The sequence below is a fragment of the Strongylocentrotus purpuratus genome, unplaced genomic scaffold (assembly GCF_000002235.5).
Source record: "Strongylocentrotus purpuratus isolate Spur 01 unplaced genomic scaffold, Spur_5.0 spur5_scaffold_12, whole genome shotgun sequence".
Lineage (NCBI taxonomy): Eukaryota > Metazoa > Echinodermata > Echinoidea > Camarodonta > Strongylocentrotidae > Strongylocentrotus > Strongylocentrotus purpuratus.
The window spans coordinates 24,764,247-24,886,493 of NW_022145597.1; the positions used below are offsets into that span (position 1 = coordinate 24,764,247).

The 122,247-nt window shown below is 36.8% G+C and overlaps 4 protein-coding genes across 10 annotated transcripts; 1 reads left to right on the forward strand and 3 right to left on the reverse strand.

Moving 5' to 3' along the window:
- Positions 1 to 3,300: 3,300 nt before the first annotated feature.
- LOC100891504 (octopamine receptor beta-2R-like) lies at positions 3,301 to 4,997 on the reverse strand. The gene has a single exon (XM_011682781.2). The coding sequence runs from the start codon at positions 4,871 to 4,873 to the stop codon at positions 3,806 to 3,808; it is 1,068 nt and encodes a 355-aa protein (XP_011681083.1). The 5' UTR covers positions 4,874 to 4,997; the 3' UTR covers positions 3,301 to 3,805.
- Positions 4,998 to 14,762: 9,765 nt separating this feature from the next.
- LOC579844 (allatostatin-A receptor-like) lies at positions 14,763 to 15,848 on the reverse strand. Its single transcript, XM_779938.2, has one exon. The coding sequence runs from the start codon at positions 15,846 to 15,848 to the stop codon at positions 14,763 to 14,765; it is 1,086 nt and encodes a 361-aa protein (XP_785031.2).
- A 17,155-nt stretch (positions 15,849 to 33,003) lies between these two features.
- LOC575134 (leucine-rich repeat and calponin homology domain-containing protein 1) lies at positions 33,004 to 83,044 on the reverse strand. 5 transcript variants are annotated; one of them, XM_030982210.1, is made up of 18 exons: positions 82,841 to 83,044; positions 74,808 to 74,952; positions 67,704 to 67,830; positions 67,268 to 67,373; positions 64,428 to 64,564; positions 63,555 to 63,679; positions 60,475 to 60,657; positions 51,085 to 51,184; positions 49,572 to 49,805; positions 45,634 to 45,917; positions 44,197 to 44,268; positions 42,423 to 42,500; positions 40,711 to 40,891; positions 39,633 to 39,747; positions 39,012 to 39,127; positions 36,407 to 36,544; positions 35,736 to 35,813; positions 33,004 to 33,443 (listed from the first exon to the last, which is right to left on the reverse strand). In XM_030982210.1, exons 1-18 carry the CDS (start codon positions 83,001 to 83,003, stop codon positions 33,327 to 33,329), a joined length of 2,499 nt encoding a protein of 832 aa, XP_030838070.1. In that variant the 5' UTR covers positions 83,004 to 83,044; the 3' UTR covers positions 33,004 to 33,326. The 5 variants fall into 5 exon arrangements, with proteins under 5 accessions (XP_030838070.1, XP_030838068.1, XP_030838071.1 ...); XM_030982208.1 differs by having other exon boundaries at positions 44,197 to 44,271; XM_030982211.1 differs by having other exon boundaries at positions 44,197 to 44,271; positions 49,584 to 49,805; positions 82,841 to 83,043.
- Positions 83,045 to 86,149: 3,105 nt separating this feature from the next.
- Positions 86,150 to 116,533, forward strand: LOC100889698 (metabotropic glutamate receptor 3). 3 transcript variants are annotated; one of them, XM_030982214.1, is made up of 18 exons: positions 86,151 to 86,894; positions 87,925 to 88,048; positions 88,768 to 89,096; positions 89,792 to 89,988; positions 94,253 to 94,515; positions 96,068 to 96,222; positions 96,797 to 96,989; positions 97,589 to 97,920; positions 98,492 to 98,617; positions 99,787 to 99,946; positions 100,406 to 100,615; positions 106,110 to 106,243; positions 107,762 to 107,797; positions 109,816 to 110,075; positions 111,072 to 111,219; positions 112,035 to 112,073; positions 115,387 to 115,493; positions 116,122 to 116,533. In XM_030982214.1, the coding sequence occupies exons 1-18, from the start codon at positions 86,274 to 86,276 to the stop codon at positions 116,270 to 116,272; spliced, it is 3,585 nt and encodes a 1,194-aa protein (XP_030838074.1). In that variant the 5' UTR covers positions 86,151 to 86,273; the 3' UTR covers positions 116,273 to 116,533. The 3 variants fall into 3 exon arrangements, with proteins under 3 accessions (XP_030838076.1, XP_030838074.1, XP_030838075.1); XM_030982216.1 differs by lacking the exon at positions 112,035 to 112,073 and having other exon boundaries at positions 86,150 to 86,894; XM_030982215.1 differs by lacking the exon at positions 107,762 to 107,797.
- Positions 116,534 to 122,247: the final 5,714 nt, after the last annotated feature.

Genomic DNA, 122,247 nt, shown 5'->3' on the forward strand with positions numbered 1-122,247 from the left:
TTTTCCCTGCAATATTTTAGATTTTCATTATTTAAAAAGGGAAGATTTTAAATAGAGGGTTTATCGGCTAACTATTGATTTGTTGAAGAGCTGTAATGATCTCGATTGAAGTGGCCGAAATGTCAGTCTGATCAGGAAATTAATTTGTCTCTCATATCAAAGTGAATTCACCAAATAGGACTTATAGGATTAAAGTGTAATTACGATATTTTAGATTTAAAATCAATGAATAACATTAAATTTCTCACAAATACACACACACACACGCCGCACACTCACAACCACACACACACACACACACACACATACAAACAAATTTCCCACGCACATCCCCCCACACACATAGTTTTTAAATATATTTTTGTTGTATAATATTGTTTTATTCCTCCAAATGTAATACAAACAAGAACAACATACAATTGAATAAAATAAATAAACGTTTTCAATATTAATTGCTTAAAAACAAACTTAATAAAACAAAAACTCATTTGCAGTATATATATAACTGAACAACAAAGTAAACTTAAAGTACATAAACATAATGAATAAGTCAATTGAACATGTTATTCACCCTAATGAAGAAAGAAAACTTTAACAAATCTGGTGGTTATTTTACTGGTACAAGGAACAAAGTCCTGCTCCTCCCTGCCCACCCCCTCACACACAAAAACACACCCACATACACACACACAGAGACACACACTCAGTGGATGTCTGCTAACATTATCAACACAAGAAATATAGTAAATAAGTTAACCCGGCTGCAAAATAGAGTTACACTTTAACAAGCTCTCGGTGAAGAGGAAAACAAATCTTAATTAACACTACGCTGCTCCCACTTTAGAAAATGTAATCCCAGCTTTTCCCATTCTAATGGCTATTCCTTTTCCTCATCCCTATAATTCAAAATGATTTCCTCATTTTTTTCTAAAATTGGTTATTGCCCCCCCCCCCACCGATTTTGACATAAATATAACATACCTCACCATGAAAATTATAGTATCAAAGACTTTTATTTTATATGAACTACCTGCCCACCCAACAAATATATCTCGCCATTCTAAATCTTTAATTTCATCTAAATCAACAAGTTGTACTGTACTAAAACCTGCCATATCCTTTTAACGCTCCCACAAGATTAAAAGCAAATTGTTTATATTACCTGTTTACAAAATGAACATAAATTATCACCAACAAAAGCAAATATATGAAGATGCTCATTATCATTATGTCTCCATGCAATAATCTAAATTGAAAATTCTCGTTGTTTTCTAACGAGTATAGTTATTCTTGGTCTAATAAATATCTCATTTAATTCATTTTTATATAAAATCATAATCATTTTGCACCTCCCGTTCCTGCAAAATCATACGTTTGCTGTAGTACTTTTATTAAATAATCATAAATTGTTCTTGAATCCACATACAAAAACTGTATATTTTTTAACCACACTCAACACACTCATGCCCACACACAAACATACAAATACACGCCACATTCATGCCCACACTCCTACACAAGGGATATTCTTCTTATTTCTTTTATCATTTAACATTATTATTATTATGAACAAATTTAGCTTTCAGGATCAAAATGACTTATTGTAAATCCTGTTACGTCTATAAACCAACGGCGCACTTCGTAGCTCCCTTAATCTCGATAAAATTTGATAGGTTCCTATAGCTGCTCAGCCTAAAAAAAAAAGGCAAGAGGATTGGTCCAATATCACTACAATAATTAACTCCTTATATTCCACACAAATACCATCCCTTTGTCGAATGCACTGTATGTATGACTTCATTAGGATTATTAACTGTTTGCTGTTCAAGATTAAGCTTTAAACGTTTTTAACTCTTTAATGTTATGAGGGTTCTCATAGTCACTCTCCTTGTACGTCTCTAAAATCTCATACTATACTACTCCGTTTTTCGCCTCCTATAATATCTTTTAAATTCAGACGTACTATATTGTGTTACTCAGTACGGGAGCCTATTCACATACCAACCATTTCCTTTTTATTTAGGCTCCCTACATTTTAATTGTTCTACCTTGCCCGTTATATCTACATATTTCGAAATTTTGTACTTATTTTCCGTACATTATATTTGATTTGAAATCTTTAAATTTTTTATTTCTTCTTGTGTGATATCAACTCTTATAATAATATACACCTGTATAAAGAATTAAAAAAAGAATATTAACTGTTTTTCTCTGTAAAATGTGGAATAAATAAAACTTCAAACTTCAAATAAACTTCATAGGGCTGATCAAGACCAGAGATGGGTAATTTCTCAAAGTCATTGTATTGCACAAAGCTATCCTTCACCCAATTGGAGCCAAGTGTCTTGTGTAAAATTGGAAGTGTAGTACACGTACGAGCGACCGCGCAGAGATGCGAAGAAAACAACAACAAATTGAATATTTATGTCCATTTTAACTCTTTTCATGCTATTTTAATACATTTATAGATTAGGAACTTTCTTTCCATTTAAACAAGTGATAGTAAAAAATGATTACTCCTAAAAAATATTCTGTAAATGGGTTCTCCTCAAGATAGTGTTTTGTCGGCACTCCTTTTCATATTTTATACAATGATTGTAAATCAGCAAATGATGATGTTACTGTCTTAAAATATGCAGACGACACAGTATTGATTGGTTTAATAAACCGAGGAAAAGAGAATTATCGAAATGAGTTGACACATTTTTCAACATGCTGTACTGATAACTTTCTATAGTTGATTGCCCCCAAGACGAATTTTTGTAAAAGGCAAGGGCATCTTTAATTGAATCAATGCAGATGAATGGTGAAGATATTGACTTAGTGGGAAAATATACCTAATCAATACATAATCACTATTATCAATAATTGTTAGTTTGTTATCACTGAAATGTATCCACATTTCATGATATATTATATATATCCTATTTCTTTACTTAGTAAACCACGACTGCATCTTTATTTTACATGTGTGTAAAACAAAAATCCGTGTTGAAAGTACATTGGACTAATAAATACATTGAATTTAGCTCAGTTGAATTTCACGAGTGCGAAAATAGAAACAGTTCAATACAAATGTACATAATTATGTAAAGGATGATCAATATTACAAAACCAAAAAGAGCTCTATATACAGACATACTGAAGCTTCGTGATTCATTTTTCGTTCTCATCTTCTCAATAATGATAATGATAACAATAATAATGATAATAATAATAATTATAATAATAATAATAAATATTAATAATAATAAAAAATTATAATAATAATGTTATTAATATAGATTAAACAAATTATTACCATAATGAAAGTAATCATTTAAGTGAAATCTTATATAGCGCTCATGTCTATCACGGTTTCATTCCTGGCGCTCCGCTATAATTATCCCGGCTTTAACCACGTGCAAGGTAACACATTTGACAGATATGGTAAAAACACCTGACAAATTTACCTCCGAAATTTTCAGCTCTGATAATTTTAGCTCTGATATTTTCACATCTGGTCTTTTCACCTCTGATATTTTTGTATCTGACATTTTTGCCTCTTACATTTTTACGTCTGACAGTTTTACCTCTGGCATTTTTACCTCTGACATTTTGTACACCGAACTGCTTTAAAACGGCTGCCATTACAGCGCTCAAGCATCTTAATTAATTTATTCCAGTTACTCATTTCCTTCATCTCGACGGATTGTAATAATGGAAGATTAATGTCTTGCCAAAGGACAGTACCTTCATGTTCACTGTTCGGACACTTGTCCACTGGACCTCAACACCTCTACAAGTCAAACTGTCTTCCTCTCCTCTATTCCTGTAAGTGTAGACATCTAAGCACAACATTTCTAAGTCCTTTCTTAAATGCCTTATACCTGAATGCATATACGATTGGGTTTATGCAAATGTTCAGTGTAGCCAGGACTGTTGTAATGATATGCCCCGTACTGCCTATGTAGTTTGGGAGAACTCCAAAATTGAAGGCCAAAAAGATAAACTGGTTCGGTGTCCAGCAAACCAGGTAAGTCATGTAGATTATGAAAAGCGTTATGGTGATGTTGCGTCGTCGAACATTTCTGCAGGCCTGCGTCGTGGAATTCACTGCTGCTTGACCACTTCCAGAGCCGTTCGTTGATACATTTGCGGTCGATGTTGCTTCGGACACAGTGGGCACGTTGGACGGTTGTATCCTGTTCGCTGCGGTTGAAGAGTTGGTGTCCTGCATCGCCTCGGTGGAGATGCGGTTAAGAGAGTACAACCGTGCGGCAATGCGGAAGAAAGAAAACCCCATGATGACAACCGGGATGAAATATTCCCAAATAAACAACGCAACACCGACCGCCGGCCCTCTGTCGATGATGACGCAACGTCCATCGCGGTAGTCGAACTGCGTACTGGCTAAAACAATCTGTAACGTTGGTGCAGTCAACCACGCAGTTATCGCGAGCACGTACATTGTTTTGCGTTTGACGCGCGTCACATAGAGCATTGGGTGTACAACCGCGACGTAACGCTCAACCGATATGATAGTCAGGTTGAAAGACGACGTCGCAAAGCCACTGAAGATGAGAATCCGTGAATCCAGAAGACGACAGTAGAGTTGAGAGCCGAGATATCCGAGATTTGGTGGTAGAGAAAACCAGTGCAATTGGATGACGACCAATATTAAAGCAAGAGATGTGAGGATGTCGGCAAAGCACTGGTTTACGATTAACCAGTTCGTGTGATTCTTACGAGATTGGCGTCGTAAAACAGCAAAGCAAATAGAGTTCCCTACCAGTCCCATGATGCCGAATATAATTTGAAATGATGTCGCTACCATGAGCCCTACAGACGCCCCTGACGGTTCCGAATCGTTTACCTCAGATGAATTCGCCATAATTTTTCACGATATAGAACCTACTACGCTTACACTCTCCTTAAATGTGCATTTTTGTTTAACAAAAACTGATCATTTTGTTGTCACCTACGGCCAAAACGGGCACAGTGAGACTTAGCAAACATCAATGAAATACAAATCACAGGGACGCGAGACAACAACAAATATTGATCCGTTCATAAGCTTGAATAATTGCGATATGTGAGAAACCTGAAATTCGATGAGATAGCACACACAAACTTCTCGTTCTCACCTTCCGCTCTCTCTCTCTCCCATTTTGTCCCTTCCTACCTCCCAGCTAAATCACCTGATGACGTGAGCATAGTTATTGTCCAATCATTGTTAAGTATTGCTTCCCTTTTCCCCCCGAAGCCTTCGGCATTGTTACTGGAACGTCGATGACTAAATCCTGTTTGTTCGAGCATAATAAGTTTGGGAAACTGTTTTGCATTTATCGCATCAAGTTGTCTCATCTAAGAGTGATGGTCATTTTCCATTTCCTTCAAATATTCAATTCAATTATCACAGTTTGAAATCAAACTACCTCATTTTTGCCATTTAATTATTTTCCAACTATTACAATCAGTATCACCATTATTTTCATCATCGTCATCTTTGTCATTGTGTTTGTTGTTATCATCGTCACTAAAATCACTGTTAGTATCCTTTTCCTAATCATCATCAACGTTATCATTATTTGTCATCATCATAATCATCGTATAAGACGTATACTATAACATTTTCCGAGTACGGTATTTCAAGAACCGTAGGGGGCTGCCCCCCCCCCCCCCCCACACACACACACACACCTCCCCCTGCCGCTCGCACATAAACGAATCTCTAAACACTTTGGCTATTTCCATCAAAATCACAGTGGATTAAACATGGGGAAGATAACGTAGTCCTATATTATATTTATCATATTATAATATCTATCTCTACCATGATATATATTTGCGATGATATTATCTTATGTAAAATTGTTTGTACAAATTGAGAACAGCAAAATTCCTTTGGTCAATAAAAAAGAAATTGAAATGAAATTGAAACTATCTTGCTAATAATCAAAAAGCCGACAATCTGACCTTGACAAAAAATTACATCTGTCACTGTCCTATATTTTGCCCCAGAAATCTACGAGAAAATGATTGGCACTACATTCTGGTTATCATAAATTAATGATAAATCTATCAGCGTCCGTGTTATGTTGTGGGGGGGGGGGTCGACTGGAAATTTCAAGATGGGAGAAATGAGAAATACACCGAGTATAATTATGATGTGGGAGTGGTCTTATCATCTGATTTCCACGTTGCCTTTCCTGCCTCCCCCCCAGTGGCGGATCCAGGGGGGGGGGGCCCGGGGGGCCCGGGCCCCCCCCCCCCTTGAGAAAAAAATCATGTAAAATCACGTGATTTTTACCTTTTTGGGGGTTGGGCCCCCCCCCCTGGCGCTCAAGGGGGGGGGGGGTGCAAATTGAAATTTTTTTGAGGATCAAAAAAAAAAAAATGTGCTCACTACCCCTCCCCCCCCCCCCCCCCCCCCCCCCACTTAGCGAATTTTTGGCCGGCGCGTTTTTCAAATTTTCGGGAGCAAAAAAAAAAAAAAAAATTGCTCTGTACCCCCCCCCCCCCCCCCCCCCCCCCCCCCCCACTGAGCGACTTTTCGGCCGGCGCGATTTTCAAATTTTCCGGAGCAAAAAAAAAAAGAAGTTGGGCCCCCTCCCCTAAGAAATCCTGGATCCGCGCCTGCTCCCCCCTCCCGTCTTTCTCTCTCTCCCTCCCTCTCTCTCTCTCTCTCTCTTTCCTCTCTGTCTCTCCTCTCTCTCTCTCTATCTTTCTCTTCCTCTCTTTCTCTCTTCTTCTCTTTCTCTCTCTCTCTCTCTCTCTCCTATCTCTCCTCTCTGTCTCTCCTCGCTGTCTATCTTTCTCTCTCCATCTCTCTCTCTTTCTCTCTCTCTCTCTTCTTCTTCTTCTCTCTCTCTCTCTCTCTCTCTATCTCTCTCTTTCTCCTTCATTCTGGCAATCGATGAGGAAGGGGGTGCAAAATTCTGGTAAATGGTTCCTCAGTTGCTCCAAAACCACTGGTAGCTACGCCATTGCTAACGGCAATCTTAATAACTACACACGGAACAGCGGCCAGTGCAGTAATCATGAAACATACTTTTCATCAGGTTGTTTGCTTGTTAGTGTGGTTTTATTTTCCACTCGTTACTTCTTGAATCAGGATTTTTGATTTGTCACATATTTTTTTTTTTTTTGTCTTTCTCTAAACTATTCATGGATATTTGGTCGCGTAATACTCTATCATCAATTTCTGTAAATGATTTCATGTATTCACAATACCGCTGTTTACAAATGGGCTTATTAAGGCAAAAATGAGATCCCACTCGATTGCTTTCTTTTCCTTATATAAAATGCATACACGGGAAGACAGGCGAAATCTTGATTTTTTGATCTAATTTAAATCAAATGAAAATAAAATCAAAGTACATTATGAGTGTATTTCATTTAAAAACAGAAGTCAATCCAAACCAAACTAACCCAAAATTCGAATCAGTTTTACAGGGAAGAGAGACCCGACGGCTACAGTAATCAGGCGCGGATCCAGGATTTCTTAGGGGGGGGGGCCAAATTTGAAATTTTGCGAGCCAAATATTGGTACGTAAATGGTGACCAACAGTGACGTAATGCGGGGGGGGGTTAGTGCAGGGAGGGGCGAGTTTCCCCCTCCCTCCTCCGCGAAACGCGGAAGCTTTGACGCTTCATTAAATTATTACAGAAAGAAGACGATTCGTTGTACCGTTCTCGAAAAAAATTCTCGTCTGAATTAAGTTTTTCACCTCCCGCGTGAAAATTTCACGATTTATGTAACTATTAGAGAAAGAAGACGGTTCGTTGTAGACTTTTCGACTCTTAATCCTCGTCTGAATTCAGGTTCCCCCCCCCCCCTCCGCGCGAAGCGCGGAAGCTTTTAAGTTCTTTCAATCATTAGAGAAAGAAGACAATTTGTTGTACCGTTTTCGAAAATAATCCTCGTCTGAATTTAGATTTTCCCCATCCCGCGCGAAGCGCGGAAGCTTTTACGTTTCATTAAATCATTCGAGAAACAAGACGATTCGTTGTACAGTTCTCGACTCTTAATCCTTGTCTAAATTCATCCCCCCCTCCCCCTCCTGCGCGAAGCGCGAAAGCTTTGACGTTTCATTAAAATATTAAAGAAAGAAGACGATTCGTTGTACCGTTCTCGACTCTTAATCCTCGTCTGAATTCAGGTCCTCTCCCCCTCTCGCGGAAGCTTTTAATTTTTATTAAATCATGAGAGAAAGAAGACGATTCGTTGTACCGTTCTCGAAAATAATCCACGTCGGAAATTAGTTCCCCCTCTATCCCGCGCGTAGCGCGGAAGCTTTTATGTTTCATTAAATCATTAAAAATTCGTATTATAGTTCTCGCCTCTGAATCCTCTTTTGAATTCAGGTTCCCCCTCCCGCGCGCAAAGCGCGGAAGCTTTGACGTTTCATAAAATTAAGAGAGAAAGAAGACGATTTGCTGTACCGTTCTTGATTCTGAATTTCAAAGATATCCTTTGTCTGCTCCTTTTTCATCCTACGCCCCCCCCCCCCCTGGCTACGTGCCTGCGGTCCGATAAACACATTTTGATACCTTGTCCGACCCCGCAAGCTCAGGGGTTTAAGGCAATAACTTACGGTCAGGTAAGCATTCAGGGGCCCGCCTTAGGGCCCCTAGTGGGGTCGAGACGGCGGAGCCGGCCCCGGAAGCTCAGGGGTTTTAGGCGTTTAACTAAGGTCCGATGAGCATTTTTTTTTGTATACCTCTGAATCCTCGTTTGAATTCAGGTTCCCCTCCCGCGCGCAAAGCGCGGAAGCTTTGACGTTTCATAAGATTAAAAGAGAAAGAAGACGATTTGCTGTACCGTTCTTGATTCTGAATTTCAAAGATATCTTTTGTCTGCTCCTTTTTCTTCCTACGCCTCCCCCCCCCCCCTGGCTACGTGCCTGCGGTCCGATAAACACATTTTGATACCTTGTCCGACCCCGCAAGCTCAGGGGTTTAAGGCAATAACTTACGGTCAGATAAGCATTCAGGGGCGGCCTTAGGGCCCCTGGTGGGGTCGAGACGGCGGAGCCGGCCCCGGAAGCTCAGGGGTTTTAGGCGTTTAACTAAGGTCCGATGAGCATTTTTTTTTTGTATACCTTATTATTTTGTGACACTGGCAGGACACTATTGGCGTGGGGTACAGGGGGGCAGAGCCCCCAAAATCAGGGGTTTTAGGCATTAAAGTACCGTCAGATGAGCATCTATGGGCCCCCGTAGGGCCCTATAGGTGGAGTCCATGGGGGCAGAGCCCCCGGAAGCTTAGGGGTTTTAGGCTTTTAATCCAGTTCAGATGAGCATATTTTGATGCCTCATTATTTTTTAACACGGGCAGTTAACTATTCTCTCTTTCTTGCTCTCATTCTATTTTATACTTTTTCAAAAAAAAGTGTGGGGGGGGGGGGGGGGGGGAGCTCGAGGCTCCCGATCCCTGCCGTACCTCGGGCCCTGACATGTAGGAATCTCAAGAATCATATTTCTTGCCTGGCTGTAAATTTAGGAATTTGTCATTTTCCAACAAACACATACAAACGTATAATTTACTAAAAAGTGAGGAAAAATCTCGGAAATTCAGTAATTTCAGCATTATTTGTAATCCACCGTTGTGGAATTAGAAATAAACCACGTTTGAATTTGATTTCCCCCAAGCCCCCCCCCCCATCCGTACGCCAGTATCTCCTCTTTTCCTTTTTTCTTTCCCTTTCCTTCCTTCTCTCTTATTTTTTTGATTGGGGGGGGGGGGGGGCGGGGGTCAACAGCCTGGGAGGCAAGGCTCTTTCGGCCCCCCCGATCTCCTTCTTTAACCTTTTCTTTTTTCTTCCTCTTTTTTCTTTCCCTTTCTCTCCTCTTTCCCTTTCCCTTCTTTTCCTTTCTTTCTCTTTTTTTTTTTTTTTTTTTTTTTTTTTTTTGCGGGGGGGGGGCCAAGGCCCGCTCGGCCCCCCCCCTGGATCCGCGCCTGACAGTAATTCAGTTCGCTTTTCCTTCCCAGGCCTAGTGATGTCAAATGCTTGATAACAAATAATGCATGACTAGGGTGGCGCATGCTATCTTCCTATTATCGGAAATGATTCCAGAAGCGGGGTTCACATTATAAAACGCGTGGGCATGGGCATTTTTACATCATATTATGCACGATAATCACACCGAATATATCTTCTGCAACGAACATTTTTTCTATTCTTTAATTTGCAGGAATTGCAGGGTATTCGAATTTTCACATTAAACTGTTTCTTTTTGCACTTTTATCAGTATCACATCTTTCTGTGAGTATTCTATATCGGCTACAACAAAATCGCACACACTTCCGAAAAATAAATAAGGTAATTTCAAAAGCGGTGTCCATGCGCAAACATTGGAAGGGCGCATTTCTATGGGATGTACATTATGGCAGCACTTTTCAACCCCTTTTTAAGTCACGGCACCCTTTTAAAACGTTTGCCGTCACACCAACCTTAAATTCATCACAATAGATTCATTTTGAAACTCTACGGCACTCGTCAATTGCAATATACAAACATACGGGCACATCTGTTTCTAAAGTTATCAAGCAAGCGGAGCAAGCAAGCAAAAACATTATTTTTGATTTAGTAAAAGTGTTTTTTCTTCTTAGATAATATACAATATAAAATTGTAAAATTAATCATACATTTCTGCCGAATACATGAAAACAAAATTCATATATTCGGTCACCTCGACACATGAACGTGAGAATATTAGGGCATCTCGTTGCCCGGAATTCTTTGTTTCTAAATGCTGCGAGCGAGTGAAGCGAACGAGTGTAATGTAATTTAGATATAAAATGATATTATAAGGGTACTTGATTCCCAAATATGACTGGTTGCTTATTAACAAGCATTTATGCTTTCGTAGCAGTCAGGTAAAATAACGACCACTACCATATTTGGGCATCTCGCTGTCAAATGGAAAATTTCAGCACTTCATTGCCCCGATATAAAGGTATCCAAGCCCTTCGGTGCCTGTTACTATCGAGCAAGGAAAAATACAAAACTTTCTATCTGTTACCTGTTTTTTCTTCATGAAAATACACGTACATGCGGTTTCTTTTATTTTCATGTAATTAATTTAATTCAAACTAATTTTGTAATATATATAATAGATGTCTCTCGCGGCACACCTAGAGATGCTTTGCGTCATCACGCCTGAAACTACGTTGCAATAGGGTGATTAAATTCTTACGGAAGTGCTTGATATCGTATATTCTGTATAATTGATATATTTTATGTAAATGTGTATCAATCCGACAACCTTGAATCGTTTCCTACGTGCGGTAAGAGGAAAATTGGGAGAGGAAAAAGTAAGCGAGAGGGAAAGAAAGGAGACAGAGGGAAAAGAGAGAGAAAGAAAAAAAAAGAGAGAAGAGACAGAGAGTGGTAAAATGGGAGAGACTGAGAAAGAGGGAGTAGAGATCATACGATAGAAACCTCTGGGTAAAAGAAGTGAGGAGAGAGAGAGAGAGAGAGAGAGGGAGAGAGTGTGGGGGGGGGGGGGTTCATACGCTAAGTACGACCAGCTCTCAAACATGTCAAGCAAAACGCACCTTAAGTAAACTCCAAGAAAGATATCGCTTTCAAATACATTTTGATAACGATCAGCCTAACAATATTAAAGAACAACACCAACGAAGAACATTTTGACGTTTGTCTTTTCTAAAAACATCGGTAAGATATAGTTGTGACAGATATAAATGTGTGCTCTATATTATGATCTCGATTTTTCATAATTTTATACAGTATTGACAATGTCTAAACTAATCTCTATACTTGATAATAGTCAACCCTCATTATTTTGCCGTTCAAATAGTATATTCTGCTTTCACTGTACGATCAATAATTTACGTGCTCGGTGTTCGAAGTCCGAGCAAATTTATGCGCTGATAAAAGTCAACCCCTGGAAATTAAAGAATATACATTTCACATAGTATTTTATTGTAACATCCAAAGGCGTAATAATCATGTTCTCGATGTTTTGTAACTTCCCACGTAGTAGGCAAATCTTTAATTTCCGCAGTAGGATAATATCTGCAGCTCGGGAGACAGGTAGAATTATATTTGAAATTGCGATTTGAGACTGTGAGGATCATATTTCTCCCTAGCGACATGAAATTCGTTCGATATATGAAATAATGATAATATATTAAGACTGATATCTGTGGCACAAATTACATTTAGATTGTATGTGTTGCCTGACAAATTTTTACAGAGAGGTAAACACGGGAAATTAAGTTTGCATGTGTTAAATAAAAAACATTTCTGATATTTGCTTTTCTTTCCCTCGTATTCTAACGAGATAATTACGCGATAAGTATTTGTGACGCATGGCGTCTTTAATGACTGTTAGCAGGCAAGGAGTTTGGATTGATGGGAGGGGGGGGGGGGGGTGGTGGTCACGTATATACAAATAGATAGTGACTGCTGTGAATAATTAAGCAGGGAACTGCAATGCTCTCATGATATATATAAATATTATATAGAGAGAGAAAGAGACAGAGAGAGACAGAGAAAGACAGAGAGAGACAGAGAGAGACAGAGAGAGACAGTGAGAGACAGAGAGAGACAGAGAGATAGAAGGAGAGAGAGAGAGAGAGAGAGACAGAGACAGAGACACAGAGACAGAGAGATACACAGAGACAGAGACATAGAGAGGGAGAGAGAAAGAGAGAGGGGGAGATGAGAGGAAGAAAACAAGGGGCAGATCAGGAATGTTTAAAGGAGGGTGGGGGCACAATACGAAAAGTTACACAATTGACTTAGGCACGTTTGTAGCGTATTTGTGGTGTGCATATTGGGGGTATCAATAAAGGGGGCACGGGCGTCTGTGCCATTCGCCCTCACAACTACGCCATTGGCTCAACCATCCGCCCTCAAAACTCCGCCACTGGCTCAACTTATCAAAAGGAGAACATTCATCAGTAGGATCAGATAAACTATTTTCCCTTGTGTAAAAGCAAAGTAAACTGACGTTAAACGGAATGGCATACTTTGTGATTTTCGTGATTTTTGTGGTTTTGATTTTCAAGAGTAAATTTATCGGTTGAAAAGTGCGGTTATTATCTGTTTCTCACTTGCAATGTTCATTTGAAAGTTTGATTCGCAGATGCATGATAAATAACATAAAAAGGTTAATCATTGTTTATGAAAAGTCTCCATAATCAAACCAATAAAACTCCTCATACATATATCCAAACAGAATCGATTCGCAATCCATACGTCTTCTGCATGTTCACGAAAAAATGCTACTTGACATAATTATGCTTCGAATTGGTAGAAGGTTCAAAACATGTTTTATGCCTATTTGCGTTACATTACTTCTGTATCTAGGCTTCGAACAGTGAAATATTGGCTGAAACGTCTAAGGATCTAGTTCAATTCCAATAATATTTTTAAGTGACGAACTTATAAATCGTTCAGGGGGGACAGCCGTTTGAACTTTTATTTGCATGAACTCATAAATAAGGCTCTCTTTCATAAAACCTGATATCAAATACAAGTTACAATAATTGCTATAAGCTACTGTAATCGTTGCAATTGGTTGGCTGTGAGCTAATTTGTCATGGAAATGTGACACTTGATATTGGCAAAAGGTTTTATAAAACAAGATCTGATAGCTACTTTTTCACTTCACTTATGCATGGATGACAAATGCGGTTCTGAATTGTGAATGTAATAAATTCCAACCGGATTTTTTTATGACATTGTACATGAAAACAATTCTTCTGTCGCTTGGTTTCAGCTGCAGCTATTGAGAAATTTAAACATTCTTTCAAATGCAATAAAAATGCGTCAAATGTCTCATAAAAAGTTGATAACAACCTTTCTTTTCACTTACCATGGCTGCCGGTGCGTACTGTTCTTCTTGTTGTTTAACATAATTTGTTAAGTTTTGCCTCAATGTCATATTTTGCAAATTACGAGTATATTGACAAATAAAGGCCCTATTAGAAATACTCTAAGGATAGTTACAACTTTCGAATATCCTTAAAGTTTGTGTTATTTTATCATCAACTTCATTCAGGGGTGCAATATTTAATGATATGATGCGTTTTTGTAAGGCTTTTGCATCCTTAAAAGTGGATGACCGAAAATTTATCTCCCACCCTGTTTAGTTAAAACATATTGAGGATGCAAAAGGAACATCATGTCCTGAAAGGATCATTATTTCAGCCATACAAATGCTGATACCGGGATATTTTTGTTGTTCAAGATCACATTTGGTTGGTTTTCAGTTTGAACCGATTTACAAGTATTCGTAAAAGCTTTTGCACTTTGACAGGAGACAGTCATGATCTGACACATTTCATTCAGTCTAGTCTATGAATAATTATATAACTATACGACGAAAAATCTTTCCTAAGAACATCATGCTATAAAATAATAATGGACATTATCATCTATTTGGGCAAATACTTATTGTACACACTTACACAAATTAATAATATTGCAGAAAAAGCAATACGTATATGAACTAATTCAAGTTATATGACACACTCATCCCCACTATTTAAGAAATACATTAAAATTATGTGCATCCCCAGTCGAGAGTTTGAAGCAAGCAACTATGACGCATACGCTACTCTTGGTTTTGACGGCTGGTTGGTTAAGTTAACGTAAAGTTCTATGATGAGCAATGCAGAAATATTTCCTCTTTTTCTCTAATTTTGGAAATACCTTAGCATCATATGAATGCATCATTCAAGCCGATTTCCCATAGAACCTCATTGGACGGATTTCGTCACAAACATCACAACTTTCATTTGATTAGTCATGAACGAGAGCAAGTAAATTCGTTGAGTATCTGACGAAATTCTTTCCTGAAGGGGCTGTACCGGAAGGCATAAATGATCGGTTCGCACAGATGTTAAAGGAGGCTAAGATGGTGGTCATTGCATGCCACTTACTTCCGAAATAATCAGAAATCCCACCCAAGTTGAAGACGAGGAAAGCGACCTGATTAGGAGTCCAGCAAACCATGTATGTAAGGTAGACGATGAAGAGGGTAATCGTCGTCTTATGACGACGAATATTGACTGGGGCTTGGGGCAACGGTGGCAGTTCCTTCAAGTTCAAGTCTTCAGGCGATGTACTAGCATTGCATTCAGGTATTTTCTTTCCAACGGAGAGGGCGCCACCCTGGACAGCATTGACCCTAACGCTGGGACCATCGTGTGCCCAGACGGCAGAGATGCGCCCGAGACTATGAAGCTTCAGAGCTATCTTCACGTAGGCATATGTCATGACGGAAACTGGAAGTAAAAACTCCCAAACGAAGACCCCTATCCCGAAACCTGGTCTCTGTCCAACGTATACACAGTGTCCACCATGGTACTTGTATAAGGCTGAAGCGAGAACGACCTGCATAAGAGGTGCAGTAAACCAAGCGAAAACTGTCAGTAGAAACGTAGAATGGCGTTTAAAGGACGCTAAATAAACGATAGGGTGAATTACTGCCAGGTATCTTTCAAAAGATATCAATGTCAGGTTAAAGGTTGAGATGGCAAATCCGGTGAAGACTACAACCTGCGAGTACCAGAGGCGACAGAGCAACTCGCACTTGAGCGGTGACATTAAGGAGAACGATGTCGTTCGAAACCACGTCTGGTCAACGGTAGCGACGACGAGGAGGACGGACGTTACGAGGTCAGCGACACACTGGTTGATGATCAACCAGTTGGTGTGGTCCTTCCTCGATCTCCTCCCCAAGACGACCAAGCAAATAAGGTTCCCTACAAACCCCAGGCATCCACTGATTATTTGGAACCATGCTGTTACCATGTTCTCTACGTCAGCATCACTCGACGTGATATTGCTAACACCGTAACTTTTGGTGGCATTTCCCTCCTCCATGATGTTCACACATCGAATGAAGTCCAATATCAAAATCGGATTATGATCGCAATATTCAGCCTCCAAAAATATCCAAAGAAAGCTTGTGTAAATATCAAATGTATCAAGTTTCCTGGTCACCTGTCACTTTATTAACATGCAGCGTTTGTTCTCCTCGGTTCTTTGTTTGTTATGAGGTTTGGTGTCGTCCTTGCAGTTAACAGTGCATTAAAGTGTCCAAATCTGCTCCATTGAAGATTTAGTTTGCCTTAGCTAGTAACATTGAAAGAGCTTTGTATTTTTTAGGGGAAAACAACTTGCGATCTACGGTAGATTTCAAATAGATAAATGTGACTGTTTGAACAAGCCTTCGGCGAACATCATGTATATTTTCCCTTCTCTGCTTTGTTCTGCTAGGTATGAGAAGTGTCTTTGTTTAATCAATCGTAAAACAAAAAAGCAAATAGGAAAATTCAAATTTCTCATACTAACATCACCATGATCAAGAGTTTATGTTTGGTTGGCACTGGGTGTTGATAAGCTGAAGGAATTGTGATCAACAACCCTCATAATAACATTTTAGTCTGGTCTAACAAACTTTGTTGTTCCGGAACACAACACACAGCTTAGCTTTTGTCCATCTTAGTGTTCGATTTTTGAGAGCCTCTTGTTTTCTGTTCCCTGGAACTCACTTTTTATTTCATCTAGGGCCTGATGAAGAGGACAGCAACAGATAGGCGATTGTGTTTTTACCATTGAATACACTGAATAATATACCACGAATAGTTTTGTTCATCGTATGGAAAGTCTCTTATCGTGAGGTTTGGATACGACTTGCGATGAAACAATGTCTATCAAGCACGATGGCCTTTCTTAGCATATGATACAACGTATATGTTTTTTTTTCTTTAAGTATCAGCTTATGAAAAGCGGTTTACATAAGGTTCATTTTGAAGGCATTTACAACTGCAATTCTGAACAAGTCAATTTAGGACTTCGACAGCTTTGTAGACTGTAGAGGCTTAGTCTGATTTTCCACATCTGTTCTAGTTATCGCGATGATGACTGTTGACACCCAGTCAGAAAATGGATATCATACTCATTATTATTTTAATGAATGCTAATGAGAGCAGGTACAATGTAGTGGTATTAATATACAGCTCGGACCCCGATGCAAGCTCATTAGGAAATCTCTGACGAACCGCAAGCTTGTTTTTGGTGATTCCTTTGGCGTTCAAGAAGCAGCACATAATTATGGGCTTGATTACCCTTGTCAAGTCCGTATTTTCCGTTATGATTTCTTTCCAAATTAATCTTCATTATCGTAAAGAACAGGCTTCATCGTTAGTATGGTGACGAGATGCACATCTTTCGTCTGATGGTGCTCAATATGTGAAAACAAGTTCTTGATAGACGCACGAATTGCAATAGCGTGATGCCCAGGTCACACCAACTAGACCGACGCCAGACCAACAAGACATCGAACACATCTCATATTACCCCGAAACGGCCGAGGATCGGTCGGTTTAGAGTCTATGTAGAGGCAGATTGGCGGTATGACCGAGGTGGTGCATTTACTCCGTCTTTTTCAATGTTTACCTTCGCCGTTAATGTGTGAACGTACGTGATCATTACAGTCAAATCACTCTCTGGTTTATACAAAGATGGTTAAACATTATGGAATAAAATGAAGTATCAGGCTTGATTGACATCAGATAAATGTTTGCATGTAGTTGTCAACGCTTTTTATTCAACCATCCAACATATCAAATTGAAGTCGATTATTTGTTTGGCTTTTAAGAGTTTTTTAGGTCTCAGATGGAGTGTTACAAGTAGGTGTGCATAACAAACATGAGCGCTGTACAATAATTGTAATGTATCATTGTTCTTCCCATCTATATGCCATATCACTCCTTCTCTCCTCCCCTCCCACTCCCCCTTCCTCTTCCTCATCCCCTCCCTTCCGCCACTGTCGAACTTTCTTGTCCTATCCTCTTTTCTTATATTCTTCTCGATCCTTTGCACATTATCACTCTGATGAATTCATTTTAACAGAATATCTGGCAATGAAGGTGTCAAGACAGACTGAGTAGTTTGCACTCTTGACTGAAAACACGAAGGTTCTTACTTCGGAATTTATGTATTGATTTCTATCATTGTCTACCTCTTGAGACTTGATGAAGTCCATGCTCTATTGTTTCTATGGATAGAATAGTTTCTTAATTAGTGGTATATATTTCAACATGCACAGATAGATTACATATTATGTGTGCGTAGATACATATATATATATATATATAGTGATGTGCGGTGTGTGTGTGTGTGTGTGTGTGTGTGTGTGTGTCTTTAAAAAGATGAAGAAAATCATTTTGAATTATAGGGTGAGGAAAAGGAAATAGCCATTCAAATGGGTGGGAGCAGTTTAATTTTTATTAAGATTTGTTTTCCTCTCCACCATGAGCTTGTTAAGGTGTGATTTGGATAGTTCTTGAGTTGAGAATGTTAGCAGACATCCACTGAGTGAGTAGTGTGTGGGTGTGTTTGTGTGAGGGGGTGGGCAGGGAGATGCAGGACTTTGTTCTTTCTACCAATAAAATAACCTGCAGATTTGTTCAAGTTTTTTTGTTTAATAGAGTGAATAACATTATGTTTATGTACTTAAAGTTCACTTTGTTGCTACGTTATACTGCAATTGAGTTTTTGTTTAATTATGTTATGTATAAGCAATTAATATTGAAAACATTTGTTTATTTTATTCGATCGTACGTTGTTCTTGTTTGTATTATATCTGGAGGAATAAAACAAATTGCTATGAAAAAAATATATATGGAAAAGTGTTAGAGGAAGAGTGCGTAAAGGTATATGTGTGGACAGGTATGTGAATTTTTGTGTGTGGGTTTGAGAAAGTATGTGCGTGTGCGCGTGTGTGGTGTGTGGGAAATTTGCCGATAATCTACGTCAAACCTCCTAAGATTGAGAAATCTACGTCAAACCTCTTAAGATTGACAAAATCTATTTTGATAATCGTGACATTACAATAGCTGACTGACGCGTGTAACAGACAATCATTGACAAAGATATTGATTTTTTTTTTAAAGAGAGAAAAGGAGAGACCGAAGGAGAAGATTATACGATGAAGATGAAGAAAAGGCCATAGGATGAAGCTTGGGAAAAGGAAATGAGAAAGGGAAAGGTAGTTGTAAATAAAACAGTTAGAATACAAATCCTTGAGAGTTTCAAATTACTATTACAGGTTTTAATTTATTTTCGCGAGATAGTAATGTCAAAATATTAAATATATATTAACATAAAAAGAAGAATGGGCATAGGCCTACGTAAGAATTGATGATAAATACGAGCGATTACGAATTATAAACATCATCGTATTTTAAAAGGATCTAGGAGGTAAAACTTTATTCTAAAACGTATAACACTTACCATACATATCAGTATCTAATACGATATCAATCTCATTTGTCAGTTCTATCAAAATGTTATTTTTAAAGCTTTTCCGTTAAACTGATCAATCAATTATCAAATACACGATAGTCATTTCAAATGTTGTATGTGTTTTTTTATACAACTTAGGCTTCCATACGCGAACGGCATCGAAGATAGTACAAAGGGAATGAGCTAGATATGACTCCATCTCTTAAAACTCCTTGGTAGGAAGCAATTCCTTGAATGCTTGAGCACCTTTTCATGGTAGCTCGGTTAAAGCCGGGGTAATAATATGATTGCAGGGCCCTCAGGGAGAACAGTATGAATACTGATGAGGCTACCCTGGGTAACAAGATATATTAGTATTATTATTATTATATCTAAATCGCCGGTGAGATCAAAAGGGAATCAAGAGAATTCAAAGTTTGCGCTTAGACCGGAACGTATGAGAATGAATGCAAGTTGAAATTGTTAATGTTTACGCGAGAAGCCTATTCGATATAATGTCCTATTTCCCGGCGTAAATTATCCAAACAAGGGATCTATAATTCCTTTTCTATAGCCTTTCAGGGGCGATATCGTTGCATGAAATGCAAGGCGCAATGTACAGATTTGCAGTTTCATTCTGCACTTTGCATTGCACTGGAGTTGTGAATTTTGAACATAAGCAGCTTTTATGCAGTGTTCTCTTCAATTTTTCTTCGATAGTGTGGCGCAGAATCAACGAACTCTCTGGGGGAATTGAGCAAGGTAAAAAGAGAATTAAAGAGAAGGTTGAGTTCTGGGAAGAGGTGAAAAATAATTTGTGAGCGTTATCATTGTTATTATTCAAGGGTGGAAGAACATCAGATTAAACATGTTCCCTGAAAAGCATGGCTGTTCAAATGCCTTTATATTCTAAATATGACATAAAACATCGTAAAAATCGGGGGGGGGGGGGAGGTTTTTTTCGCCATGTGCTCGTGTAGTCCCATATACATCATTCTGTGTACAGTGCTTGTAACTTTGCCAGGATTTGGCCAAATTTCTTATCATTTTGATGATTTCAGAACCTTGCAATACACACGAATACTTATATACTACTGATGATCAACCTTTTCTGATAGATTTCACATCGTTTCTTTCACAATACAATCACATGACCAGAACTCAACTTTATCTTTAAAGCTAAGACTTTTTTCAAATTCTTAACTTTCCCAAATGCCAACTTTACACTGTAATTTATTGGGGCGCAATGAGTATAAAAGCCACGCGAATATTATGTTCTAACCATTAAAGATGCTACTAATAAGCCATGATTAATTTAATAACGTCGCGTGAAATTACGAGATCCGGAAGCAATACCTGCGATGTAGCAAAGCGATTTGTTTTCTCAAAAGTTCTTAAACTCTCAAAATTTTATTTGGAATACAATTAACCAGGGTCATGACTTTTCTTTCCCCCCCCCCCTTTCTCCTTTTTCCTTTTGCGGCGTCCCCCCCCCCCCCCCTCCCCAGTCTACTTAGCACTTTAATGGACGCATGATCCCAACATCTACATATTGTTTAAAATGAAGGGCTGTAACGTCGTGCGTTTTCAGATAATCCCGCCCGAAATGATGGAGGTGCTTCATGAATAACTTTTGCTTCCAAGTGTGAAAAGAAAACTTCCACCTACATGACTGTAGCCGGCATGTACCATAAAATGCAGTGTTAAGTTGTGCATAGGTGAATGATTGCATAATTTATTTTTGTATGAGCACATGTTTTTCTCGGTATAATTACAATTTGGCAGTAGCACCGTTCTTTTCTTACAAAGATCTCCGAACCGGCTCAGTTTCATGTGTCCTTCTTCACTAGAATTGTTAAAATCATATCATTTTTTTTAAAGATAATACACACTTGTGACCCTTCTGAAAGCTTGGACACACCGCCATACATAAAGTTCGCGTTATTTTTCTATCAAATAAATATATGGATACAATTATATGTTAATTTCCTAGTTACCCATTTAAAACATGGCGTCTTTGCTGAATCTGCATTTGCACCACTCCCAGCCCAACCATCTACCTCCTCGCCTTCGGCTACACAAACATATAACAGACAAGGAACATCAGACAAATTTAATTTCTTTTACATAATGTTTATTATTTGATGTTAAGGCCAGTGCAACATATTAAAAACATCATCCCAGTTACAATGTAGGATTATATACTTCAAAACGGAAATAAAATTTCAGACACAAAATCTTGTCATGGGTTACAAGTGAGGACGTTCGGCTGATGATGTGGGATAACGATGTCCCTTCTTTGGGGGAAGGGGTTTGTTAGTGGAAGGGAGTGTAAGAGAGGGGTGTAAGGGAAGGGCGTGTAAAGGAAAGGGTGTAAAGGGAAGGGGTGTAAAAGGAAGGGGTGTATTGGGAAAGGGGTTTATGGCGAAGGGTTGGGGATTCCGATCTTGGATAGAAGTAAGGCTGTGAGCATGACAAGGTTTAGGGAAGTTCAAAACAAGGAATGGGAGGGGGTCGTTGCGAGTCAAATGTATTAAAGCAAGCAAAGGCTAAGGGGAGGCACATGGGTACAGGTACAATGGTACATGAATGAGAAGCATAGCTGCATCACGAAAGTAAATTCCCTTAAGAAATACAGGACTATGCTGATAATCTAATTTTCTTTGCATCACGCCACGACGCTTGGATCCACTCAATAAATATTTCATGAAAATGTTGCATGATTTCACTCTTGCTGATACATGTATGAAAATCTGTACGCTTTCAAGTCACATGGATAAAGATGACTGTATGTTTCCTTTATGTAACATAGATGGAGAGACGGAGAAATATAATGTTCTACGTCATGTAGGGTAGATACAATTTTTAACTGAAGACTGAAATGTTTCATGACGCCGTCTTGTCTTGCTGGTTCATGTAGCATCATTAAAGCGCGGTCGTAAAGAGTTTAAATGAAAAAATCCGCCTAAAGAAATTGCAAAAGCCTTATGTACTACCTTCTGAAAGGGATGTTGATTTCTAAAGGTGATGCAATGTGATTGCAAAATAATCCTGTATTAGGCTTCCTGAAAGATGTTGTAAATTACTATACTGCAAAATCCCGTCTAGTGCCATCTCAGTAATGCTTTCATGTTAAACATCCATTCTCTAATCCCCTCTTTCCCTCCATTTTATGTGATCATTCATGGCAGGTTGCACAAGTAACTGTTGTGCAGTTGTTTTTTTCCTAAAGGCGGGCTTACATCATACCTTACAAATCATCTGTTTTGAGCCAGAAAGACATTAACTTGTTTATTCCAAGACAGAGTAAAGGCCTTTCTGGCCCTAAACAGACAAAACATGTACAATTATGCGAGAAAGCATAGCCACAATAAAATCTTGAAGTCCCTCATCCTCACAGCAACACTTCGATCATTGAATTGTGTTTAGATTACTACAACTACGCCTGTGCAATGGCAAAGTGGTTTAATGGACTCCTTCGCGATACATTAGCGATACGAAATATCCATCCACAAATTATGAAAGGAAATGGAAAATAAAGTTAACCAATCAAACAATTCTGGGCAAAATATTGTAATATCATTCCAAAAAATAATGTGAAAAAAATATGGTTAGTATGAAATTTTCTTTTTTCAATATGCAGTATCCAATAGCAATTGCAGTGTAAGACAGGGGAAAATTTGTCTTCCAAAATACTCAACAATCATTTTTGTCTTTTCCTGTAGAGTTTCCAATATCCTTCTTTTCTATTTCTGCATTTTTGAACCAATCAAATTCACCACTCAAAATATTCATAGTACCTTTACAGTTTCTAACAGTAATGGCCATGGTAGAATACTCATTCAAAACATTTCTTTTACATGTTCAAGACAAAATTTGCATGTATAATGTAGAGAGAGTGTTTCTAGACCATTTAGGTAGCAAATGTGTAAGAAACACTCAATAGAATTAAATTTGGCCTTATATTGAAATATTTAACTTAGTTTGCCACATAAGGTACATACATAATGGCAAGGGACAGGTCCTAAGGGAGTAGAGAAGGTGCACACAATGTGAGCTTCCCCATACTCAAGGAGTTAACATAATCTTACGTACAGCACATCAAGTAATGAAATGCATGATACACAAATTGTTTATTATTCATCATTCATTGAAAATCCAATTTCTTAGAGTGTGTCTGTAGATAGGATACAAATGGAAGAATTACATAATATAGTCACTTGTAAAATAAATTAAATGGAATCAATCAAATAAAAGATCAACTTAAATACAACATGATTAAATTCTTAACAAGCACCTCCAGGCGTACTACCATACAAAATACTTTATACATAGATATTTACACGTCATGCAAAAGTGGCATATATTTATAGATAATCTAAAGGATTCGTCTATGTTACATAATTACATTACATGTACACACAAATAGTATATCATATTCAATCTTATACACAGCTACGAGCTCGGTGCTTTGATAATTTACGACAATTCTCAAATATATCTATGTATTATTCACAAAGAAAAACAACAATGTCATTAAATATCTGTCACTATATAGGCATATTCTATAACTTCAGAATCACAGGCAGGTTTCAGGATCAATTGCCTGCTGAGAGTCAGAAAGGCGGTAACTGATTTCTGTATCACTACAGTCATATTCCTTTAACTCCGAACCACAATAGGCAAGCTATATGATAAAATGTCTCCAGAGAGCTGAAAGGGCGTTATATTATCGCTGTATCACTACAGTCGTATTCTATTAACTCGGAACCACAATAGGCAAGCTATATGATAAAATGTCTCCAGAGAGCTGAAAGGGCGTTATATTATTGCTGTATCACTACAGTCATATTCCATTAACTCAGAACCACAATAGGCAAAATATGATAAAATGTCTCCAGAGAGCTGAAAGGGCGTTATATTATCGCTGTATCACTACAGTCATATTCCATTAACTCAGAGTCACAGGCAGGTTATAGCGTACATTAGGAGCCAAAAGGGCGCTAACATACATCTTTTAACAGAGTTACCACCCTCTTGCTCCAACCAGACAATATGCTAGAGTGTTAGTTGAGAGACAGGAAGATATTAACTCATATTATACAGAATTAACTATTTCCTCACACTCAACAGACAAAAGATGCTGCTAGTAAAGCCTCGGTCACAAATGCCATTACGAACTGCTATGCACGCTGTACGAACGATTTTCAGTCCACGGAAAAACAGGGAGATTCGTACAAACACATCGTTCTTCGTACGAACCTTTGTGACCATAGCTTTAGTCGCAATTTCTAAAAGGACAGCGCTATTTTCTTTGTTAAGTATGCCATAATGTTCATCCTCGACTTCGGCTTTTTCAATGGCATTAACCCTATTTAGCCCGGGCTATTTTGAAACTGCATAGCCCAGGGGGGGGCTTCTCAGGCCCCCCCCTGTGATCTCGGCCGTGAAACGCCCGATCGCCGCGAAAATTTGCATACATGTCAAGTGAAGTGTATAGAATACTATGGTAATTTCAATTTTTTTGAAAAATTCACTCATTTGCATATTTATGGTAATTTATGCAAATAAGGTCATTAAATTCACATTTTTGCCCATAAATCAGACATTATTCATATTTAAGCATTCTTTCTCACTACATATATTTGTTAGACCATTTGGAATAATAATACAACACAAAAATTTGAAAAACCAGGGTTATTCCTTATGTTATCTATTGTTTTGATAATTTCTTATGTATTTCCTTGTTTTTTTAACTTATGTATTTTATTGTTTTTGTTGTTTTATTTCATTTCCAACTATAATTCAACTATTTTGACCCCAAAATAAACACCTAAAATCTAAACAAGACCAAATAACCAATGTTTTACCTCTTTATTTGAAAAATGAGATTTCCATATGTTTTGTACACAAATCACAAAAATGAGCGATTTTCGGGTTGACATGCGAAGACAAAAGGACACGTGACTTTGTAATGGTAGGTCCGATTTTCGAAAAATTTCTTTCAAAAGTTGCGCAAGACTCGAAAGAAAAAAGTCACAAAATTTCAGTGCAAGATTTTCTTGCGTTAAAAAATTATCGCGAAAAATGTCGAGGGGGGGCTTCTCAAGCCCCCCCCCGGGCTAAATAGGGTTAAGAGATAAAGCCAAGATGATGAGCCTTCTTGGCATTTGTATGGCAATGCTTTTCTCTTAATAAATTCCCAAAGGGCAGGCAACTGCATTAACTAGCGAGACCAGTTTCTATTTTTTCAGCTGGGTGCAATGAGAGTCTTCCATTTGGAAAAAAAATGCATGAATAGAGAGGTTGGAAAACATGTATTGTCAGTTGGAAGCAGGAAGGGAGCAACTTGTATCATTTTACATCAAGTTTATCGACCTTCTGGCTGTGAAAGAATGATATACATTGTGTATTGAAAATGCAGAGGATGAGGTTTTCCTTTCATGAGGGGTTTACAATACCGTATTTATAACTTTTATCAAAGCAATTTAGATTTTTTTTGTTACATATCCATTTAAAGAGACATAAAACCTGAAATCTCGCACACCATTTCTTAAATCGATGAAATGCTGGCTGCGTTCTAAGTATATTACTATAGAATACAGAGGTAAAGAAAACTGAACACAATATATAGACCAACATAGCCACCTTGATCAATAATTCTACGATCTCATTTTAGAGTCTCAAGGTTTTCTAAAATCATAGAAGATGGAGAGATCTTTAATATCAAAAGAGAATAAAAGAATAACACCCTACAAAAATATGAAAATTGAAATAGTCTACAGAATACTACATGTACACATGTAGTTTCATGTAACTCCAGATTAGACTCCAGATTCAACTCCAGATTAGACCCATGAAAAAACATGCTACACTAAAATGTAATCAAATCCCTTACACTGAAATATTTCCTCCATACATATCCTTTCAATAGTGGAGGTCGACATATCATTTCAAAGTGGCAAGATCTTATAGAAATGAGGTATGGAAAAGAGATCACAGATATAGATGTGAGCAATACTGGTCTTCACGTAATAAATTTGCATTGAAAAGTTACGGAGCTATCATTTTCACACATGTCGTTCTCTGTGAATATGTTTTCAGTTGTATCTATGATGCTGAAAGATGATATACCATGTAAACCCAGTGATGCAAATTTTAATTTAATATATATTATCTGTTTTGCTTTTTTATTTAATAGTGGTTGTTGTTTGTGTTGTGGAAATTAAGACATTTTCAAACAATTTTCAAGCCAAAAGAGTACATGTTGATGCACTAACTACAATATGTTTTACTTTTGGAGGGAAAAATGATGGATAAGAAACACACATACTGGTACACTACATGTAATCAGAAAAATTGGCTGCATTGATTTTGCTTGCAGTACAGGAGAAATCAAATTTCTAATTAATTTCCCCACTGCGCATCAATAAGCTAGATTACCTTTGTTTAGTGACAAAAGACTCAACGTCACGGAAAGGTCGCTGCCAAATACGCACAATGGGGCAAATTGAATGAACTTAGGTTCTATAAAAGGCTAATTCCCTTGACGATTTTCCTTGTTAACCTCTTGTTTTCTTCGCTTGAAACGATTCTGGGAAGGCTGCTTGGAATGTAAGATGAATGTACGTTTCAAATCAATTTCATTTTCTGTCATTCCGAAATGCTTATTGATTCTATACATATAATCTACCAAGGGTGTTTGTGCTAGTTCCTCTTATAATATACAAGCTTAAAAAGGGCAATGAAACACCAGGAATTGACATGTGTGCCACAGGTAGATGTGATACCTATTGCATGAGAGCACTTTATAAATGAACATATTATTATATCATATACAGGGGCGTACACAGGGGGGGGGGGGTTGAGGGGTTAAACCCCCCCTTTGGTAATTTTTTGTGTGTAAACCCCCCCTCCCCCCCTTTTCGAATTTTTTTTTTAAATGTTTTTTTTATTAAAAAAAAAAAAAAAAAAAAAAAAAAAAAAAAAATATTCCCATGGTTGACCTAAAAAGCTGACCTTACCACCCCCCCCCCCCCAACGGAGCACAATTTTTCAAATTTCAAGACCAAAAAAAAAAAAAAAATGTGTCCTCTTCCCCCCCCCCCCCCCCCCCCCCCCCCCCCCCCCCCCCGCTTTTTCAGCGGCTGACTGAGTCGTTGTGAAATTTTCGGCCCGATTTATAAATGTTGAAACCCCCCCCTTGAAAAAATCCTGCGTACGCGCCTGATCATATTATTATTATTGTTATTATTACAGACTTGAGTATTGTTTGGAGCTAACATATGTAGAGTGTCTGTAAAAGTTTACAAATTCTAGATTAAGTTGAACATTTCCTTTTTTGACAAAATTACAAAATCTTTTTGTGAAACGTTATTTCCATATGCAACCACTGTCTTATGGAATAACTTGCCGGAATAAAAATATTTAAAAAATACAAAAATTCCAGGAGTAATTTGAAAACAAACCTATTTAAAACTTTGTAAGATCTCACAATTATGAATCCAGCGCACCATTTCAACTCCTTCTGTATTCTTTTATGTAAAGCACATAGAGACATGGAATTATGTCTATGTTTTATGCATTATAAAATCAGTGTTTAGTTAATTTTATCATTATCGGATATGAGGATGAAAAAAAACCTGAAACAGCTGCATTTTCAAGAAATAGAATTTGAGTGTTTAATTTCACATGTCCAACCGTCACTCTAATATGAATTTTTCGTACGGTACATTAAACCTCAAACACTTGCTCTTTTAATAAAAATAAAAAAATTCTTAGTGTTCGTATTTACAGATCTCTGTGTATTTGTCACCCCAGTAGGAATTTTCAAACGGGAGAACAGTACATTAAAAGGGGAAATTAGGAATGTTCTACCAGACAGGCTACCTTGAACTTTTTAATTGTCATGTGGCTTTCAACTTTCAAGGCTAAGAGAAGAAAATGTTATTATTAATGGTAAAGAAAAAGACAATCCAAGTGTGAGCTTGATCGAAGACATGGTATGTTAACAGTATGTAAACATAAATTTTCAAAATGCTTTAAGGCAACATCATGTAATGGGTACATGTAGCATAATGACCAGAAGAAGAAAAAAAAGGGTAAAATATTTCTCTCAACAGCAATACTCAGATGAAAAGGAGAAAGGGGAAAGGAGTCGTAAATCAATAAGGAAATTCTATGTGTACATGTAGAAGTATGACGTTTTACTACGACTGCCTGTAAATTGTTACAGAGAAGCAGATATTGAACAAATCATTTCAAAATTATAGATACCGGTAATGAATAACGATAAAGCAATAATCAATTTCCAATTTTGATCGGGGAAATGGAGAAAATTAGGAAATATTTATAAAGCATGTAACAGTGATTAGTAAGGGCACTCACTTTTCAAACTGTTTTTTCCTTGTGCATAATATAATAGCAAAACAAAGAGAAACATTTAAATAAGATGTGATATATGATTTATATAAGACGTGTTTAAAGAGACGGTTGAGTTCTGGGGAGAGGTGAAAAATAATTTGTGAGTGTTATCATTGTTAATATGCAAGTGTGGAAGAACATCAAAGAAATGCTCCCTGAAAAGCATGGCTCTTCAAATGCCTTCATATTCTATATATGACAACAGCTTAAAAATGAGGCCCAATTTTTATGCCACATGTTTGTGTAGTCCCATGTACATCTTTCTGTGTACGGTGCTTGTTACTTTACGAAAACTGGGCCAAATTTCTTATCATTTTGATGACTCCAGAACACACCAATACTTATTATGCTACATGATCAACTTTTTCAGATTGATTCTACACCGTTTCTCTCACAAAGCAATCACATGACCAGAACTCAACTTTATCTTTAAAGAAGGGGCACAAAAGAGTTAGAATTTACTATTCTAAGCACGTTTATCAATTGGTCCAATGACGGAAATGTGCTAGTCTCAACTGCAACCAAACACAAAAGCAGCATAATTTATCTCATATTGGATTATAACATAGCATAACAAGCATTTCAAAAATGGACATAGACTGCATACAGCACATCTAATTTTTATATTAAAGGGCAGGATCTACTCGACTCAAGGGCCAATATTCAATTAAAAAAGATACTTGTGTACAGCTAGAAAGTATAGAGATCTGCGTAAAAGGGAATTACCTGCCATTCTCTGAGTTTAATTGCCACTCATGGAACCCCCTTACATTGATTGCAAAACATGTTTTAGTGATGTGTAAACTTTAAAGATGATGCTTCAGCTTTTGTTCAAAATCGGGTTTAAGAAAGGAAATTAGTAGGGAGTTTCCCGGCAAAATTGTTATCATCATGTAGTAGTCAAAACATATTCTTTCACATGATTGGTAATAAGAGCTTCCATTTCAATTTTTTGAAATTGGGGCGTTTCCAATACTGGTCTTTACCTTTAACAAAGAAAATTGGTTTGAGGTTCAAGATTTCCTTTGTTAAACATGATCTTAGGTACAGGGCTGGAATGAACTGAAATAGCAGAATATGGATAATGGTGTAGTATTTGACACTGATATCATCTATTACACCTAAGTACTGGTACACCGGTGTTAATGATTAGGTAATCACATGGAATTTGTATTGTATTATACAAGTATATATCAGGGTTTGGTGTCTGGTGTAAAAAATTATCTTTTCACTAAATCTAATGCATTTGCCATTCATCGATTCTTAACACTAACACCAAACACCTAATGAATGTATTCCCAAGAGTAGCGATATTTTATAAGGTGCTTACAAGTACCTTCTACACAATTTATTCAAACATCACTAGAAAGGCACTCCATGTGGAGTTATTGCTATCATCTTTACAAGGTACATGTTCATGAAGTCTATCTTTCTTAGCATGGTTCTATCTTGGAGCAATACACATGTACACAATCATAAGTATGAGAGTTCATGATTATGTAGAGAAGATATGCAAAGATACCCATCTCAATATGGCAAAGGTAACACATTTTGATGGCTCTCATAAAGATATGATCTGGATAATTCACAATGTTCCATAAGTTTCTATTATTCAATCAACATCGAAGAACAAAGAAAGCACTATTAATTGGCCTTAGATCGTGAGGCAAGATATAGTTTTATGGTATAGTATAGAGTATGTAAAACTTGTTACATCATTGTTACATCATACATGTCCCAACTGAGAATGAAGACTGAAACCACTTCTAGTTTAACTCCTTCAAATACAGTGTATTATGTTGCTTGTACAGATCACCTAGTTTAAGGACTACCAGTCTACATGTATACAATGTATGTTTGAAGTGGGTTATATTGTAATGTTGCATTAGACTCTGAGAGCTGCAAAACAAATGAAAGAAATCTTGTACATGTAAGTAAATTCTTACATGTACTTGCTTTCAAACTGTAATAATTCACAAGTTTCACTGCAAAGAAGAGCTCATTACACCAAAATCTCATGCTCAGACCTTGTTAAGATTTGGTCAAAGGATGATAAACAGCTGCAATAGTAATACTAACCCTGTAATTTAAGACTACAAGAATAACTGCATGGACATGGACTTGAAATCATGACATATTAATCAATTTTACATGCAATTAATTTGTCAATTTCAGTTTGACTATCACAAATGTTCTACACTTTTTTTTGTAGTAAATTGTAATTGGATTTGCAAATACCGGCAACTTATTGAGAGGACTGCAATTCAAGTTGACAAAATCGTTAAGTACCGGGTACATAAACATGAAATGATGACATTCTAATCAATTCACCTTGTACATGTGATTACGGTAATTGGTCATTTTTACTTTAATGGTCACAAATGATCTACAAACTGAGGCAGATAAGCTCATGAAGTGGATATTTTAATTTGCGGTGTGCCTACACAAAGGTCACTGCATACCGGTAATAACAAGATCTCATATGTGATTAATTGGTCATTATCAGTCTGATGGTCACTTAAAATCTCGAAATTCAGACTGAAGAGCTTGTTGGGTAAAAAATTCTTATCATATAGAGGCCTTGGTAATAATAAAAGGGTTTGTGTACATCTTTGACTCAGTTTTCTCCCCCTTCTTCTCTTTCTTTAAAGACAGAGCAGAGATTTGAACTTTGAGTCTAAAGATGCTTTTACAGCAATTGTTAACTTTGTTTATAAAGCATTGTGGGTGCACGAGAGAAAATGCAACACATTGAGTTCTTTTTTTAACACACACTGCACAAATCTCCAAACCAAACTTCATCAAAAGTCAAATTGTTCACACTTTATTTACCCATAAATCAGACAGGAGTCGGACATCAGAGATTGGTTGGAAGGTATTCTTAAAAATTAAAAAATATTACAAGAAGCATAACCCAAGTCAATTGCATTTCTCTTATGACTGACTATGACAGTTCAATCTTTTCTTACCATTATCAGGTACATACAACAAGGAGCCAGAAGGGCCTTGACTTTATATTAATCCACTGAATACTGAATACTATCATACCCATAGGCTTAATACAGGGATCATCAGGTTCCAGGAGGCAACAGGTTAAAGGAGTTAACACCCCTCTGGCTTCAAATGGACAATGTATTGAAATGCACTATGTTGTTCAATAGTGAAACAGGATTTTGGCTAGAATTTTCTTCTGAGCACTATCTGAAAAGTGGGTGGCCCTAAACTACATGTATGGTAAAGCAGGTGGAAAGTTTGGGGGTCTCGGACACTTGCGAAGCAAAGGCAGGAGATTAAAATGATCATGAAAAATATAAGAGTGGGAGACATATTGAGTTCTAAGCCGATAAAAGCATGTTCGACCTTGTAAATGTGCATTTAAGTATTTCTAAAGGTTAGTGTTATAAGCTGATAATTTCATAAATACCCCCTTAGGAGAGGATTTATCTTTGACATTTCTTTTCATTAGGTCTCCTTGTTACAATGAGTTATATATGTAGATGGCTGTTACATGCTGGCGAGAACAATGGAGTATCAAGTACTAATTTCTCATGAGATTTCCTGCAGAATCTTGCAAACATCTTTGAAGAGTGTCTCGCAGGAATAGCAACAGATTAAATTTCAGACGGCACACTCATTCACAAAGACTGCTGATAAAGAGTCTGCCAATGTAGTTTCTGCATAGTGGGTGTGGTAGTCAGGTAGTAGTAGTTGTTCATGTAAAGGGTAGTATATTCTCGTTCGATTCTCTGCACACTTCCCTAGCCAGCCCTTAAGGAATGGCACGGAATCTCCGTTTGGAACAGCCCACAGATTCAAATACCTTGGATTGCCAATGGAGAGTTTGCCGATATATTCTGCCTTGTAGAAGTACAGTGTAGTAGTAATATAGGATTGTTCATTTTTTGCTTGATTCCTGCCCACATAGATGGCAACAAAGAGTTCTACAGCTCCTTTGACTTCAAAACAGCCCACTGTTTCAATAGACTGGACAGCCGATTAAGACTTTGCTAATATATAATGCCTAGGAATTGTAGTAGAAGTAGTTATGTAGGAGTATACACCGATTCGGTTTGGGGGTTTTATGTACCTGCCCGCCGGTGGCGGCGCTATAACTGGGGGGCTTCTCCGATCCAGCTGACAGTACAGAGAGCTCGAGAGCGGTTACTAGCTAGCGGAGCAGCGACCCTGGCCGGCCTGGGCGAGGTTCGGTATAGGTATAGCATACCCGTTGCAATGTAAGCTAGCTAGCTGCAGTCAGACGCCCCCCAGTTATGGCGTCACCTTATGAGGGCGCACTTCCACCAGAAGTCGCCCGAATCGGTGTATAGGACACCGGTACTCTATTCTTGCTCAATCCCCTGCACACATACATGTAATTTCATCGTATCTCGCGTCTTCCAAACAGCTCACTGCTTCAATGGCCTGAACTGCCAATATATTCTACCTAGAGGTTGAAGTAGAAGAACATTGTCAGCGTAGCATTGGTAGTAGTTGCCGAAGCGACATGAGCGTCATAGCGTGACAGTTATGAGCGCTATAGAAAAACTCAATATTTTTAGTAGATACACGTGGGATAGTTAATTCTTGCTGGATCCCTGCAGAAATGGTTCGCAATCGCAAGAAAAAGTTCATCAATGTCTTTGACTTTCAGACGGCCCATTGCTTGGTCTGGACAGTCGTTTGCGATAGAAGCGTTCTCACCGTCGTAGCCACTTTGGGTAGACCCTTGCCCTCTAGTATATCGGCCGGTGAACATAGTTTCTCCTAATGGGAACAAACAGAATAGAGAATACAGAGATGAGGTTTTGACGTCCGTAACAAAATAAGGAGTCATCAACATTGGTATGTCTGTTGAGAGCCAGAAGGGTGTTGATTATGTGTTACATGACAGGAGTTAACACCCTTCTATCTCTGAGTAGATGATATGACAAGTAAAATGACCCAAATTTTCATAACAGGTTGTGAGATGGACTATGTATAATTTCATCCTTCCTCAAACAGAGAAACTAAGTCAAATATTTACAGTAATATACATGAACCAGTGAATACATATACGTAGTTGTTATTGCATTCAACAATGATCCTTCAATATGGGTACTTGTGCATGAAGATCCCATTTTCATTTTCCCATTAAACGTTTGATTAACCATTCTACCAGTAACGGCAGTACTCCATGGCATGTTTATGTTAAAAAAACTGATTAAAGTCCAAACATAAGCATGAGTCTTTTCAGTTCGAAAACTGGTCAAGTTCATGAAGGAGTCCAGATTCAAGTTCCATCTATTAGAGCACCAGAGCCTGATCAGTTAAAGACAAATAGGCCAAGGTTTTAAAAGATCTTTTTTATGAATCAGGCCTAGTCCAACATCCTAATTCAATCAAATTAAATATGAGATGATGGGCCACTAGGGTACTCATATCAGGTACATGTATTGTATTTGTTTCAAATTGGCTGTTTTAGACAACCTGCTCAATTTATTTTTCCTTTGATGGACAAGTCTTTAAGATACCACATATCATGCACGTATGCAAAGGAATAGGGGAGAGCAGGATACATGCAATGTGCAGACAATGCGGCATAATGCGAGGCAAGGATCAAGAACAGTTGAAAGGGGCATGCAGGATGGCAAACTCCACTGACTTCACCAATGTCATCTGTTTCAATTGCGCCTGATATTTGTGCGTACATCTTGTAAACGAAAAAGAATCTTGAGTATACAAGTAGCTATTATACAAAGAATCATTAGACACATTTAAATCGACTTGTATCCCAGGCACAATGTCAGACCCTTTCCCAAACTGACAGTTAATTTGGTCTCAGCCATTTAGGGTTATTTAGTTTTGTTCGGTCTATTATACATGTATTGCTGGTTTAGAGTCGACCTCGTCAATGTAAGTAAGGGGGTACGGATAGTGTCCTAAATAAAGTGTAGTAGCTAGACCAGAAGCAACGTTCCACCCTAACTTCATGGAAGGGGGTCCAGATTGAACTGTTTACAGTCTGTATGCATGAGCCCTACGTAAACACAAAATAATTTTGGGGTCCGACTAATGCCAAGTCCTGTCTGTAGATACCGTACATTCTCACACTTAAATCTATTAGCTTGAAAACATACAAGTATACATGTACACCAACAATCAATTCATTCTGTTAATAGGGTTAGACTGCAAAGCTAAGGAGGGGGTCAAAGCAAATGTTAGGAGGGGGTAGAATATAGAATACGATTAGAAAGAGTAAAAGCACAGACTATGGGGGAGGAAAAAGTAATATTGGCATCATGGGGTTCTTTGAAATGGGGGGGGGGAAGTGAAATATTACCATGTATTTACTAGGATGAGGGTGGGGAGAGTGGGCTGGTTTGGATAGTGTAACCGTTTGGCAAACAATAATACAAATATTGGGTGTTCAGGGTAATACTTTCAGATCAAAATCAGTAACCTATTCCACTGTACATCAAGTGGGGAATAATGTCCAAAATGTAGTGCTATTATTATTAACCAAAACTAACTAAAAATCAGTCTTGTCCTTTAATCAATACTTGTAGATCTTCTACGATCATAAAATTCTACCAATGTACACTTGCTGTGCCTTGTTTCTTCAGTACAAGTACATGTTGCTTACTACAACAAGCATTTATGCTTTCTTAGGAGTTAGGTAAAATAACCACCACTACTACTACTACTACTACATGTACATGTATTGGGTTGGTCGGCTCATATTGTACATGTTAAAATGGACAGATTATTCTGAAGATACTACTTTGCAATTGATATGGCAAATATTCCTGTCTTTAATACCAGATGCTGTAGGAAAATCCAATGTCTCGTTCATTTTGCTTCTTACATACTGGTGATACTTTTGTTGGAATCTGTTAGAATTTAGTTTTGTTACTGGAACACGAGACTGCATCACATATAGAAACGTTGTGAATTAATTAACAAATAGAAAAGATACAGTAGATATATATCACAGAGCAATAGTGCAAAACTCATAGTATACATAGAAACATAGAAACATAGAGAAATAGTATAAAGATGGATAAACGGTATACTTACGGCTTGCACACCCGCGGCTGTACACACTTTTAGGAAGTTATCAACATTTCTTCTACACTTGGCTTGGGTTAACTTAGGCTGTGAATGCAAAAAGAACAGAGAACATAGCAAAATCAGATCAGGACTAGAATTATTCATGTCATGATGTGTAAACCTAATGGCCCGAATTCACAAAGGAGGTTTAAATTTAACCAATGGTTTAAATCCTCATTTACATAACCCATGGTTTAATATTGGACCTCTGACTGTGTCACGCTTATTTTGCGCTAATTTTAGACAATGGGTTATGTAAATGAAGATTTCAACCATGGGTTAAATCTAAACCTCCTTTGTGAATTTGGAACAATGAGTGTACTCTTTACATGTACCTGTACCTTAAAGGAACATTTGAATCTGAGTTCAAATGTTTCATATAATACTTCCAACAACAAACAAAACTTTTTTGTTTTTCAAGCAAAAGATCATCAGAAAGTATTTTTGGAACGGAAGTTACTTCTTGTGATTTTCTACTTGTGTAATGTATGTCGCAGAATTAGATCTGTATCAAATCTATCCTATGGTATCATACTCATAGAAGACTGTCGGTAACTCGAATTGTAGCCTTTGCCAAATCAATTTGTCTGTATTGAGCAAGGACGATAAAATCTTGAATCTTGAATCTTGAATCTTACCACTGCAGTGGAAGGAACGTGGATGCTTGATATGACGTGAGATTTAATGTTATTAGCTAGATGACATAATACCACCCCGTCCATCAGCGCTTCTGCTAGATCCTCTGGTAAGGACACTTTCAATCGCGATTCAATGCACTGAAAAACAAGAAAAGAAAAAACAAGAATGGATTAATAGATTAAATATGTAAGCCATTCATTTGTTGTTGTTGTTGTTGTTGGGTTTATTGGTGCCATCCATTGGCTTGGTGTGAGAGGGCGTCTTGCTCTCACATCTTCTGCTCTACGTTTCTGTGATTCCGATACTTGCCCAGTGTGTGAGATAAAGACTTACATGTACCTTGATCTTTGTTATTGGCGTAGTACAAGGTTATGGAAGATTAATCTCTGTGCTCGTTCCTCATTATTGTCAGTTATTTAATATTAGAACTGGTTGGAAGCAATGTTTTAGTTTGTATTCATGTTTTGTACCTCACATTTTGTACTGATTGTTAAAGTAGAACCAATTTTGTTTCACAATTATCATGATTCATGAATGCTGGAAAGAAAATGCAACAATAACAAAAAAAACAAAGTTTACTCTAGCACGAACATTTAACAAACAGACAGGATTGATTCATCTCATTTAAACACACCATGCAAACTAATCTAAAAGAATTCATGAAGTATTCAAACTACATGTATATTTTTGAAAATAAATGTAATGCTTCATGTGAGAAATATCTACAGGTGCCCTTTTTTTACTATAAAGGTTTATGCACATGAACATTTATAACTGTATCCTAATGGAACATTTTAAAATAAGTCAGCTTTGTATATGATGAACTTAAAACAAAAGAAGCTTTGGACATAATCCAATCCAATCCAAAAGATATTTGATATAGCGCTTTTTCCTTGCAGTTACAAAGCGCTGCACACATGCTCCACAATGTTTGGGCCACTTAAAAACAAAAGTTAGACACATGTACATGTACGTACATGTACATGTACATATAAATATACAGTTTGTCTTCATGTGGCAATGGATGAAAAGTCTACACACTTGCCTACAAGTTTTCTGCCTACCTTTATCAATACAAACAACGCCCTCACAGAGTGATTCATTTCAATTAAGACATTCATCAACACACCATGCAAACAAACAAGAGCAACAAATCAATAACCTAAAACATTGCCAGACCAAGAGGGCATTACTCATAGCCTTTTGTTTAATGACAAATGACAAAAATCAGTGACAAATCAGCTGATAACCAATCTGAAGCAAGGATTTCACTAGCTTATAACAAAAACTGTAATTTGTCACTGATGACAAGTTTTGTGAAACACCCACCAGATGATGTGTACACTACAGGGTATATTTCATACAACAGTGATGATAATCATTATCCTATGATAAATCATTCTCATCATCAATTTCACAGGTCTTGAGTTAACTTCCAAATCAACATGTTCTGTAGATAATTAACTCGCTATTCAATAGAAAATGCCAATGACTGTACATTAGAAAATGCTAATGACCGGTTTTGTTCTAGAAAAAAGGGAATACCTGGTCAAGTGTCTGCTCTAAGCGCATCAGTTGACTGGGACTATGATGTACATATACATCATCATTTTATTTTTAAAAATCATTAGAAGCTGGGGCAGGACTACCATTGATAAACCTTGAAATGTATCAATTTCCAACAACCAAAACTCAACAAAAATAGCGCAAATAAAAACAAGCAGCAAAAAATGATGACCCCTGATGAAAAAAAGGCATGCACACAGCTAAAGAAGGCAAGTCAAAGTGATCTAATACATCACATCAGACTAATGGCAGACTGGTACCACTTCTCACTCACCTTCTGCATATCCACCACACTATTGTAATCACTGATAGTGTGTATGGAATTCATCCAAGGCTGTGCACACTAGAATGGTGCAGTGAGAAATAAAGACTGGTCATTGCTTTGGACTGGTGTAAAAACCTACATGTCTACTCGGACACCGACAGACTAACAATGCCCATCACACCAGATAGACTGACACCAGAGCGCCCAAACAATTACATTTGATGCTTAGAAAACATCAATATTTTATCGGTTTGGAGTCAGTTTGCTGGAGAAACTGGGGTATAATGCCCTAATCCAGTCAGATCATTAATCCTGTAAATGTAGTACATGTACCTAAACCAGAAACTAAGTAACAAGAACTATCAACAGATTTCATGGCGTACAATAATCTGGGTAATTGCTTGATCAAATTTGTATTATGGAATACTTCCTCTCTTTTTACCAGTAGGAGAATATTAAATAGGTGAAGACAAAATCAACTTCCATTAGAAATGCCATTCAAAATAGTCGTAATTTTTTTCTTCGCAAAAAGGCAACGTACGGGCTATTTCCCTGTTGGATCACCTATACAACAGTGTGCACTGAAAAGTCTTAATGAGCTTGCAGTCATATTTTAAAAAAACTGATTTTTAGCTTAACAGTATGAAAGTGCATAATTTGAACGGTTTGGAAGGTATTGGAAGCCTGAAGTAATGTACATTCAAAATAAAAAGTAGTCATGAAATTGAATAAACTATCTTCGCAAAAGTTCATAGCATACTGCAGCAACTTACCTTTCTTAGTTGTTCAATTCTTTCTAGCTCTTCTGCCCATTTTGTTTTTTCTCTCTTTGCAGTAAAGTTTGCTTGAAGACCGTCTCCCGTTGGTTTGCCACCTCCTATATTGAATGCTAAGAAAAAGAAAGGAGGGAAGAGAGGGAGAGAGAGAGAGAAAGAAACAACTTTAAACTTTTTTTTTAATCAGACCAAAAGGTAATGGGGAAAATGGTTATGAAGATGGCTCAAAACTTGTTCAATACCACTCCCCTTGTTCACCATAATATATATTTATTATCATTATCAACATCATCATCATTATCACCTTTGTCGTCGCCGTCATCATATGAAATATGGAATTAACTCACAGCTACAACATGTTAAAATCAAGAAAATGCAAGTGAGTATGAAAGACGATGTCTGAGAGACAGGTAGAAAATTAAACAAAACAAAAAGAAAAGAATGATGTATTTTTATAAATGTAATGCTTCCTGTGAGAAATTTCAATTATTTAAACATATTTGTGGCTTACACCCAGTAAATAAGATCAATTTTATTTACTGGGTGTAAGCCACAAATATGTTTAAAAGAATGATGTAGTTTTGCGATATATATTCTAGGAAAGGAAATAGAGATTACCTGATCTAGGTTTGATATTAGAGAAGGCTGAACTGCTGTTTGGTGAGGGTGAGTTTCTGGAATTGTTTGCTGCCTCCGTCTCTCTCCTGCTCCCTGGGGGTGGCGATGCTCTCGTCTGATGATTGCAAAGAAAACACAGGTCAAAGGTTAAAGGTGACCAATCACATACAAACAAAATTATTGAAAGTTAAACCTGGTGAGTGTTTCATAAAGACTAAAATCAACTTTAATTTGGACTTAACTGTGGCAGGTCATTCATGCCACCGTTTGCTCTAACCATTATGATCTTTAGATAATATTTTTTCCTTCAGTAAAGAATTATCAAAAAATGTAAATTCTGTAGATTTGTGACCATGAATTGTACGTCCTTCAGAGACCAATGCCAGTAAATGGTGAAAGCAAACAGTGGCATGAACGGCCTGCCATACTTAAGTCGAACTTAAAGTCGATCTTAGTCTTAGTGAAACACCCCCTGTTCTAAGAAAATCTACTAATCCATGGTGGGAGTCAAGCTCTTTATTCTGTTTAAATTAAAGCAAATTTAATAATATTAGAGTCGATTTTCTTTTTTAGATACAGTACCTACATGTAGCATCAAATACAATAGTCATGACCCCAAAATGGATGCAGTATGTGCACATTTACCTTTGCTCTTTCCCATCATGCATCTAGAATATTCAGCAGGGTTCTAAATCAAAAGTTATTGAGCCAAACCACAAAATGAGGAATGATTGTCCCTGTAGAGGTGTTGTGGTCGAGTGGATATGTCACCGGACTGAGGATCACAAGGTTCGCGGTTCAAGTCCTGCCGCAGCACTAATGTCCTTTGGCAAGACATTAATCTACATGTGCCACACTCAACCCAGGTGAGGTAAATGGGTACCTGGCAGGAATAAATTCCTTGAAATGCTAGAGCGACGTAATGGCAGCCATGCTAAAGCCGGGGTTATAATTTCCAAAGCTCTTTGGAAGCGCATAGAGACGTTACAATGTGATATGCGCTTTACAAGAATCGAATAATATCATTATTAAAAGGGTTGAAAGCCAAACTGTTTTATATATCTGTCCTGCAACTTACCTTGTAATAATTGAGTACTGCGTCCCTCTGGGCCTGTTTGGTCCTGGTCTTCTCTTCTATCTCCGTCCTTCGTGTGACCTGAGCCTTGTGCCTCTCTGGGGATACTTGGTTGGTTAAACTAGCATCTGAGTCGGACGCTCCTCGTCTCACTCTTCCATTGGCCACAGAATGGTTGACATTGCTGGAGGAAAAGATGAGGGAATTGTTTATATATTTGGGGTCGATACACATTCAGAAGGGGATTTACAGTATTCTCTTCCATACACGTCTATCTTAAGCACAAATGTACATTTACTTTTTTTGAAAAAGGTACAGCTGTTCTCTCAATTTACTGAGCTTCGAGTCAACAAATCTTAGCGTTGAAGATCAAACAAATAAAAAAAAAAACACTGAGAACTTAATAAGCAACATCTAGAGATTTATTTCTCAAAATATGATTTGGAGATCATTATGACAAACTGGTTCTACATGTACATAAACTTTGCCATTCATGTATTAGTTTGTATTTCTTCCATGCCCCTCCATGCCCCCAAGAGGGAGCTGTTCAAAAAATAAAATTCACTGTCAATATCATTGTCATTATAATGTTGATATTGTCACTATGGATAAAAAACATAGAAATACCACGATATCCCAAAGAGTCATGAGAACTGTGTAGACAAATACATAATGCTTTCAATTTACCCAGTAAGAACTTATTACCGTTATACCACTGAATGTGCAATCAAGCCTCTGAAACCGAAACCAGTGGTAAACATGCCTTTAATAAAAATTGCATAAAAACCACACACACTGAATACATGCAGTGAAAATATCATGTCATGAAAACTTGCAAAGAAATTAACTACAAATTCATTTTCTCTTTTCACTGGGCATAAATACATGTCTTGAGGTCAAGAGAATATTACCCTTGACTTCATATTGTAACAGAATTGATAAGTTTAAAGTTTAGACTATTTTACTGGTGACAAGACAATTGCTCTGGCGACATACGTGCTTGGGGTTTTCTTTCACCAGACACATGTACAGTGTACATAGAAACAGTGAACTACTGAATTATTAACACCCACTGAACATTTTATGTTTTTGTGTTTTTCATAACTCAAGGACAAAAGGTGGACTGGTTGAATTACATGTAGGACCTTATAAAATACTTTTAGATGTAAGCTTTAATATGTTTAATACATTATCAAGAAAATTAAATTGGGACCAAACATTTTTTCACAGACTTAAACAAATTACAAAACTTTGTAAGTATGAATAATTCAGATGTTAACTGTACATAGATTAAGTTTGGGGACAGAGATAAGGTAAACAGAGCTACATCAAGGGTTGAAGTTCAGCACCCTTTTTCATCAAACTTGTTACCTATAACGAATGCTAAGATCCTATGACATATTTGCTCTCAGCCAATCAAATGCAAATACTTCAATAGCTTATAACAATTCTTGTAACTTTCTATTGATAACAAGTTTCATAAAACAGGGCCCTGGGGGGTATTTCACAAAACTTGTCATCAGTGACAAATGACAGTTTTTGTTATAAGCTACTGAAATCCTTGCTGCTGATTGGTTATCAGCAGACTTGTCACTGATTTTTGTCATTTGTCATTGAAAAAAGGTTTTGTGAAACAGGGCCCTGAACTTGTTTACTGTGGTAGAATGAGCACGGAGCACTTGTCACCAGAGCATATATCGTAGAACCCATGTTACCTATATCTATCTCCCGTTGACGCCCGTTTACTCTCGTCAGTACCTCCGACTGTAGCTCTTCTTGGTGCTTTCTTATCACTGTAAAGTAGTAGAGTCCATTATAACATTAGAGTAGCAAAAAATGAGAATCAGAGGTTTACCGCACCAATACAAGGATTGAATATTTGTTAATTACATCATAGTATTAATTAATTATGTATTTATCACAGTGACTGAACTGGGTTAGAATTTTTAATAAAATGGTGAAACTTACAATCGTAGAGTATGTGAAATTGTGCAAAATTTAAGCAATGTTCTGAAATGAAGCTTGCTAGTGTGCTACTCAAGCCGCTAGCCATGTAGGTATACATGTACATGTAGCCTCAGTACATGAATGTTTGATTTGTGAAATTAAGTAATGAAAAAAAAGTAATGAACTGCAATATTTTACATGGAAAACAAATCCAGCTATCTACACCGGATTTCGAATCTGTTAACTTCATCATTCATGATAGAGCAGACACATCATTTGAACTACACATTAAATTGTATTTAAACACTACGTTTTCAAGTACACGAGTATCTATGTTTACAATGTATTCATACAGCAGCATCAAACTGTAGAAGCTGCGAAGATCAGCAATTTAAAAAAAAATGCATTTATTGGTTGTCAACCACTATCCCACCCACAATAGTGCTCAGATTTATCGCAATATTGTGGTCCGTGGAAAATACATACAATACCAAAATAAAATTGTAGTCATAGGATTGATCTACTATAAAATAGGGCTTTTTATTTACTTCAAATGCACAACAATCTGTGTCACTAAGCTGTATCATTTACCTCAGTCATCCTTTTGACGTATTTTTTTGCATCTGTTGTAGTGTTACAAAAGCTGAAATGCAACATAAAGCTCTTTTAGTTATTTTTTCTCCTTCATATTGCATTGAACCAAGCTTTTTTTTGGTCTAGCTTCGGCTTGGCTTGCCTTGCTTTGTTTTGTCTTGCCTTTTTTTTCCAGTTTGGTTGAATATTTAACAGGTTTTTGAATAGGTCCGTTAACTTCTGAAGTGAAAGTGCAAAGAAAAAAAGGATAAAAGTTACCTCACCATCTTGCTCTTGGATGATGAAAGAAAGCAGTACAACACATACTCCAGGACAATTGCCCCAGTCAATATCATACGATGTACGCTAACTGAATTCTTAACTTTAATCCTAACCAACACTATACATACATACACCTACAGCTGTGTTTATCTAAATCTAAATCTGACCCTTATTCTATTAAACTACATGTAAAACACTGGTCCTACCCCTAACCCTTTATCTTACCTTTAACCCAATTCTAACCCCTACTCTATTCCTAAGTACCCCTATATCTAGCTTAGAACCCAAACTGCAACCCTAACCCAGTACCTTAAACCTAATTGCAATCCTAAACCCAGCCTTAACCCTGACCCTAATCTAAAAGTCAATTAGAACCCTACAAATAATCCTAACCCAGTAACTTGAACCCAACTGCCACCCTAACCTAAAACCAAATAGCAAATCTAGCTCTAACCCTTTACCTAACCTAACAACCAATCGCAAACGAAGTTAACCCTAACCCTGAACCCAATTTAAAACCCAATTGCAGCACTATAAACCTAACCCTGGCCCTAAACTAAAACCCAATAGCGACCCTAAATCTAACTCCATTTCTTTGACAATGCAATTGTGTCCGCGGAGCATGTGTTGGACTACTGAAGGGAACCTGCAAACCTGTACATTCAGGTAGATGTACAGAGTACTTACACGTAGAGGGATCGCGGCCTTCCAATACTGTGTGACGCCGACGTTGACGATGAGATTGTTCTCCTACTAGTGCTGCTGATGATGATGATGGAATTGATGAGGTTACCATAGAAACCCAGCATATAAAGCAGCAGAGAAGCCATGCAAGAAAAATCATAGAAATGCAGCAAAATGCAAGCATGTTCCAACAGAAAATGATCGAGAAATTAAAGATCTCGAAAAGTGGATTAATACCAAAAAAACTAATCAAGCATTTAAATGGCTTGTCATTTTTGCTTGGTGAATGAAACTCATTGAATGTGTGAAAACAAGCACCAATTAAAGAAGTAAACTAAATGAGCTACTTAATGTAGTTATTAAGAGTTAATGATATCTATATTTACTATATCTTTGCACTATGTATATTTACACGTATACGCAATACATGTGTGGAAACTTCCCTTCATTGTTTTATTCACACTGTTTATAACTGCCTTACTACAATAAAAAACGTAAATTAATTTGCAATATCAAAAAGCATTGCAGAGACTGTGTACCTGTAAAAGCAAACATGTAAGTAAATTTCCTTTGTTTTAAAACATTGTTTGGCAGCGTGTTTCTACAAGTTCATCTTTAAGACACCAATAGTATACACAGAGGGCAAGAGATCGGCTTTGATAAAGAGAGGAAAACATTTTGTTTTCTTCAACAATTCAATTTTTTTTTTCAAGAATGAAGATCTGGAGTCTCTGCAATTAAAGTGTCAACATACAAATTCCCTGCGATCTAGATTTATATGTAATTGCCCACTGTCCATTTTGGTTTCCTTGCAAGTTAAGAAATACCTCAAGAGAACAACAAAAAATCTTCACCAGAGATCAGAAAGGAAAGGATTTTTTATTTTATAGGATTAAGTGAGCTGCAAGGAAATTGACTTTTCTTTAGTTATCTACTTTCATTTTTTTTCTTTTTCCCCCCTCCAATTACTGGGCAAAATATCCTGTCAACACAAGAACATTTTCTAGCCATTTCCTCTGATTTCACATTGCCATACTTAGGAATTCAACTCAATTAATACAAGGCCTAAACTGGCTATTCAAGTTTTGAATTGCTGTTTATGTCCTGCTATTTTAATTGGCTGTCAACTTTGATCTGCTACTTTGAAAGCAGGAGCAAATTTTCAGTGCAATTTTTTTTTCTGCGTGTCAATGCTGATATAGAAGAAAAACATATTGTACTTTCATTTTCAACTTTTACTAGAACCCTCCTGTCTACTACGACTGCCTGCACCCCTAACTAACCAATGGAAGAGCCCAAATCAATTCCTCAAAATGCACAAGTTCCCCTAAACTCATACCTCAACTTAAAAACTGAATCAAGCCTAAAACAAGATGCATGCATGTTAGTAAAGATTCCTAGAGTCCCTTCAAGCAAAGTACAGTGTACATGCAAACCTACCTGTTTCCGTTAGTGGTAGCTGCCGATGACCCATTGGCTAGTTTGCTGGCACTTAGTCTTCTTTCCTCATTCCCGACGATGACCCCTGGCTTTTGTAACCTACTTTCACTGCTTAGTCTTCTCACACCAGCCGTTTCTTGAGAGTTCACAGAAAGTCTATCATTGTTAACATGTGTTTGTTCTCCATTCTTCTTCCTTTGCTCTTCCTCCACTTCTGCCCTTAGTCGTTGTTCTCGCGCTACTCTCTTCTTCTCCTCGTACAAAGCCTTCTGTCTTTCCAGCTCCTAATCAGATACAAATTAGGGATAAAAAGCACCAAGAAAATGAGAAAAAAGGGAAAAAAGAAAGAAATGTTAGATGGGATTACATATTGATGACATTAATGGTAGTTTTGTAGCAAATTAATAAATACATAGTGCAATACTACATCAAATAATAGCAATAATGATATTAACCATGTATGGGATAATGTGGCTATGATTAAATTAATCAAGAGCCAGTATCACAAGCCTCCAGTAAGGGCCAGTAACACTGTGGCCACAGATATAACTAAATACAGTACTACTCAATATACTAATATATCAATAAATACATTAATATATAAATAAATCAGTAAAAAGAAAAAGAAAAATACAAGTGAATAAACCACAAAGGTGGTTCTTGTTCTTCTAATTTTCTGTTAATGTAGGAGCAACAGAAATGTTGTGAATTAAAATCATAGTAGCATATAGTAGCTGTAGCAGTAAATGTGAATTTACAATGCCTTTTAACAATATACTGCAATTTACATTGTACAATGTAAGACGGCACCTTATTTCACGTTACAGGTTATAATTTCATTTTTTTGTGAGAGTAGCCTGCTGCAAAAATAAGCATCTGCAACAACTTGCAGTGTCATGTGCAAATGTAAGTGGTTTTACAGTACTTAGTATACTTTAAGATTCATCTAGTTTCCTCTTGCGGTGTATTTTCTATCTCAGCTTTTACGCTGTAGCAAGACTTTTTGGTTATCACTTACAATGTATTTCATAATTTTGTCATGTAATCCTTCCTTCAATTAAGCAGTGCTCACCAAAAGATTACTTCAAGTAAACTGTCAGGCAATTCAAAAGTGCATCAATTAGGGCATTATCTTTCCAATGCAAATCGTTTAGAGTATGTTAGCATAATAGCATTCATGCACTTAGAAAGCTTTTTAGCTAAAAAGTATTTTTTTTAAAGAGCAGTAAATCAGGTCATCATCACTTCAATAACTTAAAAGAATGAGAAATGTATCATGAGAGATAAACATAAACCATCTTGATTGGCATGCGTATCCAGACAGAAGAAAATAAAAATCAGGTTGAATGGTGAAAATGTTATCTCGGCATATCCTGAAGAAATAAAATTTGGATGAGAATTCCCAATGCAAAAAGTGTAGGTTGAAATGAATATGCTTCAACCAGCAGTTTTACCGAATTTTGGGGGATCCAGTGTTGAATGACAATATTTCTTGAATAATTGTTGTCATGTGATAGAAACATAAAACCCAAACTGAACACTCAAAAAAGAAGATAAGGAAAACCCATTGAATATTAAAGCCAAGAAGCACGGCAATGCCAACAAGGAAAAATTAAAAAAATCTTCAAAATGTCACTACGTATTATTTAAATAATCTTTATCTTTCTATCTTTCTGAAAGTGACAGGAGTTAAAAGTTTTTTTCAATGAAAAGTTCCATAAAAGTTTTCTTGTGAGTCAAGAAAATTTAACCGGTGCTGAGCTTAAATGTACACATGTATGTGTGGTAGTAGAAGTGTAATACCAATTCATAAATAAACAAGTTTGTGAGCTGCTTCTATGCAAATCAAGATTATTTGAACTTAATATTTTAAAATTCACTGAGACCAAATACAGAAAATGCTTTGATCATCTATAGCATACATGTACACCAGTTGTTAATGACTTGTACATTTGTAATCAATGAAATTTATCTTAAGGTAGATTTATTTTTTTCAAAGGAGAAATTAATTTATTTAAATATACATGTACATGTAAGAGCACCCCATCCATTTGGGAGCTTCATTTTAAGTCAAACTTAAAGATGAGGGCTTTTTCTTTAATTACATATCGGAACAGAAATAGCTAAATAAATCAAAAAGATAAAATAATAGGCATTCAAAATAGTGCATAATAGATATTCCATTCAATAATATATGTCATGTTATTTAGTCCATAGCATCATTAAAATATGTATGCCATAGTTCTGGTTAGTTGTCAGAGTGTAACTGATAGTTTGATAACACAAGGCACATTCTCAGAACAACCATACCTTAAAACAGTTTGGATTTTGAAACTCGTAGAAAATAAGTTCATCATCCTAAAAACAATGATACATGTAGATATGCTTTTCTTTAAGTCTGTGAGAGTATTCCATACACATTAATTTCTAATCCGAGAGCAATTGTCACCAGAGCAAAAGTACTGTATGTCTGACCATACAGTGTCAGAGTGACAAATGCCCTGGGCCCCATTTCACAGATCTTGTCATCAGTGACAAATGACAGTTTTTGTAATAAGCTAGTGAAGTCCTTGCTTCTGATTGGTTATCAGCAGATCTTGCTTTTGATTGGTTATCAGCAGATTTAGCACTGATTTTTGTCATTTGTCATTGAAAAAAAGGCTTTGTGAAACGGGTCCCTGGTATGAAAAATTAGCACTGCAACTTGAAAGACTACGTGTAGATCATAGAAGAACTGCACCAGGACAGGACAAAAATGTGGTCTTAGAGAGAAAATGGTTAAAGAACTTGATCTTAAGCCCTTTATTTCACTTCTATCCTTCAGGTGGTAAGGCACATGTTGATATCTACACTGTAGGGCTTAGTTTGCAGACATTTTTAGGGGGCAATGATTGCATTTTTTTTATATTAGCCAATGTAGGATTAGGATTTTAAAAATTTCATGGATTATTGTGATGGATATTAGTATGGAAGGAGTGTGTTCTAGGCCCTCAAGGATATGGTCGACAATTTTGCCAGGGATACCAGTTGGTTTCAGCTAATGAGCCATAAAAGAGACTTAGTCAAGTTGGAGCCTTAAATCAGGCTCTGGCCCAAAACTGGCATCCATTTTTTAGCTGAGATTGACAGTTTCTCCTCACATCCAAATAGAAAATATGATTCAGACCTAACCATAATTTTGGTTTAATGTTGGTTTTATAAAGAAGAAACATTAAACCTCTCAACCTCCATGCTGCAAGGGGCATACTTGGAGAGACTGAGCATAATGGCTGGAATTGGAGAAGGCACTTTATCTTAAAACCATGGTTTAAATCTCCATAAGCTTAGCAACTGTATTTATTCATGTCCAATAAATGGGCAGTGGGGACAAACCCAACCTTATATTATCAACAGTAGCAATTTTAACTATCGTTTAGATCATGATTTAAATTCAGATCTTCCTCATGAATTTCAGCCAATATAATCTCTTTAAACAGCATAGATCTGAACCCCGTATTTCTAAGAGTTGATATCAATCGCAACTAATTTGTGATTGATATCAATCACAACTTGTTTGCGATTGATATCAATCGCAACTACTGTACATGTATGTACATATTAAGAGATAGGAGACTGCAAACTTGTGATTGATTGGAGGACTTGCGATTAATTTGGTTCATTCGCAACTCTTTGTAAGACGGGGCCCTGGTTAATGTTTTCAATGCCGCTGCTATGGAAAAATGTATGAATTTGAACAGTGAATCAAAATCAACAACAAAAAAAAACCTGCCACACAAGCTGCTCAGGTGGTAGGAAAAAAAGTCATGATGCTGGTTGGGAGTGAGAGCTTTGATTTTAGCTTTGTCCACGTCAGCAGCTTTGCCACTCAGCCTACGAGCTTGGTTTTGATCGGCAATCCATGCAGATTTGAGATAGAAAACTGGTTCACCGATACATACATAATCAGTCACCTTCGTAAATGGGTCCAGCTCGGCCGACGTCGGAGTCTGGACGGGGCTCTGCGTAGGCGTCACTCCATCGTCGTCATCCTCGCCGGCATCGATGTAGTCGATGTGGTTGTCGTTCGGTCTGAAGGTCCGTGAAGGCTCCGGGATGAATTTCTGTTGCCTCTTTTCTTTCTGTTGGGAAGCCCTCTCTGCCAGGTACTTTGCTTCTTCATCTTCATTGCTTGGCTGGAAAAAAGAGGAAAAATAGAAACGGTACATGAACAGTTAACAATTAAATTATTCATACCCTTATCAAGTTTTGTAATTTTGTAAGTACCTGTATGTGAAAAATTGATTTTTTTTTTTTTTTTTTTTTTTTTTTAAAATATATTTTCCCCTTCCATTGATTTGTCCCAATTTATCTAAAAGTATTCAACAAAGCCCTTATTGAACCACTCCAACTTTCATTCTCCAGTTACAAAAAACACAACAATTTTTTAAAATTTTAAGTGGTATGAATTATCGAATTGTTAAGTGCATACCTGCCAACATTTGAAAACAAGAATTAGGAATTTCTAGCACGGTATGCCTTCGAAAATAAGAAATCTGTACCCTTAACAGGCGTTCGCACATGCAGCGGCAGTGTAACTGGCAATACAGGGTTTCTGTACAAAAAAGCGAGTACAAATTTGCTGATCGATCATGCAGTCATTCAAGGCACGCAATACGTGAACTATGAAATCGCGGCACATGATAAAACAATCTTCATTTGGCTTAAGCAATAAGAATAAAAAATAAAAAATAAATAAATACAAAATTGAAAATTTCGAAAAATCTGAATATTCTGAATTGTTAGGTCTTTGAAATCCTAAAAATCAGAATATTACGGATTATTTGGAAGGGTTGGCAGGTTTGTAAGTATCTCTCTAACCAAACATTATTTTAAGCCACTCGCTTCACACATGGACACCCGATTCCCAACCATTCAACTGAATCCACATAAAACTTCCTATCTTGGATGCGATGCACCCTCTTTAGCTTGTGCAGGTAAGTAGGACAGACTGCAATATTAATATTTTTTCTCATTTTTATTAATTGGACATCTCTACATGATTACATCCATGAAAAACCTTAATGATCCAGGTTCTGAATTTTCATGATTTATACAGGTGTAAGTTTGAAATTTGGGGAATTGCAAGCTCACCTGTTGGAGGACGAGAAAAAAATTAAACCATGATTGTAATAAAATCAGACCAGTACCGTATTTGGATTGTATACGTGTACCATTTGAAGCCAATTTGGCCTTTAATCAGACTAGAGGATTACTAAGCACTAAATTTTGATTATTAGTATTCATCTAACTACTTCAGGAAATTACATTTTTCTTTTCAATTTTCATATGTAATGTCATTGTGATTTCTTTCAAAATCAGATTGCTGTCACATACAGAGTATGGTAAGCTTTATAAGGACATGCATGATTAATTCCTCCTCTAAATACAACCTTTTTTCCTTTCTTTTTTTACCTCTGACGAAGACCACCTTTTATCTCCTTCCAAGTATCCAGAGTCGGCCATTTTGAGTTGACTCATCTTATGATTGAAGAGTGAGATCTCATCTTGCATACTGCAAAGAAAAACAAACAAATAATAAAAGGAAAAATTAAAACATCAAGTTCATCTGATTTATGTTATCAAGATTTAAACTGTTTAAATTATTGTTTGACTGACAAGAGAGATTAAAACACACATGTTCATTGAGTACTGAATTTTCTTATTCCCACAGATTTAAAATTCAGAGACTATATGGTTCCCTTTGTTAAAGCTACTTTTCTATTTCATCTCTTTCACTTCAACTTCATGATATAGTATCTTTCTCAAGTTGGAGTAGAAACCCTTTTTAAATGCAAACTTACTCATCTACATTATATGAATGAATAACTTATAGCTCTACATTGTAAATTAGAGCTGATTCACATTTGACATGATGTACCAAGGCGGCTTACCTAATGACATATATGCAAAATATGCATCATTTTACTGTTTCTTATAATACAAAGATAGCGAGAAGGTTAAAGGTAAAGACCAGTTATGGTCATGCGATTGCATTGTGAAAGAAACGTTGTGGAATCGATCAGAAAAGGTTGATCATCTAGCATCTAGCATCTGCAAGGTTCTGGAATTATCAAAATGATAAGAAATTTGGCCCATTCTTCGTAAAGTTACAAGCACTATCACAGAAAGATGTATATGGGACTACCCTATATCTCTCACAGACCATGAGAGAAACAAATTTACCAAATATATGAATTAGTAGGCGGTTTCCCGGCAAATTTTTTATCATCATGTATTAGTCAAAACATATTCTTTCACATGATTGGTAATGAGAGCTTCCATTTCATTTTTTGAAATTGGGGCGTTTCCAATACTGGTCTTTACCTTTAAGGACCTTCTGTGCATGCAGCTACTTTTTGTTTACATACCTACTTGCCATTAATTTACACATAAAAACCCTGTTGCAGTTTGCTGCAGTTTGCTGCATTAAGTACAGTTTGAACAAGTCATAAGTGAAAATAAATAACACCTGTATAATCTGTATTCTTACAATACATCTTCCACACAAATTAACATTTTAATTGATATAGATCATTCACATTATAAGGGAATAATAATAAAATCATTCAATCAAATTTTGTATAATTGAAGCATACATACAAATTGTGTATAAATGAAGAAAAAAAATGAGAATATAAAGTGTTAGGAAATAGAGTATATCAAAACAAAATCAAAATCAAAATCATAAGGATTATAAAGGCAAATAATCAGTTAATATATTAATTGTTGATAAATACACTCATGAACACATTCATTATTAAGCAAAACTTCCATGTAGCTACTGTAAATTGTTCAATGCTGTTCTCATTTACATGTATGTACATTGTATTTGAGCACTTTACACTGATGGATATTTTATAAGTACCGTTTTTGTCCGAGCATGCTGAGTGCTAAACTGCTAATGAAGTCAACCACTAGGCTATAAGGCTACACATGTACAGGATTGTACATGTAATGACTATACTAAACTCTTCCCAAAAATGTTGCCATTCAGGTTTTCAGTGTTGATATCTCTTCTGTTACTATAGTATCATATTTGATGTTGGTATCATTGAAAAGCCTGTTTATCGCCTTTAACAATGATGATCAATCGTTAATGATTACTAGGTAATTATGGACTGTGCTGTATATCTGAATAGGGGGCCAAGTCAAAAGTGAATGCATCGTTATTCCTTCAAAACACAATCCACCCTAAAAATTAAAAAATCACTATTAATAATATAAATATTTATATTAATTTTTAAAAAAAATGCATTTTTAAACATTTTACTTTTGACTTGGCCTCATATTCAGGTCTACTGCACAGTCCATGATTACAAATCATTACAAATGGGGCATCATTGTAAAGGGGAATAAAGAGGCTTTTCAATGATACCAACATCAGGTATGATAATATACTTAACAAGAGAGATATCAACACTAAAACTTTTTTTTAGGGGTTTAGTAAACTGTTTGGCACACCTTGTCAATATGGAGTTTGACAATGAAAGTAGATCAGTTTAATGTGTCTCTACTCTATAATCTATTTTACATGGTTATGCTACTAAATGTATGCAGGCACACACCTGGGAAAGGAAACGCACTCATAACTAAAGACAAAGTGGTCATAACAAGACATATGGGTGCAGTGAAACTTAAGGGCGTATCCAGGATTCTGTAAAGGGGGAGGGGCACACTTTTGAATTTCTTTACAGTCAAAATGAATAATAAATAAAAAAATAAAAAAAAGGATGATTCTATTTGTGAGGTGATAATTTACTCAAATAATCTCTTAAATACAGAAAACAACATACCCCCCCCCCCTAAATAAAAAAAAATGTATTAAGTTCTACTGCACATGACTACTTGTAGGTCTACATTTTGAAGCAGGGTACATGAACAAATAAGAAGCATGTTTTTTCATTGGTTTAATGTACATATGTTGCAACATTGGGTTGAACAAATTTTAAGGGGAAAAAAAGTAGGGGCTGAATTATGTCTTTGATAGTTTAGGTACATGTATGCCACAATAATGGGTTTTAAAATGGGGCACACATAGAAAATTAGGGGGCATTTCGTCCTCATGTACATGTATATACTGTACGGCCAACTGTATGCCCAATTGGGTTCCAAAGGGGTTGGAACATAGACCAGCTGTGTCCCCCCCCCCCCCCCCCCCCCAGCCACACACCCATCTACCACTGGTGAAACCTTATCTAGAAGGTTCAGGCTGAATTCACTTTGACCTTTGCAACCCAGCATGTGACTGAATTAATTGTGTTCATGACTCTGTTTATACAGCGTTTATAAATCTGACTGGATCGGGTTACATTTTAATCATATTTTGTTCTCATACAGTGTGAACTCTCTTTAATATTTTGCATATATTTATGGCAGATAACAAATTTCTTCTTCTGCGTCTTCTTCTTCTTCTCCTCTTCCTTCTACTTCTTCTTCTCCTTATCCTTGTGTTTCTTCCTCTTCTTCACCTACTATCAGAAGTTCTGAGTCCCTCCCTTTTTTAAGTACCGGTAGTATTCCCTAATTGTTCTCCTCCTCATTCTCCTTAATGTTCTTAATAGTAATAAAAATGTAAATACCAAGTGTACCCTACATAATAAAGTAATACAGAAATGTCACCCCACGACATCTTTAATGAATAAATACATGTAGTTCTGCAATACCTTTTTGCCTTCATCGCTCCATAGACATGTTAATAAACACTAGGGATTCAAATGTCAAGTCTTAAAAATAGTGCAAGTGTAGCGTGCTACAATCAATCTTATATTTGTGCAAGTGTAGTGCGCTACAATCTGTCTTATTTGTGCAAGTGTATTGTGCAACATTCTTTCATTACTGTTCGGCTCTTACTATGCTAAGGGTCTGCTTGGTTCAACAAAAAAAAGTGGTAGCTTTTCAAATATTGTACTCATAAAACCCTTTCTTATTATCACTATATACACATTACCGGTATACAAAATGTATAGAAAATTTATTACCTTTTCTAATACCACATATTGTCAGGTGCCTGCAAGAATGCTGTTACTGCCATTAACAAGGTATAGCTCTTACAGCTTTCTTGCAGACACCCCACAATACATAAATATCAAATATCATGTATAAAAATCATTGGAACATATAAATGAAATTCTTTTTCGTCCCTTATATTTCTGTTTCTCATTTGTTTACCATTGTTTCCGAAACTCAGGAAAGATCCTGTACAAAATTTTAAATTTTCTTGAAAAATGTCTACAGAGACATAACAATTCTGGGATGTTTAGAACACTTGATCCATGCTCTTAAAAGTGATATACATTGACCTCAATACTATTGAAAATTCCTAGTCTCCTGGTCATATACAGTTAAAAACTAAATTATTCATACCCTTACCAAGTTTTGTGATTTTTGAAGTATGTGAAAATTGATTTGTCTTGATTTATGTTTCTTGATAATGTGACATATTAAAGCTTACATCTCATAATATTCAGCAAAGGTTCTAATTCAACCAATCCATCTTTCATTCTTGAGTTATGAAAAACACAAAAACCATGAAATTTTCAAGGGGTATGAATAATTCAGTTGTTAATAGTTGATTCAGAGCCAGAAGTGATCTAATGTGTTAAAGAACCTGAATTGATGCCATTTTGACTCTCAATATTTAAGTAGTATATGACACTGGCACAGCAAAAGTTACAACACAATTTGTTCATGCTTTTCATAATGTTCATTAAAACAACAATTTTATATCCTATTCCTTCTCAAAATAATAAGTTTTTTATCAATTATTTTGGCAAGGACATTAATTCTGCAAATAAATTACATCATGCAGCAATTAAACAGGTGTACTTGCATAAGGAAAATGTGTCAGCAACTTTGGTCGATTGATAAACAATCTAAATTGCTTAAACAAAATTGGCAAGCAGTGAGGAAAAAACAAATTCGGGCCAACTCTGCTTTTTTATCTTGACTACAGTATAATTTATGGAACAACTCATTCAGAGCAATCAGAACGGTGCTCAACATATACATCACAGAGATGCCAATTTGCATTGGTAAGTTACAATTACTCTAAATAAATAAATACCCATAACTATCTCCTTCATTGAATATTTCTCAAATTTTCACTGATTTGCTTATCTTAATTTATGAATTTGTTTAAGCCTCATTGATGGCAAAGTAGACTAGCTTTCCCTTTAAGAGCATCTAGGCAGTATCACACTTAAATGTTCTAGCAGACACTAGGCTTTCGAACTTGAGGTATTTACATCAAGTTCGGCAGGAGGCAAACCAATTCCAATCTAATTTGAATTCTGTCAAATTACGCAGTCCTAATAGATTTTACAAATATAGCCCTCAAAGGCCCGTAGTCTTCTTGCTCAGACCAAGTTTTTTGTTTGACCACGGGACATCATATATGTAAACATGTACATGTATATTCGGATTATTAGAATATACATGTACTTTCAATCAGAAAAAATGGTAAATGTCAGAAATCATCCATATGTTACAGATACATGTACTTCAGAGTCCTTATTTTCGATACAATAATAATAATAATGGCGGGTTCTTGTATAGCGCTCATGTGACTTAACACTCCTGGCACTCCCGATCATTACCCTGGGTTGAGTGTGGCAAATGTAGATTAATGTCTTGCCAAAGGACATTAGTGCCGCAGCGGGACTCGAGCCGCGGATCTTGTAATCGACAGTCCGGTGACATATCCACTCGACCACGACACCTCTACTCAGAGATTAAAATGCTGCCAAAACAAAAATCAGCATACCTGATATCTTTATTCAGCAGTTACATGAATGTATACTCTATGCCTATTTGTATACATATTTGACTAATGAAAAGTTTTGAATATCAGTGCAAACCCATGTCACACAAGCACCCCTTACAAAACTTTTAAATAATAATCTTTTTCAAAAGAATACCTTTTTCTTATTTTTCTGAAAGAAACAATCGAACCTCCACCATGCTAAATGTACATTATGTACCACAGACTTATGTTTGCATAAAGGTCAGAGCATGTACCAGCTTAAATTGGCAACCATACAAAAATATATTTGTGCATCGCCTTGGAAAGATAACTAATGTTCGGCAGCATCTGCGAGGATATGTAATAGTGTTATATTTATGTAATGATGTTGAAGGCCTGAACACTAAGACTTTAATCTAATTGATTGCATTACAAGCTGTGTACAGTGTAGAAACCAGGCAGAGTGAATGAGAGAGATGTCTGGGACAGAGATAGGTAGAGAGCAATCCAGTGACATAGAAAGAGATGGACCATATAAGATACAGACAGCAAAGAAACATTAAAAGATAATAGAGATGCAAAAAGAGACATTAAAAGACAGAAGAAGACATAGAGACAATAGGAGAGAAGGACTGAGGTGAAGAGACTTAATGTCACACATGCAGACAAGAAGTAGTCTGTGTCAGAGCTAGAGCCAGCCCAGACAGATGAACATACAAAGAGATGAGGGAAATAGGGAGGAAGAGAGAGAGGGGGATCAGAGAGAAAGAGAGAGAGAGAGAGAGAGAGAGGGGGGGGGAGAGGGGGAGAGAAGGGGGGGGCGTTACAGTGAATAATAGACAAGGAGAAAGAAAGTTAGACAAAAAAGTTGTGAAATATGAAGTGATAAATGTAGAAAATGGGAAAGAGACAAAATAAATTAAGAGACATGAGAGAAAGAGAGAGAGAGAGAGGGGGGGGGGCACAGAAATAAAGGAAAGAGCAACAAAATATTACAGAGAGAGCTGGAAAAAGAAAGACATAGGAAAAGAACGAATGAGACAAAAAATACACATGTACGCAGAGGGAAAGAGACAAAACATAAATACAAAGTAGGAGAGACAGCGATGGAGACAAACAAACAGAAAGAGAAAGAGAAAATGAGACAGGAAAGAAGAGACACAAATTCTAGGCCAGATGGATATGACACGCTTCCATTGCTCTGATCCGCTGTGTCACGATACATTACCTTTTCAATCTAGCTAGCACCATTCGATCCAAGTTCTATCTCAATATCATAGTACACATACCCCCAGCATATTTCAAACTAGACTGTACAAGTATGCAAGGTATTCCATGTGGCAGAAATCAAGCATACATGTAGCTAGAATTCTTTGTGAATACCTTTATAGGTGATTAAAGGTAGCACTTAATTCTTGTTTGTTTGTTGTTCTTGCTGTTGTTATTTTTTTAGGGGTCTATTTTCATACTGTTGTTTGTTTATGACATCAATAAAAATAACTTTGACACATATGACAATTTGGGAATTTCAACAATTCAACATCACCTGTTAAATGCCTTTCCATAATACATATAAACCCAAATGTACTTGTATTTCAGATACACTAAAAACTAAATGATTATGAACAATGTAGTACAAATTTGTCTTAAAACATCTAATGATATCATTATTACATGTAGTCCATAAATTTCACAATATGTTATTTATGAAAATCTAACTAAGATTGATAGGCACTTAACTTGCTTGCCAACTATTCCTAATCATGTTGACAATCAATCAATAAAAACCACAATATCACCAAAATGTAATTTGTGGTAAATTGGCATTCCAAAATGTAACCATGATTACTGTCTATGGGTAACACGATTATATTACATGAAATGACTCCATGCTGAATAATAAAACAAAGGTCTACTTGTAAATGTATACTATGTATAGTGGTATACAGAAGAATGTACAGGGAGGGGCGGGGCAATATTGGGGAGGGGGGAGGGGCACAAGTACAGATGTATCAATACATGTGTATCTCTGACAAGCAAATAACTTTCTTCTTTTTTTTTTGTACAAGGTTTCATTTTTTCAAATAAACTTTCCACTATTCAAAAATTATGTTATTTCATTCTTTTCTTCTTTCTGTTTGTTTTAATTTAGGGGGGAGTGGGCGTGTTTGCCCAATAATAGGGGGAGGGGGCAACTGACCCCTGGACACTCCTAAAATTCTGCACCTGTGTACATGACCTACTCTCAATAATAGGTTCCTGAATGTGATGATTTAGTCGGTACTAGGGATGAAAGGAGGAAGTATTTGTTTTAATGTAAGCCTAACAAAACATAATCATTTACACTAAAAAAGCAAATAATGCATTATCATACAACTTCACCCTCACTTTTATACACACTTACAGTACATGTTCATACAGTGTAAACATGTACTTGAACAAGTATGAAACTGTAAATACTGTGACACACAGTATTTAAAAGATATTCATTTTTGTATACAGAATAATAATAGTAGTCATAATTATAATCATGATAATAATTATGATAATGATAATAATAACATAAACAATAATGCTTATAAAGGCAAATATAGGATCAGAGAAAAAAATAAAACTCTCTCTCTCTCCATTATAATATCTGCCATACATGTAGTCATGTACTATATTATGAATACATTAATCAATTCTTATTCAATTTTATATCGATTCCAATTTTACCTCCATGCAAATATAGCCCATCAAGCAAAATAAAACATTAACATTTATAAATCAAATTAAACATATATTGTGGGGAATAAAAAATGTGCACAAGGGTTAAAAAACTGATTTAAAATTTAGAAGGTTAAATAATTTAGCGGCATTCTCAATCCCCAAAACAAACAACTTAGTCATATTGTTTATCAATACAGTTTGCCTAGAGATACAATCCTTAATCAGGATCATCAAGGAATTATTATGAAGAGAAGTTTTGATGATATTCCCAAAGTGTAAAATATCCTGGGTACTTTCAATTTTAAGAACATTCTTATTAGAACATTAAAACTATCAAAAGAAAATTTGCAAATTAAATGTCTGACCCCCAGACAGCATTGAAGCCTTACTGCGACTCAAAATCTTATAATATTAAAAAAAGAGGACAATTTTGGGGGTGGCTACATGTAGGCTTTCATGAATGTTTACATAACGGGTGAGGAAGCAGCTTTAAACTGTTACGAAATATATCATCTGTTGACAGCCTAGAGCCAGAAAGGCATTAACTCTGTATTACATGTAAATGATGCAAGTTAACACCTTCTGGCTCTAAAGCAATGACATACAGTACAGACACACAGCACACACACGCACACATTACATTACAATCACTTTTCATGTCATGCCTGTAATACAGAGATACCAGTATAAATGTGTATGTACATTTACATTGTATAAGATGGATGGTGGCATGTTACCATGGTGACAACAGTGATGTAGTCCAAACAGGTCTCAAAGAGGTATAGAGATTTCGCAATGAAACAGATTTGAGGTCTTGGTCTCAAACTTAAAAACTGGGATAAAATTTATATCCCCAAGGACCAAAAATAGTCCTTGATGTTCTAAAATTTGGTACCGTAGTTAAACCATGCTCCTCAAAGTCCAACTTTTAATGGCGTTCTCTACTAATTGAGTTAAACAATGGACCTACTTACTGGATCTACATGTAAGTCCTGGTTAAAAAAGGAAAAATTTAGACCTTTGTCTAACTACCTTTGTTACACTCGTTTATAGACCGATGGTGAACAAAGCATCAAGTTTAAATCTTAGTTGAAGGATATGGCCCCTAGAGAGTTGGGTCTCGGAGCACATGTTTGGACTACATCACTGTGAACCTTGGATGCTAATTTTTTAGCTTCCATCTGATCCTATGGGAATGAATAACAAGCGTGCATGAAACGGAATGAAAACGTGCAAACTCAAAGCTAAAACTGAATGCAAAACAAAGGAAATTAACTGCAAAGTGACTATTCAGCTAATGACTACGGCGTGGTAAAGAAAAAAAAAGGAAGCAAGAAGTGTTTTTATACCTAAGATCAATCCCGGTGAAAACTGGCTCGGAGGAAAGAGGAGCAAGATCGGAAGTAGAGAAGGAGAAAGCGGAGGAGGTGGAGAAGGAGGGCGTGGTGGGGGAGGTATCGGGGGAGGGTTTGGAAGGGGGGAGTTCTTGGAGGGAGAGAGTGGAGGTGTTTTTGGCTGAGAACCAGCGGTATCTGATAGGGGGAAAGCAGATAGAAGGAGCAAAGACAAAGTTGGGTTAAAATATCTTTTCAAATACAAAAGTGGCATCGCTTGCATTGTACCTGATAGGACAAGGCTGGTATAGAAAGGAATTTGTGCTGGAAGTATACATGTAAATATCATCTGCTGAGGACTAAATGTAGGACATTAACTCATATTATATTTTTTGTTTAAATAATAGTACTAAAGTTTTTAAAAAACATACATATATGTATGTACAACCCGGGGCCAGGGCATCATTTCATGAAACCATCATGAGTACAGGTTCACGGACATCCCATTGATACATGTGTAAAATTCTATGCACGCATTTCAATGTGTTGTCGCTAAACTTGTACTTCTCACGGTTTCGTGAAACGCAGCCCTGGGCATCTAAAGAGTTGATAGAGAAATTGATATCATGAGTGGCAGTTGCCTTAGGTCCTGAAGCAACAAAAATGCTTCAAAATTGACACAATCATTAACAGTCCAAAACTATGTAAGTTCATGTAAAGATGTCTAATTAGACTCAACCAAACTTGTTGCAAGTATAACCATTTTTGGCAAGATATTATATTACTCATGTTAAGCTTTGTAAAATTTTCCTTGTTTTGCCTCAAAAATACAAAAATAAAAAATGACATGATGCAATTCTCTCTCACATTAGAGCATGGCAATTAATGTTCCATATCCCTTATGACACAGCTTCCCCTTGGATAAATGTAAAGGGATATTCAAAATTACTCATTGCCACAATTAACTAATATCCAAGGGTAGCGGACGACATTAACATTATATTTCCTGATCGATTAAATGAGTTAACATCCTTCAAGTCCACAGCAGATGATACGATGCATATGGCACAAATCACAATAGTAGGTATACACAGGTACACTCTCTATCCCGTGCGAACATTTCTAAAACAAGACAAAATATGTGTACTGGTACCCAAGGAGTGTAATAACGTGTACTACTGCTAGAGCAAGTAACATCAAGTAAACAAAAAGATTGCTCCGTTGTTTCCCATGTCACATTGAAACAGGAAGACTGACTGACATGATAACACGTAGCTTACTGTAGATGTCTTACAAGTTACTGTACAATGCTTGTAACAGACAAGTATTACATTACATTAACATAACTGGGTGGATGTGAAAACAAAATGATTCATTTTAGTTTTCCAAACTGCAATTCTGAAACAAGCAAAGAAAATCAGGCCTCAGCTCTACTGCAAATAATGAGCTTTAGCTTAATAGGGATCATGAAGAGGAAATACATTTATTCAGTAAATTAAGTAAAACTTGAAATCAAATAATTCTAATATCAATTTCAATGTTAATTTTCTTGATATTACAAGGCCTTTGGCAAAGTAATAATGAACATTATGATAAATGTACATTATATCTTTCATTTATTTGTTTTTGTTAGCTGGAAATTTATCAAATTTTTTGATAAAACACTGCAAAGGAAATTTCACTTCAAGAAAATACAAGTAATTAACGGAGCATGATCAACATACAAAGTACAGGGTCGGCTAAACTGGACAATGATGCTTTGCAAGTTGACACATTTTCAGGGTTGGCTTATAATGACTCAGCACATGATTTTTTTAATGATGTTAAATATTTTGCTGGTGAATTTTACAAACATCGTTAACATTTATTGCAAATATGAGCATATCGGAGCAACACCAATTATGATACACATAACTTTGATGAACTTGAATTACATTTCTCAATGACCAATGATAAAATGGCTGTTTACACTCCTTTTTTGGAGGGGGGGGGGGGGTCCTGAAGGGTGATGACTTGCTCCTAGAGAAGAACTATTAAAACACAAAATTCAATGCACTTCAGAACGATAAATGACATGAAATCCAATCGGTTGGCTCTCACTCATTCCAAAATTTACACAAAAAGTAAAATTCTTATGTATGCAGGACAGCCATTTTGGTGTTTGATCACTTGTAACCTTCTTGGAGTACTCTTCAGAAATCTTTTGTTATAACATTTCCGAAAAAGTCCACTATCACACTTCACTTAAATTTGATTTTTTTTACTACATTAATTGAAATTCAAAGCTTTGAGTATTTGTTTACACGCATAACGATTAACAAAGGAAACAATTTCTTGCAAGGCCTTTCTTACCAAAAACATGGAAGTTCAATGGCATTTCTACCTCAATTTTTTGGTGAAAAGGTATATTTATCTTGATTGATTTATAATAAACAAGAACAAAAATATGACTGCATTGGATGTCACATACTATTTTTTTGCCAATTTGGAAAGAAAAGAAGGCAATCGATCCGCTTTTCCTTCCTTTTTACGGCCGAGGAATACACGGCTTGGATAACGCTTCACCTTTCTCCCTTAAGCTGTTCAACGACTAATCTTTCTTTTCACCAATTAATTTGAAGAATGGGTAGGATTATCTTACACAGAATGGGATAGACATGGATGAAAGCATAGAGTATTTGCTTGGAAGAAAAAGCTTCACAACTCTCCATTTGTCTGATAATTCTCATTCCTATTGTTAGAGAGGGACATGTGCATATGTACACATTTACATGTACATAACGTATATGGTACACTAGGGTCCTGTTTTATAATGAGTTGCGCTCGATCCAGATTTATTGAGTACCAAAGTGCTAACGTGATATTCGCTCGTCGTCCAGGTTACTGGCTCTAAACAAAAGAGCCTGCTCATGAGGTTCATAGTGAACGTTCTGGTTTTACAGCAGATGATATTTCACAAGATGAACAATCATGAAAACTTCTAAAAAAAAACTCAAAGCCCTCTGCTGCACGGATGCATCCACACTTCCATAGAACATTTTCTGAAAGAGGTTTAAATGCAAATTCTAATGACTGAGATTGATTGTATAACATACTTGGTGTTGTATGGATGCCTTGTTGAGTTCCAATCACTCTGCTCGATCATGCCTCTCCTCTTGTCCGCTCTGGTAGCCTCTGTGGCAAGGTATTTGAATATGTGTACTCTCCCTCTGGTACAGACCTGGGTGGGGGTGTTTCACAAAACTTGTCATCAGTGGCATGTGACAGTTTTTGTTATAGGCTACTGAAATCCTTGCTTCTGATTGGTTATCAGCAGATTTGTCATTGATTTTAGTCATTTGTCATTGAAAAAGGGCTTTGTGAAACAGGTCCCTGAGCATCGATGGTAAGATAGAAACATCTCAGAGCAGGTCCAAGATATTTTTGTATTCACGTCTGATAACAGTCATACATGTATTTAAAGCCCCACTGCATTACTTATAGCTACTTGCGCCCTCTATATAGCAAACAATGCATAAACGGTGACCATTGGTCTCCCATGATCCCCTTTTTCATATGTTAATTGAGAGCTGAGTTGATGAGATAACCACCTGTCAGTGACCTTGCAGGGAGGTCTATTCTCTCCTGACCAAACTAGTGCAGTGGGGCTTTAAAACTAATATTTTGAACATAATATTGTGGTATGGAACCTGTGACTACCAGAAAATTTGGGAGAGGGAAGGGGGAGCAATAGGTCCCCTCTGATGCTCTAGATACCATGACAACTTGTCCTGGAGGATTTAAGAGTGGATTGTAGTCCACTTTATTGGTGTCTCCCTCCACCGCAGCCATTGGGCACTACTAAAACATTTGAAACCAACCTCAGCTCAAGGATTGGTGGGCAGATTATGGTCCACTTCAGATGTGCCCCCCCCCCTCCCTAAGAAAAAAGAAAAGCCAATGGGTCTACTAAAGCCCTTGATACCAACCTGAGCTGGAGGGTTTGTGAGAGGATTGTGGTCCACTACGAAGGTATCTAGCGTGTGCATGGTCCGGTAGCAAGGTGGAATCAGCTGGATCTTGTTGCATGAGATATCAAGCTTCACTAGTTTTAACTTGCTGATTTCTGTAGTGTGGGGAGAAGAGAGAAAAGTGAATTTATAACAATTTTCACTTTAATTACTTGAACATGTATGTCAAGATTAAATTGATTATTAATAGAGAATAAAATATGCTGAGAGTAAGAAAGGCCTAACTCTGTGCTGAAGGATGTGACTTTTAAAAACCTGCTCGACTCTCAGCAGATATATACTTTCTCTCTTTCTCCCCCTCCCCTTCTCTCTCTCCCTCTCTCTCTCTCTCTCTTCCTCTCCCCTCCTCTCCTCTCCTCTCCTCTCCTCTCCTCTCCTCTCCTCTCCCCTCCCCTCCCCTCCTCTCCTCTCCCCATCTTCTCTTCCCCTCCCCTCCCCTCCGCTCTCTCCATCCCTCCCTAGCTAGCACACCTTCAAGGACTACTATACACTTTAAAGCTACATGTACATGATGTACAAGGTATCAAACCCACAATGTGCAGCATTCTAGTGGCCTCAGCAGCCAGAAAAGGACTCCCTCTTGTCCCATTTCGTCATCTAAACACTGAAGACCCTGAAGACCCTGAAGACCCTGTCCACATTAGCCCAAATTTTCAAAATACAGTAGGCAACTATTTTTTACCCAGGGGAAACTAGCTTTATTATAATCGAAACTATAACATGTATGTCAAGCTCCATTGTAATTCAGTTAAGATGCAAAGAGCGCGCTATTTTCACCTCGCACTTATGTTTAGGATAATAGCTCAAGCTATAAATAAACATGACTTGTTAGCAAAAATAGCCCATTATTTGGCCAACCGCGGGAATATATTGCCAGTGAAAACACACTCAGACAAGGATATAGGCTCTGAAACTTGAGATAATTGCTCAAGCTCAAAGAGAGTGCTTGACTTGGCCCACTGAAGATGGAGAACCTTAACCTAACGACACAAAAAGGAAGCGTGTATCAAAATCAACACGCATTTCAATAAGATGTCTATAAACTTCTATTTGTTTGTATAAACCTACATGCACCACTGTCACTGTACATGTACTTAAATACGTTAAATACATTTAAACGTTTAGTACAAGATTGTTGACATCACATTGAAATGTGCGTATTAGATTAAAATGCATTTCATTTGGGTGTCCACGAACTTGTGCTTATCATGGTTTTTCATGAAAACAGTAGGACTGTCTTCATCAGCTCGAGTTAGCCGAATAAGCCGCTATTTTAACTATCCCGACCACAACTTAGCCAGTTAATTTGCATCGTCATCAGCCTGCAGTTGCTAGCAGGTTAATATCCTGAGTCTGGAAATAGCGGGTTAATTGGCAAACTTAGGCTAATGAAAACAGGTCTTATGTTCTGGAGCTTCTTCAGACTAATAGAAACACACCCTTAGAGACAGATAACCCTCAGTGACTGATGACCTTACGCGACATACTCGCCCCCTGGGGTCAAATCTAGGCCCTCTACCTCCCTTTCAACGACTCCCTCATGTTCGTTGAGGGGAAAACAAATTGGGTTAAGAACTTAAGAAAACTCAGAGCATTGGAATGCCATTGCCAAGTACGTCATTGAGAAAACTACTTGTTTATACATGTACCATACCAGCTACAGCACAAACTAACAATAACACTTTATCCTTGGCATTTGAGGCTACATGTTTTGGTCATGTGATATTAGCTAAACTTGTCATAATGCTATTTCACATGAAAAACTTTATGTACATGTACATGTAAGCTCAGAATATACAAAATGTTTCGTATCATTTTTTTTGTTTGGTTTGACTGTTTTTTTGTTTGTATTTTGTTTGTTTAAGTCAATCATCATAATCCAATTAAAAACAAAACAAAAATTAATGTTGCCATAACTGTGATAGCTTTTAAATTGTTTGAATACATTTGACTGAGCATGTCACTGAAGTTGCAAAATTAAATCATCAACGTCTAGTATTGCAGAAGGGAATAACAAAAATTAAAGGAAATAACAAAAATTAAAGGTGATTGCAATATTCTATCTAAAAAATCTAAAAAATAATAATAATGTACCGGTATATAAAAGTAAAACTGCATACCACGGTACATGTAAATAATCATCGATGGTAGAAAAGAAAATTCACAGTAATCCGACTGAAAGTTACAAGATACAGAATACTTGGTAAAACATAAATGTGAATTCTGGTCATGCAATCGCACTGTGAAGAAAATGGTGTGGAAGCATTTTAGGGGGGAAAAGGATAATCATGTAGCACATGTATGCATATTAGTGTATACTGTGAGGTTTTGGTCTTGTTAAAAGTCACATGGACTGTACACAGAAATGCGCATGTGGCACTACACAAACATGTGGCTTTAAAGTGTGGGTCCACAACCTTTAGCTACCAATCGTCCGATTTTGAACAAGCTAACTACCGTAAGCAATATGTACACACATCATATAAAGCCACCTGGCACAATAATACTTGAACATACATGTGCAGGTGCACTGTATGATTAATTCTTAACTCATTGCTTCATGATGATTCAATCTCAAATCATTGTCTTTACAGCCCCATTCACACAAATGCAGTAAACCGTTTTGTTGTTGTTAATGCAGTACCAAAATCAAATCAAACATGAGCCTATGCATAGTTACTGAGCCCTGCGTTATGAGATATAGAAATATGAAGTGTTTTACATTTACGTCAACATTATAAAAATGTAGCGGTTTACCGGGTCTTGTCTGAAAGGGGTAGAATCGTTGATATACTAACCATCTGGTAATGTGACAAGGTGATTTCTTCTGATGTTTAACTCTTTGAGTCCTGACATCTCCCCGATCTCATTCGGTAAGTTGTCCAATTCATTGCAGGAAGCATCCTACAAAAAAAAATTGGGACAGTTGTTAAGACATTCTTTAGATTCAGGGGGTACAGTACACACTGAATCTAGATGCAAGCCATCAAGGAAATAAACAACCTCAGATATAAATAACAGACAGTAAGTATAAGTGAGCATGTAACAAATAACACTATGTTCTATTTAAGTCCTATTGTATTCTATTTAAGTTCTATTGTATTCTATTTAAGTTCTATTGTATGTTGATTTCAATCTGTAAGAACGTCAACGAACAATGAATTTAAACTATGTGATTGGCAAGCATAATCAAAGAACTGTTTTCTGCAACAACAACAAACGAAATATACTCACCAGAAGCATTAATGTTCGTAACTTGCCAATTTCTGGAGGTAACGAGACTAATTTGTTGTTGCTTAGTATTAGGACTTCAAGGAACAGATCACATATTTGCATAGGTAAGACACTGAGCTGGTTTCGACTGTCAAAAGAGAAGCAGGAAAATAAGAATGTTAATAAGATATTATCCAAATTTTATCAATGCAAAGCATAAAATTCATATAACGAAGTCAATCAATTATATATCAAATTAATGATTTTTTACAGTAAATTAATAAACCTGGGCAAAATAATGACACAGGAACTGATAACATGAATATGTACAAAAAAAAAGTGTATGTTTCGGAAGTGTACAAGCGCAACTCTCTTTTCTTTTTCTCTCTTTGTCTGTGTCTTTTCCTCTTTAGCGCTACACGTACATGTACAAAATATCAGTATTCGCCCACCCAAATTCGATAGGGAGGTTTCGGTTCAAAATATGGTAAGTTCAACCCCTATTCCATGGATTAAAATACACACAAATGTGTCTTACATGTATATTGCCTGTTCATTGCTCTCAGCCCTTTTTTCCCTTCTGTCTCTCACATACTTTCTCACAATCTCTTTACAAATGTCCATATGTACATGTATGTACATGTATGCCTCTGTGTTTCAGTCTCTCTCCCTCCTTCCCTCCCTCCCTCTCTCTCCCCTTCATCCCTTCTTGGCACCCCTGCATGCGAGGGGGAGGTCACCATGCATCAGCCTCCGTTTAGTACATTTGATCCGTCAGACTTCCTTCCTCTGACTTGCTGTCTAATCGCTCCGATCATGATAATCCCATTCCAATGCCAGAGCGGGTGATCCGCATCCTATCCCTTCCAAGTCCCCCTCATTCAAACTTACCCTCATTCACACTAGAAAAATTAATTGTATAAATATATGAAAAATATATCTAGCTATACAATTGTAGATACGATATAAATTGAAGTTACATACATTTATTTCTACTGTAGTTGGAACGTCTTAGATAATAAAACAATGTACATGAAAATCAAAAAGGATGTTTCATTTACTTTACAAATGAAAACTACATGTAGATGTAAGTTATCTTCTTATTTTAATTTGATTGTCGTTTAGTAAGAAAATGGGCAAATCACTTGCGCATTTCTTTATACAATGTTTCTTTCTTTTCTATTTATATGACAATTTTTCACAAGTTTATGCCTCTTTCACTATACAATGATTCCTCATACATGTACTACATGTATCTGAAACCAGAAGGACATTAAGGTTGTGTTCAAGTAAATCTGCATTAAAGGTAAAGACCAGTTTTGGAAACGCCCCAATTTCAAAAAATGAAATGGAAGCTCTTAGTACTAATCATGTGAAAGAATATGTTTTGACTAATACATGATGATAAAAAAATTTGCCGGGAAACCGCCTACTAATTCATATATTTGGTAAATTTGTTTCTCTCATGGTCTGTGAGAGATATAGGGTAGTCCCATATACATCTTTCTGTGTATAGTGCTTGTAACTTTACGAAGAATGGGCCAAATTTCTTATCATTTTGATGATTCCAGAACCTTGCAGATGCTAGATGCTAGATGATCAACCTTTTCTGATCGATTCCACAACGTTTCTTTCACAATGCAATCGCATGACCATAACTGTTCTTTACCTTTAAAGTTGACGCCCTTCTCGCTCCAAACATACAATACCACATTTCGCCTTGTGTGAACTGGGTGTACAGGTAACATCCCTGTACATGTATCTGACATCACGCCCTCTGTGATTAACTTGTACTTTCATGAATTGATCCTCTCGGTATTGGGGTCGCATGTTACGGGGGTAGAATGCAATATATCCACAGGAAAAGCAAGGGCTATGAACCCATAATCTTTCCCCTACCCACTTAATCTTTCTCTCTGTTGGTCGCTCCCCTGCATATAACATGGGAGGCCTAAACATACCGGTACATTAAATGCACTCCATAATGTACTCTGTACAAGTGCAAAGTGTAGGCCTTTACATTTCACTCTTAAATTTAAAGCAAGGCTGTGTAAATGTGTATGCACCCTCTCCCTTGCAGATAACCCCCTCCCTAAAAAAATGTTAATAAAAAAAAAAATGAGGAAGGATGATGATGATGATGTTTTTGTTGTTTAAGTTCAATCTCTTGATATTTCATTTGATTTTCATTAATCTAATCAGAATACATTTTTATTTGATTATATCTTTATTTTTTAAGGAAGGGGGAGGGCACATGCACATGTAAATAAAGTGTACTATTTATTGAAACAAGATGGCATTGTGTCCTATTTCAGTACAACACTTGAGGCACTAGCGTAAAGGCCTTGATTATTAATTTACGCACATAATGTATCTGTACCATGTCTTTAATGTATATACATGTATACAGTACAGCTCATGGCCTACATGATTAATTCCCTGTTTAAATGTTATCATACGGTTGTTCAGGAAATTAAAAAAACAAAATGAAGTAAGCCAGCCAGCCAGCAAGCTTATAAATAGGAGCCAATGCTGTCATATCCAATGAGCCATTTATTTAGGCAGCATTTAATTAGAAGGGGCCAAGACTAGGTGGATATATATCCAGAGTGCAGCAACTTGTATATTGGAAGTACAGTATATTCCAGCCGAGAAATTTAATTAATACATGGCATGCATCATCGTATCACGGTAGTGTTCACATGCAGTATACATGTAGTAGATTGGTCTAGACTTGTTTAATTGTATACTACTGTATATGTACAATCAACAACTAAATTATTCATAACCTTACCAAGTTTTGTCATTTGCTTAAGTACATTGTACATGTACAGGGGTATGTGAAAAATTGATTTGTTGTGATTTATTTTCTTGAAAGCTACGTGTAGTGTAACATATAGCATTCAGCACAGGCCCTAATTCAATTGATCCACCTTTCATTCTTGAGTTTTGAAAAACACGACAACCATTCAATTTACAAGGGGTCTGAATAATTCAGTTGTAAAGCACTGTATAAAGCCTGAATGTACCTGTACACGACAAGTGTAAAAACTAGGAGCAAAAGATAATCTACCGGTACTGTTAATGTTATCCAGGCTAGTACAGTATGTGAAAGCACTATTAAAACTAAACTATTTTTGGCATTGCATGTGATAAATCAAGTAACATTTGAATAATGTACATGTACATGCTGCAATTTCCATAGACATTTTACAGACTATAAGGGGTACAGTATATCCTCACAAGAAATGTGTGAGAGGATGAGGAATGGATCACTTCTTGAGAGGTAGAGAGAGGCCTAGTGTTAAAGGGATAGTTGAGTTCTGTTGCAGAGGGCACTACAAAAAATAGTGTCAAATATGAAAGAACATACATGTACAATTTAAATGACAAAATCATCTGTGTTTGATCAAAATCAGTTCAGAGACGGATGAAATATCCATAAATATAACGATTTCTAATATTTGTGTACCACCACAAATATTTGATAATGTGAAAAAGCTGTTGAAAAAAGAAAATAGCTCCTTTTACGTTGTATTTCAGCTAATTAATGTCGATGTTGGTTTTTTTGTTGGCTTTTTTGTTGGCTTTTTCGTGTTCGTTATATTAAGCCTAACCAGCCGGCCAATGTTTTGTTATTATTAATTAATTAATTAATTAATTAACGGTCACCATATTTTTTTGAAAGTGGAGTTGAATTGGTATGATCGTATTGGCTAATTTTCACACATTTGGGGGTCTAAAATTACCTTCATACCTGTAGCAATTTTAGGTTCTAAAAGGGCACTAGAAATGTCATACATGTAGATGATAAGAGCAATAAACCATGCACTTTGAAGGCATTTGCGGTCTGAAAACAGAACTCAACTATCCCTTTAAACATGAAGTTTGACAGTAAAAGAAGACCTACATTTCTACATGTATGTTTGCAACTTTGCATAAATTCTTGTTCTGATCGTGGTACCAAATGCAAATGTGGTATGGAAAGAGTACAAGTAGACTCCTTTGCCCGAGGGCCAAGCGTCTGTCTGATAGCCCCTGTTAATAAGGAATGCAATCTAATTTAGGGACGGCTTATTGGGTAAACATCCAATTAACTTGCAGGTATATGTTCTCTCTACCAAGTGGCAAGGTGAAGTTGCGTTTCCATTGGCTTCAATATAAGAAGAGTTGTGGTATTATCGCCATCCATCATCATGTACCACTATTGTCAATATAATTATAATTTTTTAATTATAATTAGTGATTACTATTATTTTTATTTAAATTATTAATATCATTATCATTATCAGCCATCATTATTTATCACTTTTGTCAATAAAATTCTAATCATTTTTTATTATAATTAGTGATTATTATTATCATTATTATTTATTATCATTATCATTATCATCATCATCATCATCATCATCATCATCATCATTATCATCATCATCATCATCATCATCATCATCATCATCATCATCATCATCATCATCAGTATCATTATTATTATCATACAGTGTAATTATTATTATTATTATTATTATGATCATCATTATCAGTATCATATCATATCACCATCATCATCATCATCATTATTCATCAACATTACTGTTATCATTATTATCATCAACAACCTGTATATTTTAAATACTTGTACATAGTACGTGTACACCTGTATCACCATCAGCTACGGGTGCTAGTTGACCCTATATGTATGAATTATGGAGTATTTGATCTACTTGACCTGCATTTCGGGCTCCACGTACAGTACATGTACTATACACATATTTAATTCTATTGACAAAATTGCCTAGAACCCCCTGGATTGTGAGGACACAGCTTGACAAAAAATCCATGCTGATGAGGTAAAGGTCAAAGCCTGTACTTTCCAAAGCTAACAAGTACAGTTTTACCTGAAAAAGGTATAAACACAAATGCATAACAAAGATTATTTATCCCCAGGGCCCAGGTCTGTTGGCACCTGTACCTGTAAGTACACCTCTGATAGATCATAAAGATGCGTAACTTTTTTTTAGCAAACTCATTTTTGTTTCACTTTTAAATCAATAAAATATCCTCTGTTGTGGATTGCCTGCTTGTGTGAATGTAAACAACCTTTGGAATAACCGGCCAACTCTTTGCAGAAACTGACCTTTATAATATGAAACATAAGTAAACCAATCTACTGTACCATATACAAGTAGGCCTACCAGGTACATGAACAGGATGGACAGGATGTTCCTGTATAAACTTAAGTTTCTGATTGCCGGATGTCCATCATATAATATAACTATTTTTTAATGAGTAAAATTATGTGAAAAAACAGAGCTAAATCATCCTAAAAATCTAATGAACCCTTCGTGGACTGGTACACTAGTTTTGTTTTGAAAGGAAAGAATAAAACACTGTACTCTTTCCCAGAAAAAAACATGTATAAATCATTTTTCTTCTTTCTCAATATCAATTGTATGCTTTTTGTTTGTTTAGTTCTTGTTGGTAGGTATTTCTTACATGCACATGTACAGATTGTGGTAGATCACATAAAAGGACATTAAATATGAAACTCTAGTCGTGAAATAATGAGTGAACAATGAACACCTTTATGGCCTTCAACAGAAGTTGTTGGCTTTGATCATGTGTCCACGTCCAAAGTCATGGTACTCATGCAATCACATGCAATTCTAAATATGGCAACTGGACATGCCGCAGATAACTGTTTGGTTTTCCTTTCCTGCAAAACATGTTTTCAGAGTCTGGTGGAATAATTCCCGGGAGCTTGAAAACGAGACATGCGAGAAGGAAACCAAGTTCAGTGTTGGATCAGACACCAGGGGGAAATGACGTCTCTTTTAGTAAGTACAGCGGGGTCCATTCACATGAGGAAAATAAATGTATGACATTCTAATGGATATATGTCACCGGACTGTGAATCACATGGTTCGCTGTTCGAGTCCCACCGCAACTCTAATGCCCTTGGCAAGACATTAATCTACATTTGCCACTCTCCACCCAGGTGTTAAATAGGTACCCGGTAGAAAGTGAGCAATGTTGTCGGATTGGCATGTGTGCGCTTGTAAAATGTCGCCTGGCTGGAATATTCCCCAGGGAGTGGAGAGTGTGCACTCGCATGTGCGGATTAGTAATTGGATCCAATGACTGGGGTAAATAACTATTAAAATGTAAAATGCTTAGAAACCTAGTATTAAGCGCCATTATTATCATTATTTGAATTAATATAATATTTTAAGTTCTGTGTTGGAGTAGAGGCTAAGACCCCGTTCTCACTCACTTCGTTGGAGCGCTCTGGAGCTCTTAGGCGAGTGAGAACGCTCAAAGTGGTCCAGGAAGCGGACTTCTGGACCGCTCCAGAAGTCCACCTTTCGAGGTGGTCTTGAGGAGTGGGTCTTATTAAGAGCGCTCCAGAGCGCTCTAACGTGCAATGTGAATGGAAAGCGTACTTTGAGCGGAAGTGACGTTCCCCGCGATGAGCGATCGGGCAGGCACTACACATACATGTATATACATGTATACGGGACGCGTCGCGAACGGGACATCAGGTGACATAGGGTTTGGATTCCGCGCGCGAAAAAATTGACCCGCCTACCTGAGCTGCCATAGCAACAACACCACTTTGACTCGTGGAGCGGTTTGAGCCATAAAAACTGCTCGGAGTGTGAACGCTCGCAAACCGTTCCTCAAGACCCGTTCCTCTGGAGCGGTCTGGAGCGGTCTGGAGCGGTCTGGAGCGGTCTAACTAAGACCACTTTCAAAGTGAGTGAGAACGGGGTCTAAGACACAGGAGGTCTCTTTACACATGTACATGTACATGTATGTGTAGTACAGTGGGTCATTCACACAAAGAAAATAAAAAGAGATTCCAATTGAGATTCAAAGTACACTTACAGTCAAACCTGTCATTGAGAAAATGGCCATTGTAGACAAGGAAGATTTTCCACACAGGACCTATAAGGGGGTGTTTAAGCGCTCTTTTCAAGCGTACTGTACCATGCCAGAGGTACAGCATCTAAACGCTCTTTAAGCAAATAATCAATACCATCAAAAACTTAATACAGTATCAGGGCACCTGTCTGGTCTTTCCTTTTAAAATGCAAACTAAAGACCATGAACCGTTTCACTCACCTTAAATTGAGATATGATAAAGACATGAGATTGACGATTTCTTCAGGTACCACTCTGATGACATTGTTATAACACGTTATTCTTTGTAATGCTGTATAAGAACATAGCTCACAGGGCAGCTCACTCAGTTTGTTTTTCGACAGATCTGAAACGAGATGAGGGAAAAATACAGATTTTATTGTAAACATTCATTTTCTCTCACAAGATTTCCCATACAATATCCTCAGGATAAATTGTGGAAAGAAATTGAGGCATGGTGTACCGGTATGTGTAAAATATCTTCCAATTTAGGATTCAAAAATAATTAAGAACAGGTACATGTAGTAATAGATTTAAAAAATACTCAGTATTTAGCAATGAAATACAGGTGTACATGTACATGTACATGTACAATGTATACTACACGTTAGAAAACTCTATTTTGGCATATATTTGTTTTGGATGTAATTGGGGGAAAACTGGAGAGTTGCCTGACATTACAATTACGATTTCACACATTTGTTTTTCATTTACCATCAACAATTTGCCAATTTTAATATAACTTAATCAAAAATAAATCATAAGTAGATATCTTTTTTAATAGTTTTATCCCGTTTCAGTTATTTAGTTTGACCATTCATCCAATCTGTTTTTCTAAATTTTCAAATATCCCTACAAGTACAGTACTTGCGATTATTAATGTTGGTCTTTCCCTCAGAGGATTTGTACATGTATGCTACAACTTCATTGCTGTAGGGATAATCTACATCATCAGCACATACAAAATACTTAATATCATGTATAAACATTGACATAGAGAATTTATAGATCTACATTTTGTAACTAAGCATATTTCTGACCTTACTACATATAAATGTATGTGCAGGGATGTGAAGTTCACCTTCTTTTTTTTGTGGTTTAAATTTTATCTGACAGGAAATCCTGTTTTTCTTCCTCTTAACTCCATCAAGCCACAAGACGAGGCAAATAAATTATAGTGATTTCACCTCAACCAGGATATACAACTACATGTAGGACCTGTTTCACAAAGCCTTTTTTCAATGACAAATGACAAAAATCAGTGACAAATCTGCTGATAACCAATCAGAAGCAAGGATTTCACTAGCTTATAACAAAAAACTGTCATTTTTTTACTGGTGGCAAGTTTTGTGAAATGGGGCCCTGATGTACGAATTGTACTCGTTATATAAATTATACATTAATACTGTACATGTATAGTGTATTGTATGTACATGTACAGTAAATACACATTTACATCAATTTGTGGAGGCACAAACGTACATGTACTTCATCATCATCATCATCATCATCATAAATAATATAATAATATTTAGCTTTTATATACACATGTAGCGCTTAATACAAATGTCTCTAAGCACTTTACAAATATACATGTATTTCCAATTTACTATTTAAGTCAGTGACAATTAGGGACAATGGTGGCAAGAAAAATCTGAACTGTCATCAAATGTAAATACCGGCAAATCCAGGCATTGCTAATTTGGTGTACATGTACATAACGATAAAAAAACTGCCCATGACAGCAGGTGGCAAGGCATGGCCCAGTGGATATCCATTGTCAGATAAGTGAAGAAAGATATTTGATATGTTAAAGCTGTGTAATGTTCACTGCATTTATGTTATCAAACGTTCTTTTTCACTGGTGTGTGAATCATTTGTAAAATTTATCAACGTACCTTGAAGTGACTAATAAAAATAAAAAAGAACATTTCCATACAAAAAACTTTTTAAGATCTGTTTGAACTTGCATATTTCTGGGTAAAATGATTGAAAATGTATTTTTACAATAAACACTGTACATGTACATGTACATTGTACAGGGTTAGCTTCTCACAAAATATTTTGCTGTGTTCTTTTGCACCTATATGGACAGTACAGGTACATGTACATTGTACTTCGGTAAAACTATAATTTCTGTGCATAAATTTTCTTCCTAATGTAGGCATACTGTACATGCACTGTACATGTATGTGTACATGTGTACACTTTAAATGTATCATACTGTACATGAACCTTGTCACTTTTCACTGCTGTTTTTGTGCTGTCAAGTGAAATAAAAAATGAATGATTGAATGAATAATGCTCAATAGAGCAAAGACTGTCTGGGCAGCATACCAGACAGACCGAGAAGGGGAGAGAGAGAGAGAGAAAGAGAGAGAGAAAGAGAGAGAGAGAGAAATATACTGTACACTATACAATACATGGTGTATACTGTAATCTGTATCGTATCTTGTCACTTTTCACTGTTGTTTTTATGCTCTCACGTGAAAATAAAAAATGAATGAATAATGCTCAGTAGAGCAGACTGTTTGGGCAGCATAGTGGCATACATGTACATGTACCAGACACAGAGAGAGAGAGAGAGAGAGAGAGAGAGAAAGAGAGAGAGGGGAGAGAGAGGGGGTAGAGGGGGGAGAGGGGGGAGAGGGGGGGGGGCGAAGAGGAGACAAACAGATGGACAAATATAGAAAAGAAAAGAGGGGTACAGACAGAGGAACAGGGGAACAGAGGAACAGGGAGGGCATCTCTTCCACATTATCTCAATGAGTCATGGTGACTGAAATACACATACTGTACATGTACATGTATGTAGATGTAATCCCAGCCTACATCTAGACCAAATCCTATTATCGCATCATCATGAGCAAACAATGACGAGCGAACAACTTTGTACAGTGTAAATTGATAAAGAGGGCTGCCAAAACTGACAAATGTCAACCACAAAACTTGGTATAACCATATAATGAACATGAATGAAAAGTTTCCGGCATATCTTAAAGGGATCGTTTAACAATGTTAAATTTGAGATACACGGCCCTACATGTTATGTGTCTGTGATATGGAGTAATATTGAAGCCCTAAAAAAATCACACTTAAGAAGTGCCTCAAAAAAGTAAAAAGCTTTGAGTGACCGGTTTTACCATACTCGTTTCCCCCAATAGACTGTAGTGTTATGAAAACCGTTTGCCACACGGTTTTCAAAATTTGTAATTCCAATCATAAATATCTTGATAATCAGACAGACGATCACCTTGTAGAAGTCATGGAGTTCCTGACTGACGTAAAGGTTCATAATTATCATTGAAGCATGAGCTTAATCCAGTATTTTGATTCAGAATCTGAGAATCTAATGTACAGAAAATTCCCTGATTTCTCTCCGATTTTTTTCACTGATACAGTTTCAAGGTTGCAGACTCATTAGAGCGGGCATTTCAAACACTAAAAAGCTGATACAATGCATACAGTGTACAGTTGATAGGCCATGCGGACAAAATGTTTAATTTATAAAAAGACCGACTAATGTACAATGTTCTTTCATTTGGGGCTCTTCTTTTATTTGGGGCACTTTTTTCTCTCAAATTCTTTAACTTTTCCCTGACTGGAAAACAAAAATGGGAACCCTTTTCCAGGTTTTCCCTGGTTTCCAGGATGCCTGCTTGGAACCCTGAGAATGAATATTCATGAGCACATGCAAGGAAACATACCAGAAAGAGTTTATTGGTCTATTCAATTTTATTGGTAATATAACTTTTCCAGATTTTTTTACAGTGTACTTTATCCGTATAATTATAACATTCAGCTCATTGTTGCACAACATGTTGTCTAATAAACAATTTTTTTAATTTGAATTGAATTAGATTGAGACAAAGATTTGGTTAAAGAGAGAAAGAGAGAGAAAGAGAGAGGTAGATGTAGAGAGGGATAGACAGAGAGAGAGACAGACAGTGAGACAGAGAGAGAGAGAGCAGGGGAAGAGAGAGAGCAGGGGCACAGACAGAGGAACAGGGAGGGCATCATCTCTTCCACGTCTTCAATGAGTCATGGCGACTGAAATAGATGAAATCCCAGCTCAGACCCAACAACACATCACATCATCGCATCATGAGAAAAAAAAAACCCTCTCTCTCTCTCACACTCTCACCATGCTCTCATCCACCCTATCCTCTCCTCTCCTGGGCCCCATTGTAGACTAGACAAGCACTCTAAAATATGACTGTCTGACCAGTACAATGTCATGTTCAGTGATAGGCATAATTTACGCGCACATGTCTTTCAATTTCCTAATGAGGACTGATGAGTTACCCATTTTGTGATGAAACTCTACATGGAGGCCTAGACTGAAGTGTACAATATATGTACATTGAAGTGTACATGTACCTGTACAGTGTACAAGTAAAGCCTTGAAGGCCTCTAAAATATGATCTACAGTACAGTCTACTTGTACATGTAGTACAGTGTACATGTTGATGTGAATTGACTGGTACAATGTGATGATCAGCGATAGGCATAATTTTCACACACATGTCTTTCAAATTTTCTAAAGAACACTGACGAGCTTCCCATTTTGTGATGAAACTCTCCATGTTGACCTACATTGAATGAACACATATCTTCAGGAAACCTTGTAGGCCATCTACTGTACATCGACAAGGTTCTGTACAAGGATCGAGAACCGTGCAGTTTCAATTGTTTGAGGTTGTTATAACATGAGTCTAAAGTTTAACCACTGTTAAAAACAATGAGTATTTTTAATCATTTCTTGAAAAGACTGACAAACAGCTGTACATGTTACAGGCACATTTCGGTAACAAACTTCAAAAGCACAGTTTTGTTTGACAAATGAAAATGAGTCAAACTTCTGTAACTCACAGAATAAGTTATGTTTGAAACTTTGCCAATTGCAGCATTTTTCCCCCACGGCTTTGACCTCCATCATGTGCAGATAACACTGTAAATCAAAGTTTATCAAACAAATCTTTAGAAACTTACCAACTGTAAATGTATGATTAATGACCTCAAAGTACATGAACATACATACAAAGAGATTGGTATGGCTACTGAACAGGAAAATACAGTACATGTACATAAGGCCATGTAAAAAATTATACATGCTTAGCGTCCCCGCCCGCTTCCTTTTTAGGGGCCGCCTCCTTTTTTAAATTTTTTTATTCAATTATATTTTTAAAGAAAAAATCATGAAAAACACTGATAAAATGGATCTATTTCTGATTTTTTTTTTTTAATGACGGCGGCCATCTTGAAAAATAACCCGACTGTCAGGGAAAATGTACCGAGCGGCCATTTTAGGCGGCCATTTTGAAAGAAGAAAAAAATGGCGTCCTTCCTATTTTTCAAAAAGGCAAGTCGCTAAACATGTTTGTTTTTTAATTTGGCCTAATATTGTCAGTTTTTGTCACATATTGAATTAAGGCTGTAGTACATGTACATGAGGTCTATCCATACTTATAATAACATGTACGTGTACATGTGTAAGTATGTAGCATCTTTCAACATGATATCATGCACCCTTCAACTAAATATAACCTTGTACCTTCCTTCAGTCTATTTCTAAGCCTTTCCTTTTAAACCATAACATGCTTGCCAGAAGCAGAACCCGAGGAGGGAGAGTGCACATGGGGAGGGAGAGGGGGAGGAAGGAAGGAAGGTGGAGTTTCCGATTGGGGCTGCCATTTCGAGCAGCTCACTTCCTCCCCTGTTGAGGTGGATTAATAACCCTTGCAGTTGCACAGGATGATGCAGGCAGAAACGACCGTGCTCGGTGCAAATTAAAATCTACCCCCATATCACGCCATGTGCACATTCATTCCATGATGACTTTGCATGCATGTCCATGTACATGTACAATGTAAATGTAAGCTCAAATACATGTTTTGTCTGTGATGGCAAAGAAATATTATTCCGTTCAAAGGAGCTTTTTGGATCATATAAAAGTGAGATATGAAAAAAGAGTATTATAAATTTTAAATATAAAATACCAGAATTTTCTTTTAAAGCTTCCGAGTGCTACAGTAAATCACTCAATAATCCTGTACATGTACATAATGTTATATTGTGATAGTGATTTTCACATCACACCAAATATAATTTGACAGGATTTCGATTATGAGAGTTGTTTTTTTTTCCCTCTCTCTCTCTCTCTTTCTCTCTCAAAATACACTTCGGAATGAATTGTACATATTACATTATTAGTTCTTAAGGAAATAAACATGACAATGCATCAAAGACCAGTTTTATTGTTATTATTATTATTATTAACATTATTATTAATATTATCAACTTTATTATCATCATCATCATCCCTCATCATCATCTTAATCATCATTAGTATTATTATCAATACCATTAAAGGTAAAGACCAGTATTGGAAACGCCCCAATTTCAAAAAATGAAATGGAAGCTCTTATCACCAATCATGTGAAAGAATATGTTTTGAATAATACATGATGATAAAAATGTTGACGGGAAACCGCCTACTAATTGATATATTTGGTAAATTAGTGTATCTCTCGCCTGTTGAGAGATACAAATGCACGTGTCGCGCACGTGTGTGTAGTCCCATATACAGTGTACATCTTTCTGTGAACAGTGATTCTAACTTTATGAAGTCTTGGCCAAATTTCTTATCATTTTGATGATTCCAGAACCTTGCAGTACATCTACATGTATGCTAGATGATCAACCTTTTCTGATCGATTTCACAATGTTTCTTTCACAATGCAATCGCATGACCATAACTGGTCTTTAGCTTTTAATGCTATTATCTTTGTCATTATTATTATCGTCATCATCATCACCATCATCATCATCAATTCATCATCATCAACCAATCATCATCATCATCATAATCAATCATCATCATCATTAGTATTATTTTGATTATTATCATTAATGTTATTGTTATCAAATTTGTCATTATTATCATCATACAATTACACGCCCTGTATCATCATCAACAACATTTCTATTATTATTAATCATTATTATTGGCAGAGGACGACGGTGTGGTTCTTACGTTTCCTACATGTACATGTACTGTATATACATGTATTTGGAATGTACCTTACATTGCAAAGGTGAAAATATTCTGTCTCTTAAAATTAAACTCATTGTTTGTATAATCTCTTTCATATCTCACTATAAAGTTATGAATTCTGTAATGTAATAAACACAGATACATGTAGTTACAAAAATTGAAAATCTTGTACCAGTTAGTAGAATTTGTATTTTTTCATTTCATCAGTATTTATAGTCACTTTATATCATTTTTGTCACTCTTTTTTATTTCTCAGATTTTTCAACCAAGTGTACACTGTACATGTAATTTGTGTTCAGTTCTCCAGTCTGGACATGAAAAAAGACATTTGAATATTTAGATTTCAGGTCTGCATTACATGTGTTGGAGGTTTCCCGTCAAAATTGTTATCGTCATGTAATATTCAAAACATATTCTTTCACATGATTGGTAATAAGAGCTTCCATTTCATTTTTTGAAATTGGGGCGTTTCCAAGACTGGTCTTTACCTTTAACTTTTTCTGGCCACAATCAGGCATCTGTTACGCGTTTAGTTTAAAACACGGTTGCGTCCTTTCTCACTTTTGTAGAATCACTGAAAAACGGCGATCATGATCGCCGATCAAAAACTCACAAAACGATGCGTTTACAATTTGTAAACGCGTTTAAATGGGGTCAACGCACTGACCTCTAGTGGGTCTACGTATGGACCATGGTCTACATAGCATGCGCATTTCAAGGTTGCGAATCCAGCTGCAAGGCCAATTAAGGCCACCCAGGGAGAATTGCCTGGAGGAGCCAGAGAAGTGAGCATAAACAGTACACCATGGAACTGCGATTACGATGAGCGTTTACGATAAGCGTTACAAATCGCTCATTCTGCCTTCAAAATTTAAGCTTAAAAGCACCCTATGCTTTGCTGGAGTGAGGTTTGCCTACTAATTTATCAAAGCTTTGTGAAATCAACGGCAGCTTTACATAGATTTAGTCAAAAAGATCTACAGATCTAGGCCTACATAAAAACAAAAGTGATGTCTTGATTAAGTGCCCGGACGACCGAACTCACAACCCATGCACTATGCACCAGCATGCAGCATCGGGCACTCAACGGCCAAGTTGTACCGTAGACACAGACAGACCCCAACAACACTGCACAGCTCAGTACACTTTACGAAATGATAATCGCTCGACAACTTACCGATCTCTACAGTGTCAAACAAATCGAATTTTTCTGCACTTTTAGGATAGTCCCTTAAATTCCTTCCGCCCAGGTTCAGTTTTCCCGATTTTTGAGCATCTTCAAGCACCTTTTCTAAAGACCTTAATTGAGTGCCTCCACTATGCGAGATGGTCACCGCCATTTTTCCATCAAACTATATCATACATATATCCCGGAAGTTATTGCATCCACAGTACACACATATACATATGAGTTGTACATGTACTGCATTTAGTTGTTTTGAGAAACCGTTCGCCTTTATAGAAAAGGTCGCACGCCATCTACGACAATAAACCATACATTTCGTAGGGAAATAATCTTGGATAGAAAGTAAAGAAGTATCCAACTACCGGGACGCGATCCGCGTCATATATAAAGAAGGTCTGTCTGTCGCTGAGCGAAAACTCGCGAAATTATTAAATAGAGTAAACGTTTGGACTGAGAGCAGGCGCGGATCCTAGGGCCTTGCCCCCCCCCCACCGGCAGCAAAAAAAAAAACAAGAGAGAGAAAAGAGAGGAGGAAAAGAAGGAAAAGGAAAAGAGAAGAGAAAGGGAAAGAAGAAAAGGAAGAAGAAAAGAAAAAGGGGGAGATGGGAGGGCGAAAAAGCCTTCATCCAAAGCTGTTGCCCCCCTCCCCCAAAGCAAAAACAAAGGAGAAAAGGAAGGAAAGGCAAAAAAAAAAAAAAAGAGGGATAAAGGGAATGGAAATTTAAAAAAAAGGAAGAAGAAAAGTAAAGAAGGGGGATATCAGTTGCGATTTTCCCGCCAACAAGTTGTGGATCGGGGGGCCAAAAGACCCCCCCCCCCCCCGTCAAAAAAGGGAGGAGGGCGAGAAAGGGAGAGAGGAGAGAAAGGCAACACAAAGGAGGAAGAAGAAAGGAAAAGGGTGAACAGAAGGGTAGATCAACTTATGATTAATCCCGCCAAAAACGTGTAGATCGGGGGCCGAAAGAACCCTCAACAAAAAAGAGAGAGACGGAAGGAAAGGGAAAAGGAAAGAGGAGAGAAAGAGGAAGAACATAAAGAGGAAGAAGAATGGAAAAAAAGGGGGATATCAGTTGCGATTTTCCCGCCGACATGTGGGGGAGCAAAAAATGCCATTGCCCCATCTCCCCCCCCCCCAGCAAAAAGAGAGAGAGAGAGAGAGAGAGAGAGAGAGAGAGAGAGAGAGAGGGAGAGAAAAGGAAGGGAATGTAAATGAAAATAGCATGAAAACTCACTATTATAATTCAGTAATATCAGTAAATGAAAGAAAGTTTTGACGGGCCATCTTGACAACATCGGATTACAAAAATAATAACAACAGTTATGTATCCCGAAATAAGCATATTTTGTAAAGTCACTAAAGGTAATACAAATTTTTGGTATTGGGTCATGCATTTGGTTCAAATGATCATATTGGAAGCATATGCGATCCTACAATATTCAGTGATCGTTTTCGTGGTTGAAATCTAGTCTAAAGTTTTGACAATAAACTCTTTTTGTTTTATAGCTCCCTCTCAACGTCAAAATATTAATTAAGCTATAAAACAATGTTTCTTGAATAAAATCGACCGATTAGCTATTCCCGTTTGGAAATTATATACCAGACCTACATATTCTGATATTTTCATGGTCGCAGCTATCATTGTACGCAGTGGCGGATCCAGGGGGCCCGCCCCCCCCCCCCCTGAGAAAAAAAAATCATGTAAAAACACGTGATTTTTTACCTTTTTTGGGGGTGCAAATTTTAAAATTTTCGAGGAGCAAAAAAAATTAAATAGTCCGCATTACCCCCCCCCCCCCCCCCACCGAGCGACTTTTCGACCGGCGCGATTTTCAAATTTTCGGGAGCAAAAAAAAAAGAAGAAAGTTGGGCCCCCTCCCCTGGCCGCGCCTGATTGTACGGCCGTAGGCGCTATTTTAAATTTATCCAAATTTCACCGGTAAATTTTTATATTCAATTTTTCTCAAAAGCAGAAGTTTTTAGGGGCTAAATTTTCTAGTTCTTATAATACATCCACAGGGGCATCCAAAATAAATCAAAATTGTAAAGAATCACTATCCACCCAATCTTCAAAATTTCCAAAAACTTTGTATTACCTTTAACATCAGAAAATGTTAACTACTAGAAGCAAACCACTTGATAGCAGTGAGGCAAATTGGTCTGGTGGATAAAACTGATCGCTTCAGAGTGCAAAAACTCGGTTCGAGTCCCAGCTATGCCATTTTTACCCATGATATATTTTTTCTTTTTTTCCCCTTCAGCCTATGATATAGACTTGTCCATTTCTTTTTTTAGGGGATATCCCCCCAACTTCTCAACAAAGGAGAACATAGATATGATACTCTATCTTTAACAAGCGACTCTCTGAATTAGTAAGTCTTTTGCTACATCTACAACAATAAGCTAGCCGTCAGCTAGCTGCGCCATTATCGTCGGCTAGCTGCGCCACTATCGTCATAATTTTAGCCACAAGGCCATGTCCCATTTAAAAACTACATTTAAGAGTCCCTTATTGCCAGGTTTTAAAAGTAGTTTACATTTTCAAATTTACAATCCTTGTATTTTCCATTTTTGAAGTGACACTACATCCCCAGTATATTCTTTTTCCTGTAGAGATACTGAAGGTGCTTGTGCTCCCAGACAAGGAGAAAGAGCCTCTTCATTACCTTTTGGAGCAATACATCAAAATAATACGGTCATTGTTGCAATGTCAGGAATGCTATTTTGACTATAGCTCTTGTGTAATCCTTGTAATAACACAAATATTCGCTCGATGAAGGGAGGTTCGGGATTTTTTTCCATTCATTAATTGAAGCCATGTCAGAAAGAGCTGAGTAGCTTGTAACGTAACTATTTAAATTAAGACAAATCCGTGTATGTGAAGGGGGTATATAAAGATTTCATGCGTCTTGATAACTTTAAAAGCAATTCTGTTAAAACATAATCGTCCTCCCTATATATATATAGCTTCCCCTCAACCCTCACCCGCGGCCTCCCCCTCCCCTTCCACTCTAAGCTTCCCCTCCCCACCTAACGAAATCGTCGTTTTTTCTTCATAGGATATAATCTAATTTACATTAAACCTCAAAACAAACACACATTTAAACGGGGATGTATAGGAATATAACTGAACGAAAGTGGCGTCGCAATTAGTACGCCTATATATACACAATGATACACTGCATGTACACCACGGCACCACGGCTCCACCACTTCCACCAATACCAAAGCTTTACAAAAATAATGTGTACGCCACGGCGCCACTGTTCGTACACACAGTTATGTACCCTTGGCCATGCACGCGCGGTATACACGATCGTATACAAAATCGTTGTTTACCCTATTCCTCTGCATAACTCTATCCGTGACAAGAATAACTATTTGTTATGTGATCTCGTTTGACTTTAGACCATTACAGTCTTCAGGATGGATACCAAGCTGTTCCTGGTCATTTCTATTACATTCTGTATCACTTTCAAAGACTGTCATGCTATAAAATTGGGATCGTTTTCAGCCGAAAGCCTCTCGGCTCTCAGAGGGGATGAGGGGTCATTTCCGCAGCCATACTTCCCCGTGTCCGGAGCGGGAGCCAACGGCCAACCCGTGGCTACGCACGGCTCAAGCTCCATGTACAACGGCGCACTGGAAGAATATCAATCTCTATTTCAAACATCGCCCTTCATCCCTCATTTTGCGGGGACAGAACCTCTATTTCGTTTCTCTTCTCAAAATGGCCGTTCTGTGCCTCGCAGCCGACGCACAGCTGGTAGTACTGGCAATGAAGAGGACACGTCCGCTAGCTCTCTCCCAGAATCTGCCAAGGTTTTTGCCCAACAAGATGGTGATTTTGTTGTGGGTGGGACTTTTGCTGTGAACCTCCCAGACGGAGATATTCTTTGTGGCAGGCTTTTGGAGCCAGCGGGATTGTGGGTGGAATCCATGATTTACGCGGTAGATGTGATTAATAACAGAACTGACATTCTACCCAACCATAAACTCGGTTTTGATATCAGGAATGATTGCTCTAATCAAAATAGAGCTTTGACGGTAAATACATGTATGACATATTATACAAATAATGAATGGTTATAATTTCAATAGCGCAAATATTTTCATGAGTTGAAAGATTAACATTCTATTCAACGAGGCGTCAGCCGAGTTGAATAGAATTAATGTTAATCTTTCAACGAATGGAAATATTCGCATTATTAAACGAATGAAAACATTCATTATTTGTTTTATACAACATCAAAGAAGATCTAATAGAATGTTAATCAACAAATTATGCTTTACTCCTGATATTAAAGACGAATTAAAGTTGGAGTCAAGCCTTCTCGTTTACATTCAGATTGCCTTTGCGTCAGATACACGCAGGGATACGCGCACAGCAGAGAGGTACGCAGTCTGCATATAACCAAAAATGCACACCCGTGCAATATAACATCTATTGAATATCATGTGACCAACAATCCTCCAATCAAATGACAAGGATCCACGTAGGTGTTGTATTAAAAACAATAATACATGTAGGACTAGGTAAAATAGTGTCAAAGTCAAAGTGGGAGAATTAGCTGCTGGAAAAGATTTATAGACTGTTTTGAAAAAACTTAAAGATAATTGGGTTTAGAGTTAAAGATAATAGGGTTTAGAGTTAGAGAGTATTAAAAGGGAAAAATGGCCTTTTATTCAATGTATTTGATTGTTGTTCATGAACATTACATATCAAAAACTCTGGAGAAAAATGCCCAAATGATGCAATTTTTAAAATGCCCTTAATCATGTATGCATAGTTGAACTTCAATTGATGTAGATTTGATATGGTCCTTCTTGTTAATTGCATCATTTCCGTTTTCTTAGTAACAAAAGATTAAACAAGTATAGAATGAAGATAAGATTTTGAGTTTGTTCTTAAATCTTAATTAGCTGGAGCCTCTGATTAGTCTTTACAGGTGTAGAAGAAAAATATCTTTCAATATATATTTGAAAGTTTTAAAGTTTGAATGCCAATTTCAGATAACAATTGATGTTTTCAGTGCACCAGTAATGTGGAATCGTTCTTATTTTACTTTTTTTTCAGGAAGCATTAAACTTTGTGGAGAACTCCCAGCCAAGCAACCAATGTCCTTTATCAGAGAGTCAAACCATTGGGGTGGTAGGGACTGGATCAAGTTCTACATCTATTGCTCTGGCCACACTCTTAGGTAGGTCATGACTAGGTTGTTGTTTTGTTTTATATCTTTCTCAAAAGGTATATGCCTGCGTTTCTGGGACTCAAAAGCATGGGTCAGCATGGGGAATTTGACACTTTTCAGCTATTCATCTGATAACCTAGTGTAGTCTTCACTTTTACAACAGACAGACCCAACGTACATGTATGCATGTCAACCAAATTAATAAGAACCACCCAGTAAGGAAAAGTAATCATCATATTAAAATGCTGCATCTAAATGACTGGCATCGTTTTAATCTCTCAAACCAAGGTCCAGGTGGGACATGAGCTTTAGTGCATGCAAGAATTTTTCACATATTACTGTACCCCCGGTAAATGGTAATTCCACAAAGTAAAGTATTTATGTGAACTATGACACGATGTACATACATGTATGAAAACTGCCAAGAGTATGTCTTTGAATGAGTAATTCATTAAGTCCGGAAAAGAGAGGGTATACAGTGTACATGCTGTACATGTATGCAGGGCCATGTATAATTTCATTTCATTTCATTTATTGGTTCAACCATTTTTTTAAAACAACATTCAGAAATACAAACAATGTTCGAAAGACATATACAAAAAATGTTGGACATTCAAAGTAAAAATGGTTAGGGAACCCGAGAGAAGCTTAAGCTTTTATTAAAAAAGTGGGGTTCCCTGTACAATAAACAAGTGAAATAATGACTTTCATGTATCTTATTTTTGAAGGTCTGTTCAGTATCCCTCAAGTGAGTTACTCCGCTACCAGTCAACTCCTGAGCGACAAGCAGCTCTACCCGTACTTCCTCCGTACCGTGCCCTCGGACGAGAATCAAGCTCGTGTCATGGCTGACCTGGCGGACATCATGAACTGGAACTACGTGGCTATCCTCTACTCGGCAAACAGCTACGGTGGGCCAGGACGCAAGGCACTCTATGATAACCTGAAGGCTAAGAATGCTTGTATTGCACTGGAATACTCACTTGGTAGTGAGAGTGCTGCCGCGGTTCCTGTTAAGGATATAGTAGCGAATCTGAAAGCAGATCCTAAAATACAGGTAAAAATTGCTTTCATCCTCTTAAATACACTAACCAAATTCATAACTTTAGCCTTTGACCACAACATATACCCAAATCGAACATCAATCCTAATAACAAAAGAAAAGTGTAAATCCAGATTGCATCCCAAAACCTTATTTTAACTCTTTGTTGAAATATAGCCTTAAAGCAATTGTTCCCATAGCATATCATTTCTTTGGAGCCAGAGGGCCTTAGCTCTGTGTTAAAGTATACACCCTTCGTTGGAGCACCCTCTACATATGCAAGCAACAATGAGCAAAAGTCACCAATAATGTCCACAATATTCCATTCCAAACTTCAATCCTGGACCTAATATTATACAATGTACCTAACCTCACCCTTTAACCTAAATCCAACATAAAAATAAATTGCAGTCTTCTCCACAATTCTTTATCTTTGATGGAGTAAAGCTCAGAACAATTGCATTATATCTGGACCATCTGTCAAAGCACCCCTGGGACCCGTTCTACAAAGCCTTTTTTCAATGACAAATGACAAAAATCAGTGACAAATCTGTTGATAACCAATCAGAAGCAAAGATTTCAGTAGCTATAACAAAAACTGTCATTTGTCACTGATGACAAGTTTTGAGAAACACCCCCCAGGTATTACAGCAAGATAGGATACCGTCACCAATAATGATCTGAATTTGACCTTCTCTTCAATCATGCAGGTAATCTTCACATTTGCTGGAAAGACGCACATCACTTCCGTCTTACAGGAAGCCAAAGAACAAGGTCTCACAGGACGGACATGGATCGCCAGTGACTCCTGGGGGGACTCTCTGACTGTGGTCAATGACTATCTGGACATTGTCTCAGGAATGGTTGGGATTGTACCGAAGGCAAGGATCGATCCTGGTCTTAAAAGGTGGGATTTCAGTGTATCAGTATTTCAGTATATCTCCAGTATGGATTGAAATGTACAGTTCATAATTTTGTAGATTTTAAAGCGTATCTGCCATAGTTTACAGGAGGGATTAGACTGCCCTGCAAGGTCACTGGACAGGTGGTTATCTCATCAACTCAGCTCTCAGTTAACATAAGAAAAAGAGGATCATGGGGGACCAATGGTCACCGATTAGGCATGGTTTGTTATATAGAGGGTGCAAGTAGCTACAAGTAGTGTAGTGGGCCTTTAAACTGCATATTCATAACTTTGTAGATTTTACACTTTATGATCATAACTTTTTAGCTTTTACAGTGTATGTTCTACATTTATGTGAGAATCAAAGTCCTACAAACATGTACAGGAAGGCTCTCTGCAGATTGTTGTCTATGACTATGCAGACATTGTTCAAGGATGGTCTGGATCGTGAACAAGGCAGTTATCGGTCCTTGAGAGTGTTTCACAAAGATTAGTACTGGCCACTGGTTGCTCTCACCATTCCTGGCATTGGTCTTTCAAGGGACGTACAAATCGTGGTCTCCAATCCATATTTTTTTCTTCAACAATGAAATTTGTAGATTTGTGATGTCCCTTGAGAGACCAATGGCGAGACCAACCAGTGGCATGAATGGCCTGCCGTAGTGCAAGTCCAACTGAAGTCGATCTTAATCTTTGTGAAACGCCCCCCCCCCCCCCCTGGTGTCGAGGGACAATTTGGTAAACCTGTTGGGCTCATCAGTGGAGAAAAGCTCATTTTATAACCTTGAAGATTGCATGTACATTTATGTTCTGTGTGGGTCTCAAATCCCAAGGGAGATTCTAGTTTTTTGTCGCTTTTGTCTCAGGGATAGGTAGTTAGAATTGTTCCCAAAGGAATCAATGACAAGGATTAATCCTTGTCTGAAAATATTGGATTGATAATGCTTCAGTATCTTTAATGCAGAAATAGGAATTTCTTAACTTTTGTAGATTATCTTATTTGAGGATCAAGTGTGATAAAGTACTTGATGACCAGGGTCATAAATTGCGTAAGTTTGTTACATAGTCTGGTAAAATTAAATGTTTTTTGTTTTGCCATCCTGTTTTAGTGCTTTCCTTAAGACTTATGTTTTTTTATAAATTTATTGCAATTGTAGAAAAAAACTGCAGCATGCTTACACATGAGATAAAGACTTATTTGTCAGAATGATAAATAGTGACTTACTTTGAGTTCTAATCTACAGTAGCCTTTGATGAGTGCATTTGGTGTGTGAACATGAACAGTCAATCAGTTTTGTAGAAATTTTTATCTGTATGCTCAGAGATAATTCCTTCCACGTGTATGTTCAACTGATTATCATCATGAGCTGAGTAAATGTACATGTACTTGAATTGTCAATGAAGTGAAATTCTGGCAATATACATGTACATCAATATATTTATTCAAATCAGGAATTTGGTATTATTTGTTGCTCCTGTTTAAAGGTCAACATTTTCAAGTCTTAAATGTTATTGTTCGCTCTGCCCCTACCTGGATATCTCTACAACATGCTCTGGTGACAGTTGCTCCACGTTCAGTTTCTGTATTAAACAAATCCCCAACTGCAGTACTGGAGCTACAACGTAACATAACCCTAGCAGTCACTAATCTAAAACCCAGGGCAAGTGTTGGATCACACCCTGATTGAATCAAATTCAATTGAATCAAATTATTCCTGCAGCTTTTTTTTTCAAATTATAATTGATTATAATAACTGTCTTTTAAAGAAGGACAATTTTGGAGCAATTTAGACAAAATCTGCTAGTGCTTTTATTACAGCTACATGCATTTAAGCAAAACCAGGGGTTAACTGGCTCCCCCCCCCCCCTCCTCACTCTCTGGCTATGCCACAATATTGCATTTTCTCTCTTTTTAAAATATAAATCTTATCTTTCCAACAGTGTTCTATATTGACAAAATATATTTATTTTGTTGTTGGATGTACTTTCAAAATGTTTGTACAATTTCTTACATGTTTTTCCCACTAACTGCTGAATTAATTATTCATTTGACAATTTTTGAAAGAACAAGAGAATCTATCTACAGCTGTATATGCACATCACTATGGAATGAGGAAAATTTAATACTAATGGGAAGAGCAAGGTCCATTGTCCCGAGCATGTGCAGGATTTGGACTGTGTAAAGAAACAAATTGGATTAGCAATGCAGTGTGCAATTTAATTAGAGAGCGTTTACATGGTAGGCTATATGATAAGGAAGTACATGTTCACTGCATTGTACTGTACATGTACCTTTAGAGTGAATAACACTAGATATCATGAGAGGAATAGGGCTTTAATTTTTTTATTTAAGTATCTCTCTTTAATTCCAATGATGAATTAAATGAATTACCTGTAAATGATATGAACATGTACTGTACGTGTAGTGTACAGTGATGATTTAATTATTTTTTATTTCACTTAGCTGCAATTGCTGAATTCTGGTCTTCAATCTTATGTCTGCCACAGTGGATGAAACCTCAGATTTACCTTTAAGCAGATAATAAATGATAGTGGGTTCTTGTATAGCCCTCATACTATGTGCATGTACATGTATAATACTGCACCTTGCTGAAGTTGCTGTATCATGATGTGTTTATAGACTGTAAATGTAATCTTTATCTATATTTACTTGTAAAAGCAATATGACATGATGACCGACACATTATTTTATGTACACTGTACATACACCCTGTGACACTACACGTGACATGTGTACAAAAACATCATAAATGTACATGCATTACATACATACATGTAAGCAACGGATATTACACATGCACATATAGTATACAGGTGTGTATACATACATGTATGGGCTTTGCAGACTTTAAATATATGCTTTATTGTATTCCACATACTAAGAATCTTGCTCTACGATTGGTGAAAAGTAAATCACGTGATGAAAGATAGTTCGCCCATTATTGATGGAAGAAGCAACAAGTTCGTTACACTGTGTAGATAGTACTACTATCTACACAGTGCAACGCACTTTCACTAAAGAAAGAGGTACTCTCTACACAGGGCAACGCACTTTCACTGAAGGTTATCCAAAAGCGCACTAAAACAGGCGTAATTACATGTAAGCGTGCATTACCATTGAGCGCAATTAAAGAAAACACATGCGCGCACCGTACCCTCAAGGGGTTGGGTTAAACTTAAACTTTTTTTCTGTGAATTTGGGCCTGTAAATGCATACACATCCTTTTCTTTTTGTAGTTAAATCGTTTAAGATGTGGAATATAAAGCAAATAATCACCTTTTGGTTTCAGGCGATGGCAAACTATCACTTCCTCGTCGATCAGAATGTATACGCTGTCTTTCCTCAGCTTCGCTTCGGAAAGATACATGTAGCTACATCCAGATCGCCTCGGAAGTGATAGTTTGTCCCATCACCTTCACCAACGGTAGTTATTTGCTTAATATAAAACAATCAATGAAAGATTTTATGTTGCTGGAATTGACAGTTTTGATACTGAACATTCAAAATGTCAAATGTCAAAAATCACAATTATTACCAATGAAATACATACAATTTATGTATCTTCTGTTATTGAAACTGATTGATAGGGTGTGTAAGTTTGTTTGGTTTGTGCTACCAGTCTTTAAGATGAAATGGGTTCATATCCCACCGCTGCCACCAATCTAAGGGAAGCAGAACTAATCCACACAAGGGATGTAACATTAATCAGACCGAGCCATCTTTATATGAATACATAATAATAATGATGATAATAAAAAATAATAATAATAATAATAATAATAATAATAATAATAATAATAATAATAATAATAATAATAATAATAATAATAATAATAGTAAATACTTATAAAGCGTACTTATCCAATAACTTACTCAAGGCGCAATACAAAACAAAATACACAAAATACGCAATTTCTCTCCAGAATTTAAACAACTTAATATCATTAGTAACTCTGATGAAATAAAACCATTTAACATTTTTCTGAATGTTTCGAATGGCACTTGGCAGCTGTTCCAGAGGACTGGTGCAACACTGTAGGTGACTGCCTGGCCAATGTAAGGGAAAGGTAGCATGACAAATATAAACAGTGCCAGTGAAACATGGAGTATACAGTGAACATAAATTTACATCATACATGAGCTTTCTGTGCATGTACATACACTGTACCTGTATGCCCTTTTTTGAAGAGAAAACTATTCATGATAATTTGACTAACCAGTATAATTTATTACAATATCCTACAGGTACATAGCATCTCTGGACCCCTTCACGAATAGCCGCAACCCATGGTACCAGCTCACCCTCGGATCACGTTTTGGTTGTACCTTTGATGTCCCAAAGGATGACACACAGGAGGACACAAAGAATGACACACCCTTTTGCCATGGCAACGAGACCTTTGCATCGATGCTGGAGTCTCGTGGTGAAGGGGGCTGGACCTCTTTCATCATTGATGCGGTCCATTCTCTAGCCTTTAGCTTGCATGATATGCTATATGAGTGCAAAGGTAAATGTTCTCTACATTTTCCTTATCTATTCTAATGCCAAAAGAAAAACATATCGTCTATTGAAAGTCCAAAAGGTCAGTTAACTCTGTCATGATACACCAACTGCATGACTTACTCCCATGGCTCTGAGGCGATGATATTCGTGAAAGGGTTTAAAACTGCGCACCTGTGTCTTTTTAGATCAGGGGATTTCAACCACTATTTATTAATCCGAGTCTAACTTGAAATCTTAATGATTAACTTAACCCTTACTCTGCCACTATCAAAATTTTGCACAGACTATTTGCACAAATTGTAGAGAAGGGTTATTCTTTGCGATGTGTCCTGTACAACATTTGTATTTTACCCATATATTTCATCCAAAAATTAAATTTTTTCCTGTTCCAACCATTAATTACTGAAAAGTGATTAAAGAAAGAATCATGAATACACAAAGATTCTCAAGTGTTTGAGTGAGGTGATGAAGTGATGAATACAAGTTGTATGTACATGTACATGTAGTATGGGTCACATGTCATAGAATTGCCCAGAGGAGGGTTTTACTGAGCATACAAAAAGTTGCATTGTGATAGTATCTTAATCATTATCCTAATATCCTTAGAATATCGCCATCCAGGATAACTGTTATGGAGACAATTACTCCCTGAGTGACATCATCACCCAGGCAACCACGTACAGTACATGTGTCAAGCATAAATTCTACCACTTGTATATTAACTCCCTAGTATACTTTATAAAATTCTGCACAGTGATATGGACAATGACTCCCTATAGGAAGTTTCTCAAGCAGAAATCTTTCTCGCTGGGTCATTACTACCTGTAAAGATACTTACAAACTAAGGATTGTATTCATTTACTATATGAATATTAAGTAAACCCGTAGCTGAGTATATTGTAGGTGGTCATTGCTACCTGGGATTCTGGACAAGTTTCTGTTCAAGTATTTGGCTAAATATATTGGGTCTTTTTCATGGGATAATATACAAAAATATGATCAAATTTATTTATATATCTTAAAGTCTCTGTGGTTTATACAGATACATTTGTTATGACAATCTTTGCCAAAAAGGCAAATTCTGACAGTCAAAAGAAAAAAGAGAAAGAAAAATGCAGCTAAATTAAACTTTCCACTACACATTTGGAGAAGGTAAATGTATCTAAACCATGTACATGAATTTGCTTCTAGAATGCAATGGATGACATGTGTATGTTCAAGTCCCGCCGCGGGTCTAATGTCTTTTGGCAAGACATTGATCTGTATTTGCCACTCTCCACCCAGGTGTTGAAATGGGTGCCGGTAGGATGTGAATGTTAATGTGGTAAGATGAGCAAGTGTGCGCTTGTAAAAATGATGCCTGGCTGGAATGCTCCTCAGCGAGTGGAGAATGTGCATACACTGTGTGCGGGTAAGCCTGAATCCGATGACCAGGGTAATAATATATATCTGTAAAGTGCTTTGAGAGGGCCTGTGGTCCTGAAATCGCTATAAAAGAATGAACTATTATTATGATTATTATTATTTGTACATATAATTTGCCCTACTTTCTACAGGATCATCATGCCCTGGTGCCAATGCCAGCGTACTGAACACGGAAGACTACTTTCAGTACGTCAAGAACGTTACCTTCCCTGGTCTAACAAACCCAGCATTCAGGTTCGATGAGAATGGAGATCCACTGGCCCAGTATTACGTCAATAACCTTCAGGTAACAAGAAATTTAGCCATCCTAGGAATTTATGTGATTTTGTTTGACAGATGGACATACAAGACAACAATAGTTCATGATATTTAAATAATAAGCTAGATTTAATGTAAGTCATTAACTGGTCATTTTCCCAGTATCAGAGCATTGTGCATTTACAATGTATATAAGGACGTATGTAGCCTAAAGATCTTAAAATGTCAAACATGTCATGTGACATTGGTTAATTTATCCTTCTGCATTCAGGGTCAGTCAGATCAACTAGATGTATTAAAGTTAATCTCATGATTTAATGAAACTGTCTGAAGCATGTTCATTGTATGGTGTCTTCAAAGATACTACAGTGTACCTACATTTGACTTACACACAATTATAGGATTAATGATGGACATTTTAAAGGTCATCCAAATCACCTTTTTTACATCGTATACTTTTTGAACAGAATATAGAGGAATTATCTTTCATGAAAATAAACATTTACTGTGTGGTTAGGTATCAAACATGAGATTTTCTTGAAAAAAAATGTCAAGGCTTTCGTAACTAATGCTGTAATGTCATTGTGTCTCTTAAATGCCAGGTATCTGATGGGGTCTATGACTTCATGGAAGTCGGGAGCTGGGACCCTCTGCAGAAGTTCACGTGGAGTGATGACATCGTCTGGTCAAGTGAGGGGGTCAGTCCCGTTTCTCGTTGCTCAGCAGACTGTCCCTCAGGGTCTTATATTGTCAGGGAGTCCATTAATTGCTGTTGGGACTGTGTCAGATGTGAAGGTGAATTGTAGTCCCATTTGCTTGTTTCTGTGTCTTGTTAGTTTGATATCTTATCATTAGTTGGTACTGTATAGCCAAGAAGATTGATAATAATAATATACTGTACTTATGTAGTGCATATCACCATATGAGAGGGTTTAATGGCACTTTTTCTTCTAGTAATATATTGTGATTTAATTAATTTGGGGATATTAATATCTTTTGCTTCCCTTTAAATCTCTATTTTGCTGTGGTACTTTTTATTTGTTGTGCCTCTAAATAATCAATTTCATTAGAAGTAGTATAGGCAGTAGCATGAGTAGTAGCAGTAGTAGAAGTCATTGATGTCAAACATGTTCTCCTGCAATTGATAAGATTTACAATTGTTTAGTTTTGACAAGTATAGTTTCTACTTGCACCCTGTGTATATACATGTATGCACAAGGATCCTGGCCAGCAGGCTCACACTGGCTCCTCACATGCAGGCACACACAGTGCACAATCTTCAAGGCCTTGAAGTAGAACTTTCCTTTGAAGAAGAAGAAGAAGAAGAAGAAGAAGAAGAAGATCATGTACAGGTATATGATAATAATAATATGATTTATTTTCTTCCTCTTCAGCGGGCAGCATTAGCACTGCAGTGAACTCTGAATCCTGTCGCCGCTGCGCCAACGGAGAACGCACCGATGCCGACCAGACCTCGTGCATTGTGAAACCCATCCAGTACCTGCAGTGGACCGATCCATTCAGTATTGCCATAAGCATCTGTGCCGTACTGGGCTTCGTGGCTGTTGTCATCTGCTTTGGTACGTACGTCCGGTATCGCCACACGCCTACCATCAAAGCTACGAGTACAGAGCTGAGTTACATTCTGCTGACGGCGATCACGACCACTCTTGTCTGTATCTTCCTCTATCTCTCCAAGCCAACCGATCTCATGTGCAACCTACAGGTATTGCATTGGTTTCCATTTTTCTCCCCTTCCCTCTTCTGTATATCTCTCCCCCTCCCTCTCTCTCTTTCACACACTCCCTATCTCCCTAGCTATCTGTCCAAATATCCCAGCTTACAGATTTTTTTTATGTTTAAATTGGGACCAGGCACTCCAAACTCTCCCCCCTCCCCCCCCCCCCCCCTCCAAAAAAAATAAAAAATTACATGGTATGAATTCCGGATAAAGCATTTGGTCAGCATGGTTATATTTTAGTTTTAGCATTTCTTCAAAGACTACCGGTATATGTTTTTGTTTTTGTTTCTTCAAAATTTTAAAGCATCAAACACTTTACAAGTGGTATTTTTGCCAGTGTCTTGTAGACCCTTGTTTGTCTGATCTAGAGTTCGTTATGGTGCTTATGACACTGGCTAATTGCTACATTTTACTTAGAGTAAACTGTTGCATGGATGAAATAGATGCTTAAAAATTTAGTTTGTCAATAAAGTATTGTAAGAATAAACATCCATAACAATTTGAATACTGTTATGTACATGAATCTATTATATTGTTATGATCTCTATACTTGTAGATCAGTCTTCTTGGCTGTAGCTTTGCTCTCTATGTTGCAACCCTCCTGACAAAGACCAATCGGATCTCAAGAATCTTCAACCGCAAGCTCTCGCAAGGGAGACCATCAATGTTCCTCAACATCAAGGTACAGTATAGAGTAGCATACCTGCCAACCACCCCGATTTAGGCGGAGTTCTTCCGCATTTTTCATACCAACTCCGAATTCCGAGTGCATGCCTCAAAACTCCGATTTTTTTAATTTTTTTTTTTTTAGAGTGTAATGCACTTGGAGAGTATATAACTATTATGTTTGTATTTTGAAATGTATGTATAAGACTAAAGCATAACACAGCACTGATAACCAGATCACGCCGACATCCGCGCTCGCGCTCATAGAAGATATACACAGCGACATGGAAAAAAAAAAAAGACCCTAAAGTCCTGTGTACCCCCCCCCCCCCCCCCAATCTACGGGCTACTACCCCAATCCTTCGGTGGTTCGCGACCTCGTAGTCCGTCCAGAAAAATTTACTCCTAATTTCTCTTGTCTCAGGTTGGCAGGTATGGAGTAGACCCGTTGGTTCCGTAAACAGGCCTATGAGACAATTTAATGGGGGCTGCAAGGAATGTCAAGTAAAAAGCAAGAAATCAAGACCAGGGACCTGTTGCACAAAACTTACAATTGATGGTAACTTTGCCATCAATGGTAACTACAGTTGTACCATGGAAACCTTGATTTTGATTGGCTGTTGAGCCCCGTTACTATGGTAGTTGCCATTGATGGCAAAGTTACCATCAATGGTAAGTTTTATGCAACGGGCCCAGCTGTTCCATTTCCTTTTTCATGCCATACATGGATATCTTTAATACATACATCACCCACGATGTGTTCCAAGTTTACTACCAATGTAAATGATTATATACACCACAGATATTTCGATGGAGTTTTAATCCCCTCGTATATACACCACAGATATTTCGATGGAGTTTTAATCCCCTCGTGTCAACTTGCACAGTGCCTGTAGGTCAGAGTGCTTCACATAAAGTACCCACTTTGAATACCTCTTTTTCTGTAACATTTTGTTCTTTTGGACTGGACACTCTTCTTTTTTCAATGGGTTAGGAACATCCGATTGTGATAAGTTACATATCATTTTAAAGTTTAGAATCCTCTTGTTTAGAATAATAACTAAATAATGAGTGGTTTTGGGGTGTTTTTACTCAAATGCAATGTCCACATGTACAGTGTATCTTTTGAATATATTTTCTTGGAGAACCATGCAGTATCTGTACTTTCTCTTGACTCTCATGCAGTACCAAGTAATATTTGTGATGGTGATCGTCCTGGTCCAAGCCTGTCTTCAAGTCCTCTTGAGTCAGATTTTCCCTCCTGAAGCCGTCTATGACTACTCCCCTCCCGAGGTGACCGATCTGGTCTGCAGGAACAACATTCTCAGCTCCATCCTTGCATTCAGTAAGTCCTCTCCTAGGAGATTTGAACAGATTCCATAATATAGCTATTTGGAGCAAGATATCTGCCATTTTGGTTAAAGGGATTGCGTAACTTTTTCTCAGATTCTAAAACTAAATCCTGGATGTAGCTCATGGTCCAATGATAGTTATAAACCTTTAATTCAGTATGGTTGCCCATGACTTTTACAAGCCTGTCTTGTCTGATTATCAAGATATTTATGATTGGAAATCAAAATTTAAAAATTCGTTTTCCTAACAGTTTTTATAACACTTCAGTATATTGGAGAAAATTAGTATGGTAAAACCGGTCAGTCAAAGGTTTTTCTTTTTTGAGGCACTTCACAATTATTTTAAAGCTCAATTTTTTTTAAGGGTTTCAAAATTGCACTTTATCACAGACACTGATAACATTGTTAAAAGATGCCTTTTACCAATATTTGTGTATTTCTTTCTCTTTCAGTCTACAACCTCCTCCTAGCCCTGCTGTGTAGTTTCCAGGCATTCCGCATCCGCAAGCTACCCGGCCAGTTTAACGACTCTCGCGGGATCTGTTTCTCCATGCTCACCTTCTGTCTCTTGGCGTTCATCTTCATTGCTACAACGTTTGCCACCACCGGGAAAATGAAAGCCATGATTAGCGCCCTCTCTTGCCTGGCTTGTGCATTCTCAGGTATCGTCTGTAGTTACGCTTGTATCATGATGCTTGTGAAAAAAAAGGATGAGGTTTTATTTTTGTGTTTGATGGCAAGAAAGAGATTGCTCAGGGTTTAAATTTATTTAGTTTTAGCCACCAGTCATTAACTCTTATCCTGCCATAACGAATACAGCCCAGTGCCACAGGGCTTATCCCGATTGTGCCAAGTCACAAATCCCCACTGTGCCAAGTTTATTTTGAGATAATCTGACAATCTGATGGTGCGATCAATAGCGCATGCGAAGCACTCAGCACAGTACAATGAGCATGAACAATAACTGCTATTACGAATGCGAGCATGCATGCATAAAGGAGCTAAGCTGTGGCTCGCTCGCGTGAATTAGGCAGCCTATCGATAGCGCGTGCATGCGGCCTTATGGCAGGATATGAATTAAGATGAAATGGGTTCCTATCCCACTGCTGCCACCGATCTAAGGGAAACAGAACTAACTAAGTTAATATAGTGCATTATGTGTGATAAACTCCATATGCTTTACAACATTACTATTAATACTTCTCGTCACTAAATAGTAGTCCACAAACCTAAATACTTCAAAATCACATTACAAAGAAATAACCCATTCTATTCGAAAAATAGACTTTCTATTTTAGTCTAAAAAAATTGACTGATTTTCATTAAAATGGGTGCTTAAAATTTTGATTTTTGTACTCCAATTGTTTCAATTTTCAAAACTATATTTAAAAAAGTAATCACAAAGTGCGGCAGCTTTATTGTATTGCCCAAGTTATTGAAATGCAAGCTCGGCTTCTGCCGAACCTGCTAGAGCACGCTGCCAAGGTTTGGCTTTTGCCGAACCTGCCAGAGCACGCTGCCAAGGTTCGGCTTCTGCCGAACCTGCCAGAGTAGGCCGTCAAAATGTGGCTTCAGCCGAACCTGCCAGAGCACGTTGCCAAGGTTTGGCTTCTGCCGAACCTGCCAGAGTAGGCCGTCAAAGTTCGGCTTCTGCCGAACCTGCTAGAGCATGCTGCCAAGGTTCGGCTTTTGCCGAACCTGCCAGAGCAGGCCGTCAAAGTTCGGCTTTTGCCGAACCTGCTAGAGCATGCCGCCAAAGTTCGGCTTCTGCCGAACCTGCCAGAGCACACTGCCAAGGTTCGGCTTTTGGCGAACCTGCCAGAGCAGGCCGTCAAAGTTCGGCTTTTGCCAAACCTGCTAGAGCACGCTGCCAAGGTTTGGCTTCTGCCGAACCTGCCAAAGTAGGCCGTCAAAGTTCGGCTTCTGCCGAATCTGCTAGAGCATGCTGCCAAGGCTCGGCTTCTGCCGAACCTGCCAGAGCAGGCCGTCAAAGTTCGGCTTTAGCCGAACCTGCCAGAGCAGGCCGTTAAAGTTCGGCTTCTGCCGAACCTGCCAGAGCACGCTGCCAAGGTTCGGCTTCTGCCGAACCTGCCAGAGTAGGCCGTCAAAATGTGGCTTCAGCCGAACCTGCCAGAGCACGCTGCCAAGGTTTGGCTTCTGCCGAACCTGCCAAAGTAGGCCGTCAAAGTTCGGTTTCTGCCGAATCTGCTAGAGCATGCTGCCAAGGTTTGGCTTCTGCCGAACCTGCTAGAGCCTGCTGCCAAGGTTCGGCTTTTGCCGAATCTGCCAGAGCAGGCCGTCAAAGTTTGGCTTCTGCTGAACCTGCTAGAGCATGCTGCCAATTAAGCTTTAAACATTCAAAGGACTCAAGGATTGAAATTGAAAAAGGACCAAAAGTGTGTCAAGTTGAATTCTACACATTCCTGCATGGGCATTCATAGAGCATCATTCTTCAGAGGAAGAGAGCTGCCTTAATGGGGAGCCTCTCATCTTCCAAATTCACGAACAGAAAAATGTCTCAAACCAGTATTCTCTGTACCATCTGGCTGGAAGAATACATTTGAAGCAGATCAGAGGTGACCACATGCCACATAAAGATGAAATTTGTGTGCCCCATGCATGTCTACCACAAGAAAGATATACAATGAATACCTCCAGGATCAGCCACAAGGAAGAGTTATTTGATCCCACTGTTGTTGGGCAAGCTGAATTCTACAAGCTGTGGATGCAATTATTCTTCTGGCACGTAAAACTGAAAAAGGCGAGTACGATATAGAATCAATTTTTTATTAAGATATTGATATTTAGGTCTACATACATGAATCAAGAGAGTTAGAGATTTTTGTGAGTGTGTGCCCTTTTAAATTGTCCATGTCTACATGCACTGTACGTTGATACTTCTATTTCATGCAATTTTGAATGTTAACTGACTTTGGAAGATCTGCACTATGTTCTACTCTCAGCTCTTCTGTCAAGAAATTTAATTACTTAAGTTACTTACAATAATCACATGCAGTACCAACTTCCCCCATAAACAGCCATCTGCACTGTACTTTTATGTCCGACACATATTACAAATGACAGTGACCAATGCCCCAATGTGTATGGCAGGTTTTCATGTGAACAACATGAACCCAGGGGTCAGACAGGTCAGGAGTAATCTAAACATTGCTGGACCAGCTAGAAGTGCCCATGGAATACATACATACATGTAAACAGTGTGGTACATGTACATGGCAAATAGGCATAATGTTGCACAAGCCCTTCAGGTCATCTTAAAGGGGCAAATACAATATAAACAGAAATAATCATTAATGGACATGGATGTTATTTTGCCCCTACAGTCAATACAGACATCTACGGTATGTTCATACATTCTGTAGGCAATTCCTTTCCAAGTTAATACCAAGTAGAAGAATATAATTTCAGGACAGATACCTGATATCATTTGTTACTTCCTACCTTCACACATGGCCATACAAATTATATGTCTCTAGTATATATGCAGTGCATGCCTTTGATTTTCCCCAGGATTGAAAGGAAGTTGTAGACAAGAAACGGGATGATGCAAGGAGGAATGGGAAAAATACTATCATAGATGGCATGATTAGATCAGTCCAAAACTAATCTATCTAATAAATCGAGTGAGTTTGACATTAAAAAACCCTCTTATGAAGATGCTACATTAAAGTTTAAAGGGAAATCCTACCTTCATAGCAACTTACTCTGGGGAAAAGCGAATAATCATTGGAGCAGATTGGTGAAATTTTCTACGAAATCGGACAAACCATACGATATAGCTTTGAATTTCTGAAAGTTGTAAAATTTAATGAATGCTATCACTTTACATATGGGAGTTTCAAATTGGCTGAATCGGTAATGCCACTATGACATAGTGCCCGTACAACCCTGTCATTTGTTCTAATACCAAACATGACTAAAATCTCATTTTTCAGAATTTATGATAGAGATTTCTTGTTAATTGCAGGACCCCTAACATCATACATGCAATCCATATATATTTTGAATATTACCCAGAGTGAAAAGGTGTTTAGGAGAACACTGGAAATTAATGTTATTTTAGCGTACAACAAATGGGAGAGTTTTCAGGGAATACGTCACAGTCGAATCACTATAGTTTGCCAATTTGAGATTCCCTTATGTGTAGTGATTACAACTTTTTAAAAATCATAACTTTTTTTATTCTTTGTCTAATTTCCGTCAAATTTTCACCAATCTACTATAATTTTTTTACTTTCCCCTCAGAGCAACTTTCTGTTTTTTAACCCCAATTCAACATAAAATAACATAATTCTGGAAAAATCTGAAGGTGCATGCTCATCAGCTCACTCTGTAACAAGAGGTGCTCACTCTGCCCTACAACACAGTTACCAATGCCCCAATATATACATGACGTGTCTTCATGTGGACAATGTGAACTCAGGGGTCAGACAGGTCAGGAGTAATCTAAACATTGCTGGACCAGCTAGAAGTGCCCATCAAATACTACATACATGTATACAGTATGGTACACGTACATTGCAAATAGGCATAGTTTTGCACAAGCCCATCAGGTCATCTTAAAGGGGCAAATACAATATAAATAGAAATAATCATTAATATACATGGATGTTATTTTGCTGCTACAGATATCTATGTTCATACATTCAGTAGACAATTTCTTTCCAAGTTAAAACCAAGTAGCAGAATATAATTTCAGGACAAATATGCCTAACATCATGGCCAAAATAATTGCAAAGAGTACCATAATTACTTCAATTAACTGCATACAAATTATATGTCTTTAGTATATAAACAGTGTATGCCTTTGATTTCCCCAAGGATTGAAAGTAAGTTGCACTACAAAGAAACGCCGGGATGATCGATGTAAGGAGGAATGAGAAGTTTTTTGTAAGAAGAAAACTTTGGCAGGGTGGTCTTGCAGGTTCGGCAGGAGCCGAACTTTGGCGGCGTGCGCTGGCATGTTCGGCAGAAGCCAAACCTTGCAGCGTGCTCTGGCAGGCTCGGCAGAAGCCAAACCTTGGCAGCATGCTCTAGCAGGTTCGGCAGAACTTTGATGGCCTACTCTGGCAGGTTCGGCAGAAGCCGAACCTTGCAGCATGCTCTGGCAGGTTCGGCTAAAGCCGAACTTTGACGGCCTACTTTGGCAGGTTCGGCAGAAGCCAAACCTTGGCAGCATGCTCTAGCAGGTTCGGCAGAAGCCGAACTTTGACAGCCTACTCTAGCAGGTTCGGCAGAAGCCGAACTTTGACGGCCTTCTTTGGCAGGTTCGGCAGAAGCCGAACCTTGCAGCATGCTCTGGCAGGTTCGGCAGAAGCCGAACTTTGACGGCCTACTCCAGCAGGTTCGGCAGAAGCCAAACCTTCGCAGCATGCTCTAGTATGTTCGGCAAAAGCCGAACTTTGACGGCCTACTCTGGCAGGTTCGGCAGAAGCCAAACCTTGGCAGCGAGCAGGTTCGGCAAAAGCCGAACTTTGACGGCCTACTCTGGCAGGTTCGGCAGAAGCCAAACCTTGGCAGCGAGCAGGTTCGGCAAAAGCCGAACTTTGACGGCCTACTCTGGCAGGTTTGGCAGAAGCCAAACCTTGGCAACGTGCTCTAGCAGGTTCGGCAGAAGCCGAACTTGCATTTCAATAACTTGGGCAATACAATAAAGCTGCCGCACTTTGTGATTACTTTTTTAAATTTAGTTTTGAAAATTGAAACAATTGGAGTACAATTATCAAAATTTTAAGCACTCATTTTACTGAAAATCAGTCAATTTTTTTAGACTAAAATAGAAAGTCTATTTTTCGAATAGAATGGGTTAAATATTAACTCTGGTACTTGTTTGCCTCTAACCCAATCATGGATAAACCATATTTTATATTTTGCTTGATGTTTCGTGACAGTAGTAAAAAAAAAAACTTAAAAAAACACTCTTTTGAATTGCTTTGGTCTGGGCAACCAAGTTTGGAAAATATTTGGTTGCCCTGCATGGTCACTCAAGAAGTGAGTTGGTAATGTGTATATTATGTTTAATGATAATATTCTAAATATTCAACAATTATTATCCTGAAGATTACATGAACAAATAATAATTGTTTGAAATTACTATTTTATTCTACTTCATCCTGAATCCTATCCATCGTGTAGGCATCCTCTGCATGTTTGTACCCAAGATCTGGATCGTTTGTTTCCGACCGGAGCTCAACATCCGTCAATCAACGCTTCGCCTCCCAGCCTTATCTACTCTCAACACAATCACCGGAACTGTCAATTCTGACAGGGTAAGTTGATGATTTTGTCAAGCCGCCTACACGTAACAGATCCTTTTTTGGTCTAGAGCTACAACATTGATATGTTGAAATTGGACAATGGACATTACTATCCATGGAATGCATAGGTCAAAGATTGAAAAGCTGTAGACTTTTGTTTGATCTAAACAACAACAACATAATCATCAGGATTTAAAATCAATGATTGTTGTCATGTTCCACCTAATGTGTATTTCCTCTTGTTTAAAAAATATATATTTATAAATAATACAATTTATGCCTCCGCTACAAAGTAGCCGGAGGCATCATGTTTTCAGGTTGTCCGTCCGTCCGTATGTCCTGTTCTCGTGATCGCGTTATCTCAAGAACCAATTGATGGATTCCCGCCAAACTTGGGTCATGTATGTATCTTGCAGAGCCAATGAACTGATTAGATTTTTGGGTCACGAGATCAAAGGTCACAGGGCTCATTATGTATGCAAAAATAGCTTGTGATCGCTTTATCTCAAGAACCCATTGATGGATTCCCGTCAAACTTGGGTCATTTATTTATCTTGCAGAGCCAATGAACTGATTTTGGGGTAACGGGGTCAAATGTCAAAGGTCACAGGGCTCATTATGTATGCAAAAAAAGCTTGCTTTTGTTTTGGTTTGTAAAATTGCTCCATGGCGGAGGCATCATTTTTTGACTGCGTGCGGTCGAAGGTCCATCTAGTTTATAATGATCTCCTAATCTGTTGGACAAGCATGATGTACCTGTAAATACACAATTTTTTAAACACACCTACACCTAATATTATGAAAGGATTATTTGATATTAATAGGAAATGGAACAAAAGATTATCTTTTCCTTTGCATGTTTTTTATCTGTGTCATATTACCTACATGTATGTGAATTATTCTAACCATTCTTGATCTTCTTGGACTATTCTCCTTGCATGTGATTGTTATGCAACAATTCCAAGGCAGCACATTCTAATCTCCTCCGAATGTTTATTTTATTAACGACCCCAGTTCGTGATCTACATGCATTAAGAGAAGATTCTGAATTAATAATGTTTTCCTTGGACCGTTGATCCTCTTTACCTTGATTTTATCTAATTATATAAAGTAATTCTTTGTAAAATAATGTGACAACCCTACTCATCTTCCACTAAGTTATTTTTTTATGTATCACTTAAACCAATCGTCTAACTTGACTTTAATAATTGTCCAAAGGTCATGTTTTAAAACTTATCGTAATTTAAAAAAAAATTAATGTAAGCAATCCTAACTTCTCTTGTTAAATTTATTTAGTGTATGACCTATCCACTTTAACTATTTTTATAATTGTCCAAAACACATGTCCATGTACATATATTTAAACTTATAGTAAATATTAGTAAATTAAAGTGAATATCTCTCAATTTTCTACCTGTATTGCTGTTATTGTATCACCAATTCTCTTTAACTTGACTTAATTGTTTTACATGTAATTGTGAAGGCACATATATTTAAACTTATGACATCTATTCTTGTAAACAAATTTAGGGAAGAGCCCGGAGGAATGCTGTTTTTATATTACCGGTAAACCTTTCTTGCTTGATATCACTCATGTCATCCTTGGTATAGAAAGATATGAGGGGTGTGTGGTGTAGACAAATTCATTTACATCTAGGAATGACAGGTGTTCAAGAAGAAAGTTTGTGTGTAATTTGGCTCAAATATCTTTCCATGCTTTCCTTTTATTGTACTCCCCCCTCTCCCTCCCCCCTCTCTTTCCCCCTCTCCCCCCTCTCTCTCTCTCTCTCTCTCTCTCTTTTAATTAATGTGGCCAGTTTCAATATCTACTCTTTGATTTGGAAAAGTATGTACTTTGTCATCCATGGTATAGAAAGATATAATAGGAGTGGTGTAAAAAAGTTTCATTTACATCTAGGAAAGACAAGGTGTTCACAGAGAAAGTTTTCTTGTAATTTGGCTCAATATCCTTCCATGCTTTCCTTTTATTGTACCCCCTCTCCCTCCCCTTCTCTCCCCCCCCCCCTCTCTCTCTCTCTCTCTCTCTCTCTCTCTCTCTCTCCCTCTCTCTGTCTAATATCTTTGTGGCCAGTTTCAATATCTACTCTTTGATTTGAAAAATTATGTACCCTGATTATGTACTTCATTTTGCTCCTTCTTCTAATGTCCCTGTCCTCTTCTTGAATTCCCTTTAGATTTGGGACATTTTCTTTTATTCTTTGACTTTGTTTTTCCATGTCACCTTCCTTTTCTGTCTATTTTGGGGGACTGAGGAGCAGCTTTTGCCAATTATCAGTTCTGATTGAGCAAATATTTATCTTATAAAGTCAGTATTTATATTTAGCTGATTATGTACCTTGTAGGTAGAAAATAGCTCTCATGTTTAATTGATACAGATACAGCACAGATTAGGATGTACATGTAGTATAATTTGTGTAGTTGGATATCTTTGCACTGACATGTAAAGTTGTTGCTTTGGGGGACTACTTATAAGCTTTTTCTTGCTCCCTTTTCTAATAGATTGTATAATAAACTCATTTATATGCATCATTTTCATACTAACCTATTATTATTATTTATCAATTCTCAAATAATTGAAAGTGATGTAAAGTGATTTCAATCAAAAACATTTATCTAATATTCATCTAGAATTATTTCCCTTTCATTTCTATTAAATACACATACCTGTATATATATATTGAAATACTAATATCATAATACATTTTTATTTACCCGAAAATTGATATTGACACTACAAACTAACCACACTCTAACAAACAATTTCATATTACTAATACTGTTATGTATTCTGGATGAACACATTACAAGTTTCATCCAAACAAAATCATATTCAATTTACTGTTTGTACAATGACAACTTGAAAGGGAAGATGATTATATATTTACTTGCAAACACAGGAGGCTCATTTAGTTCGTGTGAATTGTAACCACCATCAGAAAAAAATTTACAATGGAATTACAGGCAAGAAAACAAAGCCATTAGTCATATTCAACATTGTAGAATATAGAACATTGATGCTAATTAGAATCAAGATAATGAATACCTTTTTCTCAGTGATTATGAATTATGAATTACTTAAGTTATCAATTTCTATCTGAGCTCACTTTGAGTTCGTCAGTAGCTTTTAGTTATAGCAGGCTTTGATGCTACTTGTATTCCATATACATGTACACTGGTAGTGCACATGTATATTCTCACCTTCCAAAAAAGAAAAAGAAGAGTATTTTATAAATTTTCCTTGACATTTTAACAAGTGAGATGATTAAAATATAGTTATAAATGAAACCTTGAGGAACCTCAGTTTTGTTTGATGAATTACTGGAACTTTAGGTATTTTTTATAGTTTTATTATATACTTGAAGATGATTAGTGAAATATTTCTTCCTTGTAATTTGGTCTTTTTATGCCACAAACAAAAGATACATATTTTCTTTCCAATTATTTCTGTAACACCAACAGTTCACAACTGAATTCTGTTATCCTCATAGGCTTAGTACATAACCGACCGGTTTCCGTAGTTAATTGGTTAACAGAAGTCTTTATTGTCCATCCATACTCCTCAGAGCAATGGTACACCCATGAATATGACTCGTTCCGCCACGCTCGCCAGCCGGGCCCGGGGCGCTAACACGTACAACACCGACAGTGATCATGACAGCGGGGCGTCCTCCGCGAGTGACGACGAAGACACGGAGGCGATTGATGAATTCCTGGAGGAGCTGGCGAGGCTGGAGAGAGAGCTGAGGGATGCAGAGAGGGTGAGAGACCAGGCAGTGACCAAAGCTGATGAGATGTATGCAGAGCTGCAGAATGTTGAAAGACAGTAAGTATTCAAAACTTATGTTCGAAAGAGAGGGAGTGGGAGAGGGAGAGAGATAGGGAGAGAGATAGGGACAGAGATAGGGACAGAGATAGGGACAGAGATAGGGACAGCTGATGAGATGTATGAGGAGCTGCAGAATGTTGAAAGACAGTAAGTATTCAAGCTTTACAAAAGGGAGAGAGAGAGAGAGAGAGAGATATGGAAAGCTGATGAGATGTATGAAGAGCTGCAGAATGTTGAAAGACAGTAAGTATTCAAGCTTTACAAAAGGGAGAGAATGAGAGAGGGACAGAGAGAGAGAGAGAGAGATAGAGAGACGGAAAGAGAGACAGAGATAGTGTAACACGAAGATGGATGTAAAGAAATACAGAAAAAATTGAACAACGACAAACAGAGAGAGCGGGGGAGACTGAGCAGCAGCTTGAGAAAGATTTAGAAAAAGAAAAAAGAGAGAGTGGGAGGGAGGAAGGAAGAGATTGCAATTTGTGCTGGGGTCAACAGTTATGCACCTACAGTGTACATGTACATCTTCTTCGATGGTCATTTCTTGTTCTGACTTCTCTCTAGCAAATTCCTGTCCAGTTTGCGATGTCAAACCAAATGATTATTCTTTGTTTTACCCATGTGTCATTCCTACAACTAAAACAAAATGTAGGGCATAATCATTACATTGTTGAGTATTCTTTTTTTTTAAAGTATCAATTGTAATAGTAAATTCATTATTTAAAAAAAAAAGTTTTCTAAACTGATTTGTACCAAAATACTTTGTTAGCTGTTTAAGGGGTTAGGCTTGACGTCATGTGCTATTATCTGGCCCCTTTTACCAACCATTAGTTTCTCTTCTTGTATATGTAAAATCATTGTATGAAATGTTTGTATTGCTTGTGGTAAATAAATCAAAATCAAAATCAAATCAAATCAAATTAACATATAATTGACCCATTTTGTAGTTGTTGACGTTGCTAAGTTCAATATCAAATTTTTAATTTTGTATAGACATCGCTTTGAGCTGGAGCAGGTGAACGAGGACTATGAGATGGAGAAGACCAGGATGAGAGAGACCTTGATTGAGACTGGTGTGGAGGAGGAGCAACTGCAACAGATTGAAAAAGGAGCACAGAAAGGAGCAAAGCAAGCCGTCAATGTGAGTACCCTGGTCCCAGTTTCACAAAACTTAGCATCAATAACATATCTGCAGAGATTGTTACAAGCTACTGAAATCATTGCATTTGATTGGCTGTTGACACATGTTGTGTAGACTTGTGGCAGTTATGATCCATAACAGGTTTTGTGAAACAGGGTGTGGTTTTCATATGAGTATGCACACTGGATAAGAGATAGGCACAGTTTTTTAAGAAGTTGGAAGAAAAGGAATGAAGGGAAGAGAAGAAGAGAGGTGTCAGGGAGAGTGAAAAGGATAACAAGAAGTTAGAAACAGGGAGAGGGAGAGATGAAGGGAGAGAGATAGGAAAAAGAGAGAAAGAAAGATAGAGAGAGAGAGAGGAGGGGAAGAGGAGGAAGAAATAAAAAGAGGTTTAAAAAGAGAAAGGAGAGGTTGAGAAAGTGAAAACAGTGATATTAAAAGAGATGTACACTGTACATTGAGATTGAGAAAAAAATTGGGCATTAACTTTCTTCTAGATTAGCAGCTTTGGGCTTTCTGTGTGAAGAATCCTTTGGTAACTTTTTTTCTATGGGAAAATAAAGTGCTATGCAACACATGTAAATAAAGTCAGGCACTTTTTCATTAAAAGTCAAATTGCCTTTTTTTTGCCTATGTGGTAGAAACTATTAAGCAGACTATAAAAATTGAAGCAAATGGCACATCTAGTCTAGAATATAGCATTCATACGCCATCGCCTGAGTTTTTTTTAATGCTGCATGAAAAACTAAACAAAAGCTAATCTAACCTTCATTTCTGAATGATATTGTGGATGTTTTTTTGTAAAATTAATCTAGGAGAAAATGAAGAAAACTGGAAAGCGTGCTGGTGTACAAGTAAGTCAGCAGGAAAATAGTAGATTGATCATTACATTTCATCTTGTTTCATTATGGATTTCATATCAACAGCACCACCATCATCATCATTGTCATCATCATCACCAACAGTTATCATAATCATTATCATAATAATAATAATAATAATAATGGGTTGTTGTATAGTGCTCATGTCAGTCAAATTTGACCCTCCTGCCGCTCCCGATTATTACCCTGGCTTTAGCACGGCTGCCATACAACGCTCTAGCATTTCAAGGAATTAATTCCTACCAGGTACCCAAGCTCTCCTCCCCCCCCCCCCCCCCCCCACATTAAGACGACTCAATAATTATTAGTGTCTACTACATGTACACATAGTTTCGTGTTGATAAAATCTCATGAAAGTACCCATTTATGAAGTAAGCTTTTTAGAATACTAGAATTTTGAAAAAAAATTCACTTGAGATTAAATCCAGCTACATATACATGTAAATTAACTTCTTTTTTTAAAGTGTTAGTGTTTTAAAGTGTTCAACCAAGATGATATTTCATGGCATACAGTGTGTTTAACTTTCTTAGACTTTGACCATTCTAAACTCATTCTGTGTGACACTAATTATATCCCTTGTTTTAAATAACATCTCTTTCTCTCTTAACTACTTTTCTGTACAGATGCTCATATACTAACACTTTTTTTTGTATAGAACACTATTGATCTCTATGTAGTATTTTATATCTTTTCTTGTATGTATCTCCTCATTTCCAAATTCTGTTGTATTTTTATGCTGCCATTGGTATAAAATAGATTGAACAAAAATGAAGGAAATAATTTTGTAAATGTATCATAACCCTAACCTTTTCATTTCCAACAAGCAGTATTGTCTACATGTAGTTCTTTATTTGATATTACTAACCCATGGATTCATTCATCAACCAAGTGGCCATTTTCTAACCAAACACCAGGGGGTGTTTCACAAAGACTAAGATCGACTTTAAGTTGGACTTGACTATGGAAGGCCGTTCATGCCATTTACTGGCATTGGTCTCTCAAGGGACGTACAAATCAAGGTCTCAAATTTACAGAATTTACATTTTTTGATAACTCATTATTGAAGAAAAAAATCTAATATCATAATGGTGGGAGCAAACAGTGGCATGAACGGCCTGCCATAGTTAAGTCCAACTTAAAGTCGATCTTAGTCTTTGTGAAATACCCCTCTCTTCTTCATTATATTGAGAAGACAATTGGGGATGACAGCAATAAAAGTACTACCGGTATATCGTTCATTTAGATATATACCTACATGTATATGCACATTGTACATGAATATATTGAACATCTACTAACCAATTTTGTGCCCATATCAGGAAGCAACCTTTTATTTATGTTGCAGTACTTTGTTTAAAGGACGTTTGTCCTGGAAACTGAAAAAAAAAAACTTGCATTGTGAAAATATTTGGTGTCAAATTCAACATGGAAACAAAATTATTATTATTTTTTTTTAATATTGACTCTTGAAAGTTCTGTATAATACTTAGGAGCGTTTTCTTCTTGATACTTGCAAAAGTACATTTTGATGATAGTTTATAACAGTTTATTAAATTTAAAATTTGGTTGTGGAAAGTTCATGTACATGTACTGTTATAATTCTTCATTTATATAATGGCACAGAAGGGGGGGGGGGGGGGTTAAAGATTTTATATCCAAATATTTTTTGTTTTACCCTTGTATCAATTCAAGTTTAATATCTTTTTTTTTTCTTTTTCACCTACTTTCAATTTTTGATGTCCTTTCATGTTTCCTGTAAGTGGTGTTTTATTATTACATGGCCATTGCGATCTTAAAAGCATATAGCATGATAACCATTATTCTGCATGTCGATGAGCTAAGGTCTCCAACGAGGTCTAACTTACCTTTTAAGTGACAGATACAAGATGATACTAATTAAGGCAACTGCAGCTCACTCTTTAAGGTGCTATAAAGATAATTTACTGCCAGATGAAACCAGATTAAACCAGATTAAACCAGATGAAACCAGATGAATCTGCTTTGCTTGCTGCAGTGATAATTAAATATCAAAATTCAGTCTTATTACTGACAAATTCCAAGTGGAGTCTAGAAACATGAGATGCCACTCATACATAAGAAACTAAAAAGACATGTTCACCTTTCTCATGATAAATCCATTTTCATCATGCGTTTATTCATGTATACAACCATATTCATTTTAAGTAGGCAGGCATATGGCATGCTATTTTCCTTGGAAAAATAATTGAATGCTGCAAACAGCTCAACATATTAAGCATGCTTATGCATTGGATCAGCAAGTATATGTAATTTTAGCATGTTTTTATTATCCATGTTAATGTTTGTGTTTTATCCTTTTATTTTGTTTTCTTTACCAAGTTGATTGTTTTTTTTTATAAACTTATATTACATACATGTACAGGAAATGTCCATTGCAAGTCAAAAGGCAGTTCTCGGTAGTGTGAAATAATTCAAACATGTTACATGATTACTTGTTCATGTATCTACATAGTAGATAGTGTACATCTAAAGAAATATTAAGCTTTTTTTATTTTTTTAAGTTTCATGTATTACAGAATATCAATCATATTGAATTTTTACATACAGGTACATGTAGATGATATTTATAAATATTTTCCTTGCCCTGAGAGTTTGCAAGCATGAAAATCAGTTAAAGATAAGCAACACTTTTTCTGCCAGCGCTATAAAGATGTATTCTCTCTACATATGCTACTAGTAAGTCGCATGTATGCATACAAATATAGCATGCTAAAAATTGCTTGCGAGTATGTATGATACATTACCTAATATAGTTCATTAATTTTTGCATTTATATACGGTACCATTAAAAAGTGGGATACTTAATCTCATTGTTCTGAAATTTTGTGTGAATCTTACAAACAATGTAGGGAGAAAAATTCTGCCATGGAATGGCATTCTAACTTATGATAATAATTATAAGAATAATAATAAGAAGAAGAATAAGAATAGGAATAATGATAATAATATTAATGATAACGATAATAATAATGTAGTAATATAGAAATATTAATAATAACAATAATATAGTAATAACGATATTAATTATGATAATAATGATAATAATTGTAATAATGATAATAATTATAATAAAAATCAAACATTTTTGTATAGCGCATATTGAACACAAATGCATTATAGCTTGTCTCTAAGGGCTTTGAATTTTTTACCTTAGGCTTCACAAACTTTTGCATGATGTCATAGTTTTCATTACATATTATATTTGTTTCTTATTCATTGTATATTTGATCTTGCTGACTACCATAGTTTGTGGACTTTGCTGAACACCTTGCTCAGATGAACATAGAGAGGAGCCAGCTCAGGCATCAGGTGGATGAGATCACTAAAGAATGCCAGCACTGGAAAGATCAAGTGTAAGTACAGTGAAACCTGTCTATAAAGACCACTCAGTCAAGGGAGACATTAAAAGGGGTCTTTATATGCAGGTTTACTTTCTATTGAGCGATCCATCTTCACAGGTTTTTGCAACCTTCATGGAAAGCCCTGCATATAACCTTTGTTGATATAGTTAAAATTTACCAGTACTTTATATAGTTTGATTTTTATATTGCGAAATAAATGAAATTGAATTGAGTTGAATTCTTTATCGTCCTTGTTTTCCTAGATTTTCTGCCCTTTAATCTGTCTTTCATTAATTTCTCTCTTTTACATTTTTTCTTATGAGTGAGCGTCCTTTCCCACACACACACTCATGTTCAGACACACCTGGTTAGCTGTATCTCAATCAGGTTGACTACATCTGTCTACCATCTCATTGTCTCCCTCCCCCACCCCCTCTCTTTTTCTCTCTTTCTCTCTTTCTCTCTCTCTCTTTCTCTCTCTCTCTCTCTCTCCTCCCTCCCTCCCTCCCTCCCGCCCTCCCTCCCTCCCTCCCGCCCTCCCTCCCTCCCTCCCGCCCTCCCTCCCTCCCTCCCTCCCTCCCTCCCTCCCTCTCTCACTCACTTCCAATCACTGATCTCCATCTTCCCTTTCATCCCACAGTCTTGCCAGTACGAACATCACAGCCGAGGAACTTGACGAGCTCGGGGCGAGCGGGGAGAACGGGGATTTGTCCAACTCTAGAGAGAGAAGCAATACCCAGATAGTAGAAGATGAAGAGACATCATCTAAAGCAGACTCGGGAGTGGTCTGAACGGAGATAAGGTCAAGCAAGACATGTCAAAGGTCAAAGTTTAAGTGCATACAGTTCCTTTGTTCTTGTCCCATTGAATACGTTTTACATTTCATGTAATGTAGAATACCGGTATGATCGTAAACATGTGCATGTATATGTGTGTTGTAAGACATTTATTCATAACAATGTATGAACAACTTAAGGTTGATATGTATTAATAGGTTTATTTATCATTAAATCTTTTTACATCGGTGTAGACAGGTGCTAAAAGTAGCTTGATCTCATGATATTTTGAAGCGCCTTGAGCATTTAATTAAAATGGATAATGGCGCTATATAAATCTCATGTATTATTATTATTATTATTATTAGGTAACGTAAGTACTGATATTTTGCCAATTTAATATAGCGACACTCATTCATGTTTATTATATGAACAGATGTTAAATACATGTACATGTATAATGTACCTGTAAGTTGGTGATGTTGTGGATCTTATTAAGTGTAATCCAGGGCTGTCTTTCACAAAGATCCTAAGTTGAACTTATCTCTTAGTTGGACTTAACAAATATGAAAAGCCATTAGCATCGTTGAAAATATTTTGTAAAACTTATTTCAAAAGGCATAAAATGTTGATTCAAATTATTCACATTTTCTATTATCAAGGAGATTTCATGTTCTTGATGTAGAATTTATGAAACGTCTAAAAGGTTTGTTTTTTGCTTTTGAATATATTTTATTTTAAGGCTACAGATGGCTCTCCACAATGTTTAAGTCCAACTTAGAGTTAAGTTAGAATTAGGATCTTTGTGAAACACCCCCAGTACTTGATAAATAAAATATGTATATGTTCACAAGTACACATGCGCCTTTACATGCACAATACTTCATGTTCTTTCACTTGTAGATAACATTATCTGGATATGTGTGTTATATTTTCATGTTTAGGATGGTAAGAATGTCAAAGTTATAGGAGTAAATCTCAAAATGGGGTATAAGTGGCTGCCCAGCTTCGCTATTCTTATAATACAGTATGGTAAATACACTTTCTGCTACACTGTAGTTATATAATACACACTTAATGCTCCCTCAAAGTGAATTTAGTAATGTACTTGAACTTGTGTCAAAGGGTTACATGTCAATGTAAAGATTTGTGTAAGTAACTATACATGTACTTTAGTATGCATTCCAAGAATTTTCCTAGTCAGCTGTTGAGCTGCATCATGGGATATTATAAAGAATATATGAAATGTCATGATTCTTGTGTACTATTTTGTATATAGTGAAGAACTTAAAAAGAATTGAAATCTATTGATTTATGTGTTCTTATTGTTGTTTGTGTTGTTTCGTTGTATTTCATGTTATTGTATACCATGTAGCATTGCTAGTTTATGGTGTCTTTTATTCAGTACTAGTCATGAACTCGTAGTAATTCATAGTTTCTAATGTGTATTATTGATGCAATGAAATAGATAATAATTATCGATTGATATTATGCAGCCAAACTACCATAAGCCTTGCTTTGAAAGTTAAAGAAGGATAGACAGTATATTGATATTTGATAATTCTAAATTAGCTGTGCCTCACTTACAAACACATGTGTCTTTACTACTTTATAATGAATGTTGAATTAATAAGTTTTTAACCCAATTTCCCCTTCAAATACATTTATTTATTACCCTTATTGTTACCCCCTTGTCAGAAAGTATTTGCCCAAAAATATATATATATATATATATATATATATTTACTTTCTTACATTTGATATGCACGTTAAAACTTTAGAAATATAGGAATATTTCGAAAATTATTCCACCATTTACTGTGAAGTGCCCTGAGAAGAAGGCAGAAGAGTCATAATTATGTGGTGCAATAAAATTGTCATGAAGTGTATTTTTTAACTGTTGCTTATCAAAAGCTATTGATTCTAATTCTTACTTCATCTTGTAGGTTGATTATTATATTTTTTTGTATAGTTTTGTATCACAACATTCCTTTTTATTTTGTTTGTATAGCAGTTCAAATGAAAAATTAGTAGTACACTGTACTGTCATGTATTTGTGTCATGTATTTGATAAGAGGATTATGTGCAATTCATAAAGTGTGCTTTCTATATTTAAACAAAGCTTCATTGTTTACTTTGTAATTGATTTAATGGAATGTCTAGGTAACTTACGTATTGGTGAACATGTTTCATTAATCCATTGTGTACAGGAACGAGAGTGTTCCTGCATAACGCCCATTGGAAAGAGAGAATTAAGTAGTCGACCTCTTAAAATGTACCAATCATCCGGAAAAAATATCTATGATTTCCTATTACCAGTGTGCATCAAATTCAAGTAGAATTTAGCTTGTTTTACATGTATTATGGAGTGATTATGAGGTGTTTTTACATTTTTCAAACTGCAGTTTGTCTTATGAGAACAAAAAATGTGATCATTCTTGTAAGTACACATATTTGTTTTATGATACAGGCCCATTAATCACTGTTATGTGATATAATGTCTAGGCTGGGCAAAGTCTATAATTACACCGAAAAGAGTTAATGACTCATGGTTTTAGATTATACGGTGTATCATTATGTTTGAACGAGTGCCAAAGGTTTGCACTTGTGTTGTGTATACTCGTGTATACTTGTGTAAATTTGATCAAATCATCAACTAATATTTGAAGGGATTGTTGTTGCAAAAATTTGGCATTGATGAGATTGTTACTGAATAACTGACAATCCGTAAGTAGAAAATGATTTTTTATCATTCTGTGCTTATTATATAAATGTGTAACTATTTTGAGGACAGTCTCTGTTATTCATAAAAACCTGAAGCTTACATAAAGCTTACCCCCATTCGTTTTCTTCTTCTCGATTCACTAAACAAGCCTGGTCCAGTGGACGACATAGAATCTGGCCTTCGTGTTGAAAACCTCTAGGTCTTTGGGGTACACTGAATAGCAGTTGAATAGTTTTTTAATTTGAATTACGTTTTACTTTAAAAGCCAATGTCAATGCCAAATTTATTTACCTATTTATTTTTCTCCCGGAAATGATGATGAACAGCATTTGTATGGCGCCATATATCTGTTTCAAAAAACATTTAAAGGCGCGAGCTCCTCCAATAAAATTAGCATTTAAATGTCTGAAGGAAGATGTGAGTTTTGAGTGAAGCTTTGAAGTGGTCCAGGTTGTCAATTTCACAAATAGATGATGGGAGGGAATTCAATACATACATTTCTTTTTTCACCAGGATATTTATCAACATATGGAATGTTTAGATCTCATCTGATAATAAAGGCTTTAAAAACCCACTAAAATGTGGAAACAAACCAGGCCAAATTTATCTTCTCGCCAAATAATTTCAATTTTTTTTTTCTTAATGAAATGATGAAATTATTTTGCTTCAATCTTACCCACCTTGTCTCTGAGGTCATAATTTCGTATATTGTTTTATTTGTTCTGAAAGAGAATCGTGTAGCAGCTCATAGATATAATGTGTATTCAAAATGAAAGAAATATGAAGGTAATGATTTATTGATGTAAGTATCAATGTTGTGCAATGTAATAATGTTAGTTTGGTTGATGTCTTGTTTTGTTACTTTGTATCAACTCACCATATTGAATTAAAGCACGCCTTAGTCACGTGACTAAATAGACACATTGGTATCATGTGATATTTATTCATTATTCTAATTGTCGATTAATATTTTGGTCAAAATTGTACATAAACATGTTCTATACTCTAAATTTGGATTAAAGTGCATTTAAATAAAGTTATTCTTAATTCAATCCAATCCAGCGAGTATTTGGTGAAACGCCTTTTCCTTGCAACTTCAAGCTTTTCATGTAACTTGCTCGACCAAATACATGTAGTAAAAGGGCTGCTTAAACAATAGTAATAGTTTAAAACCTCTAAATGGTTCAGGTGAACGGTTAGATACCACAAAAACGCATAACAATCCACGTTCGTTAGCAACAGTGCATTTTTTAAATTTCTTGAACTGACCCGCAAATTAAGGTCAAGACATTGCTTAAAAGCCCTTTAAACCATCTTTAAAAGAGTTATGATATCATTAACTTTTCCCCCATGTACGTGTAATTAGTTTTGTTTGCATTTAAATATACACCTCGAGCTAGTTATAAAAACGTATTTTTGTTAAAGACTAACAAAACAAGATGGGGAAAGTGCATCTTGTAATAATTTTGTTTAATTGTATTTTCAAGTCAAGATGTTTATCGCGTCCATATGTCAAAGGTATCAACAACACATTTGATTAATTTGCCGCAGATATTGTTTGGCGGCAATATTAATCTTTATTTGAATGAGAAGGTGAAAAGAGAGAAAATGACGTTTGTATTAAAATGACGCCTAGACATCGGTTGTTCTGGAAAATCTGTTAAGGGTGATGTCGGGAAATAAAATTGAATTGACAGGACATTAATTTAATGTAAACTTCGGCAGGTATACAGGCTATTCAAACTTATTTCTCTGTATACACATTTTTCTACTCTTTGCCTTCAGTTATTTTTTTTTTTTATTATTTTGTTCAATTTTTATTCAATCTAATTCGACATCTCGATGTATGCTATTCCTTGCTCTATCTCGAACGCCCTCTACATTTCTCGAATGTGCCCTTATTTCTTTTATTCCCTCCCCTATATCCACCCCTCTCCTCCTTCCAACCTTCTTCCCTCCCTTCCTCACAAGGCCAACCCTTCATGTTTTGCCCACATCCTGTTAAATAAAGCAGGAAGGAAACAAAAAAGGCTACAAAAGATTGTCGGACAAGCATGAGAAAATCCGTAGAGAAGAAAACCCTATACAAAGTGCACTTGTTCTAAATGTACTTCTGAAAAGGTGATTACTACAAACAAGTCTTTTGTCGATGTTTGCCCCCTACAAACGAAGAATAATTGACAATATGGGCAGCGTGAGAAACTGTTATTTATTACAGAATTTGCGCAAAAAGCTTAGAAGATGTGTTATGAAGTGTTCAGTATTATAAATGATGACCATATATTGCATTATTTGATTGTAACAGCCATCATTAAAGGTCATTCAAAGTCCTATTTAAACAAACACAGCCTTGATTTTAATGGGAAATATAATACGAAATCTAGATAATTATGATGATAAATGATGAAGCATTTGAGCAGAAACATAATGATTCTGTAAATGGTTATTAATGAGGTGTTTATTATATTAAATTGAAGACCCAATATTAATCATGTTCTCTGTGGAGTATTATTACCACAATCTAAAATCACTTATCAACAATAGCTGGAAATGATGTATTATGCTAAATCAATAATACCGATACGATATTTTACTTATTTTTTTTTTGAAAATAATTATTTTTGACTAAAGATGAATTATTGCTTGCAGTCATTTCAAGCATCATTTCACTTGTCCCTACTCTGTTTTCTTCAAAATAATGTCTGTTCTACCTATTTTTCTTCTCACGAAGGGTGTGAGTGAATGAAAGTCATTACCTATCATTAAGTTTCTATTTAATTTTTTTCGAATGGAGTTAATGCGAAAACAATGATGTATAAACCATACTGTATGGTAGAACATAATATAATGAATGTGACATTAATATTATCCCATTATTCAAAATGTATTATGCAAACAGTATTGTTTAAGTTCACCTATATTGTTTGATCATGAAATGATAAAGAAAACATGAAACTAGTGTACCCTTAATGAGCCCTTATATGCACACCGTATCGTGCAAACAATACCTATGTTTGATCGTGAAGTAATGAAATAATAATAATGTAACATTAATAAGATTCGTTATGCACACCGATAAGATATTCATCATACTTCAGCCATACGACATATAATCATGGACACAGTCAAACGTAAACAGAGCTGTGTTTATATTTCAAATATCAATTCCATTTTAAGGTTCTAGTGGGCGGTACCGAAAAACCATTGTTCAGGGAAAGGAGAAAAATTAACCATTGTTGGAAAGCTGCTTGCAGCACGTCTGTAC

Bases quoted from the DNA above. Each gene is read 5' to 3' on its own strand.
- LOC100889698 (XM_030982214.1), top strand. From the start codon at position 86,274: ATGGATACCAAGCTGTTCCTGGTCATTTCTATTACATTCTGTATCACT. The intron at 88,049-88,767 runs GTAGGTCATGAC...TTATTTTTGAAG, and splicing joins TGCTCTGGCCACACTCTTAG to GTCTGTTCAGTATCCCTCAA. The intron at 97,921-98,491 runs GTATTGCATTGG...CTATACTTGTAG, and splicing joins ATCTCATGTGCAACCTACAG to ATCAGTCTTCTTGGCTGTAG.
- LOC579844 (XM_779938.2), bottom strand. From the start codon at position 15,848: ATGGAGGAGGGAAATGCCACCAAAAGTTACGGTGTTAGCAATATCACG.
- LOC100891504 (XM_011682781.2), bottom strand. From the start codon at position 4,873: ATGGCGAATTCATCTGAGGTAAACGATTCGGAACCGTCAGGGGCGTCT.
- LOC575134 (XM_030982208.1), bottom strand. From the start codon at position 83,003: ATGGCGGTGACCATCTCGCATAGTGGAGGCACTCAATTAAGGTCTTTA. The intron at 39,748-40,710 runs GTAAGTTGCAGG...TGCAATCATCAG, and splicing joins CAGTACTCAATTATTACAAG to ACGAGAGCATCGCCACCCCC. The intron at 39,128-39,632 runs GTAATCTCTATT...TCTTTTTCTTAG, and splicing joins TAATATCAAACCTAGATCAG to CATTCAATATAGGAGGTGGC.